The sequence below is a fragment of the Natator depressus genome, chromosome 3, assembly GCF_965152275.1.
Source record: "Natator depressus isolate rNatDep1 chromosome 3, rNatDep2.hap1, whole genome shotgun sequence".
Classification (NCBI taxonomy): domain Eukaryota; kingdom Metazoa; phylum Chordata; order Testudines; family Cheloniidae; genus Natator; species Natator depressus.
In genome coordinates, this window is record NC_134236.1 from 7,742,965 (window position 1) to 7,872,042 (window position 129,078).

The window sequence follows — 129,078 nt, forward strand, 5'->3', positions numbered from 1 at the left end:
GACAAACAGAGGCTAGGGACACCATTCCTTACCCATCCTGGCTAATAGCCATTAATGGACTTAACCTCCATGAATTTAGCCAGTTCTCTTTTAAACCCTATTATAGTCCTAGCCTTCACAACCTCCTCAGGCAAGGAGTTCCACAGGTTGACTGTGCGCTGAGTGAAGAAGAAGGACGTTACCACATCCCTTCCCAAGCCAATATGAAATAGTTTTTCAAGGAAGATTTCATGAGATGCAGTATCAACTGCTCTAATAAATTCCAAATTCATTACAGCATCTGCATGCCTTTCCAGCCACTTATTTTGTAATCCTATCAAAAAAGCAATCAGGTTTGTCTAGTAGGATTTATTCTTTATAAATCCTGTGCAGTTTATTGCTTCTGGGTTTCTATTATCCCATAGACATTCAGTAATTGTTCCTCTTCATATTAATTACATTGTTTAGGGGGGTGTTGCCCCAGGATGGAGGGGTGTGTTGCCCCAGAATTGTATCAAGCTAATTGCAACCATATTGCGTGCATTCAGGCACCATGAATTAACAAAACAGAACTCCACTTCGTTAAGGGTTTATTTGAACAAGCCGGGCTTCTGGAGACAAAGTCAAATATTAGCTGCAGGCTGGCAGTCTCTGCTAATGGGAGAAGGGGAGAAAAGAGGCAACAATTTGACACTGAAAGAAAATAATGAGTTTTGGGCGCCTTTGCCAGAGAAGCTTGTTATGACGAAGATGGTTAGGAATGTTTGTTGAAGTTAGGAGAAAAGTGATGACCCAGTAGGGGTCACTATGAGCTGTGTGATTTGTAAAAGTTAGTTATAAAAAGACTACATAATAGAGTGTACTTTGAACAGTTCTCTGAAGCTAGTCGGAGAGACATTTCTGACATCATACTCCCCAGCAGGGAAGCGACAGGCCATCGCTGACCTCGATTCAATACCATCTCAGATTCTAGGTAATTATTTGGGATGTTCTAAACCTATTGCTTATGCTGCTTAAATCTAATAATTAGTAGTTTTAGCTAAGAGCACACTTACTTTCATCAATCTGTCATCAGCCGGACGTGCTGTGTTCCGACTGATTTATTCCGGACACCGCCTGGAGTGAAACAGTTTTAAGTTACCACTGCTGTGGGTTCTGAAAACCGGGGGTAAGAGGGGGAGGAGGCAGATTTATAGAGCCGCTATTGCAAGGATTGTTCTTATTTACTTATTGGAAGGCTGGTACTAGATTCATTTTTTTCCAATCTTTTCAGATTTCTCCAGTTGCCGGTATTTCTCAGACATGTCAGTGCCATAGTAGGTTTGGTAGCTAATTACCTTAAGGTGCACGTCACATGGAGCAGGGGATTTGAATAGTGTGAAAGGTGCAGGACACCTCCCCATGCCCCCTTGCGTCCAGGTGCTATGCTAATTCCCCAATTGGGGAATTAACAAACTTCACCAAGGCATTTAGGTATCAAACAGCATCCCCCTTCTGAGACTGTTTAATGAAAAAAAAAAAAAAAAAAAAAGCAAGACGTTCACCCAGACTGCTTATCCGGGACACAAACACCATCTGAGTGTACCAGTCTGACACCCAGGGCCTTTACCCACAGTCACACTCAACCTCGATTCCCATCCCTGGAGCCAAGGCTTTCCTGCTAACTGCAACTCTTCTCCCAGACAGGCCTCCTGCAACTATCTGGGAGATCCCTCCCTGAGTTCCTTTCCTAGGAGCTCTCCTGGGATCCCCTCTCCTCGGGAGAACAACCCTCCAGCTAAACTCTGGGCGCAAGCTTTTCCTTATCTGTTCATTACCAAAGACAGGAACAGTGAAGGGACTCATCTCACCAACAGCTCCCTCCCCGGAAACTCTTCACCACTCTGGAGCCTGAAGAGCTGGGGCCACTGAAAGAGTTCAGTTCCCCTTCTTGGCTGTATCAAAGTCCGGGCTACTTTCCCAGTGGCGGGGGGTGGGAGAGAACCCTCTACTCCAGGACCCTACAGCGAGCAGCCGTGCCATATCCCTTTAAATAAACTGTGTCACTACTACAATTCCCTGGGCCACTTCCCCATGGATCAGCATTTGCTTCACCCTTACCTTGGGGCCTTGTCCTGGTTCAGTCCCAGCAGCCAGCCTGGAGCTCCTTTGCATTCTCCCACCCCTCTGGTCTCTGCCAGCACTGCCCTGTCCAGGGTCCTGTAGCTCCCTCAGCCAGCCAGGCACACCATCCACACTCCTCCAGCTCCAGCAAGGAACTAACCTCATGCCCTGCAGCTCTTCTTATACTAGCCTGCTGACAACCACTCAAGGCACAGAGTGAGCTTGTTACTTATAATTATGGGTGGAACAGAGCATGGTATAATGTAGCGTGGTGTTAGCATGTGTATGCTCGAGACATGTGGGCCTTTTAATTGCAATTTACATGTTTACAATTTAAAGTATAACTTTAAGGAGTACTGTGAGTGATCTCTTACAGACTGGCCATCTGTAACAGACTGCGGCACTCAGAATCATTTCAACTGTATGATGTTGCGGTTTGAATGTTCTTTAACTTGCATTTAAGGATTTGTGCTTTCAGAATGTCAGTAAGGGATCTGTGTCTGATTTATGGTTTTAGATTATTAGTGTGCTAGGGATTATTATTCCTATCAATAAAAAGGTTTCTTGCTTTGGAAAAGAAAATTGCCTGGGTCAATCACTTATTGGAAGGCCTTATCTGTGTCCTTCAAGTATTTCCTTAACCGCCCTGGTGACCCATACCTTAGGAAAAACAGATTAATGGGGCATTAAATAGATTACTTTACGGACTCCCCCAAACCTGTTTTTCAATGAGTTCCTGAACCAGTTCTTTTAAAACTCTTGAATGCAAATTATCTGGACCTGCTGATTTAAAATTTCTAACTTCAGTAGTTGTGGTTTAACATCCATCTGAGATAACAGTGGAATAGGAAGAGTGGTCTCATCATCATCATCATCTTTGGTACTATTATTGAAAATTCTATCATTTCCCTCTAGTAATGGACCAATACCATTGTTAGGATTCTTTTTGTTCTTAATATACTTAAACTTCTTATTGTCCTTAACTCTGCAGGCCATAGATTTTTCCTTATGTGCCTTTGCTTCCCTTATCAATTTTCTACAGTTCCTAGCTTCTGATTGATACTCATTTTATCAACTTCCCCTTTCTTCCATGTGCTATATATAATTTTAAAATTGTTTATAGCCTTCACTTCCCTTCTAAACAGGTCAGTGTTTTAACCAGTATGGCCTTCTTCCTCAACTGTGGTATTAGGTGAGGGAGGGGTGGGTTGTGGCTAAATCAGACCGGGAACTCCTTGCCAAACATTTTTTACTCTCCACCCCAGACAAGGATGGGATGGATCTTCCTCCTGGATGGACTCTCGTCATTTTCCTAAGCTTCATTTATTGATCTTCTTCCCAAGCGGGCAGTCAGCTGGCAGCAATCAGCTCTGTATTACAACTGTCTCTGTCTGTGGCTCCTCCAGGAGAGAGGGAGGATCAGCATCATAGAGAGGAACACTGGTGCATGTGAAAGGAAAGGCTTCCTTGCTCCTCACATCCTTGCTGTGGAAACTCGAGCCCAGCTGTGTCCCTGACATGAACCCCGTGGCTCGTTCGAGGGGAAGGCGAATGCTTATTAAACACCAGCCTTGGATGCTGCATTTCTCCAGCACAGGCTGCAGCTTGCATTGGACTTACCTTACAAATGAAGCCCTGACAGCTCTTTCCCTGGTAACTGGGCCAGGCTAATCCATCAGACAAGTATCTCCATAGACAGCTATTGACATCTGCATTAGGGATAAATGACTCAGGGGGGACGTATGAGCAGGGTTCATGTCTAGCTCTGACTCCTTTTCTGCCTTTAAGAATTCAAATGCTGCAGTGCGGTAGCTGCTGTTGAGTGTCCAGGAAAGATTCGTCCCCGGCACCTGCTCCTTTGAGGATTCAACTCAAGGCCACAGAACTTGGGCTGGGGGAGTCCTGGGAACTTGGGCGACAGGTGCAGGATTTCTCCTTTGGGCGGTGACACCACACCTGCCTCTTGTCCTTGTAGTTCAAAAGGTGCAGTATAAAGCTCTTGGCTTTCATACCTCTGAACCAAATCCAAGGCCTGAAACTCCGTAACATCCAGTGGCTTCTCTGAAATGGGTTGATGGCTTTTTATCCAGTCGCTGTGGCTGGGCGAGCCCATTGTAAAACACCACAGAACTGCAGCTAGCACCGAGTGGCAGCCACAGCAGAAGCCATGGAAAGGGAGTGCACCTCCAAGGTTATTCTGTCCTAGGGGAGAGCAGCGCTGGCCTCTGGGATGGGCAGGCAGGGTGCTACCCATCTACCTCACCAGTAACACGGCAGCGGGGAGCAATTACCCTGTCTTCCAAACAACCAGCTCCAACAGCTGGTTTGAATGACAGCTGAGCAGGCTATTGCCATTTGGGGCAGCCCGGAAGCATCGGCTGAGCAGGGAAAATCCCCTTATTCAAATCCCAGGTTCCCTTCGCTTACTAGTACCCTACAATGTGGCACATTCATGGTGTCGGCAGTCTCCATTTGGGGTGGCGCACTGCAGGGCTTTGTCGTGGCACAGGAACATCAGAAAGGAGCCACGATCTGTCTCACCCCCGTTTGACCCTGCTGTATCTTCTCTGATTTTCTTTGGGCAGGCACTTGGGGCCTATCGCCTCCAGCGTATTTAGGTTCCGAACTTCCAGTGACATCAATGGAAATTAGGAGCCTAAATATCTTTGAGGATTTGAGCCTTGATGTCTAAAGTCATCCTGAAGCGACCCAATCTGACAGTTTTCACCCCCAGACTATTACTGATGAGGTCTCTAGCTGGATCAGAGAGACCACCGCCAGCCGGTTGTCAATCACAATGTTTAATGCATTGCTGGAACGTGCCTAAATACTCCGGTGATGGAGAGAGTAGAAAGTGTGTGTGGAACAGTTTTGCAGTCAATTATTGAGCCTGTGGCATTCAACAGCAAGTGGGTTGGAAGAGAACAGGGAGGGGGAAGGGAAGAGAGAAAGAACTAAGATCAAACTCCAGGGACCCTTTAGGAGCTGGCACCACGGAACGGAAAAAATTACTTCCCCTTGATGAGAGGCCATCAGCAAACGCAGCCCCATGGCTCTGCGCCTTTGATTCTTTATATAACGGGTCACTCATCTCCAGCTTACCATGAAGATACCGTCCTTTCGCCTACTTGAAATCCCATTGCAGCGATGCTAGCAGAATGCAGTCTAAATGATCGCTGGTTTTGCCTTCACTAAAGAGCTGTAAGTGGAAGTAAAAAGCACAATAATGAAGCTCACAGACGCTGCAAAACACAGCACAGCTAACACTGGCAAAGGCATTCACGTAACAGAGGACGCAGAGAGCAATTAGAAACCTGGGCAGGAGAGAGAGAGAAATGTCTCTACCTGGTGGAATATACCCAGTCAAGAGGCAACAGAGCCGGTACTCAGCAAAGCTGACAGAGAGCTACTGCAGAGGCGGGCAGTGAATATTTTTTACTCTTGTATCCTACTGAAATCGGAGGTCTCTGGGTACGTCTACCCTGCAGTTAGCCACGTGCCTGCGAGAGCAGCTAGACAGACCTGCATTACTTTGCTCGAGCTCGCAGGCTAAAAATTGGCAGAGTGGCTGTAGCGCGGGAGTGGGCAAACTTTTTGGCCCGAGGGTCACATCAGGGAATAGAAATTGTATTGTGGGCCATGAACGCTCACGAAATTGGGGTGGGGGTGCAGGCTCTGGGGAGGAGAGGTTTGGGGTGCAGGAGGGTGCTCCGGGCTGGGATCGAGGGGTTCAGAGGGCAGGAGAGGGATCAGAGCTGGGGCAGGGGGTTGGGGCATCGGGAGAGGCTCAGGGGTGCAGGCTCCGAGCAGCACTTACCTCAAGCATGGTCCCTCGACCCAGCACCCCAGCCGGAGTGCCGCCGAGCCGCGTAGTGAGGCTTGCGGGCCGGTTTAAAACAGCTCGCAGGCCGTAGTTTGCCCACCCCAATGTTGCGGCTCTGGCAGACGCTTGGGTTAGCCCCCGCCCTGAGTCGAAGCCCACCCCACCCAGCCCCGTTGGGCTGAGCTCGAGTGGCTAACCTGAGTCTCTGCCGGAGCTGCACTGTCCACACTGCTACTTTTTACACGCTAGTGCAAGTCTGTCTGCCAGGCTGGATGGCTCGCTCACAGCTGCAGGGTAAACACACCCTACGTGACTGTGCGGTGCACACACCTGCAGGAATAGCAGGGGGGCTGCAAGTCAGGACTCAGGTGCAGCGACACAGCTGTGAGTTGTGGAGCAGATGACCAGAGGTGCAGGGTTGTTTATGGGGCAGGCTGGCGGCGGAAACAAACAAAAGGACGAATTCCTTCACACAACGCACAGCCAGCCTGTGGAACTCCTTGCCAGAGGATGTTGGGAAGGCCAAGACCATAACAGGGTTCAAAAAGGAACTAGGTAAGTTCATGGAGGATAGGCCCATCAATGGCTATTAGCTAGGATGGGCAGGGATGGTGCTCCTAGCCTCTGTTTGCCAGAAGCTGGGAATGGGTGACAGGGGATGGATCACTTGATGATTCCCTGTTCTGTTCATTCCCTCTGGGGCACCTGGCATTGGCCACTGTCGGAAGACTGGAGACTGGGCTCGATGGAGCTTTGGTCTGACTCAGTATGGCCGTTCTTATGTTATGGGAAGGAGAGCGGAGATCTAGATTCTAGTTGAAAGCTTTGTGTTATTAGTCCCTCATTTTCAGAGCACAATACTTACTCACCTCAAGAGAACACCCCACCCCATTTCTGGCTTGCAGTAAGGCTCCCTTCTGAAAAGGATGCCTTTGGATCTGTGAGGTTATCCATTGGGTTCCACTGTTAACCCCACTGAGCGTCTTCCAAAAGCACTGAGGGGTGACAATTACTGCAAACACGCCTTACAAAGCATCTCCACCAGCATGAACATAACCGGGCCCCACTGGATGCCATGAAATCAATTCTGTGATTTATTTCAGTTGCTGGTTTACAAAAGACGCTTGAAATAATAAAAGGAGAAGTGAGTTTTCAAAGCAGCATAAAAGAGCGATTAGTATCCAGCCAACCCCGTATGAAACCCTCAAATGTACAGTTTAAATTGACAACAAAAGCCTCAATCACAAGGAAAATGAACATTGGTGCCCAAGCAAGGCAGCACTTAGGGCTTGACTAGCAGCTGGCCAGGGTCCAAGGTTTGGGCATGCGGCCAGGTCAGAACTGATATCACTGGTCTCCAATCTGAACAGTGGACATCAAGGGGCGCTAGCTGCTTTCAGGAGATTTCATGGGACAAAAACTCCTCCACTCATTTCTTATCGCAAAGGCATTGGCCATGTCTGAACTAGAAAACAGGCCTTTCTGGTTTGGGGGCTGAGCCAAACCAAATCCAGAGTGGTGAGTTTGAATGCCAGAGGTGGAAGCTTAACCCTACAAAACATTTACAGGGTTTCAGATGAGTGGTTCAGAATCATTACTAACTGAATTAGCTGTAGATGCAGGAGGCACTTGGGAGGTCACCCGTCCCCTCTAAACTCTATTTCCTAGCTTGAAATGTTCAGTCACTTCCTAGCCAGGGAATTTCCTCCCCCGCCCCGCCTGGCCCCTCTATTTTTCTGCAGTTTACGTTATTTGCTAAGTATATAACGACACTCGATTTACTGCTCCCTGCGGCTTTCAGACTTCGATTTGGCCTCCTCATTTGCTGGGAAAGGTCAGTGTCTTACATCACAACACATGCAGGAGAACTGCCTCAAATCAGAGCCTGATGCTAAAATCCCTCGCTGAGATGCTTGCATTCAGACGCAAGCGCAAAGAAAGGCCGTTATCTGGCTTGATGTGGCTCGCTGAGCCCAGGCTTCCCCACCTTTTCCGCTGGCTAGCTTAAAAACCAAAACCCAGAGGCAAAACCTAGCTTATAGGGCGTGCAGCTGCCCCCAGTACGAAACTGGCAGGGCCCACACCGATGCACAAGCAGCAAGATACTCAAATGAAGCAGGAAGTTGGAGGTTGAAATCTTCCAAGGGCAAATTCAGAGTTTCGAAATCTTCTGCAGCAAAGAATTGTCGTGAACATCCTCTAGCCACTTGATGAGGATCTTATTCAGATCAGCTGCCCTGTAAAAACAAAAACAAAAACAGAAAAACACTCCGTGAAGCTAGGACTACTCCTTACTGTGCTTTCTCCAGCCTAGTTTCACGTCCCAAGGAATTAAGCTTCCATCCATTTCCTAGGGAGACTGCTCTGTAGCCCAACAGCTGTCCTGCTTTGCTGTGGGGAAATATTATTTCCCATGGAAAGTTTAGAAGAAAACGATACCACATTACTGCCAGTTGTTAATAAAAAGTGGCATTAACGTGGGGAAAATGCAGGCTGCCAATTAGAAGAGGCTGAAAATTTGACCCAAAAATGCCTTTTTGACTAAATAGTGCGTTAATTATTTTATTGTTCTAATTTTTCAATCAATCAAAGCATTGTACCAAGTCCAATGCCCTACCGAATTCTATTACATCAACACTCCTGCTTTTATCAACCAAACTTGTAATCTCTTCAAAAAATGAGTTGGACAAAATCTATTTTCCATAAATCCATGTTTACTGGCATTAATTATTACCCTCCTTTAAATCCTTTGTTATCATACAATCATAGACTATCAGGGTTGGAAGAGACCTCAGGAGGTCATCTAGTCCAACCCTCTGCTCAAAGCAGGACCAATCCCCAACTAAATCATCCCAGCCAGGGCTTTGTCAAGCCTGACCTTAAAAAACTCTTAAGGAAGGAGATTCCACCACCTCCCTAGGTAACGCATTCCAGGGCTTCACCACCCTCTCAGTGAAAAAGTTTTTCCTAATATCCAACCTAAATCTCCCCCACTGCAACTTGAGACCATTACTCCTTGTCCTGTCATCTGCTACCACTGAGAATAGTCTAGATCCATCCTCTTTGGAACCACCTTTCAGGTAGTTGAAAGCAGCTATCAAATCCCCCCTCATTCTTCTCTTCTGTAGACTAAACAATCCCAGTTCCCTCAGCCTCTCCTCATAAATCATGTGCCCCAGCCCCCTAATCATTTTTGTTGCCCTCCGCTGGACGCTTTCCAATTTTTTTTCACATCCTTCTTGTAGTGTGGGGTCCAAAACTGGACACAGTACCCCAGATGAGGCCTCACCAATGTCGAATAGAGGGGAACGATCACGTCCCTCGATCTGCTGGCAATGCCCCTACATCTACATCCCAAAATGCCATTGGCCTTCTTGGCAACAAGGGCACACTGTTGACTCATATCCAGCTTCTCGTCCACTGTAACCCCTAGGTCCTTTTCTGCAGAACTGCTGCTTAGCCAGTCGGTCCCCAGTCTGTAGCGGTGCATGGGATTCTTCCGTCCTAAGTGCAGGACTCTGCACTTGTCCTTGTTGAACCTCATGAGATTTCTTTTGGCCCAATCCTCTAATTTGTCTAGGTCCCTCTGTATCCTATCCCTACCCTCCAGCGTATCTACCTCTTCTGCCAGTTTAGTGTCATCTGCAAACTTGCTGAGGGTGCAATCCACACCATCCTCCAGATCATTAATGAAGATATTGAACAAAACCAGCCCTTGGGGCATTTCGCTTGATACCGGCTGCCAGCTAGACATGGAGCCATTGATCACTACCCGTTGAGCCCGACGATCTAGCCAGCTTTCTATCCACCTTATAGTCCATTTATCCACCCCATACTTCTTTAACTTGCTGGCAAGAATACTGTGGGAGACCATGTCAAAAGCTTTTCTAAAGTCAAGGAACAACACGTCCACCACTTTCCCCTCATTCACAGAACCAGTTATCTAGTCATAGAAGGCAATTAGATTAGTCAGACATGACTTGCCCTTGGTGAATCCATGCTGACTGTTCCTGATCACTTTCCTCTCCTCTAAGTGCTTTAGAATTGATTCCTTGAGGACCTGCTCCATGATTTTTCCAGGGACTGAGATGAGGCTGACTGGCCTGTAGTTCCCCGGATCCTCCTCCTTCCCCCCCACCCCCCTTTTTTTCTTTTTTTTAAAAGATGGGCACTACGTGAGCCTTTTCCCAGTCATCCGGGACTTCCCCCGATCGCCATGAGTTTTCAAAGATAATAGCCAATGGCTCTTAAATCACAGCCGCCAACTCCTTTAGCACTCTCGGATGCAGCGCATCCAGCCTCATGGACTTGTGCTTGTCCAGCTTTTCTAAATAGTCCCAAACCACTTCTTTCTCCACAGAGGGCTGGTCACCTCCTCCCCATGCTGTGCTGCCCAGTGCAGTAGTCTGGGAGCTGACCTTCTTCGTGAAGACAGAGGCAAAAAAAGGCACTGAGTACATTAGCTTTTTCCACATCCTCTGTCACTAGGTTGCCTCCCTCATTCAGTAAGGGGCCCACACTTTCCTTGACTTTCTTCTTGTTGCTAACATACCTGAAGAAACCCTTCTTGTTACTCTTAACATCTCTTGCTAGCTGCAACTCCAAGTGTGATTTGGCCTTCCTGATTTCACTCCTGCATGCCTGAGCAATATTGTTATACTCCTCCCTGGTCATTTGTCCAGTCTTCCACTTCTTGTAAGCTTCTTTTTTGTGTTTAAGATCAGCAAGGATTTCACTGTTAAGCCAAGCTGGTCGCCTGCCATATTTTCTTTCTACACATCGGGATGGTTTGTCCCTGCACCCTCAATAAGGATTCTTTAAAATACAGCCAGCTCTCCTGGACTCCTTTCCCCCTCTTGTTATTCTCCCAGGGGATCCTGCCCATCAGTTCCCTGAAGGAGTCAAAGTCTGCTTTTCTGAAGTCCAGGGTTTGTATTCTGCTGCTCTCCTTTCTTCCTTGTGTCAGGATCCTGAACTCGACCATCTCATGGTCACTGCTTCCCAGGTTCCCATCCACTTTTGCTTCCCCTACTAATTCTTCCCAGTTTGTGAGCAGCAGGTCAAGAAGAGCTCTGCCCTTATTACTAGAGTCCCTTATCACTCACTCCATTGTTTTGCCCAGGATCGATGCCAGGCTGACAGGTCTGAGACTACCTGGGTCATCCCGTTTACCCTTTTTAAAGGCTGGGGGAGTTACGACAACTTATTAAAAAAAAATCAACCCTAATGGTCCAGACTGGAGGGACTCACAGGCTAGAACCCAGATCTGCAGGGCTCTGAGCAACTGAAGCATCTATGCTACCACGTGGCAGAGCGGCAATCAAAGCACTATAAAGCCTGGGAGACTAAGGACCACAGGAAGTGCCACCCACAGAGGACCTGATTGGTAGCACCTCCCACCAACTTCTGATTGGCCCAGGTGCACTATTTAAGCATGGAAGGAGTTCCAGGAAGCTGCTAATTTAAAATGTCTAATATTATTAGGGGCTGCTGTTTAACATCCTCCTGAGTTACTGCTGGACTGGAAAGTATTTCCTCATCCTGTGATATGAATCCATCATCTGGCTTTTTCCCAGTAGAGAAACACAAGTCAGCATTAACTCACTGACCTTTGTTCCCTCTCATCCAAGTGGGAATGTGCATGGGAGGGGGTCTGCATCAATCCTCCAGCAAATCCATTTCAGGCCAATGGATCAGCCAACACAACCCTGCTAGACGTCTTCAAAGGGGAAGACCCACTTGTCAGTGCCTACTGTCTCCTTCTCGGTACGAACCAGTCCCTCATTTTGTTCCCATCCATGCAGATACTTGATATTTTATCCAGTGGTGAGAAGCAGACACATGCATGTGACAGACACAAGGGTGGGGGGGGCTCGGTCTGCTCGGCTCTAGCGATGCCTGGCAATAGGGCACAGTGACCTCAGCCAGTATGTGGGGGAAAGCTTGGGCTGTGATTTTTCTTCAAGGATTGAACTGTGAGGCCCGTAAGATGGTCACAGTCCCTGTGGTTGTCAAAAATAGGTCAGTGAACTGGGTGTTGAAGGCTCCTTTACCTCCTAGGCTTTGAACACCTCCTTTTGGAGACACCCAGGATTCATGCAAAGAGAAGCAGAACATTTGCATTAATGGGTTGGTGCCTGGATACCATGGTGAGAGGTGCTGTGGAAACATCTGAGACAGACCAAATCAGCCCACCTTGTCCAGCAGTGGCCAACATCATAGGAAAGCAACAAATTCCAGTGTGGGTGATTCCCTTCTGCCTCCCTGAAATTCCCCTTGGATATGGGATTCATTTCCCACCCTACAGTGCTGCCTGGTATAGCAGTGCTGCCAAACAGCTACAGCAGCCCACTCCACCCCAGAGTGGCGTGATCAACAGAGGATGGCAAAGACGGTGCAAGTGAGGGTTGATGAGCTAGTGTTGTAAAGCACAAGGAAGTCTTTAAGTGAAAGGTGCCAAGTTCAGTAGCAGGATTAAGAGAGAGCAAGAAGGTGTCTAATTATCTGCTACAGCCACAATTCAGCGAGCAGCCCTTCCCCCCCCCCCGGGACATGAATGATCTTCCACGTCCCAGGCACATCTTGACAGCAGTCAGTAAAAGAACCACCCAAGAGACAATGTCACTGGGAAAGCGACAGGGCATCGCCTCCAGATGGAGTGAACCCCAAGTATTTATTTCCAGTGATAGACACTGATGTTGACAGACATCGCTTCTGCTGACTCCAGTCTTAGAGGGCGACAGTGCTAGATAATAAGAAGAACAGGAGGACTTGTGGCACCTTAGACACTAACACATTTATCTGAGCATAAGCTTTTGTGGAGTCCTCCTGTTCTTTTTGCTGATACAGACTAACTCTGAAACCTGTCAGTGCTAGATAATGTCACCCCTTTGTCTGAGGGATGCGGGTATCTCAGAATTACTCACTGGACCATGATCAAAAGGCTGCTTGCTGATTGGCTCAGAGGATCACTTGTCTTCTACATTAGCCAATCACATAGTAGCTCTCTCATACAAGTGCTTTTTGACATCTGTTGTAAATAGTCCATGCATGTTGGCTCCAGGATGGCTGGCGGGGCCAGTGACTGAGTGGTAAATAGAGGTTGCATTTAATACAGTTAGAGAAATGTCAGCACGGAACCTTGACCTTTAAATCATGTTTCTAATCGCATTTAAAAAAAAAATCTTTCTAGTAAAAATGGAGAGAGCTGCTAGCTCAGCAAAGAGTCAGCACTCCTCAGAACAAATGCTTGTGGACTGAACGGTGTTAGGGTTTCTCAGAGAAATTAAAGACGGAAAAGACCTGTTATTAACAGTCACTTGTTTAGCACCTTCCAGCTGAGGATCTCCCACGTGTTTTACAGCACTCCCGAGTTAAGCATCAACGCTGATCTTCATTCTACCAATGAAGCAACTGTGGCACGTGTACATTAACAAACTTGCCCTAAATCACACCCAAGGAACTGGGACTAGACACCAGATCTACCTATAGAATAGACAGAATCATAGGGTTGGAAGGGACCTCAGGAGGTCATCTAGTCCAACCCCCTGCTCAAAGCAGGACCAATCCCCAGTTTTTGCCCCAGATCCCTAAATGGCCCCCTCAAGGATTGAACTCACAACCCTAGGTTTAGCAGGCCAATGCTCAAACCACTGAGCTATCCTTCCCCACATCCAGGTCCTTACACTGGGGTCTATCACCAACACCTGAGCTCCCCAGTTGCGGCACCTAAAGCTTTTCCTAAGTCATATTGACCATTGATCAATGCAGAACTGGTCCTTCTACTATCTTCGCCAGTGCCTCATCTGGTAGAGTTTGAAGTATCCAGGAATAGGGTTTCCATTAGTCGACTATTCTACAGATCTGACTGGTATGGGGTGAGAACAAAGCCCACAAATAGAGCATCGAGCAAGAAATAAATGTTATTTTTAAAGGTGATGTTTTGATCTACTCTATTAGGATCTAGCAAGGTCAGCATTGCCCTTTCACACAGTTAAAAACGAATTTAGGGAATACTAAGAGTACAGATTGTTGGTTTTGCAAGCTCATGTTGCAAGCTCATCAACAATTTGTGCTTTCGTAGCTTCAAATTGTCACAATGTCTGGAATCCTCGGGAAATCCCCTGAAGATTGCATTTTGCATGTAGCTGGCATCCTAGAGTTCTCTATTTAATTCAGCTTTTAGAGCCAAATCCTCAGATGGTGTCAGTCAGCATAGTTTGTGTGAAGTCTGGTTCATACACAAGGCAGTTTTCAAGGGATTTCCCAAGAATTACATGTTGGGACCTTGAAACTGAGACAAGCAGAAGCCACTAAACTGCAAACATGTGATGAATTTGCAACATGAGGAACTTCTGCCAGAGCGCAAGAGAGAAACAAAATAAATAAGATGTAATCACATTAAACAGCCATGGAACCATTTAAGTTTTGAAAACATCCATTCTGACATTCCTGAGTTATTTGAACACTAAGGAAGAAGCAAGTTTTCACCTAAGGAGATGGTACAGATGCTGGTTGGCCAGTGAATGACTCCAACCCAGCTTTGTTTCAGAAGTTCGTCGGGATTGGTGTGTCATCCTGAACGAGGAACTCAAACTTTGTCTTATCTGAGGAAACCTGGTTTTGCAATCAACCTGAACACTTGAAAAAAATCACATTCCAGTGCAGTGATTGGGCTTTTGTGAACTATACAACCATACCAAGGTGTGATACTCCATATGGGTGCATGCGAGCATATAGAACTGAAGGAGAAGGAGCCAGGAAACCTTGAGTTCTAACATGACTAGACCTCTGCCAGTGACCTGTGCGGGGCTTGATGCAAGCCAATTAATCTCTCTTTGCTTCCGCTGCCTTATCTGTGGAATGAAGATTATAATGTCTATCATACGGGGAGTTGGGAGCAGAGACTAATTAGTCTTTGAAAGCAAAAAACGCTGGGTGAATGCTGTAACTCTTTATTGATGCATTATCACATAATGCTTATGGGCCCAATTCTCCTCTCCTGTATCCCAGTGGAACTGCCTTGACTTGAATGGAGTTACCCCAGCTTTACACCAAATGGGGCTCAGAAGACAAATCAGGCCCAGTGGGACCAGCTGGGAAAATCAGATGGGATCCAAACTCTCCCAAAATTTCAGGAGCGTTTAGGTCCCATGGCAAAATAATTCAAACCACCCTGGGGGAGAGGGAGAGGGAAACGGAGGAAGCTCTTCAAGCCGTTCCAACAGTCATGCAGGCAACTAACGAACCCTCTGCTGGTTCTTTTCAAGGTGATCTCTGCTTAACTTCCTTCTCCTGCAACATCACTGCTCTCTGGGCCTGTCAATGGGAGGCGCTCCATGCAGCTTCGGATCAGGCACTCAAACCTCACATATAAATTATTATGCTTTAGTACAAAACGCTACAATCTAGTTCTGGTCAAGGAGCAGTTTCCATTACAAACCCACTCTGCAGGCAGCCGGTGCATGCCGAGAGAGGTGTGAGCCTGTTCTGTTATACGTGCTAATAGAAAGTAACATTATTCAGCACTGATCTCTCTCCAGCCTTTGGACTGTCTAACGACTCTGACCTTTACTGCACTAGGCACTCTTAACACGGGCATTCGTACCCTGTAAAGCCAGGAGAATATTCCGCCTTGCAATTTAGTTGATGAGAGATTTTATATTATCTTGTAAAACAGCAGAAACCGAGTCTGATTCAAGTGGTGCTGCAGAGAGATTTATCTATTGGCCGTTAGTATTTATCATATTACACATGCACTTTGCAGAAATCCAATTGCTCCTGCTGACTTAACTGCTTTTCAGTCTATCGGCTTTTTTACAGCTTTTCTGACATTCAGGCAGACCCGTGATTTAATTCAAGGAGTCATGGATGAGCGGTCAGTGGGGGGTTATTTCCCAAGAAGCCTCCCTGGAGAAGATGAAGTGCTCTCTCTCAGAGGCGCAGAGGTTTTGGGGCATGAAGAAGGGGTATGTGGGTAATCTGGGAGGATGGATCCTTTCTGGGGGGCTGAGCTCTAGGAGCGAGACGGAATGGAGACTTACATAGACAAGAGACAGAGACCTAGGGATGGTGGTTTCACCCACTGGCTGATGGGCAAGTGTAAAGGAATCTCAGCTGTGACATTTCCTTTCCAATGATATGAAGGTTTAAATTAAAGAAAGGGTGGAGCCTTTAATTTACACCTTTGGCCCCCCACCTCCCATTGTGCGTCTCTATTTGCTTGGGCCAGGCCCTTTCAAATACCTGCAATGTCCTGCTAAAAGTCAGCAACAGCTAAGGGGAAGAAAGAACTCGCTGCTCTTGTGGAAGGGGACGGTAGAGGTAGCAATATGGTTAGCACGTCTTACACATCCCAAGGGACGGTGCTCCCCCCACTTCCCTAGGCAGATGGCTTCTCAAACTCCTTGGGAGGAAGGATGGGCCAGCGGTTAGGGTGATCGGCAGAGACTTGAGCTCAACTCAACTCTGACTGCCTGTGTGACCTTGGGCAAGTCACTTAACCTCACTGTGCCTCAGTTTCCCCATCTGTAAAATGGAGATACTAGTCACGCCCTCCCTCCCAGGGGTGTGTGAAGATAAATATGTTTGTGACAGAGTGAAGGGTCACATGCTGGGAGGGAGAGAAGAAAAAAAGGAGCTGACAAATTATCCAGTCCTCTCAGAGACTGCTGGAAGTGTGTGTGTGTGAGGAGGGTGTCTGGGCCTATATAAATCAGACCCAGTTCCTTGCAAGAGGGGGAGAAGGATGAGGAAGGATGCACTCTGAAGCAGAATCCAAGGAAAAACAGGGGCAGAAAGGGGCAAGGGTTGAAGAAAAGATCAGCACCTGCTGGGGAAAACGTACTAGGTTTGGGGTGCAGGTTCTAATACGAGAGCACCTCGGAGACTAGCCCCTATCAGGACAGTGCAATTAAAATGAAATAAATGCACCCTCTTCCCAAGTCTATGAACTCTCTACAGCTGTTAAATTTACAATGTAACACTTCCACTTCTTAGAGGAAGGATCTTTGCAGATCATTTCAGTGTTCCAGACTGTAGAGCTAAGTGTTCGTACAAAACCATAGCTCGGTAGCTAGTGCCCACGTTCTCTAAGGCTCTAGGGAAGAGAAGCAGCATAAACTTCAGAAAGGGTGCCTGTATCCACTGCATACAGCACACTTGTTTGCATTTCCTAGAAGAAAGCCTGGAGATAGCCGTTCTGGCCCACATTTAAAATGGAAAATATAGAGAGGAAGAATGTGAAGAAATGAAGTAGTCCGATAAAGGATGGATGAGCTAAGATACACTATTCTTGTGAGAATTTGGAGGAGCCCACATCCCATGACATAAATATCAGGAGTATTACTAGAAGCCCCTCAAATGCATTCACCCTGCACTAGGAGGAATCAGTGTCAGAGACAAGAACGTACTCCATGAGGGAAATGTAGTGTAATGGTTTATTGCTAAACGAAAGTCAAATTGAATTTGCCATTCACACTCCTCTTAGACCCTCGGTGCGGAAGCCTCCCCTGGAAACTGAGGCCTTGCCAGAGAGGTAAGAAAACTAGAGACTTTGGGTGTAGATCAGGATACATTAAATAGTGACACAGCCCTTTTGATAAGTATTAGTACCTCAATGACTGTCTGAACTCCCTGGGGCCGGAGAGCAATGCTCTCGACTGGGGTACTCAGACACTCCAGTAAAAGGGGCCATATAAGGACCACAGAATGTATAGGTTGAACTTTGACTAAGTTTTGCCTTTTCCTAACGAACCCCCATGACTCCAGTTCAGGCCCGCTTGCCTCACCGTCCACAATTCCCTTCCCCCTCCAGTGACCTGGAGATGCTGATGGTAATTGCCTCTCCGTCACCGGGTATGTGAGCCGCACACACTTAGCTGTTCTAATCCGTTCTTGTGAGACGATCCCTCCCAGCCTGGCTCATCTTTGGCTCTCTTTCGCTGATAATTACTTGTGTTGAAATAAGGGCCAGCTGAGGACATGGGCTAAGCTAATGAGGCTGCTTTAATAGAGCTCATAAAAAAACCCCACACCCCCCAGCGGCCTGGATCGCACCGTCCTTTACACAATTGCAAGCTGCCGGAGGACAAGCTCGGAAGCTGCAGCACAGTAAGGCAGGGATGCTCGGATCGCACACGAGCTGCCGGAGGTCCCAGCTGGGCTGATGTCACTGAAGACTTGCCCTGCAGCCCAGGGGAGCTCCCTGTGCGGCACGACCAGGGCGGTAATGAACGCTCTTGTGAGCTGGCGGGCGGGACGTGCATTTGGGGTCAAATCCAACAGTCCCCATGCAGGCAGAACCTCCACTGACCTCACCAGGGGATTTTGCCTAAGTGCCGCAGCAGCTGGCTCGGTGGAGGTAGCCTCTCCGAATTCTTGTGCTGGGCCACGGGATGAAGACGAAGGCTCGCGGCAAAGTCAGGAGCTGTGTCGTGGCCCCGGGCGGTAATGCTGCCACGTGCACAGGCCTAATTCATGGAGGTGCTGAGCCACCCTGGCTCCCTCTGAAGTCAATGGGAGCTGGGGGCGCTCAGCCCACTGAAAATCAGAGCCAAATATGCAGTGATCTGCCATGACCCATTTGGTCTGGTCCCTCCAGCATAGGCTCATACTTGTCACTAATTAAATTTAGCTAATTGCACAAGGCTTCATCATCGAGCCGGGGGTGCAGGGGGAATAATCCGTGATGATCCCTGTGGGCAAATCAGTTCACAGATCAGACCACAAGAGCTGACTGCCCTTACTTGCTCCGCTTGCAGGGCTGCAAGCGTTCTCAGTCACCAGACCCGTCCGAGCCTTTAGCAAACACCAGCCGCGGTGCCCCACTCCTTCACCGCACCTATTTAGACTTGCCAAAAGCTCGCTCTTTGCAAGGGCACTGGAGCGAGAGCTGGCTTCCAAGCAGCGCTTCCATTCAGGCCCCCAGCGGGTCTTTAACCGCTCGCCAACCCGACCCCGCTGTGCATGCGGTACCTTTCCATCTGAATCCAGTGTCCGCACTCTTCAATATGGCCCCGGGTCAGCTGGGGAATCTGGACAGAGATGCAGAAGAACAATGAGACACGGTTTCGCTCCAGAGAGGCTGCCGTGCCCCTCAAAGGTACAAAGGCTTTTAGAACAGGTTGCTGCTTAGGACCGGCCGTATGGGATCAGCCCCATCGAGCCTGGCACCATGACCCCAGCGGTGGCCAATTCCTGACGCCTGAGAGGAAGGTCAACTCCCTGGCCCAGGCGTGTGGTGCTATACCTAGCTCGAAGAGCATTTCGGCCTGACCCCTGAGGTCTGATCGCCCTTCTCAGCTGGCACAGCTTGTGGGATTTATGCAGCTCGTTAGTCAAGGAAGCTGCAGGCTTTGGTTCAAGGCCCTCCTGCTTCTGGGAACTCCCCACAGTTGCTTCACACGTGAAGCATGAGCCACTGACGAGGGATGCATTCAACTGGGACGGAGTCCGAGGGAACCGACGTCAGCCCAACGACACTGGATATCCCTGGCTGCCGGGGAACCGGGACGCCATCGGGCAGCGTCTTACCAGGGTGGATAATGCTGATCACTTACCCACTCCTCCATGCCTTTACTCAGCTTAGGATGGAGAATAAAGTCCTTCCCAGCAGTAACCATCAAAGCTGGAACCAGGATCTGCAGGGGGATCAAGACAGGGCTAGGAAACGAGACACCCCCAGATCAAATCGTCCGCTCTGTAAACAATCTCCTTCCCCAGCGGGGTAGCGATCAATAGCCACTATCAGTGGTGCGGAGTGGGGCAGACTCACCTGGACTCCATGGGAGTGCGGTGGGCAGGGGACAAGAACTGTGGTTACCTGGCAGCTGCCCGGCTCACTGCGTGGCCTCCTGCACCACCTTAGGAGCCCAGATCTGCAAGGACGGGGAACACGGCTAGGGAGAGTGGATTGCTCTCAGACCAACAGGCCTTTACAAGCCATGGCAGGGACAGGAGCTGGGCAAGCCAGGGGCTGCCACACGGCAGTGAGTCTGGAGAAGTAGCAGCCCTGCCACTTGGCTGTCCCACTCTGCTGCCTGCCTGCCTCCCTCCCCAGGTGATGATGCGCTGCCCAAAGGCCACGCACAATGGTGCGCATGAAACACCTGCAGAAGGGGAGCCCCAGGGCTTGTTGCAATTGCTCCTTTGCAGATAACCACACTTGAATTTCAATCCATTTATCCGGTGTATGAAGAGCATGGGCGGCGCGTGAACTACCCCCCTTCGGGGAGGCTAGTCCTCTGCCCCCCCACCTCCTCCCAAGGCCCTGCCCGCCCTCACCTATGAGAGCCCCAACCGCCCCCACCCCTGCGGATGGAGGAGCCCTGGGCCCACCCGCCCCGACCCCCAGGCCACTGGCTGCTCGAAGCCCCGAGCTCCAGGCCACCAGCTGGATCTGAGCCCTCACTGGCTTCAGGGGAGAGGGGGAGTGTGGGTGGGGCCACAGCATGGGTTAGGAGAGGCTTCGATACCCACCGCCCCTGATGGAGAGCTACAGGCTGAAGCCCCAAAGCTTTGCGACCTTGGCAGGCATTTCTGCTCTATTGTACAGGAAATCACTTGGGGATGCTCGCCCATCCGGAGGTACGAAGAGCCCTTTTGAACTGCCCCAGTTAGGACAATTTATGCCCGTCCAAGCCCTGTGGCCATCTCAGCCAGAGCACCACCAGACAGACTGTAGAGAGCAATTCTGCACTGGCCCCAAACGATCATTCCTAGATCTGAGACCACGCTGACCAACCAGCCTGACCTCCCGCGTCAACCAGCCCCGAGAAGACAGCTGGACAGAGGGAGTAGCTGGGCTCTAATGACCCTTTTCTGTCCCTCTTCTCTGAATTCCCCAGGGAGCTGCTGACCCAAAGAGAGCAGGGCAGGGACAGTGCAAGCGAGACCAGAACCCCAGAGGGACATGCCCGTCACACACTGCCCTGGGAGCGAGGGAGAGCGGCTGGGACGTGACCACTGTCTAATATAAATCACGACCCAGCCAATCAATGCCTCAGCTGATCTGCAGTGGAGGAAGTGCCCTAGGCTGGAGGCCACCCATGGACTCAAGAGTTGTCGTTTATATTTGTTGAGACTGAAAATGAAGCGAGGTCACAGAGCCGGCGCAAGTCTGAGCATCACATTCACTGCTCCAGCCAGTTGGTTAACCGCTCAGTGCCCTTTGAGTGGCTGGTACTGCCCTCTTGCGAAGGCAGCCTCCCTGAGTGGTTAGAGCACAGAACTGCTGTGAGACCTTGTCATGCCACCTCACTTCTGTGCCTCAGTTTCCCCAGCTCTGTAAAGCATTTTGAGATTTCCGGAGGAAGAGGGCTGCGTGAGTGCCAACTCCTGTTCTTCTGAGCACAGCCGGGCTGACCCCACGTTCCGGCGTGGAGAATAAGGGAAAGCAAGAAGGGGCAGGACAACACCGGGCACTGCGGCAGGGCAGTTTGGCAACTGCTGAAAGCAAATTCTGGGACTGTGTTCAAATCCTGCTGGGATGGTCAGGTAGATTCTTAAAGGTATTTAGGTACCTAAAGCAGGCATCGCAGTACCTTTACAAATCTGGCCCTAAGTCCATAACCTACTGCAGCACCCCATCCCACTCCTGGCCAGTGGAGGATGGTTGACTCTGGGTGTTTTGACCAGGTGACAGGGATTTCAGCCCTCCACAGCCCCATATTCCCACCCTCTGGAAACTCTTCCTTTCTTGCGTGGAAAGGAGGCCCTGGGGGAATAGGCACAATGCTACTAGAGGCTGAGAAGGAACCAGTTGCCAGTTCACTCCATGGGATGTACTGAGTGGGGATGGGTGTGTCTCAGTCCCAACTGCGGGATGACCCACAGACCCACAGGATCCCCAGGTTAGGCTCCCACATGGGGGTACCATGAAGGGCACCCTGCCCTTTGCCAACACTTTGCCTCTGGCAGAGAACACAGACTTCCAGATGCCGGATCCCAACGTGCCCGCAAGCCTAGAGGAGGATAGACAGATGAGCCTAGCGCCTGTTACCAAGCTATTGTGGAAGGAGACAAAGGGAATTTGGATGCAGGCCTCTATATTGAGCAGGAGTCAGGCTAACTCTAGCTTTAATAACATGAGATTTGTAGAAGCGGGGATAGTGGAAAGCGAGTGGAAAACAACTGTGAAAGAGGCTGTTGTGACCTTGTATTAGATAAGAATAGAATGCAGACTGTAAGAGAAATAGTAAGAAAAATAAGATATCGTGAAGGAATATGTATAAACAATATGCAGTTGCTGCTTATTATTGTCTGTAATAAAGGTATAAACACTTGCTCTAATTGTTTTCTTGTAGAGACCTGCCTCGGTGGGGGAAACCCTGTGTCCTAGTGCACCCTCTCCCTCGGTGCAATTGCTTGAGGTAATGAAGTGTATCTGATTTGCTGCACCCAACCTGAGAGTGAGAACCCTGGTTTTTTTCTCCAACACTACTGTTAATTCTGCTCCAGGTAACGAAGGCACCGCGGGCTGCTCCCGGCACGTTCCCTCATCTGCGAGTGGCCCAGGGTCCGGGATGGAGAATACGAACCCAGCTCCAGCCCCTGCTCCGAGATCAGAGCCCAGAGACAGCTGCCGAGTGACAGCAGCACTAGGATCCACTCTCACCTTCCTGTCTTTTGCAGAGAGGCTCCACTGCCAATTGGCTTGCATGTTCCGGTACCAGTTCAGTGGTCCCCTAAGGGTGAGACAGAGAGAGAAAGGTGGGAGGGACTTAAATCGTTAGTAGGGATCCCCGAGACGTTCTCGGTTGCTGCATTCCTTGGGGAGGCGCAGCTGAATCAGCGGGCCAAGATTTTGGCTGAGTTGGTATTTCCTTGCGATCCCAGGGCAGACCCCCCACAGCCCTCTTCGCTGGGCTTTCTATGGTGGTTCATCTTAGGATCCACTTGGGAACACGTGCTAGGCCTCCACGCAGCAGGGAGATTCTCAGGAGCCCCAGGCAGGGGACGGAGCGGTTTGTTTGCAAATGAAACAGCCGAGGGCCTTACAACAACTTCCCTGGGAATATCCCAGGCAGAGCCGAAGTTACCTCCCTCTCGCCAGCGCCAGACTCTTGCTTCGTTCTTTAGCTTAGCTTTTACCTGAAGCCAGACTTTTTATACTGCTGGATGAAGTACTGGAGATCCGCTCCCTGTAGGATCTGGCTTGGAGGTGGGTCTTCTGGCATGCCAGCCAGAAGCTCTCCTGCAGAGAGAAAGAGACAGAGGGTGAGAACATCTGCTAGGCACCGTCATGGGCAGGATCAACTGCAAATGATCCCGAGGCCGTGGCTCCAACAAAGGACTAAGGGCTTGCAGAGCGCCTCTGCAGACTCCCTGCACCCACCCTCTCTGTCCGTGCTGAGTTGTAAAGCCGGGTGACGCTCTGTGAATGGGATTTAGGACGAGACAGGGAGCCCTGTGGTGACGGGTGGATGGCGTGTGAGTTTCCTGCCAGCCCAGGAGTTCAGGCTCCTCATTTAAACAGCTATAGGAGCGGCCTCCTCTCCAGAGGCGCGTGGCAGCTGCAGCTCCCACGGAGGGTGCTCAGCACCTGTGACAGCAACACTGCTTATTTAGGCACTTAAATGTGGATTTAGGTGCCTCGACTTTATGCACCAGAGCTCGTGATGTTCGGCCCAACGGCTACAGGGGCAGTGGGACAGAGGCCCAGTGGTGCCAGCTGGCAAAGGGTTCTCTAGTTTGTAACAGCAGCGCCTAACAGGCCTGACAAACTCACTACACCTACCACTCTGCTTTCACAGAATGTATCCGTACCGGGGGTCACGTGAGCCTCACACGCAGCCCTGGCATGTCTAGGTGAGAACACGCACTGGTAGAACTCACAGTGTGACGTTAAACCAATACGGTTAAACTGGTCCAAAAGGCGGGCCCACACTCCTCGTTCGCTGCGAGTCTCGTTTCTTTTGGTGTGAGACTCCTTTATTTCAGTTTCGCTTGCATGGCTCGAGAACAGGTTTCAGCTAAACCCAGATTAGCTGTTCACACTGAAATCCACACAGAGGTTCGCTCTAGGCTGGTTTCGAAGCCAACTTCAAGTCCTACCAGGGCATCTCTCTCCTTTGGACCGACCCTCAGTGCCTGGAGTAGAACCCTGCAGCCCTCTGCATAGGCCACCCCTCCAGCTCTCCTGCAGGTTTTTGCAGGAGCCCCGTTTCTGGGCACGTGCCTCCAGCTGGAGCTGCGTAATGAATGCTTATCACTGCTGCTATTTATAGCGCCCTTCTGCGGCGTGCATTGGTGGGTGATTTGATTAGAAAGCGCTGCGTAAGTGGATTTGCAAGAAAGGGAAGAAACCCAAGGAGGGAGATAGGAGTTTCAAAGCGTGGCCTTCGAGGCTCTGGTTATCATTCAGCCGCTCCACTGAATCCCCCTGGCCGATGCCTCCCTGCTGCTGCCCAGCTTTTAATTAAGGGGACAGGATGAAGGGTGTTTCTCAGATTGGCTCATAGATTTCACTACTCCCACCCTCACCTAGTGCATGATCTACCCAGAGCAGCTTGCAAAGAAAAGCGATTTCTTTCTTAATACCAGCCTCTCTCCTCCCTGCAGGCTCACAGGCCGGTTTGTTACTGCAGGGTTTCTCCTAAGCCTTGGGCTGCACACGCTGGGGTGTTATTGTAGGGTTGCACTATTATGGGACAATTCAACGCTTCTTTCTATCCACTCCTCCGTACACCTTCTCTCTCTCCTCCATCCCCTTCTGTCGTGTCCCTGGACTTTCTTTCATCCAATGAACAACTCTACAATAACATACCTGCGTGCGTAGCCCAGCCCTTGCAAGCAAACCAATCCTTTGTTATTGTAGGGTTCCTTGTGAAGTCGGGTCCGTTCATGTTTGGAGAGGAGGGGAGGGAGCCCCGGGAACAGCTTGGCAGTACCCCCCTCTGGCAAGTGTTTGAAACGTTGTCAATGAGAGAGATCCGCCTGCACCACTAACAACAAGACTGGGAGATAACTGGGGAATGGGACAACAAATTCCTTCCCACCCGGCCCATTTCGTATCCTTACCTCGCTCCCGGACATTGGCGAAGTTGAGTGGAACAGGCAGTTGGTCCTGCAAGAGAAGCGGCTCTAATTAACAGGAGATAATTAACTCCCAGGGCAGCCGGCCAGAGGGGAACTCGGAGAAAAGCCATGGGAACAATTATGCGGCGCCAGGGATTGATGTATGGGGTTGGATTTAAAAAAGCTACGTGCATAGCTTGGCTGAGCAGTAATCAAGGTGCGAGGGTCAGGGGAGGGAGAAGGGGTGGGGGGCAACGAGAACAGGGCCATAAATAGTTGAAGTGACCCAAGGGGCTACAGAGCAATGGGGTGAAATTCACAAAAGTTGGGAAAAGCTCCGGGGACAGCGAGACAGATCTGCCGGTGGAACAGACTCCATGGGGAGGGGTGGGGCGCCCCAGTGCTGGTATGTTTCATACTGGCCCTAGGGACCATGCTGTAGGAACAATCCTACCTCAGGACTCTGACCCCATATCTCTGGCTCCTACAGTTCTATGGGCCAGACTGAGACACTTACGTGAGCACAGGAGGCATGCTGGGAGTGGGTGGGGCCACAGGGAGGATGCTCCGCCCCCTGGCATGCTGACATTAAATATGGAGCCCTATCCAGCTTGTCTTGACATTTACTAGGGCAGAAAAATCTCAACAGCTCTTTTCCCCAGTGATTCCATGACTCCGTCTGCCCCACGCAGAGGCCAGGTTATGCAGCATTGCTCCTCGTTAAAGCTGTTGGCTCCATCTCCTACGAGGGCTGCACCTGGACAGGAAGCTAACGAGCCTGGAAACGTACCATTATTGGTTAACTCCACCGTGACAGGTTGGCGTTGCAGGGCGGCTGCAGGGAAGTGACAGGCCAGGCTGTGAAATGGTTCCCCAAAGCTCCGTATGAAGGTGCTTTTGTGGCCCACAGCAGCACTGGGCCTCCCCTGTGCTCTGCTACCAAGCACAGCCACCAGAGCGACCGGGGAAGGGGCTTGCTAGGGCCTTCCGAAGCCAGGAGCCGACAGACCAAAGCAGCGCCGGATTTGCTCCGCGCACACGGAGGCCAGTGCTCTTTGTAAGGAGGCTGCTTGGATTTTAGGACCTGGCCCAGTCCTATCCAGACCATGCACAGTCCTAGCCAGAGCTTCGCTCGCCTGGCTCGGAGCAGACATTGCAGAAAGCTCTAACCCAGCCAGCCCCAAGCAGCACAAGATGCTGCGTTTGGGGCGAAGGAGGATCCCAGTAATTCGCGAGCGGGCCCCGAGCGCCCCACGCTGCTGCTGGAGCACACTCACTCTCCGCTGGGACAGAAAACAGTCATTACTTGACGCCTGAACCCCGATGCCCCAGTGGCATGCAAGAGAGTTGGTTCAATTCCCAGGCTGATCTCACTCCCTGGACTTTCACAGGACGGACTGTTACTCCATTGGCTCTGCAAAGGCCTGGAAGCCAAGCCAAAGAACGGCAGCAATGGGCCATGTGTCCCTGCTTCAAGCATGTGGCTCCCCCTTCGCCCCCTCTGGATTTACACTGTATATCAGGTAAATCTCATTATCCCTGAGTTAGTGATGGCAAAGAGCAACCGACAGTGAGTTAGCAACTGAGCTGGATTAAAAAATAAGCCTTAACTATGAATCTTCTGCCTTCCAGACTTCGATTTTGTTTAAATTATAAAGCTCTATCAAGGGTTTTTGCCCTGAAGCTGCTGATAAATATTTACTGCCTCCGTTCTAGGTTAATGAAGTTATTTGTATTGTGCTCCGAGAAGGAGATTAAGAGACTTGATGTAACCCCTGGAGAGTGTTCAGGTTGTGCCATATGCTCAAGGCCCTGCGCCCTCCACCGAGTCCACCCCCGGCCGAAAAAGCATGGGACAGAATTGAAGCATGTTTCCTTAAAGTACATCCCAAGCCCTTACTAGTGAGAACATGGTCTTCCAAACGTGAAATGGAGGTAAGGCAGACAGCAGTGCCTTGGTTGAGTCTGCAGACACCCCAAATTACTGTCTTCAAGAAAGGTGTGAACTAACACCCTGTTCATCTCAACAGAGCATGTTAACTCTGAAACCTACCCACGATCTAAATGCCAACATTCTTCTCCAAACATCCAGCGGGCCCATCACCGTTGGAGTGGCAGATAGCGGGGTCGGGGGTTGCAATAGTTGGCAAAAATTCCAGCTGAGTCTTGATGCCAAACCCCTCCCCCCGGAATTTATGGTCAGGCCTCCCCAGGTGAGAGAGATGGGAGCAGAGACTTAACCTTGTGTACTTTCATCGTCAGGGTTATAAGACTCCCTGGCCACAAACACGGCAGCTATTTGGGTTCAGTGCTGGATGCAGGCTGTGGCCGGATCATCAGCCTCTGCTTCTCCTCCTTCAGACCCCAGTTATGGGATAAAGATCACACAAAGCCCCGCCCTGCCCAGCCACATGCCCCGCCCTTACCTCCTTTCTGATGGATCGGATTATGATCCTAAATGTCCTGCTCAGATCCTTCTCCAGCTCGAGCTCAGCAACACCCTGAAAGAGAAACAGCAGCAGCCGCTTTCAATCACCCTCTCCAAAGAGGATCCAGAATCCTGGCGGGCGGCTTGGCGGGAAGAGGCCTGCCGGGTAGTACGGAACCTGTTTCCCAGGAATGGGGTGTTTGGTCGTTATCAGCGCAGCTAGGATGGTGACATTTCAAAAGGCAACAAAACGCTACGTTAGGAGAATTTGGATCTCCCATGGTCAGGGGCCCGGAGAGCTCAGGGCCCTTTTATCTCTGGTCACCCAGACGGCTGTACAGTGACCTATGTGAAATGGGTACATGGCACAGCGCAGCACAGGGCACAGCAGCCCCACGCTTCCCCCCACAGCAGCCCCACGCTTCCACAGTGTCGCTGGTCCAGGGAGCTCCACCGCTCCCGACAAACAGTCTCACCCCGCCTCAGCAAAATAGGTGACACAGCCACTTCACAGGGACTTAACTTCTCTCCCCACTCATTCTCCATGTAAGTCCCGTGGCAAATCAGAGGTAGAGTAGGAAACAGCACCCAGGAGTCCTGGCTCCGAGTCCTCTGCTTGGCCCACTGGAGGAGATCAACAAGGATGCCAGCAACAGTGCCAGACATGACAGCAGTTTTGTAACATACACACCCATCCACTAGGGACTAGACTGAGACACCCGCCCCCCCAACTCATTTAACCTAGGGGCTACCGAGCAGACGTCAGATGTGAAAACTTCTAGTGGCCATCCAGGTGAGCTGCTATCCAGCTGGTGACCTAAAGAGTGAAAGGCTCCAATAACACAACACCAATCCCCTTCCTGCCACCAACACAGGTGGGATGTGAACTGGCACCCAAAAAGTACGAGGCTCTGACATATTTAAAGATACGTTATCCTACGACCCTGCAGAAGCCAGTCAATAGTCCTGGTCACCGGCTTTCTGGGCTGCCTATTTGCTAACACGCCTGAGCTGTCGGCTGGAACTGATTGAATGGCCCTGCTTGCATTTCAGTTCTGCTTTCACTCACTCGAGCTGCCAATTAAAATGAAGCACCTATTAAAAGAAGAATTCATTTGGGGTAAAATCCAAATGCTCTTAGAAGGAGAGAGAATGGGAAAGATTGATCAGCTTTGGGGCTGGGGGATTTTTTTTTGCAGGTTCCCCACAGCTCCATCAGGGCCGATAATGCATTGGGCGGGCAGGCGTGTCTTGTCTACCAAGTCCAGTCTGGAGGCTCACATGTGCAGTGGCTTCGCATGTACTGAGAACAGGGGAAGAGAGGGTTAAACGCAATGAGGGGTTCTGTCCTGCCCTGCAGTGACAATCTGTGATGGGGAGGAGACTGCAATTGCGAGCAATGCCTGGGAAAAGACGAGAATGTTGCTTTTCATACAAAAAAACCCCCTAATTTTAAAGCCTCACAGAGAGAGCAAACAAGACAGAAAGCTGGGTGGCAGGCGTGCACCCCAGATTTCTCACCATATTTTGCAGACCCAAGAGGCAGGGGCGCTGGAAGGGGGGGGGGCGGCCAAGGCCCGCCCATTTTTGAAAGTGTATAGGCGTGGCCCGTCCACTTTTCACCATGGGGCCGGCCCTCTGCCCCTCCGCTTCCCACTCTCCCTCCCCCTCCGAGGCCCTGGCCCAGCCAGGCAGGAAGCTAGAGCCCAGCCCAGGTAAGAGCGGCCCGGGGAGCCCAGGCAGCTATGGGGAGCCGCAGACCCTCTACCTGCCCTGGGTGGAGGGCCCAGGGGTTGGGGACATAGGCTGAGGGCTGCTCTTGGGTCCTCCCACCCCGGGCAGATAGAGGGGCCCAGGCTCCCCAGCCCAGCTCCAGATTGGCCAAGGGGCAGGGCCACGGAGGGGGCGGGGCCTCAGCCCCCCCCACACTTTTAGGAAGAATCCGTCGCCCCTGCCAAGAGGCTCAGGCAGTTTGGAGAAGCAACCAAAGGGTCAGATTTTTTCTGCTGTGTACCGAGTGGTGCTAACCATGTCAGGGTTTTTTTAGGCTGCAGGAGACACAGGCCAGGTTCAACTCTGGATGTTGTGGTACCCTGCAGCCTGGCGTTTCTGAATGTCATTTTCTTCTGACTCCATGTAACGGATTGGAAGGGGTTACCTTATTTCAATGGGACTCAAGGTTTCATTATCCACCTCCCACAGGATGGACCATAGGGTAAAAAAATACAGTAACATCGATCGGATTGGTGGGGATGGCGTGGATTGATGTCCATTCTGCAATTCTAAGAGAGAGCCCCTAGCTAAGTGCTAACAAATAAACAATACCCAACTCTTAAAGGGATTTTCATCAGTAGATCTCAAAGCACTTCACAATTTTAAATGTATTTATCTTGACAACACTCCTGTGAGGTAGAGCAGTGCTATGATCCCTTTTCCAGAGGGGAAACTGAGGCATGGAGCAGCTCAGTGACTTGCCTAAGGGTACACAAGAACCGACCAGGGAACTGAACCCAAGACTCCCAAATCCTATGTTATCGGACCACTTTTCCTCTACAGGTATGGCATTGTTTAAGTATGGCATTTAGTATGGCATTGTTCCCACTCCACCATAATCTTGGACCACAAATCATGCGTCTCCAAACAAGTATTAGTCACCACTCTGTACTTCTCCCTAGTGAGAGATATGGGGGAGGCCTGGAGCATCCTCTACAGGTTGTCTGCAACACTGAATTCCTAGGAGAGGAACTTTACTGTTGTGTAAGCCACTTAGATCAGTATCATTTTGGCCCGAACTGAGCTGTAGCCAGCACTGGGATGGAACGAGGCAGCCCGCAGCACCAATTCACTCCCTCGCGGTAGGACACGAAGAATCTGGCAATTCCAGGAGGCAGAACGCAATTACCCAGTGTGGAGTTTACCCAGGGCAAACGGGTTAACTGCTTTGCTGTTGGGAAAAGCACCATGAGTTCTTTGATGACCACAAGTGCCTTGGGTTCACGTCTCATCTGAGGGACGGTCCATCCACCAGCAGGGCCTCATGGCGTTGTTTACTCGCACAGAAACGCTCAGCTATCGGTTCCCATCTGCAAGAAAGCCGTCCGCACCCGGGAACCGATTGCTCTTCTCAGAGCCAGCATCAGCCATCGCCGATGGACCCATCTTCCTACGTAACGCAGACATGCCCTGTCCCCCAGGAGCCCAGCTACATCTGCCAACAGCCAAATCTCCTATGAACCTCCAAGACATCTGAATCACCCACTTTCCGGGGGGCTCCATACCGTACAGCAGTCGCACTGCTCTTGGCTGCCGCCTGCAAGCTAGAGGGGAAGGCCCTGACGCGCGCACAGGGAACCCTTGAGAGTAAGGATGCTCGGACGCTGGGGAAAAGCTGCAGGGAGCCCATGATGTAGCACCGCTGCAGCGAAGCGGCATGGGACTCCCAACAGGGTCAGCCTGCTGCGTCCCAGAGTTGTGTTGACATCCGTCAGCCGGAAGAGCCTCCCACTTGAACTGACTGGATGCAGAGGGGGCCAGGAAGTGATGGCGCCACTAAAACTCTTACGGGTCCTGCGCTCTGAAGCCCCGGATGCCTAGCGGCCCTGGAAAGTGCAAGAGGGCTGCCAAAGTGGCAAAACGATTGAGGGGAGAAAAAGACAGTTGGAAATAGAAGCCCAGCAAGGAGAAAAGAGTAGCACGGGGCTGCTGCCTGGAGCAGAGGACAGAGAATAGCCATGGGCCAGAGAACGGGAAGGCTGAGGGCAACCACTGACTGATGGAGAAACTTCTAGTCAGGGCAGGTTACTCCCTAATTACCCCTAGGGGTTTTTTTTGCCCCTTCCACTGAAGGGTGGGATGCTGGACTGGGGGGATCCCTGGGACGATCCAGACTGGCCGTTCCTGTGTTCCTAATTCTGCCCATCATTAACATTCACTACCATTGGCCTGGTTCCTCGAGTGACGTCCTAAGTAGAGTGCCCGTCCAATTTAAGGACTCTCTGCATCGCAAAAGCACCGAGTCAGGTGCCCTGGTTCCCACAAGGTTAATCTCGGCAATGCAAACAAGACTGGCCCCTGGTGCACCTGGGAAGGAGGCCGGGACTGTTATGTCCCCTCTCAGGCTTCTCTTTTCCAGACTAAACAAACCCAATTTTGTCAATCTTCCCTCATAGGTCATGTTTTCTAGACCTTTGATCATTTTTGTTGCTCTTCTCTGGACTTTCTCCAATTTGTCCACATCCTTCCTGAAATGTGGTGCCCAGAACTGGACACAATACTCCAGTTGAGGCCTAATCAACGTGGAGTAGAGCAGAAGAATTACTTCTCTGTCTTGCTTACAACACACCCTGATAATACATCCTAGAATGAGGTTCGCTTTTTTTGCAACAGTGTTACACTGTTGACTCATATTTAGCTGATGGTCCATTATGACTCTTGGATTCCTTTCCGCAGTACTCCTTCCGAGGCAGTCATTTCTCATTTTGTATGTGTGCAACTGATCGTTCCTTCCTAAGTTGCATCCTTCCATCTAGGTTGCATTTCCCTAGTTTGTTTACGAGAAGGTCATGCGTGACAGTATCAAAAGCTTTACTAAAGTCGAGATATACCACGTCTACCGCCTCTCCCCTATCCACAAGGCTTGTTACCCTGCCAAAGAAAGCTATCTTTCTGGGTACATGCTGGCGTTAGCGTGGTGATCTTCCCACTGGATGAGAAGGAGCTTCCGGAGGCATCATTGGTGGTACCTCTCCAGACTCTTGAGGAGCTGTCGATAGGTCACCCAGGCTTTGCATCCATAAAGGAGTGTAGGAATAACAATTGCTCTCCATTACCCCTTATGGAAATCTGGGCCCATCAGGCAAAACTGAGCCCACTCAGCGCTTCCTGCAATTTTTCTGCTTCCCTCCAACGCTCTGCCAGGCTGACGTCCGCATGGCAGCGGCTCCACTTCCTTGGGAAGCTGCAGTGGTGGTGGCAGTGGGGGGGCGCGCGCAGCTGGGAGCTGACACAGGCTTTCCAGGGAATACGCAGTAATTTCATTTAGCTTTGCCCAGCGGAATCATTAGTCGGCGAAAGGAGAGACTAAATAATAAATGACAGGCCCTGGCTCTCCAGCTGTTTGGAAGCAATCAGAATTAAAACCGTCTGGCTGACGCAGCCTGGCATGACAAGGGGAAATAAATCCAGCCTGTCACAGCCCTATTTATATTTGCTTCAGGCTGAAGGTGTTATTCTAGCTAGTACCAGGCGCAGGGATGTGTGGCGGGCGTGTGGCACAGCCGTGCCTCCTGCAGGGGGTAATGCACACAGCTAGCTTTGGGGAGCAGGACAAAAGAGCCTCGGAGAAGACAAAGGATTTCTGGCTGGCTAAAACTGACTCTCTCTCGGGACAGGGTTCTATTGTTTGAGGGGACAGACAGACCCACACAGATACCTGCTGGGGGTCTGAAGAAGTTAGGCCTTCCGAGGCACATCTCCAGGTAGAACAGACACAGGCACAGACCATTAGGGTTTTGAAATCCATTTACACTTCCATTAGCTTTGCTCCTACTGTTGAGATTAAACGATACTTTGGTTTAATCCCGGGTCTGGTCACTCTATTCATTGCTGGTCACAGATGCCCTCAGGGAAGAAGTGCAGGGGCTGAACCTGCTGGCTAAGTACAGTGAACCCCAGGGCCTGGTCTGAGAGTGGAGAACTGCAGGACTTCATCCCAGGAGAGGTAAAGACCCAAGGCCTGGCACCGGTGGGGGTGCATTTGAAGAGGCCAGGGCAGGGACAGCGAGCCCTGTAATGATGGCACCTGCATTCAGAAATCCTATTTACACTGGCTCTGGAGGGATTACCTCAATGGCCCTGAAGCCCTGGGCTGTTCTAGGGTTTTGTATTGCTACCCAGCCCCATAGTATCTAGGTGCCTTTCACCCCCCAATATTAGTTGAACTGGGATAGGAGCCACACTATACTGCGCTTCTGTGAATATCCAAATGCTCAGCTGCTGGACCACTGGGAGTTCTCTGGCCTGTGTCAGCGAGGAGGGCAGACCAGACAATCACAACGGCCCCTTCTGGCCTTGCTACGAGTAAGAATCGAGCTAGAGAGAAGCTCACTCCGCAATGACTTTGCAATGTGTCCTTCACTACAAGCCTGGCAAGCCTAAAGGAGCCTATCAGAGGGCAACAAGTAACATATGCGCATATTCATTTGAAGCCCAAAAGCTGACACTGCGTTTCCTGAGGCTGTATCAGGCCTCTTTTGAGGTTTTGCTTTCTTGTTAAATGCCAGGGGCTCCCGCTCTCCCCCTCAGCAGTCAGCCAAGCCCTGGGCATGCAGCCACCCTGCAAAGCCCTGCTCAAGTTCCTGCCACCCACTAGTGCTCTGCTTCCCCACGTGCACCGTGAGGACTTCTGGGGGCGCAGCCCATGTGTTCCTGCACTGCAACAAACCAAGCTGCTCTATGATTCCACCCCACTGAAGCGTGGGAGAGCTTCCCTGGCCTGCTGGGCACAAGGGGCAATTGTGGGAAGGCCCTGGAGGACTATCAGCACCGAGCGATTTAGCCTGCATCCTGGGCTACCAGCCCAAGTGAAAGCGGGACACAGGTTCCACTGCACACCCCCAACGGGACCAGCTAGCCTGAGCAGAAAGAACCATGACACTCGCGGGAGTGGGATATATGTGTGGGGAGGGGAAGGTGGTTAGGGGCCATGCCTGGGTAAGAGCCTGGACTAACTGCAGCGAAGACAGATCTCCCCATCCTCACTTTTGTAACAAAGTTTTGCAGTGGGCGAGACATGCTGAACAGCCCTCGAAACCCCAAACTTCCCTTCATCCTCAGAAACAGACCCAATACCAACCGCTTCCCCATCAACGTAGCCTGACTAAATGCAGTGCCAGGCTCAGGACTGGAATGGAGATGGGGGGGGCAGGATTGGGGTGCAGTAACCGAGCTGTGTGAAAGGTTTGTGCAACACCTGAGTCTGGCCAGCATCATCAATCTGTCACTTTCATGAGCACTAATAAAAAAAATTCACTCCCAACCATCTCAAAGGGAATTCACTGGTTCACCAGCCTCTTTGCATCGCTATTAATTCCGGTCACTGTCTGGCAGGAACAGACTTCAAAGTATGTTCTCTGCCCATCCAGATTGGAAACTGCCTGCAGAAGAAACTGATGCTCTCATCCACCCACCCAGAAACCACATGCAGAGGCTGAAGTCCCTGGACTTCAGGAAAGCAGACTTCGACTCCCTCAGGGAACGGATGGGTAGGATCCCCTGGGGGACTATCATGAAGGGGAAGGGAGTCCAGGAGAGCTGGCTGTATTTCAAGGAATCCCTGTTGAGGTTACAGGGACAAACCATCCCGATGAGTCGAAAGAATAGTAAACATGGCAAGCGACCAGCTTGGCTTAATGGTGAAATCCTAGCGGATCTTAAACATAAAAAAGAAGCTTACAAGAAGTGGAAGGTTGGACATATGACCAGGGAAGAGTATAAAAATATTGCTCGGGCATGTAGGAAAGATATAAGGAGGGCCAAATCGCACCTGGAGCTGCAGCTAGCAAGAGATGTCAAGAGTAACAAGAAGGGTTTCTTCAGGTATGTTGGCAACAAGAAGAAAGCCAAGGAAAGAGTGGGCCCCTTACTGAATGAGGGAGGCAACCTAGTGACAGAGGATGTGGAAAAAGCTAATGTACTCAATGCTTTTTTTGCCTCTGTTTTCACTAACAAGGTCAGCTCCCAGACTGCTGCGCTGGGCATCACAGAATGGGGAAGAGATGGCCAGCCCTCTGTGGAGATAGAGGTGGTTAGGGACTATTTAGAAAAGCTGGACGTGCACAAGTCCATGGGGCCGGACGAGTTACATCCGAGAGTGCTGAAGGAATTGGCGGCTGTGATTGCAGAGCCCTTGGCCATTATCTTTGAAAACTCGTGGCGAACGGGGGAAGTCCCGGATGACTGGAAAAAGGCTAATGTAGTGCCAATCTTTAAAAAAGGGAAGAAGGAGGATCCTGGGAACTACAGGCCGGTCAGCCTCACCTCAGTCCCTGGAAAAATCATGGAGCAGGTCCTCAAAGAATCAATCCTGAAGCACTTACATGAGAGGAAAGTGATCAGGAACAGTCAGCATGGATTCACCAAGGGAAGGTCATGCCTGACTAATCTAATCGCCTTTTATGATGAGATTACTGGTTCTGTGGATGAAGGGAAAGCAGTGGATGTATTGTTTCTTGACTTTAGCAAAGCTTTTGACACGGTCTCCCACAGTATTCTTGTCAGCAAGTTAAAGAAGTATGGGCTGGATGAATGCACTATAAGGTGGGTAGAAAGCTGGCTAGATTGTCGGGCTCAACGGGTAGTGATAAATGGCTCCATGTCTAGTTGGCAGCCGGTGTCAAGTGGAGTGCCCCAGGGGTCGGTCCTGGGGCCGGTTTTGTTCAATATCTTCATAAATGATCTGGAGGATGGTGTGGATTGCACTCTCAGCAAATTTGCAGATGATACTAAACTGGGAGGAGTGGTAGATACGCTGGAGGGGAGGGATAGGATACAGAAGGACCTAGACAAATTGGAGGATTGGGCCAAAAGAAATCTGATGAGGTTCAATAAGGATAAGTGCAGGGTCCTGCACTTAGGATGGAAGAATCCAATGCACCGCTACAGACTAGGGACCGAATGGCTAGGCAGCAGTTCTGCGGAAAAGGACCTAGGGGTGACAGTGGACGAGAAGCTGGATATGAGTCAACAGTGTGCCCTTGTTGCCAAGAAGGCCAATGGCATTTTGGGATGTATAAGTAGGGGCATAGCCAGCAGATCGAGGGATGTGATCGTTCCCCTCTATTCGACACTGGTGAGGCCTCATCTGGAGTACTGTGTCCAGTTTTGGGCCCCACACTACAAGAAGGATGTGGATAAATTGGAGAGAGTCCAGCGAAGGGCAACAAAAATGATTAGGGGTCTAGAGCACATGACTTATGAGGAGAGGCTGAGGGAGCTGGGATTGTTCAGTCTGCAGAAGAGAAGAATGAGGGGGGATTTGATAGCTGCTTTCAACTACCTGAAAGGGGGTTCCAAAGAGGATGGCTCTAGACTGTTCTCAATGGTAGCAGATGACAGAACGAGGAGTAATGGTCTCAAGTTGCAATGGGGGAGGTTTAGATTGGATATTAGGAAAAACTTTTTCACTAAGAGGGTGGTGAAACACTGGAATGCGTTACCTAGGGAGGTGGTAGAATCTCCTTCCTTAGAGGTTTTTAAGGTCAGGCTTGACAAAGCCCTGGCTGGGATGATTTAACTGGGAATTGGTCCTGCTTCGAGCAGGGGGTTGGACTAGATGACCTTCTGGGGTCCCTTCCAACCCTGATATTCTATGATTCTATGATTCTAAGTGTAAATGAGAACACAGTCAATTCCCTATTGTCAGAAAGCACAAGAGGCGTCCCCAGAAGACAGTTTGCTACGAGGAACGTTGAACCTGATTGCACAACCCTGACTGCAAGAGGATCTCTGGCGGAAGCTGTGGATGACACTCACGCTCCATGAGACAAGGCTCATGCTGTCTAACCTGAGAAGGGGACTTAGCGTTCCGGGCCCCGATCCTGCAGTGCAGTGATTCTCCTCTGCATCATGGTGCTGGCAGATCCTGGTGCTACAGTCAGTCATGGGTGGCTCAGCCTAGAGCAGGGGGACGCTCCAGTGCCAGAGAGCCAGCAGAGCAGTTCCTATGCCGCTCCCCTCCTGCTGCCAGGGATAGCGGGCATGGCCATGAACTCAGCCAGCTCAGTAGCGAAGGAGCACAAAGGCCAACTTTCCCCTCTCCAGAGCTGAGCTGCGAGCTCCCCAGACTATGTACAAATGGAGTCGTTAGCTACAGGGTGGCCAAAACCTCTTGAGCTTAATCAAAAGTGGAGTTTTGGAGCTGGCAACATTTTAATTCCTCCTTTGCAAGTCTGATTTCTGAAAAAAGCAGATTCTCTTCCCTGAGGGCACGAATTCGCAGCTGCCGTTTCTATCCATGGGACTGGCGGGCACAGCTGGGCGGACTGTAGGCGCTAGTATGCGTACCTGCAACCACCGGCTCTTAACTCTCATCGCTCTTGTGAAAGCCGCACAAGCCAATCCGAGCTGAAGCCAGCACTAGCAGGGACGGCAGCCCTAGTGTGCGAAGCTTTGGAAGCAGCTTGCGTGCTCCCATCAGACCCAAGGAGGACGCCTGTCTTGTGTGCTCTCTGCACGGAGCCTAGGGGTTCTGACTGGGTTTTCATTCATATTCCCTGCATAACCCAGGCACGAGACCCCAGACTCCTCAAAAGCAAGAGACTCTTTGGCCTGAGATCTTAGGAAGTGAAACCAGTGAGTGTCACAGCTTCCCACGCATTTCACGACCTGCGTTGTAGAACGCTGTAGCGATATAGGTCTGCTTCTTACTGCAGTGCCTACACAGATCTCGATGCTGGTCTCGTGGTCCTGCCACCCCTGCCTGCAGCTTCTCCCAAGCCTGTCCTGCTTCTGCTGGCCCTCACCTCCCTCCATCCATTGACCTGTTGCACACTGGGGTGGAAAAAGGGGAGTCCACCCCTCAGTCCTCAGCTGGGGGAAGCCTGCAGCCCTAGTGGTCTCACACACCCCTCACCTCCTCCATACAGTGATTCACCACCTCAAACCTGCAGCCAGGCTGGGATTTTCAAAGGAGTTACACACCTAACTCCTCAAGGGGCTCTTTTAAAAATTCCAGCCTAAACTCATACAGTCCCTCCTGAGGCAGCAGTAATTCTCAAGATTTCCCGACTCCCAGTCCTGTGCTCATTCCCATAGGCCACACCACACCCAGGGGCCCTGCTAAGCTTCGGGGAGATGAGGGGCAGGGCTGGCCTAGCAGGGGGAATTGTAGGTCAAGATCAAGGGCCATGAGCAGAGCTATGTGTGCAGGGAACCCTGGTCTGGAATAGCAGGAGTGCTGCAGGTCAGGAGTAAGGTGCATCAGCAGAAAAGGGTGTGGGGGAGCCCGGGGTCATGTGGGGTGCAGGACTGAGCTATGTTGGCAGAGCTGTGCAGAGTGCAGGGGCATGGTTCTGCCAGCACTGCAAGAACAGGGGGTGCTGCAGGCCAGAACTGAGGTGCCTCAGTAGAGCTGTGTACTCGGAAGCGTATACAGCTCCCGCCCTCGTTAAGCCAAGGTATTCGTCCATCACTCTGCTAAGCAGACAGCAGTCCAGTTCTCATTGCTGCCTACTGCAGCTATGCACCACGGGATGCTGAACAGACTGCACCCTCCCCCCATTCCTTTTAAAAAAAGCAGATGACAGAAACACTGCTCTGTCTGGATCCGCTGCACCCTATCCAATTTGGCGTCACGCATGTGGAAGGGCAAAGAAAGGAGCCGAGAACATAAATGGGTTTCAGTTGGATATAGAGACTTAACTTCCAGATGAAGACAGCGTGTTGATGGCGTTTAACAAACTGGCGGTTAAGGCAAAGCTGTGATTTCTGCTCAAACCTGGGATTTGTCGGGCTAGAACAGCACACATTTGCAAACCCTTGATGTTGAGAAAGATTACCCCTTGCTAGCTGGCTCAGGAGGCTATTGCCTGCCAGAGGGGCGAGCTTTAAAGATAAAAGGTTCGTCTTGAATTATAAAGCCAGAGGATATCTGACACGGCTCCTAGAGCCGGGTACAGAACTCTGGTTTGGGCATGTGGTTAAAGGCTGTTTCATTACGCCATGCAGTCGTCCTGGGATATTTATGAACGACTGTTCATGGCTGTTCCATACTCCTGCCTGGGGAACACTTAGTTAGCCCTCGTCTGTGCAGTTGTCCCATTTGCTCATGCAGAGGCAGCCGGGATGCAGCTTCCACGGTCCCCTCGTGAATGTGGTCTCGGACATTCAGGCAAAGTGAAGAGATGCTCATGGGCTCACCTGGAAGGAAACACCCATCGTGTATAGCACACTGCTTCATTTGCCTAGCTCAGAAAGACAACTCAACCCCACCTAGTTTAATATGATTCCAGAGAGTCAGGGGGTTTCAAACCGGGGACTGACGCAGCCTGGCTGCTGCTCTGGGTAAATCTCACACTAGAAAGACACAGTTTATAACCCCTGGTCAGCAAAGCAGGTCCAAACTAATCACAGGTCAGCCACATACCCGGATGGTAACTTCCAGGCCCAGACATCACTCTGCTTCTAATTCAGAGCCTCCCCGTCTTCCCCCAAAGTTTTCCAATAGCTCCTCAATCCTCCAGGAAAGTGAGGCTGGACCGTAATCTCCCCACCCAGCCACCGTGCTCTACTGTGAGAATCAGTACTATGCCCGCATCTAGCCCCTCCTAAAATCCCATCCCTGGCTCCCTGCTCCCTTCAGTTCCTTACTCTCATCTTCAAGGCCCTGCGCAGCCAAGCCCCTGCCTACCACTCAGAACATCTGCTTTCATTCCCTCTGCCAAGGCCTCTTTGCTCAAAGGGCAGGAGCGTCTTCCTATCTTGAAAGCACCAGAAAGTCCGTCTGTTCTTTCTTTATCTCCTCACCTGCCTGCCAAGCGTGACAAACAAAGCTCAGCTCTGCCTCTTGGGTGGAAAACACATGGAGGACCCATCTGCCTAATTATCATTTAAAAGACGAAGTGCGAAGGGAATATGTGAGGACAGGGCGGAATTCATGCTGGAAAACTTGCCATGCACCACCAGTCTGAGTCAGCTAATCGGACTTCTAACATGCTCTAAGCGATGCAAGGCTCGGCGTTCTGCCTCCGACAGGAGGAAACCCACTTGCCATCCTCAGCGCAGCTCAGAGGCTCGGCCCCCAGCTACGAGATGAGCATGTTAAAGATTTGTTATCCACCTGTCCTCTGTCGAGAGAGGCTGCCCTCTACATCTCGTTTTTCACAGAGAACAGGGACTGAGCAGGTGGAGTTCCCACCTGTTCCAAACAAAGGGAGCATCTACACTACTGCTAAAGTCGATCTAACTTATGTCACTCAGGGGTGGGAAAAAGTGATGCAAGTTACAAAGACCTCCCACTAAACTGGGAGGAGAGGTAGATATGCTGGAGGGTAGGGATAGGATACAGAGGGACCTAGACAAATTGGAGGATTGGGCCAAAAGAAATCTGATGAGGTTCAACAAGGACAAGTGCAGAGTCCTGCACTTAGGACTGAAGAATCCAATGCACCGCTACAGACTAGGGACCGAATGGTTCGGCAGCAGTTCTGCAGAAAAGGACCTAGGAGTTACAGTGGACAAGAAGCTGGATATGAGTCAACAGTGTGCCCTTGTTGCCAAAAAGGCTAACGGCATTTCGGGCTGTATAAGTAGGAGCACGGCCAGCAGATTGAGGGACGTGATCATTTCCCTCTATTCGACATTGGTGAGGCCTCATCTGGAGTACTGTGTCCAGTTTTGGGCCCCACACTACAAGAAGGATGTGGATAAATTGGAAAACGTCCAGCAGAGGGCAACAAAAATGATTAGGGGACTGGAACACATGACTTATGAGGAGAGGCTGAAGGAACTGGGATTGTTTAGTCTGCAGAAGAGAAGAATGAGGGAGGATTTGATAGCTGCTTTCAACTACCTGAAAGGGGGTTCCAAAGAGGATGGCTCTAGACTGTTCTCAGTGGTAGCAGATGACAGAACAAGGAGTAATGGTCTCAAGTTGCAGTGGGGGAGATTTAGGTTGGATATTAGGAAAAAACTTTTTCACTAGGAGGGTGGTGAAGCACGGGAATGGGTTACCTAGGGAGGTGGTAGAATCTCCTTCCTTTGAGGTGTTTAAGGTCAGGCTTGACAAAGCCCTGGCTGGGATGATTTAGTTGGGGTTGGACTAGAAGACCTCCTGAGGTCCCTTCCAACCCTGCTATTCTCTGATTCGATGATAAGCGCTATCCACACTGGCGCTATGTCAGCAGGAGACACTCTCCCGTTGGCAGGCAGCGTCTTCACCAGATGCGGAGCATCGGTGCAGCTGTGCCAATGTAGCGCTTCTAGTGTAGACCTGCCCAGAGTAAAACCAAACCACTTGTACTCTACCCTTTCTCCCTCCCCGGGGCTTGTAACTCAAATCAAAGGCCTCCACCTGAGTTCTCCCCAAAACGTATCTGTTCCTTCACTCTCCTTGCAGGACCTCTCCTGACCTCAGCCCTTCATTCCCACAGCCCCCAAAAGACACACTCGTACCCTGGGGCTAGCGAACGAGCTCCATCTGCCAGCATCAATCCACTGCAATCACACCACACCCGCATGTAATTACTCCGCATGCATGGCTTTAACGCCAGAGACTTTCCCAGGCAGGCTCCAGCACGTGGCACTTATTAGGGCTCCTCTTCATCTTGATCCACTCTGGACCTCTCTAGGAAGAGCCCATTTGGAACGGGTTTCGGTTCACGCAGACATCTGCCAGCTGTGGGCGTGTCTCTAAGAGGGATACTGGGCTGCCCTGGAACTAACCCATTGCCCTTGAGGGCACCACACAAGAAATGTGAGTTCGAGTCTCAGCTCTTGATCCATAAGCCGTTGGGTCGGAGAGCCGCACTGAAGCAGGATGTTCTGGCCCAGTGGGGAGAGAGCACAACATCCCTCGCCAGGAACAGGCCCCAGTCCCTTCCGTTCTTCTCCTGAACAAGGGTTGGTGGGGATCGTGGAAAAACTGGAGGGATCTTTTCAGGACACAAGGGGCACCCAGGGGACATAATAAGGAAGCAGACAGGTTCCACCGCCGCTGCCGAGCCAGGGGCTTTAATGTGGCCTCAGCAGCCGCCCTGCGAGTAGCTGCGGTGTGGACGTGTCACCTCAGCGATGCACAATAGCTCGGGTAGAAGTGAGCCTGCTGCCCCATCCTGGCTCAGCAGCGGCTGGCGGCTGCTTCCCTAGCAGGGGGCACGCAGCAAGGGAGAGTTCGGTTACATCTGATTCGAGGATGAGCCCCACTCACCCAGCTGGCCATGCAGTGAAGACCACTGGGACGCCCCCTGTTGCCGCAGAAGTCCAGCTAGGTACATACTGGGACGCAGTTCCCAGCAGGGGACTTGATGCGTGTGCACTGGTTGTGATGCAGAGTTCAGGAGCAGCTATCGGCCAGAGCGGCCAGGCGCCACGGTGCGCAGGTCCTGGAGGCAGAGCTGCTTTAAGGAGGCCTGCTGCACTCTGCTGCTACAGGAGACTTGGGGATGCCTGTGCTAGCAGAGGACTGGACTCAGTGTCCCCTAGGACTTACCAGCTGGTCATCGCTGGAGAGTGTCAAGGTAGCTAGAGGTGAAGACGACAATCCCGCCATGCCCTTCGCTGATCCCACTTCGGATTTGCTTGTGGCGGCTTGTGAAACTTTCCATGCTTTGGCTGTGCTGGAAAAGGCCAATGGGAGCCTTGCCTAGTCCAGGCCAATGGCCTATGCTCCTGAGCACCGCACACGCCCATTAGCATTGCAAGCATCTACCGTCCTTAACCTGGCACTGCCCATGTCCAGTGCCTGTAATGCACGGATAAGCCTCTTCGAACAAAGCCTCTGAGGCTCCGAAGGCAAGAGCCAAATTTGTTACGCAGAGTTCTTTAAAAAGGTGAGCAGGGGAACTCATGAATCTTGCAGATCCTTGCGCAAATCCTGCAGTGTCTTTCTCAATCCCATGACACTTGGACATTGGAACTGGTTTCCACAGAGGTTGAGATGTCCAAGGGTGGTAGGATGGGGGGGAGCAGTGCCCAGGAGTCTGCGATTGTTTGTTAACTCTTTTGGAATAGCGCTATGGGATCTTTTACCCCCTGCCTTGATAGATACCAAATACAGGCAGAATCAGTCTCAGTTTCTCAGTTTAACATCTCATCTGATGGACAGAGCGCACCCACTGGTACACACTATACCATCAGTGGGGCATATGACCAAGAGCAGATGTCTCATCAGAAGGAGAGAGCGCATTACCAATGGAACCATCTCTGTCAGGCCAACTTTCCCCGCTCCAGCTGTTTTATTACCTTGCGAGCTCTCCTTTTCCGCTCAACTCCATTTATGGCACTATGGGACTAAATCTTTGACAGGCAGAAACAATCAGAGCTAGACTGAAGACAATCCAGTTATATGGATTTACAGCAGCTCCAAATCTGGCCGTCTAGCCAGAGCCATCGTTTATATTTCCTCAGGTAGAGTTCTCTATTGATGCACTAACATCACGGGACTGGCAGGAAGGCAGAACAGAACCGGTGGACCACAGGTACCCAGCACACTGGGAATAGAACGTCTTTGGCTCGTACTCACCGGCTCCTGGAAATAAAGCTGATAGTCAAACACAGGATGGGCTTTGATCATCTCCATGACATTCACTTTGGGGTTCGCGGGTTTGTATGGCGTGTTCAGCCCAGCCACCGCCCTAAGACATCAGCAGCAGGAATCAGAGAGGGAGAAACCAAAAGATCCAGTTTACAAGCAATAGCAATATGCTCTGATTCAAAGGGCAGACTCCGAATTTGCACGCTGGCATTGGGCTGCGCACACACACAGGGGCGTTTACATGGGTCAGGAAGTCGCCCATGAGCAGGCTTCAGAGAGAAGTGCGATATGGACCTTTTCAGGGGCTCCCTCTGAGCTTCAAGCGCATGGAGCTCCTTAATTAGAACTCCACCACGAAGGAGTCTGGGGGAAGCAGAGCCATTGTTTCTGTGATGGGAGGGCAGTGAGAGCAGTAATTGGTGAACTGGGGCAGGGGAGATGGACAGTAGAGACTGTCACTCCTATTACACCCCAGGCCCCAGGAGTAACAAGAACATGTTAAGGACCAGATCCACAACGGGCATAATTCACCATAATCATATTGGCCTAAACAGAACATCAATTTACACCGTCTAAGAATCTGGCCCCAAGTGCCCAGAGCCGTACCCTGTAGTGAAGCATCACTTGTCAGTGGGGAAGGGCCCAACGAAAGAGGTCACTGAATCCCAGATCTACTCGGTCCACAAACTAAGGCTCTAGCCACCGTCACCCCAGTCCTGCAGGCTGGTTTCAGATCCAGCTTCAACAACTGGCTGAATAATTCACCGGGAATTGGCTTAGGCTCTAGGACCCTTACCGTGGCAACATGCGTTACATCCACATCGAGAGATCAGAGTCTAAGACCAGAGAGGTTGGGGCAGACTGGCAGGAGGATGCGCAGAGAAAACTCACTGGATCGGGCTGCTCCTCAGGCTGCACTTGTTCAGTGGCTAAACAGAGAAACTGTCTCCCGGGCTGGCATCCCCGCAACTTTTCCCATCACTAGCTTCACCTAGTGAGGCTCTACTCTGAAAAGGGTCCCTACAAATGGTCTTGTGAGAGGTCACGTTTGTTACGCCTCAGTGACTCCATCAAGCACGCTCAGTTTGAATATAGAGGTTTTCCTCCACTAGCCAGCACTGGGAACTCAAGCTGGGCTCAGAGTCATGCTGGCATCTTTCCTTCTCACATGGGACCACCACTTCTAAAGGTCCTGTGAGGAAAACTGGGTGCTTGGTGACCCCTGTGCAACCCCAGTACTTTCCGGTCATGACTTCAGTAGCACCTGAGCAATGCCACCGATTTACACAGGTGTAACTGATCAGAATCTTGTTAATGGTGCAATTGATGATGCCCCCAGAGGAAGAGAATCCAGCTCACTTGCTCTCAGCTGTGTTGGCTCTCGAGGGCTAACGAGAGTAAAGAGCAGTAAAAAAATAACCTTTCGCCCCTAAAACGAACAGTTCTGCCTCGGACACTCACAACAGGGAGTAGATCTGGTGAGTCAGCAGAGGCCTCTTTGTACACAGTCACTTTTCAGAGTAGAACCTCGCTTCTAACCAAGTTTTGAGCAAATAAATATTTCCAAGAGTCAAGTTGGTGACTGTGGTGATAATTTATATGGTGGAAAAAAAACAACACCTTCTGGTCACATTAGTGGGAATCAGGAGCATTTTCTCAGCATTCTCTTCCAAAAATAATCTAATTTCAGGACAGATTAAAAACCAACAACCCATGACTAAGTCAGAAAGCTCATTCCATGATACCCCCCCCCCCCTTTGGAGATTAAATTATAGGGGAGACATCCGATGGTGACTTACCTCACTCGCTCTGGGTAAAAGAGGGCCATGTTCCACACCGCAGCTCCGCCCCAGTCATGGCCGATGAACACTGCCTGGGAAATGCCCTAGAGGAATACAGGAAACAAGGAAGGCGTCATTGTGAGCATGTCAATGGGTCAGTGATTTTGGGGAGCAAATGTGGTTTTCAGGGCAGAAGAAACTCCAGATACTCTGGATAGGAACACAGGAGGGTGATCCAGCACTTACCAGTGGGCACGAAGGGTCTTCGGGACAAGGAGACATTTGGAAGCTCTCCACCAGCCAGAGCGAGAGAGGAGTGCAGCTCAGCTTGCCAATGTGGCAACGTCTTTCTCCCCTACACATTCAGAGCACTCTGCGCCAGACCAGGGTCCTGTCCATTGGGGAGGGGTGGGCCAGGGACTGCAGAACAGGCCAATGCTCATTGTTCCCCAGCCCTGGGGAGGATGGGGAAAGGGACAGCCAGAGGACGTTTGATTGGGGATTGGTCCTGCTTTGAGCAGGGGGTTGGACTAGATGACCTCCTGAGGTCCCTTCCAACCCTGATATTCTATGATTCTATGATTTCCACAGCCCAGCTGCAGAAGCTCTGAGAGCATGGCTCCAATGGAGCCGCAAAGCTAGGGAGTTCTGCTTCTTCCCCTGTCCCCGTGGCAATCACTGCTAGCAAAGCCAGGGAGTAGAGTTCTTTGTTTGCACTTGGCTCCTAATCCAGCAGGCTGGGTAGCCCACCCAGAGTGAAAACCAGCCTACTAGTGACCTTGCAAACCCTCGATCCAGCGTACCAGTCTGTTATCACCAAGGACAAACTTCCATTCACAATGCCCCGGACTCCACCCAGAGCCTGGGGCCGAGCACAGGGACCAAAGCTAGCCTCCCGCCAACCTACGAGCCGGCTGTCAAGTGCAATTCAGTTAGCTGCTGGCTGGAGTTTTGCTGAGTCTTTTACAGATAAATCAATTGCTCTCCTGACTCCCGCTGGCTGGGAAGTTTAAGGCCAAAGGCTGGATTCAAAGGGCACCTGGCGTCAGCTGGAGTCTGTGATGGTCTCACTCCCGTAGCCCTCCTGACACTGCTGTGCCAATGTGTAAAGGAGCATCTATTGATGTAGCTTACAAAGGAGCTGGGAGGAGGGGTTTCTTCCACGTCACGCAAGGGCTGCTTTAACTCAAGCCGCCTTACGTCTCCTGCTAGTTGCGTTCCTTGTGTCTCTCGGCATGTGGCTTATAGGAATTTAGCCTCCCTTCCATTTACATCAGGTGGCCAAGTTTGAAGCGGATATGTAAGCAGTAGGGTCAGTTACGTGTAGGCGAGTGGGTACAAATCAAAGGCAGGGCAAGAAAATTTGCAGTAGCATAAATGATCAATTTAAGCAGGACAAACCCTTCGCGTAAACACACAAACTACTTTAAACTGCTCTTAAGCTTAGTTCAGTAAGGCCTGGTCCATACACAGAGTTTCACAGTCTAACTAGGCGGTGTGAATTTAAACCAATTTAGTTAAAGCAGTTCAGAAGGGTACAGGGGCACTCTTACTGGGGTCTGAGAGGTGCTTATTATACGTTAGCCTGAACAGATCTCTAACAGATTTAGGACAGGGCACTGGAATAAGTCAGGATGTTATGGGTTCTAGTCCCAGCTCTGCTACTGTCTGGGCAACTCGCTTCCCTGTCCTGTGTCTCAGTTTCCCCCTCTGTAGAATGGGGATAGCGAATATGCCTTTCTTTGAAGAGCTGCAGGTGGACAGTGCTACATGAGAGCTAAGCCTTGCTGTTAGCCACCACCTCTTAAAACACCGGCTTCGCAATGAGGGCTCAGCAGCTGTCTCTTGTCGTAGGAGGCCTGGCCTTGCCGCAGAAGGTCAGAGGGAAAGGGGACCCGGCTCTCAGGAGAGGCCACTAAACCAACTGCAAAACAGCAGCAAGGCAGCGGCAAGCAATTTGTTCCAGTTTCGATTGGCCAGACCCTGCCTTACCTTGAAAGGACCATGGCCGCATCTGTTTCAACAAGATACAGCTCAATCCACGGTGCTCCCTGTTTAGATGTTATTTATTTGTGTGTCCTGACAGAGGCTGGGCCTGGCCAGACTCTCTCTCCTCCTCTGCACGTCCAGCCTTGCTACAGTACCGAGCTTCTTCAGAGGGCACAGAACCCCCCTGGGGAGCTAAGCCCCCTTGCGGGGACGGGGTGTCACATCTGGATTTCACAACTACTACTACTTTGTGTTTCACTGAAGCGCTCACAGCACTTACAAATGGAGGCACCATTATCCCCAGATGGGAAACTGAGGCAGAGAGAGGGGGAAGTGACTCATCCAAGGTCACACAGCCCATCAGTGGCACAGGTGGGAAGAGAACCCTGTGCATTAGCCATTGGACAGCACTGCCTCCTAGTTAAAAGGGGACTGGATACCAAAATGAACCCAGGCCGCTGTCCGGCCTGCCTCCTCTCTGCTAGTCTAAGCTACTTGCATGGCCCCTATTTTCATCGTACCCGAGCGCCTCACGATCTTCTATGTGTTTATCCTCACAACCCCCCTGCGAGGCAGGGCAGAGCCATTAGTCCCATAGTACAGAGGGGAAACTGAGGCACAGAGGGACTAAGGCCCAGTGGTATTTAGGTGCTTCACTATTGAAATCAATGGGAGTTGAGCCCAGATCCTCAAAGTGACTTGCCCAAGGTCACATGCAGAGCCAGGACTTGAACCCAGGTCTCCCAAGTCCATGCCTTAACCATCCATCTTCATGTCCGCTGGGGTCCAGGGGCTGATGTGAAATGAACTGGTGGGTCTCAGTCAAGTTCCCCGGGGAACAGGCACACCAAAAAATGACCCGCAGAAGTGGCACGTTGCTAGCAGTCTCAGCTGACAGGTTACAAACTCAGCGGGTCACGGCCAATGAACAGACTTCCCTCCCACCTCTAAGTGGGGGACACTCGCAGGGGTGCAGGGAAGCTGCTGTTCTGTGTCTACTCAAGACCCTCAGTGTGGTCCCCTTCCGGCTACGGCTGGGCACTGCCAGAGCCTCATCGGCACCGTGCTTTCCAGCAGGGGCGCACGGAGCAGATTTTGATTTAAAACTAGGCTCCTTTGTGAAGCACTTTTCCCCCAAGCTGTGCAACTGCTCAGACGCCAGCTGCTGCAGCAGCAAGAAAGAAAGATCAAGGGCTTGTCAAAAGGTTTTACAACCCACAGCGGTCACCGGGCCGGGTTGGGGCTGCAGAAAGAAAAAAAGCAATTGATCGGAAAACTGCAGGGCCTTCCAGGCAAATGATCCTTAACTGTCCCTAACCAGAGGGGAGTAGCTACCCAGAGCTATTGAGCAGAGCTGCTCCATATGGAACCGCTGGCTCACAGCAGCAGCCAGTGCGCTGAAATGGAGATTGAACGGTGCTTAAACGGAGCAGCCATTTCAGACTCAGAAGTTACACTGCGGATTAACGCCCAGTCCCCATCTCACAGCGCAGGAGACAGAGGGAAGGGCAAGGGGAGCAGATTTCCAGTCCCTTCTGCAGATTCTAGCTCCTCCCAGGCATGCTAGCTGTATCGTTGTGGGTTAGGGTGACCAGATGTCCCAATTTTATAGGGACAGTCATGATATTTGGGGCTTTTTCTTATATAGGCTCCTATTACCCCCCACTCCGTCCCGATTTTTCACACTTGCTGTCTGGTCACCCTATGTTAGGTACATACCGGAGAGATACAGCCCCGCCGGCAGGGCCACTCTGCAGGCAGGGAAGGGAAGGCGGCTCGGGGAAACCCCTGTGTGCACGGCACTGAGGATTGGAATAGAAGGGACTATGCCTAGTGCTGTGTCGTCGCCCCTCCTGGCACAGCACTGGATCCACCTCTGCCGCAGAAATAGTACGTCCCGTTAGCCAGCACATCGCCCCAATGCCACAAGGGGCACTTGACGGAGGCATTACGCTGGCCAGCCACTGCTGTGGATGCGCTGCACCTCCGCCCCCACCCCAGGGGCCTAGCTGAGCACGCTGTCAGCGATGCCGATGTACGAGGTGGCCATGGGTGGCGCATCAGCTGCCCGTTCGGGGAGGCCAGCCCCCAGCCCTTCTTCCCCACCCATCCCCCACTGGAGCCCCCGAACCCCCACATGGCCACCAGCCCTGGGCCACCCAACCAGCCCCAGCATCCCCAGCCTCAGATTGCCGGGCACCGGTCCCAGCCGCCCTGAGTCCCGGGCCACAGGCCAGCCCGCCCTAGCCCAGACCACAGGGGAAGAGCGAGAAGCAGGAGGGGTCTCTGGGTGAAGCGTGAGTGGAGCCATGCCTGGCTGTTTGGGGAGGCTCAGCCTCCCCTAGCCTGTGATACCCACTGCCCATGGGGGTGGCCCACAACTGGACCCAATAGGGGTATGTGGATGAAGGGCCAGAGCTAGGATGGGGTAGAGCTGGGGCTGGGGATATTAGCAGAGCTGGGGGCGGGGAGCCTGGACCTGGAAATGGCACAGATCAGGATTGATCGTTGCCCTTCTTTGCTCCTTTTCCAATTTTAATAGATATTTTTAGAGTCACGTTTATCTAAAACGTAAGGGTCCTTCTTGATTCATTCAGCAAACTCCGCACCCCCCACCCCCCCCACACACCTGACAGGTGTGTAAAACATGGGTTAGAACGGCAGAATCTGTCCACATATGTGTTTGCATTCATGAATGGGATATTAAACAATCTGGTAGAGTACTTTGCCCAAGGGCAACATAACCCAACCACCAGCCTCAGTCCTAGGACCAGCCACATTTATTGGCAAATCTTCCCACAGCTCTGCCCCGTGTAACATTTGCACGTGAACAATGGTGTGAACACTGGGTTCATCAATATCAGACTTAAATCCAGCCAGCCTACAACGCACACAGACTGCAGAGAGATTTATTCCACCTCTTCACAACAATCTGATCGTTCCCCATACAGTCAAATGGATTGGCCAGCTCTGAAGTCTAGGTAGCAGTCACTGAGGAGCAGCCCAATAAACTGGCACCTCCTCGCAGGGAGTCCTGGAAATCAGGAGCAGATATTGATGCGCCAGGACCTGCACTTTGAAAAGCTTACAAATATTGGTTCTGCTCTCGCTGCACCTTCATGAGCAGATGACTAAGAGCAAGTCTGTGGCTTACTTTCGCTGCCTGTTTTCGCCAAAGCAGATTCGTGACTGAAATATGGTTGGATCTGAGGGAAGATGGGGGCGGGAGGAGAAGAGGATGGTCAAGAGCATCCTCTCTTCCTCTCCTCTAATGGAGGAGAAGAGGATGGTCACACTTGACTGGAACTCAGGAGATGTAGAGTCACTTCCTGGCTTTAGCCAGAGCTCTCCCCATTCCCATACTATCTCCCAACACTGCTGTGAGGCAGAGGGGAAGTGCTCCTAACCCCATTCTACCGAGACTAAATGACTGGCCTAAGGTTCCTTGGCAAAGGAAAGAACTGTAAGCAGACCTCCTGAGTCCCAGGCCAGCACCCTGACCTATGGGCCATATTTCGTCCCCTATCAACCCATCACTTTCATGAGCAGTCAATTCCATCCATAGACTGAAGGGGCCCTGTCCCAGGTAGGAGCCCCAAGTGAAACCTGGCATTTGCAAAAAATGCATCCACAGAGCTGTAAGATGCCAAGTTAGCATATCGGCTAAGACTCAGCTCGAGAAAGGGCTCCATTTGCGACTCACCTGGAGGAGCCTGCAAGAATCACAGCTTGAATCTTGGCTGGAGTAGCACGGAACAGACCCACACACACAGTCACAGCCTATCTGGCCACCAGGTTACTCCTGGGGGAATTCTGCGCCACTGGGCACACGCAGAATTCATCTGCCCGCCCACAGGTATTTTTTCCCTCAGCAGAAAATACATTCTGGCGGAGAGGCGCTGCAGTTATGCCTTTCGCCCACCAGGGGCTGCTGTGGCACCAGAACAGAGGGTAGTCGGCTCACTGGCCATAGCAGCCCAGCACCCAATACGGGGGAGGAGAGGGTGCATTCCCCACAGCACCCTGACCATGGGGCCAGGTGAGGAGGCACAGGATAGGGTGTGGGGGGGGGGGGGGACAGACAGAGCAGGGCACATGGGGCTACTGGGGGATTACATGGACTGGGCTTCAGAATGGCGAGTGAGGGACAGACTGGGGCAGGGGCTGCAAGGGAGAGGAGGGTGCAGGGACACAGGGACGGGAGAAGAGAGGTGGCTGAGTGGGGGGCAGGGACACTTGGGGACAGGGGCAGATGTGCCTGACTGAATGGGAGAGGCTAGGGGTCAGCTGGGGTCTGCCTGGGAGAAGCTCCCCAACTCTGTAACAATCCCACCCCCCCAACAGGTTCCATGCTTCTCCCACCCACACCCAACAACCCCCAGGTTCACTCCCAGGCCCCCTTCCCGGCAATTACGTTCCTCTCCCTCAGCTCCTCCGTTATCCCTGACTTCCCCAAGCCTTTGCACTGCTGTTGAGGGGTGCGGGAAATACTTTTCTGCATTGCAGTTTAAATGAATTATTACTCAAAGCTGTCTCTTAATATGCCGAGTAAGGAATCTATTTGTCAAAAAACAGTTCCTGAATCTTTTTTGTCATCTGTATTGTTATACACATACGTGCCCACAGGTGTTTTGAAATAAATTACCAAAATAATTGAAGCTGGCATGATTATAATATATTATTTTGATACAAATAAAATATGAAGAATTTTGCAAAATTTTTAATTTTTGGCACAGAATTCTTCCAGGAGTAACCAGGTGCACTGGGGAGATTGCAGATTACTGGTGAACTGCAACAGTAACCCTGAAATACTAAGCCACCAGCGCGCATCACCTAGCTCCCACATGCAACCCCTCCATAACAAACCAACAGCATGTGCAGCCCAGTGCTACATACAACCCTACCACAAACTGCAAGCGAGCCCAATAACCCATCTGGGTACACACAGCAAAGAGAAACATCCCAGTTACAGCACCCTCTCTCTATGGGGCTAGAAAAGAGTAGAGTAAGATGCGCTTTTAATAATTACCAATACCTCTCTCAAGTCAAATGAGTTGCATTAGGGAGCATTCTAGTCTGTAACGAACCTTGGATTCTCGCCAGCATTTGAATAATGAAGTGGACATGAACACTGGTCTTGGACTGAAATCAGCTTGGCAGTGGATGGGGTTGTGAAATTAACAGCTGAACAGTTATAACAGGAGACACATGGACCGTGGTGTGAAAAGGCCATCCGAAGAACCCACTAAGCATTCCCAGCCTTTGAACGGAAAAGGGCCCAATGGAAGAGGCTCGGGCATCTCTCGCTGCAGTCCCCTGGAGTAGGATTTAGAAATGCACTCGTGGGAACACTCTATAGAACAGCCTTCTAAGAGATCCTGAATTGAACTGGACAGGCTTGATTCTCCACGGCCCTGCTCCATGCACAGACTCGTACCCTCCCAGACAAAGCAGGAGTAGAACTATGTACAGGTGCTAATGACATCGCAACCTGCAACACGGTGATGGTTCATGGCTCAGCAATCCTAGCTCAGCGGCACAACAGCACATGGGCACACAATCAGCAGCCGGAAATATCTGCCACTCCAAGTATGGCGAGTGTGCCATCATTAGGTGACTTGTCCCTCTCTTCCTGGAGTCAGCTTGTCATGGGGAACTAGCTGTCCCCGAACTCCATACCATACTTAATACAATCCCTTTTGTAAAGCGCCAGATGGAAAGATGTTGATCTATCCCAGCCCTGGGCACCCACCTACCAAGAAAAGACCGCCCCACGCTGAGAACCTAATCAACCCCAATGACAGCAGCAGAGCCTGCCACAATGGGCTTATCAAGGCTAGGAAGGAGAGGTTGGCTCCTTGTGACACTTCACTTTTAAAAGCCTTTCATGATGCTTTCTACACAGCCGCTGCTGAAAGGAAATGTTAATTGGATTTCTGGCAGACTGCGGCGGTGTCAGAGAAGGGCTGACATGTAAGATCTGACTTATCAGCCCGGGAACCTTTGTGCTGCAGTTGAGTCTCCACATCAATTATATGACAAACTCAATTCTTCCATCTTATCTTCCTAATTATTTTTCTTTCACCCTGTCCATATTCACCGCCCTGGAAAAATGCATTAAATGGATCATCACAGATCCTAACAAAGCTAGGAAACAGCAGGAGCCGAATTTCCAGGCTTATAGAAGCTGAAGGTCATACTAGATGAAAAAGTTTACCCTTAGGTCACAGATTTGACCTACTACCTTGAAGTTGAGAGATTATTCATGGTCTTGGGCTTAGCTAGGTCCCAAATTTTCTCCTACAAGCACTGAGGTAGCTCCAATGTCTTAGAGGTAAGAAGTCCCTTAGAGCAGTGGGCCAGCCGCCAGGCAAGCTTTGCTCCCAGATCTCACGCGCGGTAGGGCCCCTCTAGCAGTCCTGGAAGGTGCTACGGCTACAGAAGGTCCTACCCATAGAGAGAGGTGGTCGCTTGGGGAGACTGTATGGAACCCTGAGAGCTGTAAAGCTCAGACCATGATACCCTGAGCTTTCCTGCGGGAAAGCCAACAGCGTGACTGGAGCACAGGGGAGATGAAGACCCATCCTATTCACCAGGCAGGCTGCCACACCCTGGACCAGTGGAAGCTTTCCTTGAAGGGCTTGCCTTCCCAGGCATGGCACATTGCAGCCAACCAACCTGCAGGTCACAAGAGCAAATATTAACCCTCCTAACATCCTTGGGAGGCATCCCCAGTCTGGGGAAACTGAGACAGTGTGGGTGAGTGACTTGCCGGGAGTGAGTCACTCTTGAGCAGGAAGTTGAGCAACCATCCTGGGGCCACGGCAATTAGAACCCTGCATTCAGTCCAGGAAAGCCGGAACCCAGAAAGGAGCTGGACAAAGAGCCTCTGAAGCTAACAGCGGGCCGGAGGGGTTGAGTTACGAAGGAAGACTGAGAGGTAGATAGGTTGATATCACTTGGTCAGGGGGGCACTCATGGAAGGGGCAGGGCAACTCAAACATTCGGGGGAAAATAGCAAGAGCGGGAAACAATAATCGGTAGGTGGGTGATACATGCCCCTCCATTGTACCACCTGTACAGAGACCCCAGCAATGAGGGTGGCATAAATGATTGTACGTGGCAGATTCATGCAATACCATTGACCTTTTAGGTCAATTCCCTGCCCTCCTCCGAAGATGGACCAGGGAAGAGTCTTCAAAGGAAAGTCAGGGGCTTCTGTCATTTAGGACATTTAAAGAGAGGCAGCATGGTCTAGTGGATAGGATACTGGTGACCTGGGTTTTATTCCTGGCTTTCTGTCACTGAGCAGCTGTGAAATCTTGGGCAAGTCTTATTTAGACTGTAAGCTCTTTGAGACGGGGCTATCTATGGATATGTACAGCACCTAACACAATAGGCCCCAAACGAGATCTAAGTGCTCTCTATATCAGTGCTTCTCAAGCTATCTGATGTGGGGGACCGGCAATTTTTTCCCCCCAATGTGCGCGCAGACCGGCAGCCGACGGCTCATGGACCGGCACCGGTCAGCGGACCACCACTTTGAGTAGCACTGCTCACTATAGATAACAGGCTGGCAAAAACCCTAGAAATTATACTATAGGGAACAATCTTGCATTGGCTGGGGGAGATGGACACAATCAGTCTCCTCCATTTCTTGAATCATGCCGTTGTTATAGGGTTCCTGTTCCGTTTACACACACACACACACACACACACACCCACCCACCGGCTCAAAGCTGTGCTTTCACAAGCAATCACAAAAACAATGAGGAGTCTGGTGGCACCTTAAAGACTAACAGATTTATTTGGGCATAAGCTTTTGTGGGTAAAAAACCCCATCTCTTCAGACCCAGAAGTGGGTTTTTTACCCACAAAAGCTTATGCCCAAATAAATCTGTTAGTCTTTAAGGTGCCACAGGACTCCTCGTTGTTTTTGGGGATACAGACTAACACAGCTACCCCCTGATACTAAGCAATCACGGTCACTCAAAACATAGTTTAATAAAAGCACCAGCATTGCACTGAAGAGATCCTCAGACACACAATGCACAATTAAACTAACCTGCTAAACACGTTTCCAGCCACCGCAAATGTTGCAGAGAATTTCCAGGCTAGGCTGCTGGGATTTGGGCAGCCGACCGTAGGAGCTAAGCACACAAACAGCATTCCCGTCAATCAGACTGATTAGGAGACAGAATAGATTTTCCTTTTCGGGAAGGATCAAACAAACGAGTGAATAAATACTTGATTTTTCAAAAAGCGAGCGTTATCTGATGAGCAAGCAAAGTTTGTTTTGTCCCAATTGCTTTAAGTACCTAGGGCCTCCCAAGAAACGTAGATTGATACGATCTCCTGCAAAACATTTTTTAGATTACTTACCTCCTGGGATCAGTAGCACGGCTCTTAAACTCCATCCCCATACAGTTATAGCTGGGCAGCAGATGGTGCAAAGAGCATTTCATCTGCAAGCGAATTAAGGGAAACATGGAGCACACACCTCCACAAATGGGTTAGCCACACAGATTTAACAGTTAGCGCTTATATGGCGCGTCCATGTTTAATTAAATTTCAGATGCTTGCTACTGCCATCTGGATCGTGACAAGGGGGCGGCTGAGAAAGGGCCTTTAGAGTGGGGAATGGGCAAGAAAAATAATGGAAGAACCATTCAAGTAAGGAGAAAGGAAAGGATGCTTTGAACACTTTATCAAGTGCTGCCAGGCACTACAGAGCATTTGATACAATGTCTGCAGGGGGAAGGACTCCTGAGGGATTCAAGATGAGATATGGAGCCTTTCATCTCTAGTTTGCCATTTCAAAATCTGACCTGGGTTGGTAGTTAACTCAAGGGATCTCCCTTGACATTGAAGCGGCAAAGAGATGAAAGTACCTCTGGCTCTCAGCGTCTGTAAACTGAATGGAGTGAGGCTGGAAAGAGATTGTCTCATGGCCTGGGGACAGCCGTAGCAGCTGGGAATATTCATCCAGAAGGACCCCAAGGAACATTATAAGCCACACAAGGGACCACATTGCCCCTCACCTAAATGCAGCAACATATGGGGTAAAACACGGCAGCCACTTAACATCACACATCAATGCTACACAATTATAGAACAAAGTGATAAACAGCCTTGTTCACTCTACAAGGGGGACATTTTAGGGTTGGCAGAATGCAGCTGTATGCCCAAAACAATGGCTTTTTAGCCAAAGCCCAGCTCTTAGATAGGCTGCCCTGGGACCCTGAATAACCACCAGTAGCCAGGACGACAAACACTTTTCCGTCTCATCCAACAGATAGCACCTCCAACAGTGCCCCCTAGCACCAAGCCAGGGCACTGCTTCCCTACCAATTAAACGAAAGAGTGCTCAATGTGAACGACACTTCCTGCTGCACATGGGGGTTCCGTAAAAACTGCCCATCCACACACTGACCCAGCCTAGCTACAGAGTTTTTAGTAGGCAAAGAGTTAACGACATAACCTTTCTGCCACTGGGAAGTCTGCTTACTCAGAAGAGTCCAAAACACACAGAGGAGGGGGAAGCTGTAGCGGGGTTGATTCTTTATCAAACGATTCAGGCATTGTTTAAAAATTATGTAGCAGAAGGTTCCCAATTAGCCAGTGGGTATTTAAGATGCAATTAAACTTCTCCTTCAAGCAGCAAAGCGAAAAGTTGTCACGTTCCTTGGAAGAACCTGCAGATGGCAAAGAGGTTTTAATCCTGTCCCTGTTGCTTTCCACTGGATTCTCTTTCAGCAGCACACGTGTCCTTGGAGGGAAAGCTGGCAACCTACATAGCAGGATGATGGGACTCACAAGGAATGCATTAGAGAAAGGAGCTAGCAGAGAGTTGGCCAACTGTTTGCTACTCTCCTTTGGCCCTTGTGAAATCCCAGACAGCTAATTCCTTCAGTAGTAAAGACCACAGAGGGGCATAGCAATTAGAAATGATGAGCATCTCTCAGGTTGTCTACACGTGGAATACAGAACAGTACATATGTGCAGCCAGATATGGAGAGAGGCAGGGGCCAAGAGTGGAATCTCAACCAAGCAGAGCCGATTGGGCTTGTTCCCACCAGGTCTACAGGGGTCCATCTACACGACCCATGGGCTTTTGAGTGTAGGGAAGAGCACCACATGATGCAGGATACTTCAAAACATGGCTGTATAGCAATGTATGAGAAAAATGCTACTTCCCTCCCAGGCCTTCTCCAGACTGCTTGCACTGGGCAGGATACAATTCAAGCCAAACTCTACCTGTAATTGAGATGCAAAATGCCCAAATTATTGATACCAGGTTTGATCTCTTAAATGGCTTGTGAGGCTGGGCCAAAAAGGGTTAAGCAACTTGCAGGCTGATTGATCCAGATTCAACCTTTAGAGAGACACTAGTAAACAGTTGTGCTTTTTGTGTTTACACATATATCTTGTTAGAGGTTGACAATGTAACCAAATAGTTCCTGTCTATGGCTGTATTCTGTTAATTCAGAGATCAAAAGAAGATCTTAACATTTAAATGTACTGATATCACTGTCTTAATTTCTCTTTGAAATCGGTGGTAAATCTCCTGTAAAATGACAAAGATAAGCAACTGCCTTATGTTAATCCATGTAGCTAATTACCAGGGATGTTTGGGAAATGGGTCTACTTCCAAGCCAAAACGATTGCCTATTCTTCACTAAGGACTGCATGCTGCACCAGAACTATAAAGGGGACTCTTGGGTCCTGATCCTTACGATCTCAAATCTGCTAAAGCTTTATCAGAGGAAGCATTGAGCCACAAGACTGAGGTCTCCAATTTCACTTTGGGTCACCTTGATATGGAACATTGGACTATATCCATGGACTAATTCTGAAAGAACTCTTTGCAACACTCAAGTTCACTGTCTCTACTATGAAACTGGCTGACAAACTCGATTCATATCTGTATGTATAATGATCTTTTAACCAATACACTCTCTCTCTCTCCTTTTTGAATACATTTTAATTCTGTTAATAAGAATTGGCTATAAGCATATCTTTGGGTAAGATCTGAAATATTCATTGACCTGTGGAGTAATGTGTCCGATCCTTTGGGACTGGTAGAACTTTTTATATGATAAACAAGATTTTCAGTAATCTTCATCGTATTTGACTTGGCTGTCGGGATGGAAGCCCAAGGCTGGACTGCTTTAACGAAACTGTGTTTTGGCTTCTGTATAACCAGTATGGTATTGTAGAAGCTGTTTGGTTGCTAGCTGGGTGAATCTAAGTATTGGAATAACCACCAGCTTTGGCGATTATCTGTCCCATTCTTTGCAGTTTGCCCTAATCGAGCAACCTCAGCGTGCCCCCCACCCAGGACTCCAGTCACGGTGGCGTAGTCTGACTGGGATACAAATTACCACAGGTTAATTGGGTTTTTTGGATCAGAACCACACGTGTGTCAAAAATTAATTTTGATACTGGAGAGTTTTTAAAGGTTAAAAATCAGCTACAGATCATATGAAGATCTTGACAGAAATTAACAGAAATTGAAGAATTATGCTCACAGAGGAGGTTGTCTTAAGAAAAAGGCCCCAGAGGAAGAACTGAAAAATCTGTTAATGGTCAGCAATCAGGAAGCAGAAGCAGTGAGAAACAAGCAGCAACTTGAACATGAACAAAAACTGGCAGATCTTTGAATGCAGGAAAAGTAAAAGATAGCGGATATGGACTTAAAGAATAGCCTCAGAGATTTGAGATTGGTGAGGCATATGCAGAGAAATCAAGATTTGTATTAAAGCCCAGATCAGAATAAGTATAATCACAACACGAACGCATGAAAAGTATAACAGAACAACCCATGTTACACAGACTGACGCATCTTACGGGGAACACACAATGAAGATGGAAGAGGGAACCTTTCTTCCTCGAGTTTGGTGTTAAGGTTCCCACGGTCCGACCATCCCAACTAAGGGCTGGGCGTACTCCTCTTTTCTGTCCCTTTCCCTTTCCTCCACATGTCTGGGACCATATCTGCTTAAGTTTCAGCCCCCTGCCCATGTCTGTTATTCTGTGGGGGACCAATTTTAGCTGCTTGTATGACCATGCCAGGCCAATGCATTTCACAGTGGCTTTGACCTGTCAATGCAGTCTCAAACCTGCTCAGAAAGGTTCAAATAAACTCTTAAAACCAGACTATTATTGCGGTTACTATGTTTATATTGCTCAATCTTATGACCCTTGGGTCAATCAGTCATGCTAACTCTTGAGGCCTTATGCTAACTGCTAACTTATGGCCCAGCCTGTTTAAGACATTCATTTTACATACTCTTACTTACATTACAGCTTTAATTGTTGATTTCTTAAACATCTTAACATGTCCTGAAGGTACACAGGCCTGAACCCAGATTATGAATTACCCAAGTTTAGATCAGCTCATACTTGGAAGACCAGGTCACCATACCCACCTTCCAAAACTTACATGACTCCTTGTTTCATGACGGCCATAAATAAGGACCCAATCCTAAGAGGTGCGGCCGACCCCTCACTCACAATGAGCACAAACAGGAGTAGCAGGTGTTCAGCACCTCACAGGATCAAACCCACCGCGGACAGGAAGAGCGGACTCTTCCAGCTCCTTGAAATGAAAAAGAACAGAGTTGTTCCCAAAAGGCACAAGGTGTTTTCAAATATACACATGGCCAGCAAACCTCCGGACACGATGAAGTTTTAAAACGGGCATAGCCTGATCAAATAACCCTAGCCGCAGCGAGAACCCTAGCCGTGGCATTCCTTAGAGTGCACTTGCTCACAATAGGCCCGAAGTCCGGGGAAGAGAAAATTACGATGAGCAGTTGGAGAGAGAAGTGGGGTTTTTATCCACGAAAGCTTATACCCAAATAAATCAGTTAGTCTTTAAGGTGCCACCAGACTCCCTGTTGTTTTTGCAGATACAGACTAACATGGCTACCCCCTGATACTTTGTTTCCTCTGAACCTTTTCTCAATAGAGGGGAGCCTTACTCCAGCAAAATTAGACACAATTAAGAGACATTTTGGGGCAGGGCCATGGCCACGTTCAGATCTGTGGCAATGGCTGCCTTCTGCTCAGAAACGTACAGAGGATGGCAAACATTTTATCTATTGGGAGCGAGTGGCTGTAGCTGCTGGAGGGTGAGTGGCATTTCCTTGGAGTCTTTGCTGTCGAGGGCACAAACATGCCCCGCAGTCACATTTCCCTATGCACTGCAGGATGGGGACTGCCATCCGGGGGACATGTTTACAATCTATGGTGACACTGTTCTCATAGTCTTATCAATAACGTAACATAGGAGTGGCCACATTGGGTCAGACCAATGGTCCATCGAGCCCAGTCTCCGGTCTTCTGACAGTGGCCAGTGCCAGGTGTTTCAGAAGGAATGACCAGAACAGGGCAATTATTGAGTGATCCCTCCCCTGTCGTCCAGTCCCAGCTTTTGGCAAACAGAGACTAGGGACACTCAGAGCATGGGGTTGCATCCCTGATCATCTTGGCTAACTGATGGACCTATCCTTCATGAACTTATCTAATTGTTTTTTGAACCCAGTTATAGTTTGGCCTTCACAACACCCTCTGGCAAGGAGTTCCATAGGTTGACTGTGCGTTGTGTGAAGAAATACTTCCTTTTGTTTGTTTTAAACCTGCTGCATATTAATTTCATTGGGTGATCCCTGGCTCTTGTGTTGTTTGAAGAAGTAAACAACACTTCCTTATTCATTTTCTCCACACCAATCATGATTTTATAGACCTCTATCGTATCCCCTCTTAGATGTCTCTTTTCCAAGCTGAGAAGTCCGTCTTTTTAATCTCTCCTCATAAGGAAGCTGTTCCATGCCCCTAATCATTTTTGTTGCCTTTCTCTGTATCTTTTCCAATTCTAATATATCTTTTTAGAGATGGGGCAACCAAAACTGTTCAAGGTACCATGGATTTGTATTGTCGCATTATGACATTTTCTGTCTCGTCGTCCATCTCTTTCTAATGGTTCCTAACATTGTTCGCTTTTTTGACGGCCGCTGCACTGAGCCGATGTTTTCGGAGAACTATCCACAGTGACTCCAAGATCTCTTTCTTAAATGCTAAGAGTTAATTTAGACCCCATCAGCTTGTATGTATAGTTGGAATTATGTTCTCCAATGTGCATTACTTTGGATTTATCAACATGAAGTTTCATCCACCATTTTGTTGCCCAGTCACCCAGTTTTGTGAGATCCCTTTCTAAAACTTCACAGTCTGCTTTGGACTTAATTGTCTTGAGTAATTTTGTATGATCTGCAAACTTTGCCACCTCACTGCTCACCCTTTTCCAGATCATATATGAATATGCTGAAGAGCACTGGTCCCAGTAAAATATTTTGGGTATACAGTACCCTGCAGTACTGCTTAGGGGCCCCAAGGCATGGTTCAGGACCCCACTGTGCCAGGTGCTGTACAAACAGAAAGATAGCCCCTGCCCCCAAAGATTTTACAATCTAAGTAAATGGGTGTCCCTTGCGGGTACCACTGCCCTGTTAGCACAAAGGAATAATGGTGTAATGCACGCCTGTGTGACATGAGTTTGGCAGATCTCAGCCCAGACCCACCAAGCAGGCAGGTGTCTGCATCACAAAAACTATCACTGCTGTTGGTCCCTTTTGTTGGCAGCCTCAGAGAGGTGGTCAGGGATTGAATAGGCCAGGGCGAGTGCGTTCACCTCTTGGCCAGAGAAGTGGTCCCTCCAGGTGAGGGTTGAGGCTCACTGGTGTGCTGTGTTTATGAAGATTAAGCATAGCCCCACTGTGCAGAGGGCTGTTCCTATCTAGTTAGAGTCCCTTCAAACTACGGCTCCCGGGCCAGATCTGGCCCCTTGGGGCTTTGGATCCAGCCCATGGGATTGCCACCCCCATGAGCCCCGCGCCGCTCTCGGAAGCACACCCCACACCCCTCCTGCAGACCAACTCCCTGCCCTGAGCTCCCTGTCTGCACCCCAGCCCCCTGCAGCACTCTGCACCCCTCCTGCACCCCAACCCCCTGCCCTGAGCCCCCTCCCACACTCCGCAGCCCTCCCTGCCCTACTGCCCTGAGTCCCCTCCCACACTGTGCACCCCCTCCTGCACCCCAACCCCCTTCCCTGAGCCCCCTTGTACACGCCGCACCCCTCCTCTGCCCCACCCCCTTTCCCTGACCCCCTTCCTGCACACCGCACCCCCTCCCACACCCCGCACTCCCTCCTGCACCAGCCCTACATTCATGGCCCTGCAAGCAATTTTCCCACTCAGATGTGGCCCTCGGGCCAAAAAGTTTGCCCACCCCTGGCATATACACATGTATTATCGAAATACGTATCTCATGCAGTATTGTATTTTCCTAATAAAACCAAGTTATTTTTATCTATTTGAATGATACAAAAGTAGGGTGAAAAAATCAGAAAAAAATGAATAATACTTTTTGTAAAACCTGGGCATTTTTCGGTAAAAATCAGTTTAAACTGAAAACAAAGGGGATTAATTATAACGCCATGACAGGACAAACCAACCCTCGGAATGAGGGGCACAAAGGCCAGGCCAGAACTTATGTTCAGTGTAGGGAATTCTGATCAATTTGCCCAACAGAAGACATGACAGCTCAGCCCTATAAGCACATATGCAGGGTCAATACACTCTCCAAGTTAAGGCTGCCAAGAAACAAAGTAATCAGACATCAAGTGTGTCAAGTGTCAGCATTAAACAACAGATACGTGCAGTCAAGGTAATTTAGATAAATCCCCAGCAGTTCAGACGTTAGTTTAAAAAGTCTAGACAGAAAAACCATTCACTGAGGGAAGTAGAGTCCAATGGTTAGGACACTAGCCTAGGAGTTAGGAGGACCAGGGTTCAATTCCTTGCTCTGCCACAGACTTCCTTTGTGACCTTGGTCAAGTCTCTCTGTGCCTTAGGGTACGTCAACACAGCAACTACAAACCCACGGCAGGCCCATGCCAGCCGGCTGGAGCTCGCGGGGCTGTTTCATTGCTGTGTAGATTTCCGGGCTCCAGCTAGAGTCCGAGCTCCGGGACCCTCTCACCTTGCAGGGTCCTAGGGCCCAGGCTCCAACCCAGGTCCGGAAGTCTACACAGCAGTGAAACAGTTCTGCAGTGTGAGCCCGAGCCGGCTGGCACCAGCCGGCCCTGGGTGTCAAGTTGCTGTGTAGATGTACCCTGTGTTATGGGGATAACAGCCTCCCCTACCTCCCAGGGGTGCTGTGGGGATGAATACATTACAGATTGTGAAGCACTCGATACTATGGTAATGGGAAGGAACACAAGAAAGATAAATATTTTTTAAAAACCTTAACTCTGACACACACACCCCCCACCCCCCGGCACAATTGTTATCCCAGCACTTTGCTTTTTGAACTATACCGAAGCTGCCTGAAAACTCCCACAAAACCTTAAGACTTTCACCTAGAGAAGCCCCAGGAAGAAGAATTTGAATCTAGATCTGCTCAAAGAGCTGGTGGAGCCAGCTCATTTCCAGCTATAAGTTCCGTAAGATTCATAGAGTTGATGGCCAAGAGGGACCATGTGCTCATCTAGTCTGTCCTGCTTTGCCACACAGGCCATTAAATTTCACCCAGTCACCCATGTACTGAGCCCAATAACCTGTCGCGGGCAGATAATGACACCTCTTTTGTAAAGCGCCTGGAGATCTGCTGATAAAAATAATGCTGTACAAGAATTAGGTTTTATATTGTTGTGTTTGGCTAAAGCAAATCTTCCAGAAAGGCAGCCAAGTCTTGATATGAAGAGTTAAAGAGATGGGGGGAATCCACCACGTCCTCTGGTAGTCTGTACCAATAATTAATCACCCACAGTGGTAAAAATCTGCCTTATTTCCAATTGGAAATGGTCTGGTTTCAGCTTCCAGCCATTGGCTCTTGCTCTGCCTTTCTCCACTAGGTTAAAGAGCCTCAGTACCTGGTATTTACTTTACACTGTAATCAAGTCACACCTGAATTTCCTTTTTTTTTTTTTTTTTTTTTTAAATAAATTCAGCTCTTTAAGCCCCTCACGAGAAGGCACGGCCTCCAGCCATTCAGTTTCTGTGTTGCTCTTCTCTGCTCCATCACCAATATGTCAACATCCTTTTTAAAATGTGCTCACCAGAACTAGCTGCAGTATTCCAGCGCCAGTCTCACCGGTGCAGCAGACCGAGGTAGAATCATCTCTCTGCTCCTACTCACCACTCCCATTCACCCCCGCAAGGATTGCATTAGCCCTTTTCTGCCACCACATCCCACTGGGGGATCCTGAAATTTTCCTCAGCATCTTTTCTTTCTAGGATACAGTCCTCCCCCCGTCCCCCTTCTTTACTCCTACATGTATAATATTGCATTTGGTTGAATTCAAGTCACATTTTGCTTGAATGGGCCCAGCTTCCCATGTGATCGAGATTGTGCTAACTTCCCTGTCCTGATCATTTACCCTTCCATCAATCTTCAGGTCAGCGGCAAATTTTACAAGTCGTGATTTTGTATTTACTGCCAGATCGTTGATGAAAACATTCAGCAGCATGAGGCCTAGTCCCAATCCTTGCATAACCCCACTAGAAACACCCTCGTTAGTGTCATTTGAGATCCATCAATTAGACAGCTCTTAGTCCACTCAATGTGTGCATGGTCGAAATTGTATAGGGTTAATTTTTTACCCAGAATGTCATACGGTAAGAAATCAACCATGTTACAGAAATCTAAGTATATTACATCTATGCAATTACATTTATCAACCAAACTTATAACCAAAGAATGAAATCAGGTTTGACGAGCTGTATTTTCCATAAAGCCGCACTGACTGGCATTAATTCTCTTCCTATGCTTAATCCTCTATCAGTTGAATCCCATATCAGCTTTTCCATTATTTGTCATGGAATTGATTTCAGGCTAACCAGCCTATAATTACCCATCCTGCTTGCCAGTGACGAATTCTGTATCCATCATAACGAGGTCCAAAACAGAGATTACCTCATGCTGGTTCAATACCTTGTGTTAGAAAATCTCCATCTATAATTATTAGAAACTGTAAAGGGCATGTTAATTGTCCCATCACAGCGCTAATATCATCAAATTTCTTCTTAATGACACTTTCCCATTCTTCTTGCTTGTTATCCAGCCTCCTGCCACTGGTATAAAAGCAACTGAAAAAACATTCTCTTCACATCCTTTGCCACATTGGTGCAATCTGTTTTCGACACTGAGTTTGAGCGTGGACCTCATTTGCCTCCTTAGCATGCTCCCTGTTAGTTTAATATGTTCCTGGCTGCTCCAGCTAGTCTCCAACTGAGACTAGCATCCCCCCACCCATGATATACAGGCCCTTCTTTCACTGGAATGTGGCCCCTCTCCACCAACCCTCTCACTTCATACCAGCCATGCAGACAATAGTTCATCTCCAGTATTTTCTGCCTTCTTCTCAGAGATCCTTCCAGTCCCACAAGAAAGAGATCACTTGGGTTTTCCTCCTCTTCTGCTCCCCTCCAAGATCCTTGAAGTGTTCAATAATCTGTATAGTTCCACATGATGCCATATCATTGGTTCCAGTGTGTATCACCATGACTGGAGACTTACCAAATGACTTCGCAATCCTGTGTCTTCCCTCCAGGGAGACAGCACACAGTCCTGTTGTCTTTGTGTCTCTCTCTGAAATCTGTCTGCTCACCTCCACCGATGACGACTGGCTTCTTAGGACGGTTGAAGAATCTTTCTTGGTAGCTGCTTGCTTTTTACCACCAGGATGCTCATCAGGTGGGTACACTGTAGCTTTCCATTCCATCCCGTCAGAAACAGGAACCTCAGTAGCTGACTTGCAACGTATCTGAGAACTGATACTTTGAAAGAGTGAACATCCCCTGGTTCTCTTTCCCCTCTTGGTCACCAGTTGTGAGCCCACTTCTTTGGTTTCTATTCTCTCCAGTTACATGATCACTGATTCCCCCCACTGGTGTCTGTGGCAATGATTCTGGAATCTAGTCTCCAAGAATCATAAAAACGTAGGGCTGGAGGAGACCTCAAGAGGTCATCTAGTTCAGTCCCCTGGACTCACTGCAGGGCTAGGTATTGTCTAGACCATCCCTGACAGGTGTTTCTCTAAACTGCTCTTAAAAATCTCCGATGATGGAGCTTCCACAACCTCCCTATGAGGGAAGACTGAAAAAAATTGGGTTTGTTTAGTCTGGAGAAGAGAAGACTGAGAAGGGACATGATAACAGTTTTCAAGTACATAAAAGGTTGTTACAAGGAGGAGGGAGAAAAATTGTTCTTCTGAACCTCTGAGGACAGGACAAGAAGCAATGGGCTTAAATTGCAGAAAGGGAGGTTTAGGCTGGATATTAAGAAAACCTGTCAAAGCACCTGGTTAAGCATTGGAATAAATTGCCTAGGGAGGTTGTGGAATCTCCATCATTTGGAGATTTTAAAGAGAAAGGTAGACAAACACCTGTTAGGGATGGTCTAGATAATACTTAGTCCTGCCATGAGTGCAGGGGACTGCACTAGATGACCTCTCAAGGTCCCTTCCAGTCCTACGATTCTAATTGATTCTTCTCCTTCCTACGGGTAGTGCTTTGTATTTATCCTTACTGAATTTCATCCCATGTAATTCAGACCATTTCTACAGGTTGTCAAGATCATTTTGAGTTCTGATCCTGTCTTCCAAGCACAGATACGGACTGAAGTTTAGATCTAGATCTGGTATTTGAGATCACCCACCCCGCTTTCCAACATTTTTTCCACTCCTCCAGGCCAGGATCGCTTTGCAGGGTTTACATGCAATATCAATAGCAACAGTAATTTCTATGAGATTCTGGGCTCAGTACAGGATTAACGATGAACTTCGTCAGCCTGTGATACACAGAAAGTCTGACTAGATTATCTTTGGTCCCTTCTGGCCTTAATCAATAAGACTTAGGCCAGGTCTGCGCTACGGGTGCTGCTGTAGGTATGCTGCTACAAGCCCGGAGTGTGGACGCAGGGAAGGTTGTGTTGTCCTTGGAAATTAATCTCCCCATCTGATGGTAGCTAGGTCGATGGAAGCACTTGATCACCTTCTCTGTGGGCTGCCCTGCACCTGTGGTATCCCCTGCTGATGATCCTAATGGTCCTTTCAGTCCTTAAATAGAAAATCAGAAATCCTGGCCCCAGCAGTCTGTCATGAGCAGCTGACAGGACATCAGCAGACAGGGCGAGCCCCACTGTTACAGCACACCAAGCCCTGAATTCTTAACAGGTCCCTGTCGGCATCTCCTTGTTTAGGACACACACTGTCTCACCCTGCTCCCGGATGGAAAGGGGAACATGATGAGCCACGCTTGTGCAGCTGAGGCGAGCAAAAAGCCCAATCCCTTTTTTGCTGGAAGCACTAAAACCACCGGCCTGCTCCCCCTCCCCGCCTCCCGTGCTGCCTGCTTCTTCACCGGTTGCCACGGCAATTTATTAATCCCAGACTCAGCACTGCGGGGGTGGAAGATGAGGGGGGTTTCCATTCCACAGAGGGCACCAAGTGGCAGGCACCCTTAGAGAGAAGACGCACAGCCGGAGACGACCACCATGGTTAGGCTGGAGCAATTTTCCACAGCGAGGCATGGAGCCTTCACTCAATGAGGAGTTCAGCCTCTGTGAGCTAACTGGAGTCAAAGAACATGCTCCCTCTTCTGCCACAGAGCCGCCTGCTAAGAGGGAGGGAGGGACAGCAGCTTCAGAGACCAGCCCTGAATGGTTCCGCACAAAGGCTACGAGGCTTCGCGCTCTCAGACCAGCTCCCTCCCCATGCCCACAGCAGGCAGCTCCCCCAGGCAAGGTTGCTGTGACTGATGCATTAAAGCAAGTTTTCCTAGCTGAAGGGGCTGCAGGACAGGAAAGGCCATCACGGGGGCTGGGGCAAGGCACAGGCCCCCAAGCCTCTCCCACACCCTGAGGCAGCTGCATGGCTGTAGTGTCGGTAAAATGGATGGGCACCGTGGAAGCCCCCGTGTTCCGCTGAGGCCTTGTCCATGCTGGGATTGTTACCTGTGTCTGCTCGATTAACGCTAGCACCAGTGTACCAACCCACATTACAATCACACCTTCCACTGCAGCGTAGGCATAACCCTAGTGAGCTGTCCAAGGTCACACCAAGAAATTGAACCCAGGAGCTCCCGAGTCCCAATCAAATCCTTAACCGCAAAGCCAACCTTCCTCCCCAAGATCCAAGACCATTCCCTTCTTTCTGAAGTCTTCACTATTTTTGATGCTCTCTGATTATAAGGTGAAGTTCTCACTGATGGAAGATGCCAGCCTGGCAGCCTTGGAGTCTTTCATTCACAGGGCAGGCTCACCACCTGCACTGCCCACTCCCCAGGTAGCAGGTCCAAACCCTGACCTGGAAATACTGCCTTTAGGGCTAAGAGGGGCAGTTCAGTCTCATTCAATCCCAGGCTGCTGCTGAGAACGGAAGCCCAGTTTGCATCAGTTGCAACGGACATTTTGGGCAATGCAGCTACTGGTCCAGCCAGGACTGCACACAGGCCATCAACCCATTGGCCTTCAAACAACCAGATAACTTTCATCTCCCGCGGAGCAGGGGCAGCTTTGAACTTGTGACTTTGGCAGCAAAAAACGACATTATTCTAGTGCCAACCCCTTGATCGCCGCTTTAGTGTCGGTGTCCAGTTAGCCGGGAAGAAATTTCACACACAACTGCGATTCTTCCCCCCACAACCAGGTGGAAAGTGCTCCTTGGCCTCCTGAAGCTCAGGCCAGCTCTTAAGAGCCGGCCTTTCCCCTTCAGTTTCATTTTTTTGTTTTCCACTGGAAGCGGGAAAAACGGGTTGCATAGTACCCCAGGGCGACGACAGAGGCCTTCTGAAATGCTCTGCACTCACACACCTGGGGAGCCAAGTCCGCAATGCCTTCCCCAGCCTTAACGAGAGTCCTGATCAAAGATGAAATAAGCCCTCAAGCCCTGCTGGTCGTAGAGCTCAGCAGGGCTCCTTCCCGTCCCACGTTTACCCACAAGGCAGGCGCTAACCACCCAGAACTTCTTCCAAGATGCAGAGCAGGCTTCTTGGTGACCCCTGCCTGCATTTCCAGCTCTCCCCCCACAGAGAAAGAAGACGCTGACGGAGAAGCTCTGCAATTGGGCAAACTATAATCCCCTGCAGGTTCAACCGAGTCATCAGAACTCCTCACCCTGCAAGGAAATGGCTGCTTTCACCCACAGCAATGGCCCAGCCGCCTGCAGCATGAGATGCCATCCCGTCCGCTCCCCATAGGCTCGTTGGAAATAATAGATGAGCTTGGAGAAAGCCAAGCGCTTTTGAGAGCTAGCCGGCAGCCATGACTTGATCACGGCACGAGAAGCGGCACATCTCACAAAATGGAGAGAGAGAGGCTGGACCAGTACCTGGATGGGAATCCTCCAGGGAACAGCTAAGTCTCACAGACAGTCATAACCAGTCTGGCTCACTGTTGGACTAATGGCCTAGCATGGCATTAGGGAATGCTGTACTGCCCTCTTGGAGATGGCTATGCCGTGTTCTGCATCCCACTTATGGATCCTGAACCATTGAGGGGATGTGTGCCAGAGGATTGTTATTTACTTCCCAAGCAGAGTGAAAAGGAATAAGGAAATCTCTTCAAATACAGACTTACATGACAGGGTAACAACCCTTGTGGATGGGGGGGAAGCGGTAGATGTGGTATATCTTGACATTAGTAAGGCTTTTGATACTGTCTCGCATGACCATCTCATAAACAAACTAGGAAAACACAACCTAGATGGAGCTACTAGAAGGTGGGTGCATAAATGGTTAGAAAATCATTCCCAGAGAGTAGTTACCAGTGGTTCACAGTCATGCTGGAAGGGTATAACAAGTGGGGTCCTGCACGGATCAGTTCTGGGTCTGGCTCTGTTCAATATCATCAATGATTTAGATAATGGCATAGAGGGTACACTTATAAAGTTTGTGGACGATACCAAGCTGGGAGGGGTTGCAAGCGCTTTGGAGGATAGGATTAAAATTCAAAATGATCTGGAAAAACTGGAGAAATGGTATGAAGTAATTAGGATGAAATTCAATAAGGACAAAGGCAAAGTACTCCACTTAGGGAGGAACAATCAGCTGCACACAAACAAAATGGGAAATGACTGCCTCGGAAGGAGTACTGCGGAAAGTCATAGTGGACCACAAGCTAGATATGAGTCAGATATGATATGAGCTGTTGCAAAAAAAGCAAATATCATTCTGGGATGTATTAGCAGGAGTATTGTAAGCAAGACACAAGAAGTAATTCTTCTGCTCTACTCCGCACTGATTAGGCTTCAACTGGAGTATTGTGTCCAGTTCTGGGCACCACATTTCAAGAAAGATGTGGACAAATTGGAGAGAGTCCAGAGAAGAGCAACAAAAATGATCAAAGGGCTAGAAAACATGACCTATGAGGGAAGATTGAAAAAATTTTGGTTTGTTTAGTCTGGAGAAGAGAAGACAGAGGGAACATGATAACAGTTTTCAAGGACATAAAAGGTTGTTTCAAGGAGAAGGGGAAAAAATTGTTCTCCTTAACCTCTGAGGATAGGACAAGAAGCAATGGGCTTAAATTGTAGCAAGGGCGGTTTAAGTTGGACATTAGGAAAAACTTTCCAACTGTCAGGGTGGTTAGGCGCTGGAATAAATTACCTAGGGAAGTTGCGGAGTCTCCACCATTGTGGATTTTTAAGAGCAGGTTAGACAAACACCTGTTAGGGATGGTCTAGATAATGCTTAGTCCTGCCTTGAGTGCAGGGGACTGGACTAGATGACCTCTCGAGATCCCTTCCAGTTCTATGATTCAATGATTTTTTAAATTTAACTGTTAAAGTTGTGGCAACAAAAATGAAGAACAAGCCGTAAGTTGAAAATTGCAACCCTCAGCTGCTGCATGGAGGAGTCTGTTACTAGAAGGCTCTTTAATTGAGCGGATAAAGGCAGAATTTAGCTCCCAGCCACTGCATCTCAGCTCGTTAATTTCAAACTTGAAACAAGATGCACATTTTCAACAAGGAGGGTCATTAGCCATTGGAGCACCTCCCCAACGGATGGGATGGACTCTCCATCAATTGGAGTCTTAATAGAGATTAGACCTCTTAAACCTGAAATCCTTGGGCATGGTGCAGTAAACACTAGGGGAAATTCTGCAGCCTGTCGTATGCAGGAGATGGTTGGAACCATCCCTTCTGGCCTCCACATCTTTGGGGAGAAGATGGTGGGTTCCGTTGTGGAAGAAGGCACAGATACATGAGCAGGAGAAGGATAAAGAAGGGGACATGTCCTACCGGCAGGACGAAGGCAACGTGGGGAACGGAGCAGTAAGATCAGAAATGCAGGCTAAGATGTGCAGACCCGCAGGGATGAGAACAGACAGCTTAAACGCAATAGGAAGAGAAGCTTCAGAGAGCACCGGGGCTGTGGGGAGAGACTTACGATTTGGAAGCACGCAAGCTACGCTATTCCTGAAAATAAAGGTTGGCAGCAAGTTTGCCCATCAGCTGGCAGGATATTTCTGAGACTTCTGTCACTCATCAGGTTATACACCAGCTGGAGTACACAAGCACAGCAATTCCTTCATCCTCCCTCTCCATTTCAGAGATGTCTAGAAGTAGCGTGGTGGGGCTGCTGCATTTATGGTCTCAGCAACTGGTCAAACACACACACAGTCTGAGACTGGCTTTTCCAATCCACCTGGGATCGGGGTCACTCCGGGCTCCTCTTCTTTTGTGCCTCATCCCCCATAATGCAGGTTCTGGGGACCAAACTGGTCCCTCAGTGGAGCTGTATGACCGTCAGTGGGTTTGCACGGATGTCACCAAGTGGGGCTCTGTGAGCAGAAGCTAGGAGACCATTCTGCTAAGGCACAAGGAAGAACACACTGCAGTTCACTCGCCTGTAACCAGGCCCTGTGGGGCTCTCAGGAGTGAAGCAAGAAGCACTGTCATGAGGGTCAGCTGCAATTCTGATGCCAACATACAGCAGAGCTGCTGAAGAAGCCCCCCCTACCCCCTGGGTTTTTGTTAAAAAAAACAAAAACAGTCTCTTTACAGAGCAGGACAGCACTTCAGGCTAGGCTAGCTCTCTTGGAAGATGTTCCAGGATATAGCAGGGAAAAACCCCAACAGATACTGACATATGCCTGTGTCACTACTCTCCCCCCCACCCCAGACACTGGTCATCTCATTTAAAGGAGTAGGGATTGATTCTAGTCTTTCAATGGGATGGAAGCCACTAAACACTGTCCTAATTATATTGTCAAGGCAGATGAATGGCCCCAGTGGTGCCAGGAGGGTATATTATTTAATACAAGAGGTGTCAAGCTGCTGACCTTGTCATTTGCTGCGCAACCGCCCATGTGTCAAAGGGAAAAGCGTTCTCCATCACCGAAGGGCAGCGAGACAGGATTTGCACGTAAGTGAATGAGAGGTGGATCAACCGACCGGCTAATGACATACTGAATGAATTCCAGACAGAATGAGATCAGGGCCCATCTAAGTCCAGCGTCCTGTTCGCTACAGTGTCCAGTAATAAATGCTTCAGAAAAATATGCAAGGATCCCTGTGGAATAACCTACCTATCTTTTTTCTCAGCTCACGGCAGCAAGCGGGTGGCTTACACCCCAAGACTGTTTAAATACCTTCTTCTAGCTGGGCTACTCTGTTCACAGTATCCACAATGATTTTGATTTCTCTTAAACATGGTCCTCAATTCTTGGCCCCCCGACACCTAGTTACAGCAAGTTCTGCAGGTTAATTATGTAAAAAGACATTTCCTTTCATCAAGTTTTAAATGTTTGCCTTTTAGTTTCTCTAACTGCCTCTTTTCCATGGAGGGAAGGAAAACCAGGAGCACTCAATTCACCAGTCCGATACAATTCATTGCTTTGTTAACAGCTACCATGTTTCCCTCTTATTAAATCTCCTCTGTAGATGTATCAGTCCCAGGCTTGTCCATTTCTCTCCATACTGAAGTCCTCCCACGCCGCCACTCGCTGGCACCCTCTCGCTAGTGATGATTGAAACATGCCCTGTTATTCCAGCTTCTAGAGGAACTGCCAGGTTACTCTTCCAAACTGTACAGTGATCTCGTAAATTGAGCGTCCTTCTTCTAAGCAGTCCACAGGGACCAAACGCGTTTCATTTGCAACCTTCATCTGAATAAATCAGCGCAGTTCTCTAGAAGCGAAAGGCTAGTGCAGGAACCCACTTAAAGCAAGCCACTTCTTCACAAAGCCAGGAGAGAGAAAATGGCTGGGGATTCCCCAGTAGCTGGATGCTGAAGCTCTTACAGTCTCGAGCTGCGCAAGCTCCTGCGTGGATTACCTGCCCCTTGAAAGACACAGGGTGTCTACCCTGCAGCTGGGGGCATGCTTTCCAGCTTGAGCGGGCAGCCATGTACTAGCTCTGCTCGAGCAAGCGTGCTGAAAAGAGAAGTGGAGCTGGGAATAGCACGGGCAGCAGTACAGGCTAGCTGCCGGAGTACAAACCAGCCCAGAACCCCTGGGTACATACTTGGCTGGCTAGCCCAACCCACCAGCCACGCTACCCCCCAGCTGTACTGCTATTTTTAGTGCACTGGCTTGGACAGAGCTAGCTCATCTGCCTACTCAAGCTGGGAATCATGCTCCCAGCACAGACATACCCACACAGTGACCCGAGGGGAACGTACCACAAGTCTGCCATTCTTTGCATGTCCTCTATAAGATAGTAACATCCTTCCCTTCATCCACACAGCCCCCTCTCTTCTCCATCAGCCCAGGGAACCATTTACTTCTGCAGTTAATAAAAAGCAAAGCCCAAGAACTTATGCTGAGCTAGTCTAATGCAACAATTCTACAGGTTAATTGCTGTAAGAAGAGAGAAGAGACTGCAATCACTGCCTTCATCTCTTAGGCAAGCACAGCAATATCTCCCAGCAGAGGCTGTATCAGATATTAAACTAATAATAGGTTTGATCTTAGCCAAGAGGCAGAATTAAACCATCCACTCCAGCTGCTCAGCGAGTCACCAGGGATCTGCCTTTCATCTTCTCTCCCCCACTTTAATTCAAGATTACAAGAGATAAAGCTTTACAGGCATTTCCATCATCTCTCGTCTCTCCCTGGCAATTTCTGTTCCCAGCAAGTCTAGGGTAACATTGAACAAGGAGGAACGGTGGGTACAAGTTACACATCTCATAATGCTTTTCCCCAGGATCTCTGGCTGTGGCCCAAACCAATTCCACCATTTGGATTTGTACACCTCTGTACACTGAGCAAAGGAAAAACATAGCCACAGGGGGTTTCTCACCAGTTTGTCCAGGAAAACCACAAGATCCTGTGAGGGGGAAAAAAGAAACAGATAATCAGATTTCTTAGCCATGAACATGTCGCTATCTTAAGTGCCAACAGGTTACAGAAGGCTGTTTGCCTTTACTAAAATCTCCAAAGTCACCTGAGATCCAATACACCTCCCCATCCCTACAAGGTCAAGGCCCTGTACTCCAAGCCCTCTGTTTAAGATTAGATAGGAAGGATGGTCTGGGAGGGAGACACTGGGCTGGCATTCAGGGGATTTGGATTCAAATTGCCAGCTCAACCAGAGCCCCTGTGTGCCTACAAGAGGTCACAATTATGCTGAAGTTCCCCATCTATAAGATGGGGATAACATTTTGTCTTTTTAGACCTTTGGGGCAGGGACTCTCTCACTATGTCCATGCAGTGCTTCGCACAATGGGCCCTGATCTTTGCCCCTCAGTGTCACTGTCACTACTAATGAAGATTATACAACAAGGAGACCTCATCCTGGCATGAGGGAGCCTTTCCTTCCAGGATCTGCGGTGTTGCGTGTAGCCTGGCAGAAGAAGAGCAAGCTTCACTGTACGACACTGCAAACCACTAAGCAGAGAGTCGGATTTATACTGCACTCCTTGCTGAACTAAGTTTAATAGCACAGGTCCCCCAAGTTGGAAACAGCAGCCATGGAACTGCCTTTGTTCTCCCACCCCATCCTGTACCCTTTTCTACCGTCCAGAGACGCACCCGGGTCAGAACCTTAACTAGGGAGCTCCATAATACACACAGACCTAGGTCACAAACAGAAATTAGGACACAGTCTCCTACCTTGCATATTTCTTCCTGGGAATATTCTTCTATGTCTGCAAACAACAAAAATTAATTATTGAGCTCAGTTAAGTGCCTTTCCATTTAATTTTTTAACATTCTAAATCTGCCATGTACCAGGCTGCGGCCCCCTGGCTCCCACCAGCTCTACAAAAGTTCAGTACACACCAGGATTCATCTCATCAGCCACTGCACTGTCTTTAAAAGGGGGGGGGGGGGAAAATGGGATTGTCCCTAGGATTTCCATAGGCCTGCTCTGGGACACTGATGAAGTACGGCTGCTGGGTTCAACCCCAGAAGTGGGTGCACGTTAGTGGTGGTGGCAGCAGGTGCGGGGGGGGGAGGGGGAATGATCCGAATGATCCTTCTATGGCAGTTTGTCAAGTGCTTTGGGGTTCAGGATTAGAGGCCTGGCACAGCAGAAGGATGTGCTGATCCGATTTCAGATTCAAGGGCAGGAGGCGGTATCATGAAAAAGCTCTCTCTGCCTGCAAGGTAAAACAAGAAGCCCTCCTGAAACAAATTCTGAAGTCTCCTCCTGTAAGCCCTGCTGTGGAGGATTGAGGAGTAACTACAGGGGGGATTTAAGGAGACAGCAGGTACTGTCACTTCCCAAGCTGGACTATGACCAGGGCACCAGCAGCCAGAGCCACTCAGCGACTAGAGCGATGAACGGTGCTATAAGGAACTAGGTAGAGGGAAACAAAGATTAGAAAGTCTTGCAAAAAAAAGCATCAAGGAGCTCTAACAACAAATGGGTCAGGGCTAATCTGGACCAACAGGAGCAGAGATCACATGTCGGCACCAGACCCTGCAGAAACCAATACATATCAAGAGTGTACTATGGTCCCCAACCCCTGCTGACTGTGATCCTAGGAAAACCAAGGCCTTTGTACCTACCACAGGAAAGAAATTAACTGCAGTGACCTTACAGGAGCTGCTCCCCGTGCACCAGCAGGGGTTGGCTCCCCCACATCCACTCTCTGTCCAGACATAAAAGCCCTCTGGAAAAATGCCCCAGCTGTGCTCAACCAGTTCCTAGGCAAGCAGCTCAGATGTGCTGGCCTGATTTAAACAACGTTGAGAGTGACGGGATACTTTACCACAGGAAGCAAATGAGTATTTTCCAACGATATTAAAAAGGAACTCGTCAGTTCAACCACCGGTTATTGGGCTTGAGGAGGGAACCAGCCAGCTGGCGAGAGTCTACAGCTGGTGTAGGGGAGAGGACCGGCATTGTCCCTTCTGGCCTTAGATCTACCAATAAACATGGCAGTGGGTGTAACTCAATGAGCAGATGTGAGGGGGCTGGGAAACATGGGGTGTTGGAAGGAAGTGGGCTCGGGGTAGCCATTAAAGAGGACAGCGGGCACTGGCAGAACCTAGGTAGAGGCAGCTGCAGAAAAGGGAACTGACATGGCCCTCCTGATCACTTGTATGTAGTATCCCTTTTCCCCCAGACCTTAGACTGCAGACTCCTTGGGCTGATGTTCTTCTCTGCTTCGCTAGGTTTGGAAAGCACCCAGGGCCAGATTTAGGTGCCTGAAGACAAAGAGGCGCCAAACAGGACTTACAAAAGTGCCTAAGTGAGTTAGGTGCCTCTCTGCATCTTTAGGTGCCGAAATACCTGTGTCAATCTGGCCTCTGGTCCATTGTGGGCACCACAGCAACGTTCATAGTGAAACGGTATTAAATTAACAGAGCACAAAGCAGTGAGGGCTGCTGCTTCGATCAGGCCTCAAGATTAGCAATGGCATTTCACAGGGCCTTGTACCACCAGCTCCCCAGCCCTTCCCTTCCCAGCCCGCCTCGATGTTCACTCTCAAAGTCGTGCGCGAATGCCCTGAAGCAAAAACGAAGATGCACTGTACAAGAGAAAGCTATTTGGCTTGACACAGATATTGCATAACAATGTGGTTACAGCCTGGACCAAAACCCAGTTAGAACCAGCAGGTTAGGAGGGCTCTGGGGATCCCAGCCAGATGCCCAGCCTCTGTAGTAGAGCCATGCAGGGGAAGACTCAGGCAAGCAGGGTAGGGAGGGTGGCAATAACAAACCCACTCTACCAGCTAGCCACACCACTCAGCTCCTCCTGCCTTGGGACAGGGGAGTGTGTGCTGCACTGTCATTGCTATTCATCAGGCCTGGATGGCTCCAATGATCCCTCATTCCCCAGGCTTCCAGATGACTCAGGGGATCGTTAACGGGGGACAGAGCCTCTCGCTCCTAGTTTGCTGGTTCAAATCCAGCCCAGGCTGGTAGTGATAAAGTCACTGACATCTAGCAGCTGTTGGGTAGTTCATGCAAGGAAAGAGGGTGTTAGCTGTCAGCAGCCAGGGCGTTCTCCCTACGGAACACCACCACTTGTTGGCAGCCGCAGCCAAGGCCAAGGATGGAATGGGTCAAGGAAGATCACCACCTTGGGTTTTCTTATAAGGTTTCCTATTCAAGTGCCAACCAAGCCTGACCCTGCTCAGCTTAGAAGTTAAAGGGGCAACTTGGGTATCTACAGCCAAGCCACCTCTTCTTGAGCTATTCTCCCAAGGCATCCTGTGGGCAAGTTCACATCAAGGTTGTGCCAGGGGTGGAAAGAGACAGAAAATTAAAATAAGACAGCCTGAAACAGTCCAGTGTCGTAAACAGCACTTTTATAACTGACACGCCAGGTGGTTTCTTCCTTGACACCAGGTAAACACTGGGAGGCTTTTGTATTTACTTTCCCTGCTTTGGAAGCATTTCAACTCCAAGCCACTTCTTAGACAAACACTAGAAGGAATAGATTCCCAGGGTGAGCTCAAATCACACCAGGAGACTATCCGGTTCTTCTCCCTGCAAGGGTGCAATTCTTCCCTACAGTCCCTATAGTCCCAGGAACTTTAGCAAAGGACAGGACATTCTCCCAAGAACCAGGGCTTTCACTACTTCCCTTCGGAGACTCCTGCAGCCTAAATAGTTCTCACCAAGAGTCAATTCTACCCAAGAGTGAATTCTACCCAATGTTCAGCCTCAACTTCACCACAATACTCCTAGCTAAGGACCCAACCCAAACAGACACGCCAGAAGGTGGCGGAGCAATTTATCTCTGCCCTTTGTTGCTGAAGGGAGGAGGAGAGGATGTGAAACTCGACTGACCTGGGGGAGCAGTGGAATCTCCGTAGCCTTTCATATCCAAAGCCAGGACCCGGAAGCCAGCCTCAGCCAAAGCAGGGATCTAGAGCAGAAATATAAAGAAACACGTGACCTGGGGAAACAGACGTGCATCTGCTGTAGCTCACCCACAGCGGGGAAGTGGACTTCCATTTATTTGAACTGTCCCCTTTTAGCATCCGTCACTATAGCTACTATGAAACATCAGTCACAAAAGCTAAGATGCCACATGAATTCCATATGCTGGAAGGGGCATAAGAATGACAACAGACACTGTTCTGCAAATCTTTGTAGCCAGGCAAACACTGGGCAAGACAATCCAAGCCAGTTAGCACCACAGTCAGAACAAGACAAGAACGAGAAAGTCAGCCACTAAAGAGTAAAGGTGCCTTATGTGGTGCACTGGCATTCCGATTCAGGCCAAGGCAAATTCCAGAGGCTGAGACCAAGAGAATAAACCCTGTATCAGGGCAGAGATTCCTCGGGGGTTAGAGGTGGAACGTGAACATCATACTAGACATTCAATCAGCGAGAGGGAAAGAGGGCTGGGCAGCAGAGCTCATTTGTGCACAATCACCTCTTGGCTGTGGGTTCAAAAACGTGCTTTGGGTCATAGAATCACAGAAGCGTAGGACTGGAAGGGACCTCGAGAGGTCTAGTCCAGTCCCCTGCACTCAAGGCAGAACTATGCAATAACTAGACCATCCCCGACAGGTGTTTGTCTGATCTGTTCTTTAAAACCTCCAATGATGGAGATTCCACAACCTCCCTAGGCAAATTTATTCCAGTGCTTAACCACCCTAACGTCCAACCTAAACTGCCCTTGCTGCAATTTAAGCCCATTGCTTCTTGTCCTATCCTCAGAGGATAAGAAGAACAATTTCTCTTCTTCCTCCTTGTAACAACTTGTTATGTACTTGAAAACTGTGATCATGTCCTGCCTCAGTCTTCTCTTCTCCAGACTAAACAAACCCATTTTTTTCAATCTTCTCCCATAGATCGTGTTTTCTAGACCTTTAATCATTTTTGTTGCTCTTCTCTGGACTTTCTCCAGTTTGTCCACATCTTTCCTGAAACATGGCGCCCAGAACTGGACACAATACTCCAGCTGAGGCCTAATCAACGTGGAGTAGAGCAGAAGAATGACTTCTTGTGTCTTGCTTACAGCACTCCTGCTAATACATCCCAGAATGATGTTTCTTTTTTTGCAATAGTATTAAACTGTTGGCTCATATTTAGCTTGTGATGCACTATGACCCCCAGATCCCTTTCCACAGTACTCCTTCCTAGGCAGTCATTTCCCATTTTGTATGCGTGCAACTGATTGTTCCTCCCTAAGTGGAGTACTTTGCATTTGTCCTTATTGAATTTCATCCTATTTACTTCAGACCATTTCTCCAATTTGTCCAGATCATTTTAAATTTTAATCCTAAACTCCAAAGAACTTGCAACCCCTCCCAGCTTGGTATCATCTGCAAAGTTTATAAGTGTACTCCCTATGCCATTATCTAAATCATTGATGAAGATATTGAACAGAATCAGACCAAAACTGATCCCTGTGGGACCCCACTCGTTATGTCCTTCCAGCATGATTGTGAACCACTGATGATTACTCTCTGGGAACGGTTTTCCAACCAGTTATGCACCCATCTTATAGTAGCTCCATCTAGGTTATGTTTTCCTAGTTTGTTTAGGAGAAGGTCATGCGAGACAGTATCAAAAGCCTTACTAAAGTCAAGATATACCACATCTACCGCTTCCCCCATCTAGAAGGCTTGTTACCTTGTCAAAGAAAACTATTAGGTTGGTTTAACATGATTTGTTCTTGACAAATTCATGGTGACTTATTTATCACACTATCTTCTAGGCGTTCGGAAACTGATTGATTATTTGCTCTATTATCTTTCCTGGTACTAAAGTTAAGCGGGCTGGTCGGTAATTCCCTGGGTTGTCCTTATTCCCCTTTTATGATTGGCACTATATTTGCCCCTTTCCAGTCTGCTGGAATCTCTCCAGTCTCCCATGACTTTTCAAAGATTATCACTAATAGCTCAGATACCTCCTCAGTCACCTCTTTGAGTATTCTAGGATGCATTTCATCAGGCCCTGGTGACTTGAAGACATCTACCTTGTCTAAATAATTTTTAACTTCCTCTTTCCCTATTTTAACCTCTGATCCTACCCCCTTTTCACTGGCATTCACTATGTTAGATGTCCAATCGCTACTAACCTTTTGGTGAAAACTGAAACAAAAAAAGTAATTTAGCACTTCTGCCATTTCCACATTTTCTGTTATTGTTTTTCCCCCCCCTCATTGAGTAACGGGCCTACCCTGTCCTTGGTCTTTGCCTTGCTTCTAATGTAGTTGTAGAATATTTTCTTGTTATTCTTTATGTCTCTAGCTAGTTTGATCTCGTTTTGTGGCGTGGCCTTTCTAATTTTGTCCCTACATACTTGTGATAGTTGTTTATATTGATCCTTAGTGAACAAACTCCTCAGGATTGGACTGGTGGGGTACGTTGCAGGTCACAAGTGGGAGAGGGGGGAAATCAGTGAGAGAGGTGTGGAGCCCAGACAGGCTATAGCAGGGGGCTGCAGAGCAGGACTGAGGTGCTGCAACAGGGTGGCTTGACCCTTCAGGGCCGGAGGGCCTGGAGCTAGCCAACCTTGCTCACTAAAGTGGCCCTGCTGGGTCGGACCAGGTAATTACCTATCAAGGGCAGCAGCTGGCTGCAGTGAAGGGGGAAGCTCAGGAAAACTGCAGAACTTACGAGAGGCTCCTGCAGGGAAGACCCCAGTACCAGGCGGTTTGGAAGTCAGAGCCAGAAACCTGAGGCTCCAGCCAGCTAGGGCCTGTGAGCGGCCTGCCAAAGCAGGAAGGGCTCCAGGCAGGAAGGCGTGGGAGGAGGGTGTGGCTGACAGGAGAAGGAAGCCACGCCAGACCCTGGAACTGGCGGCTTCGGGTGGAGCAGCCTGGGACAGAGGGAGAGCTCCCTGTGTGGCAGATCAACCAGGACCAGGTCTGAACTCTTGGGTTACCATGGTGGCCGTGGGCCCCTGAGGACTGTGGGAATCACTTGTGTTAAGCCAGCCCCGGGTGAGGCGCGGTCAGCCACAAGAGAGACTGTGTGGAGTTTAAGAGACCCAACATGAGAGCTCACAGAGGCAGTAGGGTGCCTGCGAAGCGAGCGCTGGCCACAAGAGGCTGCTACAGGTGGCCCAGCAGAGCTGAGTGTAGGCCCCAGGCTGGCATAGCAGTGTGGGGAGATAGGGCAGAAGCGAGGGGCCAAGCGGAGAGGACAAGGTAGTGCCCTGCAGCACTTAGCACTATGCCTTCGCTTGCTGCTCCCAGCCCCTCTCGGGAAGCAGGCAGGTCACTGAACACCTAGAGCCGCGTGCCAAGACTGTCGCTCAGCAGATCTCATTGGGGCTTCAGTCCAAATCATGTGCTCAGGGGACTTCCCACCAACACCCGGTAATTACCACCTGCCGGAGCATTGCTGGGCCAGGACAGTCTGTTATTGCTCTGAGTCTGGCCAGGGCAAGTTCCCCATGTCTCTGAACTGACCGAGGCGGGGGAGCGCGGTTGCCATCACGGCCTGGCCGATCAGTCATTTCAGCAGAGCAGGAGGGGCTGGGAGAGGGAAGGAAGAGGTGACGGAGATGGAGGGAGGAGCTCTAGATTGCATATGGAAGAGGGCGATGGGAGACATACCAGGAATGAGGTGGAGTCAGAAGTGGCCTCCACCCCTCGGCCATACAGTCACACAAGTGTGAGAGCCCCCCCAAATCCCCCCTTATTTCTTATCACAGAAGGCCACACTACTGCGTAACAAATGGCCACAACACGCTGCACAGAGGTGGATGATAACACACAGCACCGCTGCCAGCCATTAGCCTGGCTTGGCATTACCTGGTACCTCCAGGAGAACCAGGATTCAGGAAAGCCATGGCAGAGGCACACCACTGGGCCATTCCCCATCTCAACAAAATGCAGCTGGACTCCAGGCTAGAGGGAAGAACAGACAAAGAGCACAAGTTTATTCCCTGTCCCACAGTCCTTCCCCGCCCCACAGTCCTTCCCCCTCCGTTTTACACGCAGCGGTTACACCCCACCCCCTTGCTGCATGCTGGCATACAGAAGCCAGCCACAGCGCCTGGCACTTGGGTCATCGGCCATCCAGAACCTTAGCCCCTGGCTGTAAACATTTCCCACCTTCCCGTAGCCTGGCCTACTCTGCAGCAGAGACCAGACCAGTGCTCTCTCTGGTCCGGTTTTAGAGGATTTGACTTCCGGCCTGGCCCACAGGAAACAGTCTCACACGGTCAGAAAACATCCCCCCGCGTAAAGTCTCTATCTGCCTTACTTGAATTTCAGCCCATTGCTGTTAAACACCACACACTGTGACCCGACCCGACCCTTGATATAGCTCCTCTCCCTCCATGGCGTTAACACCCTTCAGATGTATGAAGGGCGCCATCACTGGATACTTATGGCCCTCAACACCATAATACTGGGAACCTTCACTATCAAGATGGCTTTCCCAACACACTGTTCGTTACAGCCTACCTTGATTGGCACATAACCATGGGTCAGGTTCACTGGGTCACACGCAACTGGCAGAGTCTCTTCATGGCCAAGAAGCTACATGGTGAATAAAGAAAGTTCTCAGTTCTACCCCAGACACCCCTACTGCCAATGATGGTGCCCAGCAACACAGTGGCCACAGGCTGTTTGCACCAGATAACTTTCTACTGCTCAGCCAGCCTTCTAAACCAGCCTCACCCTCTTTGGGAAGCTTCCTTCATTCAAAATGGCCATAGCTCATTAGGCATCTAGCTCAGGGTTTCTCAAACCACGTGGTTTCTCAAACCACCCCCTTCTGACCACAAAAATTACTACACAACCCCAGGAGGGAGGACCAAAGCCTGAGCCCACCCGAGCCCCACCACTCCAAATGTGGGGACAAAGCCCAAGCCTGAGCCCCGGGTGAGGGGACTGAAGGCCAAGCCCCGCCGCCCTATAACCCAGCAAGCTTAACATCAGCCCTGGCGACCCATGTTGGGGTCCCAACCCACAGTTGGAGTACCACTGCAAATCTAGCCGTTTGCCCATGTTATGAAAACCCCAGGTGATCTGGCAAGACTGGCAGTATCTGCAGAAGAGAGAACCCGGACTGGTTAAGACAACCCTTGGCGGGGCTGCATGACGGAGTCCAGGGCTGGGTGAGCAGTACCGGAGTGCTCTCACAGCCGAGGGAAGAGGAATTGGCCTTACTCATCCAATGCCATTATTCCTTGGCAGTTCTGAATGGAAACAGGCCAGGAGGCAGCTTTCAGATCCAGAGGCCACCCAGCAGGCTCAGGCGGGAGGTACTGATTTCAGTTCCTCTCTGATTAAGGGGATTAAATTAATTCACGGCTTTAAACATAAATACCTACACTAAGGGGAAAAGCATGGGAAGGAAGACTGCATGCATCTCTAGGTGTTACATGCACGTTGTAGAACACAAGGTACACCTGTTCGAGCTCCCCAAGCCCTGTTAAGGGTGAGGATTCCCTGAGAATGGAGAGATGAGAACCGTAAAAGCAAGCAATAAAACAAGATTTCCACGCCATTGTAGTACACCAAGGACACTACTTGGTCTCTTACTTCCAGTGCTTGGTCTTTTGGGGAGACCATCAATGAGGAGGGCCAAATTGGCACTAACTTTGGTGGTGGTCTGCATGACATGGGCACCTGCCATTGTAGGAAACACAATGAAACACGTGGTTTGTTTATTGTGGTAACCTAAGCTACCAATCAGCTACCCAATGGTGGTAGCTGCCAGTCAGGTCTGGATTGGAGCTTGTAACCTATAGGAAAAAGGCTGTGTGCTCAACCACCAATCCTTCGAACGATCCATTTCCACTCAAGCACGTACACCAACGCTAGGCACCCAAATGAAAAGCCATTGGGCACCTAGAGCCTTATTTGGGCAGCTCGGATGGGATTTTCCAAAAGGTACATTGCTTCTTTAGCAGCACAAGTCCCATGACTGTCAGCCGGATACTTTTAAGTCACTTGATGCTGCTGAAAATCTCACCCCTATCAACCACCTCGTGTCAGGCACCTCCACAGCTCTCCGTTACATTACAAGACAGACTAAAAATCTTTTAAAATCGTAATTGCTACTATTTGTACTATTGTAGTGCCTAGAAACTCTAATCGTGGATCAGCGCCCCTCTGCGCTAGGTGCTGTACAAAGATACAGGCTGTAAACACTCTGGGGCAGAGATCAAATTTAAGACAAGAAACAACAGGCAGATACAGCAAACGGGTAGTGGGGAGCACAAGGGAACAATGAGAATACCGGTCAAGCAGTGGTCACAGCACACCCGCTGCTTAACTTTTTGGGTTTAAAATATTCTGCCAGTTTTGATCGTCAAAGAATTTACACCCCCAATGCGGATTTTTGCCTCAGCATGGTATTAGCAACCTAATCGCAAACATTTAACACTTGTAAGATGCTTTGAGATCTATGGAAGAAAAGCATCACATATAAGTGATACGTACTTTCACATAAGTGGAACAGCCTTAAAAATAATGTTGTGTGCAGTTGTTGTAGCCATGTTGGCTAAAGGATAAGACAGACACAAGGTGGGTGAGGTAATATATTTTACTGGCCCAACGTCTAAGTGAAAGAAACTTTTGAGCTCTAAAGCTTGTCTCTTTCACCACAGAAGTTGGCCCAATAAAATATACCTCACCCACCTTGTGTGTGATAAAATAAAGGTCAGAGTCACAGTGCACTTCTGCACAGCAAAGTCCAGCCTCTACTAACATAGCTCGGTGAACCATTAACCACGCCAGACAACTCTCCCAAGGGTGAGAGAAAGGGTAGAAGCTATAAGGAACCCTCTGTAGGGAGATGGGAGAGGAGCTGCGTACAACAGAGCCGACGTTACAACGGGTCAGGAAGAAGGAGTCTTGGCAGATGGCAGGCTCTGCAAGGTATTAACCTATGAGCAAGAGAAGCATGGAAAGCTTCACTCAGGCTCTGCAGGTGGTAACATGATCTGCTTGTGATTAAATAAGCCAACATTAGTCAAACACTGCAAAAGGTGAGAAAGGCTGAGTAGAATTACAATCACTAGGCACCTTAGCCAAGGAGAAACCACCTCTTAGTACTGATCCTCAGGGCACCACACTATTAACTGCCTTCCGTGCTCATTAAAGTCTTACTCTGGTTCCTAGCTGACAGTTCTTAATCCATTACAGGGCTTTACCTCCTTATCAGATCCACCTGTGGGACTTCTGAAATTAATTGTATCTGCCAGTTCTTTTGACAGCCTCCTCTATCTTGCTACCTCTTCTACAGAATTCTAACAGATTAGAGGAGCAGGATTAACCCTTCCACGACTTCCTCCCGTTTTATTACATTCACCCAGGTGCATCGTAACGGAACCAAGTTCTGCTCTCGCTCTGGATTGACAGCGGCGTTAGTAACGCCATCACTACAACTGAGTTACTCTGGATTGACAGTGGCAGAACTGACAGCCCAATTTGGCCCTCGGTCTCTAACAGAGATGGGTGAAATGAGGGGATTTTTACTTTCGGGCAGCCTCATCTGATCTGGGTTTCGTTTTTGCCATGTCAGGAGTGATCTAGACCTGGGTTCAATTTGACCGGAACCCTGAAAGGACAAGCCCATGACATTTCAGCCTAAAGGTGCAATATGCGAGGGATTCTGAGTCCGCGAACAAAAACAGGCCTTGGAATAAAATTAGCATCACAACCACACCTATAGCATCCCTCAGAAAAAACAATGTACAGTGCAGGGTCAAGAGAGCCACTCTATGGAAATTTTACTCTAAATTATAATACGCTAGGCAAGAGCAGGAGTCCCTATCTACAGTAGGGTTAGGATATTTCTACAGCACCCAGCTTTGTGGTATCTAAACTCTGAACTATGTATTCTGTCCAGAGGAAGGAGACAGTAAATACACAGATGCATATAGCACTTAGCCACTAGATACCTGAATTCCACACAGGTCCTGCAGTTCCTTCAGGGCAGCATCAGTGTCCTTGACAAGGATGGTGGCTATTCCCATTTCCCGGGCTGGCTTTAAGTTAGCTCCAATGTCATCCAGAAAAATAACCTGAATTCAGGAGAGATTCAGAACTTGGGGTGAGTCAAGGAAGAGGAGAGTTTTGGGGAGAATGGGGGGAAGGGGACGTTGCTGTGATTCCCCAGTGATTTGGGCCAAGAGATTTTCACATCAGTGTCTACTGATTTTGGGTGCCCAACTTGAGAAGCCCTGGTTCACAGCCAACAGGTGTGCCCAGCACTTTCTGAAAGCCAGGCCCCTTGCCTATGTCTAGCTGGGGCGCTTTGGGCAGTCTTTGCCATTGTCCCTAAACTAGAAGTAAGTTGCGCCTTCACCTCCTGCGGTTTCGCCCTCAGCACGCCCAGTGCGTACTCGTAAATTCGAGGGTCCGGCTTCTTCAGACCGATGCGGCAAGACTCGATCACCAGATCAAAATGTCTCTTCAGCAGAGAGAGCGTGAGAGCTGTGAGGTGTCTGTGAGGGCTGTCATCTATCCAGTTATTTGTGAGCACACACGTCCTGAACCCTGTAACGGGACAGATGATTAAATGGGCCGAGGGGCTATTCCGACTGGGAACAATTAAGGAGAATCCTTTTCTTTCCATCACCCAGCTGTCTATCAGCAATTACACATCTTATAGCTATATGTCCACTTTAACCACAGAGGATCTCAAAGAGCTTTACAAACAAAGGTCCCAACTTTGTGAGGCTTTACTCATTCAAGGTGTCTAACTCCTGAAGTCAGGAGGGACCATTCGAGTGACGACTCCCTGTTGAGCAAGGGGTGCACGATCAAGACCTTCTAACACCACCCAGTCACGTAATCCTGTTCAGAAATTTACCAAGTTCCATCTTAAAGTCAGGTAGGTTGTTAGATGAAGAGCACAACGCTTCTGTTATACAACAGTTTGGGACAGGAAGTGAAGACAAATCCCATGTCCCAGTGAGACTGTTGGTGGAATTTAGGTAGGCAGAATGGAATCTGGCCACCATCAGAGGTTTCGGCTTCTGGCCACTGGGTTGAAGAAATTGGCAGGACTTCATTTTGGGAGACCGAACAGTCCCTCTAAGGCAGCCGCTCCATGCAGATTTGAATGCAGTCTCTTTCTAAGGCGGTGGTTCGGTTGCTTGGGTCTGTTTGGCCTAGTCCCAACTGAGGATTGGGTTTTTCTATTTGTTTCCAATAAATCCAGCTGCTCCCAGGATTAATGAAAACCAGGTCTGATCCAAAGCCTATTTAAATCAGTGGGACTCTTTCCCCTGAAGCCAACAGGCTTTGGGTCAGGCTCATAGTAACTATAATTTCCCCCTCCTCTGGAGTTAATGCCCTCCAAAGCGACACAGTGTTACAGAGATTGCTAGACTGTTTAGTTAATTGTTGTTGGCTTGGTGACAGCATGCCCGATTTATTTGGTAATAACGCACAGAGAAAATATCTAATTAGTCAAGTGGTGGTAAGTAAATATCAGGGAAGTACTTTGAAAATAAAAAGCCGCATCTAAGCCTCACAATTTCATTGGTTAGAGGATTTGGAATGGTTTGCTGATGAGTGATGGCTATCTGCTGCTGCCAGAGATCAACGGCAACCAGCGCTTTGGGAAGGGTGCGCCATGGGAATTCAGGATACATTTGGACCAGGGATGGAACATTATTATGTAAAGTAATGCACACTGGAAAAAATAACCCCAGCTATACATACAATATGATGGGGGCTAATTTAGCTACAACTAATCAGGAAAAAGATCTTGGAGTCATCATGGATAGTTCTCTGAAGACGTCCACGCAGCGTGCAGCGGCAGTCAAAAAAGCAAACGGGATGTTAGGAATCATTAAAAAAGGGAGAGAGAGTAAGACGGAGAGTATCTTATTGCCCTTATATAAATCCATGGTATACCCACATCTTGAATACGGCGTACAGATGTGGTCCCCTCATCTCAAAAAAGATATACTGGCATTAGAAAAGGTTCAGAGAAGGGCAACTAAAATGATGAGGGGTTTGGAACGGGTCCCATGTGAGGAGAGATTAAAGAGGCTAGGACTTTTCAGCTTGGAAAAAAGGAGACTAAGGGGGGGATATGATAGAGATGTATAAAGTCATGAGTGGTGTGGAGAAAGTGAAAAAGGAAAAGTTATTTACTTGTTCCCGTAATATAAGAACTAGGGGGCACCAAATTAAATGAATGGGCAGCAAGTTTAAAACAAATAAAAGGAAGTTCTTCTTCACACAGTGCACAGTCAACCTGTGGAACTCCTTGCCTGAGGAGGTTGTGAAGGCTAGGACTATAACAGGGTTTAAAAGAGAACTGGATAAATTCATGGAAGTTAAGACCATTAATGGCTATTAACCAGGATGGGTAAGGAATGGTGTCCCTAGCCTCTGTTTGTCAGAGGGTGGAGATGGATGGCTTGATCATTACCTGTTAGGTTCACTCCCTCTGGGGGCACCTGGCATTGGCCACTGTCGGTAGACAGGATACCGGGCTGGATGGACCTTTGGTCTGACCCAGTATTGCCATTCTTATGTTCTTATGAACAGCCACGGTCAGAAAGGTAACAGGCACAGCTGTGCATTTATAGGGAATAGAGCTCTACTGAGAGAGACGTTCTCTGGGAAAGGATGGCAATCCAAGCGAGACAAGATGAACCCAGATGAGACACAAGCCATCGGTTCAGGGGAGGCAGGGTGTAGGGTTATTAGTGATGAGAGAGGATGGATTGCTGGAAGCAGCAAGTGTTCAGGAGGGATCAGGAAGAGAACCACCTGCGTGATGGCAGAGGAGGGCAGCATGGCAGAAAGGCCAGGAAGGAAATGAAAGTCAGTGAGGGGAATGGGAAGAGGATGGGGTTTGGGGCGATGGGGGGGAAATGAGAGCAGAAATCCAGATGGGAACAACGTTGCTAAGACCACTTTTCAACATGGTTATTCTCCATTGTGGTTGAGCAGCACCCAACACGGGAGGGACTGTGCTGGTCCAAACCCTCCTATGGAGTGACCACCAGTTAGCCTGCAGCACGGTTGCTGTACCACTGTCGGGGACAAACATTGGGGTGGAGTACAAATCCACAAGACAGCCACACAAACTCTAGCATGGGCAAGCCAGAGAGTCTGCCTGCATTGCCTTCAAGATGCAAGTCAAAGACTAACTGCACTAAAAAGAGTTCTTGGAATGGGAATCAAATACAGTGGGTCTATGGAAGGAAGAAAACTGGATCTAGTCTTCACTGCAAACATTAGCCAGGTTTAAACATGGTTTTAGTCCAAGCAATTTCTGTCCACAATGGCAAGAAGTAAGCTCATTTCCTAACCACATTTTAACCTAGTGACATACCAGGCTTGAGACATGGCCCTTCAGTGTATCTATGAACCTATTTTTTCTGTCCACATAGGCAAAGAGAAACTCTTTGGTAACAAGAACGGGCCAGGATCGCACCTGAATGTGGTTACTGGTGTAGCATAGCTGGGTGGGAAGGAATGCTAACAGCAAGTAGCCATCACTTACCATTGTTCCTGAGAGTTACAGCAGCTTGCAGAATAGCAGTACTGAGCTTTCCTTGTGTCATAATATCCTCAAAGACCTGTGCTATGGAGAACTTCTCCGGGAGCAAAACCCCTGAGGAGGCAGCAAACTTCTTGCAATCCTCTTCCAGCTCAGAAACCAGCTTAAACACAGAATTCCCATCACCCAAAGGAGATCAAGTTATATCTCAACACAAAATGAGGAAGTCACTAAAAACTCTGAGTCCCGTCAATACATACGCTCCGCATTAACTATTTCCTAATGAAGTTTAAGGGTTACCAATAACCTAGTATTAAAGACCCCTCTCCCCCAAGAAGCAGGAATGAAAGGACTTAGCCCGAAGGTATAGAGAAACCAAGTACATTGTGTTTTAGATCTAATTAAATAGCATTGGACATAAGCCAAGTAATTAATCTACCACTGGTGGAGGCTATTTCTCATGGTGAAATTGCCAAGCTATAGCAGATTTAAGCCCATCCTGAGGCCAGACTAGCTAAGTGTGAAAGTGCAAAGTTACCGTTGTCAAGATTCAAACCTAGCCCCTTCATGGCCCAAAGGCAATAGCTTCACCATGTGAGCCAAGAAGAAACCTTGTCTTGGCAGGACATCTGCACAGCTTGTGTCCAACACATGCCGTGCCCTGCCCATCTGCTCAACTCTCTCAGCGCTCAGCTGAGATGATCTCTTACCTGAGATAGGGTGATCTCTCCTCTCATTGCTCTGGCATAGGGACCACTGGGGCCTGCTCCAACAATGACATTTTGCAAAAAGTTCCTAAAAATGAATGAATACATTACAGTAAGGAACGAACAAGCAGCAACTGGCTCCAGGCTGCTGCTGTCAAGTTACAACTTCCTGCAAGACAAGGACCGAGCACTGTCCATGCACGGGCCAGAACCCATTCAGCAGTTCAGTTCTACTCTAAAGAGGGACTGCCAAGAAAGCTTCTCACTCCCCACGGATCTTTGATTCATCGAGTGGGGGAAATGTTTTTTCCTTTGTCTCCTGTTGACACTGCAGAGTGCTGAGAGAGAAAGCCGCATATTACTCTCCTTACGCACCATCTACCCATTGGTCCCGCAAGCCACAGAATAAAACCCTGTAGCATGGGAGGGAAAGTCACTTACAGAAAAGACGTCATCTCACTTGAGAGCACAGGGCCTCTAAGTCAAACATTAGAGATGAAAATGATCTATTAAGCCAGTGGGCTAAATTAATCCCTGGTGCAACTCCAGTCAAGTTAAATCAAAGAATAAGCTTGGCTCATCCCTTGCCACTGCAGTGTTGCTCACAATACTTTTCAATATGTTGTACGGTCCAGAACTGGAGCTCAAGTGCTGAAGCTTCTATCACTTCTGCTAAAAGGATATTGGTGGTCTAGCAGATTTTACGTCAGGAAAGCTTTTGTGATGTTCATCTCAGATTTTCCCTTTGCTTCATTTCATCCCATCACTGATTTGTATTGGGAGGCAGCGCGTGGCCTAGTGGACAGAGCACGAGACTGGGACTGCTGGGCAACCTTGGGAAATTCACTTCACCTCCCTGTGCCTCAGTTTCCCCATCTGCTTAATTGGGATGATCGTGACCTTCTTTTGTAAAGTGCTTTGCAATCTATTATTAACTGTAGTTGTTTCATGATTGGGGCCTCAAAGTTAGAGCCCTGTGCGGATACAAAATTTGCATTTGCATCCGATCCGCAAACACGATCCGCGGATATCCGCAGATTTGCAGGACTCTACTCATTGTGACTATCTTAGATACTTCTATGGCCCCATTACCCTAGTATCTCAGCACCTCACCAAGCGCTATCACCCCATTGTACAGATGGGGACTGGAGAGAGATTAAGTGACCTGGCCAAGGTCACACAGTGGGTGTCTGTGGCAGAGCAGGAATCGATTTCTGGTCTCCCACAGCCCACGCTGGTGCTCTAACCTCTAGACCAGGAGTAGGCAAACTTTTTGCCCTGAGGGCCACATCTGGGTATGGAAATTGTATGGCAGACCATGAATGCTCACAGAATTGGGGGTTGGGTGCGGGATAGGGTGAGGGCTCCAGCTGGGGGTGCGGGCTCTGGGGTGTGACCAGAAATGAGGAGTTCAGGGTGAGGGAGGAGGCTCTGGGCTGGGGCAAGTAGTTGAGATGTGGGGGTGGTGTAGGGCTGAGGGCTCTGGCTGCGGGTGCGGGCTCTGGGGTGGGGATGGGGATGAGGGGTTTGAGGTGCAGGAGGATGTTCCAGGCTGGGACCGAGGGGTTCGGAGAGTGGGAGGGGGATCAGGGCTGGGGTAGGGGCGTGGGGAGAGGCTCAGGGTTGCAGGGTCCAGGAGACACTTACCTTAAGCGGTCCCGGAAGCAGCGGCATGTCCCCCCTCCAGCTCCTATGTGGAGGCACGACGCCGGCCATGACACTCTGCGTGCTGCCCCACCCGCAGGTGCCACCCCTGCAGCTCCCATTGGCCATGGTTCCTGGCCAATGGCAGCTGTAGAGCCGGCGCTTGGGCGGAGGCAGCGTGCGGAGCCCCTTGGCTGCCCCTACACGTAGGAGCCAGAGGGGGGACATGCTCCTGCTTCTGGAAGCCATGCAGAGTGGGGCAAGCCCCCGATCCCACTCCCCGACTGGAGCTCGAGGGCAGGATTAAAAGGTCGGATGGGCCAGATGTGGCCCATAGGCCATACTTTGCCCACCCCTGCACTTGACCATCCTTTCTCTTCCAATTCTCTGCACCTCTCACAGCAGCACTCAGGGTGGCACTTTCACCCTCTAGAGCAGTGGCTCTTAACCTTTACTGCAGCCTGCACCCCTTTGGTGCTCAAAATATGTTCTCGCACCCCTTATCAAAAATCATTGAAGTAGGTCAGTTCTTTAAACCTAGATATATTTTTATTCGTATATTACAGTAATTGTTAATAAATACATAGGTTTGATGAAGCAAAGAAGTTGTACTTACGTGCCTGTGCTTAATTTGTGTTTTCGATGATTTACCTTCTAAAAAAAATCTGGCATGTCTTGCACCCCCAGAAGGGGCATCTTGCACCCCCAGGGGGTGCATGCACCCCAGGTTAAGAACCACTGCTCTAGAGGAAGGATTCTTGCAGTGCCTCTGCTCCGATGCGCCTTCCCTTAGGGGGCACCCCCAGCAGCAGGACCTCAGAGAGGGCACCTATCCACACCAATGACTAACCCAGCCCCCATAACAAAGGGCCGAGAGGGAACTTTTAAAAAATGCCCTTATTTAAGGCTCAATCCTGTGAGATGCTGGATGCCCTCACCTCCCACTGGCCGCCCACCAGCATCAAAGCCTTGCTGGTCAGACTACAGAGCCGATGTGCAGCTAGAGGGCTATGCTACCCCACCCAAACTAATGCCTCCCCCTGGCCCCGATTACGCCCTGAAAACCCCTGAAGAAAGTGCCACAATCCCATCTGCTTTAGCAGCAGCTAAATGCACAGCTTAAACTACATTAGTTCATTTAATCTTCCCTCATTAGCTTAATCCTTCCGGCCCCTCCAGCCATTTTGGAAGACTTTGTTCTATCAAGGGTTGGAGCAACAATTTCTCAGACACCTGGCTCGCCAGGATCCAGCAGGTAACGGAAAGTCTGACACATCAAAAGAAACAGGAGAAGCGACAGGAGGAACTAAAAGGATAAAGGCCTTTTGAATGGTAAGTCGCATCACAGATCAAGTGGGGCCGCTCCAGTTTGTTGCTGACCTTAAGACTGTTTAAATAATCAGATCGCAGCCAGTCCAGCTCCCTGCCAACGCAGGCTAAAACCCTGCAGCATGTTTTCTAGTGTATTGTCCACTCTGGTTGCCAGCAACCCAAAGAACATAGGTTCCAATGCTCCCAAATAGTCACTGCTCTGTTGACATGTTTCCTTCCCTGGTCCCTGATCCATTTCACCTTCCTCTTCCACGGGCCACACTAAGTCCTTAGACATCCTTGAAGATGGCTACGCTTGGAAAGCTTTGATTTTTTTTTTTTTTTTTTTTTTTTTTAAAAACAGTAAGTGTCAATTTCACGGTACACACACAAACCGAGGAAAAGTATTTCCATCGAGCATAGTATAAAAAGTCCTGCTGGAGACCTGACAGTTTGATTTACGGATATTTACTTAACATATTTTGACTTGTGCTGTTGACACTTGGTGTTTTAAGTAATGCACCAGGAGGCATTCTGTTCTCTGCTGCTGCATTAGAGCCATTGTTATATGCTTGGCGGAAGCCAATTTTAACCTTTCGATCACTTTGACTGATAACACTGGTGTTTGTTTCTAAGCATTTTTTTCAATTTAAACATTCACAGTTGCAAGGACCTGAGGGCGGCTCAGACAATCGGGGAAGAGGGATCATAGAAGATTAGGGTTGGAAGGGACCTCAGGACGTCACCTAGTCCAAGCCCCTGCTCAAAGCAGGACCAAACCCAACTAAATCATCCCAGCCAGGGCTCTGTCAAGCTGGGCCTTAAAAACCTCAAAGGAAGGAGAGTCCACCACCTCCCTAGGTAACCCATTGCTGTGCTTCACCCCTGTGTTTCAACTACTGCTGCACAGCTGCTGCAACACCCTTTGAAAGGATGCATTCACAGGATCCACTCTGCTGCCCAGTGCAAGGTACCAAGCCAGGAGCAAGCCCCCCACTGCCCACCAGTGTTATGAGACTCCAGCCCTGGCGCTGAGGGGTTTCCACAGACAGCGGCTGCATGCACAACCGGTGTGGGGACACATGGCTCAGCACAGCCTTAGCCTGGTGCTTGCACCCTCCAGACACTGGGAGGGCATTGCACCTCCCTTGGCACATTCAGCTCTTGATTTGTGGGCAAAGATTAACCGCAGTGGAGGAGGGCTAGGCCTGCCTGAACGAGAGGGCACCGCAAAATTCTCAATTTTCAGGGGTCTCCTCCGCTAAGAACCCAGCTCTCCGACATTTCTGAGGTTCCAGTGTCAGCTCCATCTGGCATCAGTTCCCTTTCTTGCAGATGTGCTGGGGCAAGGCCTCTTATGGCCACATGCTGGTCTGCCATAGGGGAGTGCAAGTTGCCAGGATCAGGGATATCAGAACAGGGATTAGACACAGTAACGGCTGACGCCACTTGAGAGCATGTTCAACTTCGTTCGTTTCCCCGAAGGTGGGGCAAGAAAAACAGACAGGGCAAGAGTACGTGGATGACATTCGTCATAGCCAAGCCGTGAGAGGAAAGACAGCCCTGTCGTACCAAGATGGCTCGTCCTCGTAGCTTAGAAACTGGATGGGGCTCAGGAGATCCAGATTGAATTCCTGGCTCTGCCAAGCACTTAGCGGCAATAGGCCAGTTCCTCATCTGTGAAATGGGTATACTTCCTTTCTCCCACCCTGTGTCTTATTTACTTAGCTTGCAAGCTGGTCAGGGTAGGGACTGGATTACTATGCATATGATCTCAGCTGGGGTGTCTGGGCCCGACCATAATATGAAAAATATAAAAACCATGTCCAATAATGCAAAGTTAACAAAATCATCTTAAAAAAACGAGGACGACTTGTGGCACCTTAGAGACTAACAGGTATTTGGGCATAAGCTTTCGTGAACTAAAACCCACTTCATTGGATGCATACAGTGGAAAATACAGTAGGAAGATATATATACACAGAGAGAACATGAAAAAATGGGTGTTGCCATACACACTGTAATGGGACCAATCAATTAAGGTGGACTATTATCAATGGGAGAAAAAACACGTTTGTAGTGAAAATCAGCATTGCCCATTTCAAACAGTTGGCAAGAAAGTGTGAGTAACAGTAGGGGAAAAATTAGCAAGGGGAAATAGTTTTACTTTGTGCAATGACCCATCCACTCCCAGTCTTTATTCAAGGCTAATTTAATGGTGTCCAGTTTGCAAATGAATTCCAATTCTGCAGTTTCTCGCTGGAGTCTGGTTTTGAAATTTTTTGTTGGAGAATTGCGACTTTTAGGTCTGAAATTGAGTGACCAGGGAGGTTGAAGTGTTCTCCGACTGGTTTTTGAATGTTATAATTCTTGACGTCTGATTTGCGTCCATTTATTCTTTTGCATAGAGATTGCCCAGTTTGGCCAATGTACATGGCAGAGGGGCATTGCTAGCACATGATGGCATATATCACATTGGTAGATGTGCAGGTGAACGAGCCTCTAACGACGTGGCTGATGTAATTAGGTCCTATGATGGTGTCCCTTGAATAGATATGTGGACAGAGTTGGCAACGGGCTTTGTTGCAAGGATAGGTCCCTGGGTTAGTGTTTTCGTTGTGTGGCTGCTGGTGAGTATTTGCTTCAGGTTGGGGGACTGTCTTACTCTCTCCATTTAGAGCTGCCACATATTGATTTCTGAACCATGGGGCAGCACAGAAGGACAAGTTAAAGTTAAACTCCCCCCGCCCACTAATTTTGGCATCCGTCAATTTTTAACCAGTAATTATATTGACTGGAAAACTTGATTTTCAATGTCCAACTGTACTAACCAAAGAGGCTGCTAGGGTGTAGGTGGGCAGAAGTTTCACACTCCTGCCAGTGGATTCTACTTCACCACAGGGCGAACAGATTCTTCTTCCATGCACCCGCCACCAATATGATCAACCCTGTATTAACAGAACATTGAATGGTGTATACAGAGATCCCCTTCTCAGGTGTGGAACCCCAGAACCTCTGCTCTGTGTGGTACAGAGGCCTGTCCTCTGAAGCTGTCTATGATCATAAAAATTCAGTTCAGCCTGTTACATAAAACTGTAGAAGTCACCAGAAGTTAGAGGCCAACAGATTGGTAAAAACTGGGACTGTTTATGTTAGAACTGTGCTAATGGGTCTGCAAGGCTCCTGGTAAGCTGAAAGACCGTAGAAATGTTCACAATGAAAGTCCTCAAAATGTGTTTTAATGATTAATTTTGATGCAAGGAGGTTGCCCCCACATCTTAGACCATGTTTATCTGGGAGTCAGTACATGACTGGACTGGAAGGAGCAAGCGCTATCTCTTCCTGGGACCCCAGAATCCACCATCACATCACTGGACCTTCATTGTCCTGATCCTGAAAGGGATCCTGACCAGGCCAGGCCAGAGGGGTAGCCAGATGACATCACCACCTCCAGATGATTCAGCTGAATCCTGAACATCTAGAATATGAGACTTGGGTTCCAGTGCTTCCCATTCCCTCTCTCCCCCCCACACTACAAAAAAAATAAGTCATTTTTCTTCCCCATCTTATTGCTTCTCTTTCCTCTCTTTTTGCCTTCTGTGTAATCAGAGCCTGGCTTAGCCACCAAGACAACGCCAGCCTGTACCTCAGCACTGAGACTCCGAGCTGAGGGCCCAACGCTGATAACAGTTTGCCAGGTATTAGATGGCTGACTGGACCACGTGCTGGGTCTGCGTTTCTCCAGCAGCGAAGCTGCGAGAGAGAGTCAGCCCCAAAGACAGAAGCCATGTTTGCGATCTTCGCTACTCTTGTGTGGGTTTCATTTTCTCCTAACAACGCCAGCCCACCAAAAACTAGACTTTTCTCCAAAAGAGGACAATTAATAGCAACTTTAATCCCTAAAAGATTGCCAAACAGAGTTCCCTCTCCCCCATGCTCTATACAGCGAAAGAGAACAAGGGACACTGTTACAACCAACGTCTCAATAATTCATGTTTCAAATGCTTTAACTCTTTTTTCCCCCCTGCTTTTTCTGCATCTGGAATAAAATATTTTTGATGGTGGTTTTTACAATGGGAGTCACTAGCAGTAACTTGTCCTGAAACCCCAAACCGCATAGCGTAACAGTGAGCAAGGGTTTTATTAACATCTTCTCCCTTGCTGTGCCCAAGGCAGGCTCCTAACCCATGACCTCTCTTCCCACCCGAAATGCAGATGCCTTGTTGAGGTGAGGAAAGAAAACACTGTGCTGAGAATGGATACCAAGCAATAAGCCCAGCTACTGTAAGAGGAGCTACGCCCAACGCAGCTGCTTCAGCACAGCAACCTACCCCCTTAGGGCTACATTCTGGCCCCAGGGTAGCCCCACTGAATTCCGTGAGCCCTCCTATACCTCAGAGATAGGTGCCTATAAAAGAGTGGTAATGAGAATTTAACCCTTCAATCCCTGAAAAAAATGCCTATCATTATACATGTAACGAAGACAGCCACGACTATGTTAACTGTTAGGATGCTGGGGCAAAATTCCTCCCAGGTGATGATCCCAAAGATGCATTTACTCCCAGGTATTTAACAAGATTATATTTCCGGTCAGCTCGTCTCTCATCTGCTTTCCTACACATCACCTTCTGCCTTTACGGTGCATTTGCTGCATAGCAGACTAAAAATCCTGGGTGCTTTTTACAGTTTGAGTTCTGTGTGTAACCTGGCAAAAGAAGCCTGGCAAGAACATGCCCCCTGCTTCCATTATTAATTTATTGCATGATGGCATCTCAGGCTTCTTTTTAAGGAAGCATCTTAACATGCACGTGGCAAGATTTTTTTTTGCCAAGGAAAGAGATTCTTGAAGTACCATGTTAAAAGCTCTATCACAAAAAAAAAAAAAAATTACATTACTGATAGATCTTTGTTATCTTGAACAAAGAAAGATTCACTTGTGCGCAATCTTGAAACAAAATGAAATGTACTATTTCTAGGGCAATGCCGTTTTCCAATTTAGTCTTACTTTAAGAAACGGTGACCAAATCAGAGATGATCAATCTTTTCATTTTGAAGGTCGAGTTAAGATCATTATCCTCTCCTTCTGACACATAATTTTACTGCAAGAGATGTTTGGTTACTACAACCCAGATATAAATTACCTACTGCAGAAATCCCCCTGCAGTTGCATCTAGATACAGTAGTCTTCTTTCTGTGCCGACTGTTTGCGCACTGTAAATCAGCTATCAAATTCATCCCAAGAGCTAGGCTACAATTCAACGGAGAGCGAAGCATTCACCAGCTGCACATGAATACACACGCAGCTGGGAGCTTTGGGATAAAAGGTGTGGAAGAGAGAGACACACACCCTGGAGCACGAGGCCTGGTCCAAGACCTAAGGCCCAAACCATAGTCAGCAAAGTCAAGCCATGTCATGAACCAAAGTCAGGCCACGGATTAAAGCAGATGCTAAGAAATTTACTATCCCATACACGACCTTGGCAAGGGCACTGCTAATGTTGCAAAACACAGGCACTCCTAAGCAGCAACCGATACGGGGGATGTATGTGAACACACTCCAGAAGATTAACACAGGTACATCCTGACCCAAGAAAAGAGGGTTTGACAGAAGGGATGAATAGGGATATTTCGCCCAAGGCACCTGGCGCAAGATACAAGGGGAGGTAACGAGTAGACATCATGAAACACGTAATGTGGTACGTAAGTTGTTTGTAGGAGAAGCTAGCCACTCCTGTCACCTGTCCAGTGAAGCTTACCAGATGGTGACAACCAGCAGTAAGGGTAACCTATAACATGGATGGACAGTACTGTGTAGTAACTAATTACATGAAATTTATATATGAAGGCCTCGTTTGTGATGTCACCACTCCAAATTTCTGTATCAGAGGGGTAGCCATGTTAGCCTGTCTCCACAAAAACAACAAGGAGTCCGGTGGCACCTTAAAGACTCACCGATTTATTTGGGCATAAGCTTTCGTGGGTAAAAACTCCACTTCTTCAGATGTATGGAGTGAAAATTACAGTTACAAGCATAAATATACTGGCACATGAAGAGAAGGAAGTTACGTTACAAGTGGAGAACCAGCGCTGACAAGGCCAATTCAGTCAGGGTGGATGTGATCCACTCCCAGTAATTGATGAGGCGGTGTCAATACCAAAAGAGGGAAAATTGCTTTTGTAGTGAGCCAACCTATCCTGGAAAATGATCCCTCACTCTCACAGACCTTGGGAGGCAGGCCAGACCTCACTTACAGACAGCCCCCCAACCTGAAGCAAACACTCACCAGCAACTACACACCACAGAAACACTAACCCAGGAACCAATCCCTGTAACAAACCCCGTTGCCTACTTTGTCCCTATATTGACTCTAGCAACACCATCATAGGACCCAACCACACTATCAGGGGCTCATTCACCTGCACATCTACCAATGCGATATATGCCATCATGTGCCAGCACTGCCCCTCTGCCATATACATTGGCCAAACCAGACAGTCTCTACGTAAAAGGATAAATGGACACATATCAGACATCAGGAATGGTAACATACAAAAGCCAGTAGGAGAACACTTCAATCTCCCTGGACACTCAATAACAGATTTAAAAGTAGCCATCCTGCAACAAAAAAACTTCAAAAACCGACTTCAAAGAGAAACTGCAGAGCTACAATTCATTTGCAAACCATTAATTTGGGCTTGACTAGGGACTGGGAATGGCTGGCTCACTACAAGAGCAAATTTCCCTCTCTTGATATTGACACCTTGCACACAACCATCAGCCTCAATGAGAGCGAAGCAAGAGTTTACTAATTAAGGACCAAAGCCTGCCTTCAGAATTACCAAGAGATCTTCCTCCAGCCCAAACAGGAGTCTTTCCACCTTCCACAGCAAGATGTCCACTAATAAAGGTCAAGCCAAGCGGAAACGAGCTCAAACCCACAGACTCCACCATAGTCACAGCGTAGCAAAATCTATTTTTTTGGCCCATTTCAACCAACTCTCTCCACAATCGCTTTTTATTTAGCTTATTATTGAGAGAGGACAATGCAGGGCACACAGCTATGGAGCATCACATGGCTTTAGTCTGAAACCTTGATTTCACAGGAATGTGTTACCAGTTATACCTCTATAGTTATACAGGTATCAGAATCATAGGGCTAGAAGGGGACTGTAAGGGTCATCTAGTCTAATCCCTGCCAAGATGCAGGATTTGTTGTGTCTAAACCAGGGGTCGGCAACCTTTCAGAAGTGGTGTGCCGAGTCTTCGTTTATTTATAGTTTTGCATGCCAATAATACATTTTAACGTTTTTTAGAAGGTCTCTCTCTCTAAGTCTATATATTATATAACTAAACTATTGTTGTATGTAAACAAGGTTTTCAAAATGTTTAAGAAGCTTCGTTTAAAATTAAACTAAAATGCTGATCTTACACCACCGGCCCGCTCAGACCGTTGCCAGCCTGGGGTTCCATTCACCTAGGCCGGCAGCAGGCTGAGTGAGGCCTCAGCTGGAACCCCAGCTGGCAAGGGGCCGGCAGCCAGAACCCCTGACCGGCAGTGGGCTGAGTGGGGCCGGCAGCTGGGACCCCAGACCGGCAGTGGGCTGAGCGGCTCAGCCAGCTGCTGGTCTGGGGTTCCGTCTGCTGGCTCCTGCCAGCCAGGGTCCAGGCTGCCAGCCCCGCTCAGCCTGCTGCCGGTCTGGAGTCCCGGCCCTGACCACACAGAGTAGGTACCTACCTTCTCCCTGGTTCTAGCCATTCTCTTCCTCTCTCTGCACTGAGATGAGGGTGGGCATGTGCTGAGAACAGGGCTGGGGGTGAAGGAGCAGGCTGGGGGTTGGGGTGCAGGGTCTGGCCAGGAGCTAGAATGAGGGAGGGAGCTCAGGAGGTTTGGGTGTGGAGTGCTTACCTGGGCAGCTCCCATTTGGTGCGAGGGGTGCAGGTGGGAAGGTGGGGGGTGGGGGAGTGTGCAGGAGCTCCTGTTTGGTGCTCAGGGTGGGAGTGGGGATGTGGGGGGTGCAAGAGTCAGGGCATGGGGTGGGGGGGCTGGGTATGTGTGGGGGGTGCAGGAGTCAGGGAAGGGGGCTGGGTATGTGTTGGGGGTACTGGAGTCAGGGCTGGGGTTGTGTGAGGAGGGTGCAGGGGTCAGGGCAGAGGGCTGGGGGTGTGGGCTGGGGTCATGGGGGTGCTCCCAGCCCCCTGCCCAGAGCGGCTCACAGCAGGGGACTGGAGGGGATATGCCCTGATTCCACCCCCTTCCCCAAGGTCCCCAGAGCAGAGAGCGCGCTGTGGCTAGGGTTTTACCTCTCCCCTCTGTAGCAAGAGCCGTCAGCTGATCGGCCGCAGGGAGGGAGGAGGGGCAGGAACCCAGCACACTGGGGGAAGATGCGCGGGAAGGGGGAAGCTTGCCTGCTCTGCAAGAAGAGAGCAGGGGCAGAGAAGAGCGGGCGGGACCGGGCAGGATTTTTAGTGGCATGCTGCTGTCTGCCCGGGTCTGGCAGGCAGCAGCGTGCCATTAAAAATTGGCTCACGTGCCATGTTTGGCATGCTTGCCATAGGTTGCCGACCCCTGGTCTAAACCACCCAAGGCAGATGGCTCCAGCCTCCTTCTGAAAACCTCCCGTGAAGGAGCTTCACCGACCTCCCCAGGCGTCTGCTCCATTGTCCTGCTGTTCTTACAATGAGGAAGTTTTTCCTGAGATTTAATCCAAATCTACTCTGCTGGAGTTTGACCCCCTGCCTCTCGCCCTGGCCTCTGTGGCAAGAGAGAACAGCTTTTCTCCATCTTTTTTAGGGCAGCCTTTCAAGGATTTGAAGACCACTCTCTTGTCTCCCCTTAATCTCCTCTTTTGCAAACTAAACATGCCCAGATCCTTCAGCCTTTGCTCGCATGGCTTGTGTTCCCTCCCTTTGATCATCTTTGTCGCTCGCCTCTGGATCCTTTCCAGTTTCTCTTCATCCTTTCTACACATTGGTGGCCAAAACGGGACACAGTCCTCTAGCTGAGGCCTGACCAGCACCCCACAGAGCAGTACTATCACCTCCTGTGACTTGCGCGCTGTGCCTCAGTTAATGCAACTTAAAATTGCATTTGCCTTTTTTTTTTTGCGCAACAGTATCACATTGCTGTTGTAAAAAACCTCATGTTAAGGCTGCGATACATTACAACTCCCAGCTCCGTCTCAGCAGTGCTGCTGCCGAGCCAGTTATCCCCCATCCTGTATTTGTGCATTTGTTTTTTCTTCCCAATGCGTAGTACCTGCCACTTGTCTTTGCTAAATTTCATTGTGTTGTCTATAGCCCAGTTCTCCAATTTATCAAGATCCCTCTGAATCTTAGCTCTATCCTCCAAAGGGCTTTGTGTCACCTGCAAACGTGATCAGTGTGCTCTCTACACCTACATCCAGGTCACTGATAAGGATGTTAAACATCACCGGACCCAGAACAGATCCCTATGGAACCCCACTTGAGACCTCCCTCCAAGCCGACATCATTCCATTACTCTTTGTTCGTGGTTGTTTCATCAATTATGTATCCACCTAATGGTAGTTCCACCAAGCCTGCATTTCTCTAGCTTACTTATCAGAGTAGGGTTGCAAACTTTCTACTAGCACAAAATCGAACACCCTTGCCCCACCCCCTGTAAGGCCCTGTCCCCCACTCACTCAATTCCCCTTCCTCTGTCACTCACTCTCCCCACCCTCCCTCACTCGCTCATTTGCATCACACTGGCTCAGGGGATTGGGATGCAGGAGGGTGTGAAGGCTCCAGCTGGGGGTGCGGGCTCTTGGGTCGGGCCAGAAATGAGGAGTTCAGAGTGCAGGAAGGGGCTCCGGGCTGAAGCAGTGGATTGGGATGCAGGAGGGAGTGAGGGCTCTGGGGTGGGGCCAGGGATGAGGGGTTTGGGGGCCAGGAGGGAGCTCTGGGCTGAGGCAGTGGATTGGGATGTGGGAGGGAGTACGGGCTCTGGGCTGGGGGTGCGGATTCCAGGGTGAGGCCAGAAATGAGGAGTTCAGAGTGCAGGAGGGGGTTCAGGCTGGGGCAGGGGGGTTGGGTGCAGGGGGTGGGTGAGGGCTCCAGTTGGGGGTGCAGGCTCTGGTGTGGGGCCAGGGATGAGGGATTTGGAGTGCAGGAGGGGCTCTGGGCTGGGACTGAGGGTTTTGGAGTGAGGAAGGGGACTCCGGCCTGGGGTGGGGAAGTGAGGTCTCCGACTGGGGGTGCAGGCTCCAAGGTGGGGCTGGGGATGAGGAGTTTGGGATGTAGTAGGAGGCTACAGACTGGGACCAAGGGGTTCGGAGGGCAGTAAGGGATCAGGGCTGGGGGTTGAGTCGCAGGAGGGGGTCAGGGGTGCAGGCTCCAGGCAGCGCTTACCTCAGGCAGCTCCTGGAAGCAGCAGCATGTCCCCCCTCCAGCTCCTAAGCAGAGGCATGGCCCCGTCTGCGCAGTTCCCGGCCAATGGGAGCTGCGGAGCTGGCACTTGGGGTGGGGGCAGTGCGCGGAGCCCCCTGGCTGCCCCCTACAACTAGGAGCCGGAGGGGGGACATGCCGCTGCTTCTGAAAGCTGCAGGGAGCCTGCCATAGCCCCATTGCGCCGCCAACCAGACTTTTAATAGCCTGGTCAGCAGTGCTGACCGGAGCCGCCGGGGTCCCTTTTCGACCGGGCATTCCGGTCGAAAACCAGACACTGGCCACTCTGTATCAGAATGATATGTACCCATAACACACCATGTTGGGGATCTGGGGCACGGGTTCTCTCATCCCAAAATCCTGGGGTTAGCAATGCTGCAGTCCCTGCAATCTGGGCCTGGTGAACAATGTGGGACCCAGTTCCCAGCACAGCATTCCACATTCAAACCTGTAGTAAAGAGAGAGAGCCTGGAGCACGGGGCCAGTTCAAACCAAGAACAGGTGGGCTCAGAGCAAGAATCACTGAGTGAAATTCTACAGCCTGTGTTCTGCAGGAGGTCAGACCAGCTGGTCATAATGGTCCCCTCTGGCCTTAAATCAAAAATAGAGAGATCTATCTAAACTTCGTTAGCCCCATTCACTGACATGCAATTTCCATATAATCTCCAAGTTTGGCTCATTATATTGGAAAGCTGTTTCCCTTATTATAGTTTTTTTTCCACCCTCTTTTCCAGCTTTTTCTCCTTAACCTAAGTACAGTGTCGCTCCCAAATTGAAGTGTGATTTCCCCCACCTCTATTTGTTTAAGTCTTCTTGTCTATTAACAATCAGACATTAGAAATGCAGCCAGGGCTCCCTTTGCTACCCCCTAATAAAAGGGGATGGGGGTGAATGAATTCATTCAAACCATACACTCTTTTTCTGCACTAGAACTTCCCCCAATCATTGTAAATTAATTTGGCTTTTTTAAAAGCATAAGGCACATATACATCAAACCCGTAACTTCAGAACTGCCGCACTTCGTGGAACAGACATTGAGACTCATGTGAAAGCTACAGATTTAAGCCACAAATCTAAATTACTAGATCTGAACGTGGAATGAAGTCCTGCAAACGAGGATCCCACATTGGCCCTCACCCAGAAACTATGGCTCCCACCCAGGAAGAGACCCAGTAGAACACCAGATGGCCCGTAACATGCAACAGGTACCACTCCCTTCCCATCTCCCAAAAGTGCCCAGCACTCCTCCATCCAGGACATATAAACATTCTGATTCTTTAACAAAAGCCCTTCGGGTCAAGATATATGGAAATTGGGAGCCTCCCACACCCAAGCACCTTGCGCTGCTCCATCCAAGAGGAAGAGGATCACAGAAATGTCAGACTGGAAGGGACCTCAACAGGTCCAGCCCCCTGTGCCGAGGCAGGACCAAGTAAACCTGGACAGTTCCTGACAGGGGATTGTCCAATCTCTTCTTAGAGAGGAATCTCATGACGGGGATTCCACAACCTCCCGTGGAAGCCTGTTCCAGAGCTTAACTCCCCTCAGAGGCAGAAAGTTTTCCCCTAATATCTAACCTAATCTCCCTTGCTGCAGATTAAGACCATTCCTTCTTGTCCTACCTTCAGCAGAAAAGAAATCACTTCTTCTCTTTATCACAGCCCTTAACATATTTGAAGACTTATCAGGTTCCCCCTCAGTTTTCTTTTCTTCCAGACTCAACATGCCCATTTGCTTTGATGTTTCCTCACAGGTCAGGTATTCATTTTTGTTGCTCTCCTCTAGACTCACTCCAATTTGACCACATCTCTCCCAAAGGGTGGTGCCCAGAACTGGACACCCCCGCTAGGCCTCACCTACGCTAAATGGAGCGGGACCATTACTTCCTGTATCTTACCCACGGCATTCCTGTTAATATGCCCTCCAGAATGATACTAGCCTTGCTTACCACTGCATCATGTTTATGATTCTCATTGAACTTGTGACCCACTATAACCCCAGAGCCTGTTCAGCAGTACAGCCTGTCTAGCCAGTAACCCCCCATTTGGTAGTTCCGCACTGGATTTTTCCTTCCTAAGCGTAGCTCGTCTCTATCGAATTTCAGCTTGTTGACTTCAGACCAACTCTCCAATTTGTCAAGGTCATTCTGAACCTCCTCTGACATGCCCTGCAACCCCCCACACCCCAAAATACACAGGTTCCCTGACCCTTCCCCCACACGCCCTTCAACCCCCACACCCCAAATTCCATGGGTGCCCTGACCCTCGCCCCACACGCCCTTCAACCCCCCTGCCCCCCAAATACACAGGTTCCCTGACCCTCCCCCCACACGCCCTTCAACCCCCCCACCCCCCAAAATACACAGGTTCCCTGACCCTCCCCCCTCACGGCCTTCAACCCCCCCGCCCCCCAAAATACACAGGTTCCCTGACCCTCCCCCCACACGCCCTTCAACCCTCCCGCCCCCCAAAATACACGGGTTCCCTGACCCTTCCCCCACACGCCCTTCAACCCCCCGCCCCCCAAAATACATGGGTTCCCTGACCCTTCCCCCACACGCCCTTCAACCCCCACACCCCAAATTCCATGGGTGCCCTGACCCTCGCCCCACACGCCCTTCAACCCCCCCCGCCCCCCAAACACACAGGTTCGCTGACCCTCGCCCCACACGCCCTTCAACCCCCCCGCCCCCCAAAATACACAGGTTCCCTGACCCTCCCCCCACATGCCCTTCAACCCCCCCGCCCCCCAAAATACACGGGTTCCCTGACCCTTCCCCCACACGCCCTTCAACCCCCACACCCCAAATTCCATGGGTGCCCTGACCCTCGCCCCACACGCCCTTCAACCCCCCCGCCCCCCAAAATACAGGGGTTCCCTGACCCTCCCCCCACACGCCTTCCACATACCCCAGCCACCACAGTGCCCTGCACCCCGCACATGCCCTGCACCCCCCAACCCCATTCCGCCCCTGAGCCGTGCAGGTGGAGCAAAGGCTGGGGCGCTGACAACGCAGTGTGGGCGACCCCGAGACACACAAAATTTACCCATCATTTCTATGGGCTTCACTCCCCCGGCAACCCGAGAAGCAGGCGCGGGCGGGCGGGTGGCTAGCGCCTACCTGGGCAGGGCCAGCGACGCCTCGTAGCGGCCGAAGAAACCCAGCGGGCTGGGGGTGAAGAGCACCCCGCCCACGTCGAAGAGCACCAGCCGCCTCGCCAGGGCCATGACCACCGCCTGGGCCGCTCTGACGAGGGGCGGCCCTCTCAGCCCCCCGCCATAGTGCGCCGCCGCGGGCCCCGCCCCCTCCCGGGCCACGCCCCTTCTGGCGCGCCCGCCCTGCCCTGAGAGCCGGGCTCCTCTGGGTCCTAGAGCCCGTCGGGACGCAGGGTGACCGGTGGGTGGCTTGGTGCAGGGGCATGACAGCAGTATCAGCCCTGGCAGGGGGCGTGGCTCCTTCGCTGGTCACGTGCGTGGGGGGAAACAGGGGCAGAGGCGTGTAAGGGGCGATGGGGCTTGCTGGGCTGCTGGTGGGAGGGGCTGGGGCTCAGCAGCCGAGGGCAGGCAGAACGTAGGAGCGGCCAGACCAGGTCAGACCAGTCTCCGGTCTTCTGGCAGGGGCCAATGCCAGGTGCCCCAGAGGGAATGAACAGCACGTGCCATGGCCAAGTGATCCACCCCCTGTGGTCCAGTCCCAGTTTCTGGCAGCCAGAGGTTCGGGGACACCCAGAGCATGGGGCTGCCTCCTTGATCATCTTGGCTGATAGCCATAGATGGACCTATCCACTTCTTTTTTTGACCCTATTATAGTTTTGGCCTTCACGCCATCCCCTGGCAAGGAGTTCCACAGGTTGTCTGTGCAAAGAAATACTTCCTTTTGTTTGTTTTAAACTTGATGCCTGTTCTTTTGACCTAAGAAGAGAAGCCCCGTCAGATACCACAAGGCCTTGTGGGAGTGGTTAGATAACCACACGGGTCCAGTGTACCCCGGAGTTCTGCAAGAAGAGAACTGGGGGAGCTTTGGCAATTTGGTTGCTATGCAGCACCTAAGCAGCTGGACCCCATTTATGTATAGGAATTATTTAAAAATAATGTAGATCATGAATATTAATGCTCAGTGCTTAATTATGGACATGCCCAAGGCCACATATGGCTAGAGGCAGCTATTGACCTCATTATAATCAAGGTAAACAATCAGATCTGGTATATAGCCATACTAGAGCCGTAAGGAAGGGTATAAAATACCCCAGTTCCCAGGTTCGTCAGGTCCCTGAGCCAGGGTAAACTGAATCAGGACCTCTCTTCTGATGGGCACCACTTACTTTCCCTTCTATCATTGTTTCCAACGGTCTCCACAAGTTGTAAGTATGAGAAATGCAGGGATCCACTTTATCGTACTTGTCTAAGTGTTAAGCTTATTGATCCTTTCCTAGGATTTCAGTTAGCGTTGTCAGTAGTAAATAATGTTTCTCTGTTTGTTTCAGCACATTCCCTGTTCTCAGTTAAGTAGGCCTCTCGGAAAAGAAGCTGTTAGCTGACAGTGCATGTTGCATGCCAATACATAATCTTATAAGTGTAATAATTGTTCAGGTTACAGGCTGCTAGTTGCCCCTCCATCGGGCTGTGCCGGCGTGGGGCAGGGCCACACACTGTCATGGGGAAGATAAGAATGAGTCCCACGGGGATGCAGGATATGATAGACCCTCCCCACCAGGGAGCCCCATGAGGCAACCCCCCCTCCCATCCACATGGGTAGTGACTCCTCCAGGACACCAGGGTTCCCCACACTGCCCCCCCATCCACAAGGCCACATTCAGCACCCAGGTCCCACACACACAGCACCCCTCCATTCACAGGTCAGTGAGCCCCCCAAGACACTGAGATCCCCTCTACACAGTCCTCTCCCTCCACAAGGGCAGCAGCTACCTCCCGGGATCCACATACAGCACTCCCCTATCCAAAAAGATAGGGACTCCCCCAGGACACCAGGGTCGCCACACACAGCACCCATCCATCCACAGGGCCACATCATCAACCCAGGACACCAGATAAAACAGCACAGAGCCCCAGCCATGGGGCAGTGACTCCCCTTAGGACACTGGGATCCCCACACAGCACCCCATCCACAGGGACAGAGTTCCCCCGCCCCCTCCCCACACACAGGATACCTCTTTGGGTCTGCATCTAGAGGGCAACAGCACATACACACACCCCCAGTTCCACGCTCCATTCCATGCCGAACAGCTATTTTGGTAATCTAGAGCCTACTACTGGACTCTTAAGGATCAAGGACCAGAGACCTGGGCTCTATTCCAATCTCTGTCCTGCTTCTCTTGGGCAAGTCCTGCCCTCTCCCTTTGCTTCATCTTCTTCGGTTGCAAAGAGGGGATTATGTTGTTCCCCCGCATTTGTGAAGAGTTTCAAGGTCTGTGGAAGAAACACCCTGCGTCAGCGCTAAGTCCTGCTATTAGTACTGGCTGGAATCCAGAATTCCCATGTCTTGGGAAATTCAGAAAGTAAACATGAAATTCATTGGCATGAAAGCGCGCAATTGTGAAACTTCCCATCAAACGGGAGAAGTGGGGAGTGGGCAGGTGGGTGCAAAATGTTCACTTCGAAAAATGCCATTGTGACCTCTTCTAAATGAAATTGACAAGGCTCCCCGAGGTGCCCAGATCGCTTGCCGCCTGCCAGGTGGGTGAGCCAGAAGCCTGGCAGCCCTGAGAGCACCAGCAGAAGCACGAGGGCCAGAAGTCCTGAGAGCCCTGACTTCAGGCTCCGCAGTCAATGGCAAGGCAGATGAGCTGGGAGGAAACCAGGCTGGTTTCCCTTGGAAAAGCCTTCCATTAAAAAACTTCCAGCTAGCTCCATTTATTATTGTGCATCAGGGGAGTTAGCAAAGGAGGGGACCTGTTAGATTGATGCAGCCCAGAATACCGCCCTCCAACAATATGATTGATCTTAGACTAGCCTAGTAAGGGCTCTGCGCCTAGGGGCCAGATTCCCAGCTGGAGTAAACTGACATAGCTCCACTGAAATCAATGCAGCCAGGCTGATTTACACCAGCTGAGGATCTAGCCTGTAGTGAATTGGAGCCAATACCTGCTGAGCCCAACACTGTAGCATTTAATTTCAGAAAGGGGAACTACACAAAAATGAGGAGGTTAGTTAAACTGAAATTCAAAAGGTACAGAGCCAAAAGTGAAATCCCTGGAAGCTGCATGGACACTTTTTAAAGACCCCATAATAGAGGCTCTACTAAAATGTATACCCCAAATTGAAAAGCATAGTAAGAGAACCAAAAAAGAGTCACCGTGGCTAAACAACAAAGTAAAAGAAGCAGTCAGAAGCAAAAAGGCACCCTTTAAAAAAAGTGGAAGTTAAATCCTAGTGAGGAAAGTAGAAAGGAGCATAAACTCTGGCAAGTGAAGTGTAAAAATATAATTACCGTAGACCTTAGTCCATCCTGTGCTTTGCTGCACACTGGGCTACCCACATTTGCCATCCTTGCCTATCAACTACCCTTCTCTCCAAATCTTCCCCTTTCATGTTGAAGTGCTTGATGTCATTCAGAACTGTTCGTTTCCATATTATTTGAGGTCTTCCTCTCTTTCTTCTTGCATTTTCTGGCTCCCATTCGAGGGCGGTATTTGGTAAGCATTCTTCTTCCATCCTCAGCACGTGTCCCAGCCAGTGAGGTCTTCTTTTGCAGATTTGTGAGCAGGTGCCTTGTCCAGTCATTTTTCTGACTTCTTTTGTCTTCCTACCTCTATTTGTTATTCCCCAATATTCTTCTCAGACATTTGTGATGAAATGCATCCAGCTTTTGCTGACCTTTCTTGGTAAGTTGCCATGTCTCACTGCCATATGTTGTGATGGCGATAACCATTGCTTTGTACACATTCAATGTTATCCTGAGGAAGATTTTTTTGAACTGAAAGGCCAAAAAGGAATTTGAAGAACAGCTAGCCAAAGACTCAGAAAGTAATAGCAAAAAAAAAAAAATTTAAGTACATCAGAAGCAGGAAGCCTGCTAAAGAAACCAGTGGGGCCACTGGACGATTGAGATGCCAAAGGAACATTCGAAGACGATAAGGAAAATTTAAATGAAATTATGGAAAAATTAGATGAATTCGTTGCATCGGTCTTCACAGCTGAGGATGTGAGGGAGATTCCTAAACCTGAGCCATTCTTTTTAGGTGACAAATCTGAGGAAGTGTCCCAGAGTCAGGTGTCATTAGAGGAGGTTTTGGAACAAATTGATAAACTAAACAGTAATAAGTCACCAGGACCAGAAAGCATAATCCCAACTATACTCATAAAATGATGGGGTCTAAATGAGCTGTTCCCACTCAAGAAAGATCTTGGAGTCATCGTGGATAGTTCTCTGAAAACATCCACTCCATGTGCAGTGGCCGTCAAAAAAGCAAACATCCACTCCATGTGCAGTGGCCGTCAAAAAAGCAAACAGAATATTGGGACTCACTGAGAAAGGGATAGATAATTAAACAGAAAATATCATATTGCCCTTGTATGAATCCATGGTATGCCCACATCTTGAATACTGCGTGCAGATGTGGTCACCCCAGATCTTAAGATGTTTAGGGGAAACTTTGATAGCATTCTGTCTGGCCAGGAATGACTTAACAGTGTGAGTATGAAATCTATACTTCCATTGTTTTGCCTTTATGGTCCCTACTTCTCTATTGTTTATCTGTATCGTTTCTGTCTGGTTCTTTCACTGGTTCTGTCTGTAGCATAACTAGTTTTGCAAGACTTTAACCAACCAGACCCCACCACGTTAGTTGATTTAAGACCTGTTTCATAATGGGCTAGGATTGGTAAAAAACAACCAACAACAACAACACTGTTTTGCAGTACTTTCGCTTAAAATTATTGGTTAAGCAGGACTCAAGTTTCACTATATAAACTGGGGTCCAAAAGGAAGTATGTTGGAACCTAACTCCAGGACACAAGCCAAGATCGGAGCTGCCAGACCTCAACACCCTGCCAACCATACTGTGCAGAAGCTGGAATCCCCAGACAACTTGATCCCGACTGGCCACCAGGAACAGTTCATCTGCCTTATTGGGAGTGGTGAGCATCCTATGCCTAGCATGTACATTTTCTGTTGGTAATTGTCAGCAAACAGAGGTTAAGGATATTACTGAGTAAGGCTCTTTCACTGGTACAAGACCCTGCAAATCTAGGAACTGGGTAAGGGTGGGTACTTAAATTAACCAGCTTACACCCTGAGCCCTAGAACGGTGTATGGGTGGCCGTGAGCCCTAGGAACTGGCTAAGGGTGGGTGCCTTTCACCCAGAGCCCAGGGAACTTGGAAAGGATGGGGGTTACGCCTTGAGCCCACAGAAGGGTAAAGGTGGGGTGCCCTAGAGTGTGCGGGTAACAATAGAGCCAAGTGCCTGAGCACTTGTGAGCATGGAGAACCCCAGGGAGCATAAAGCGCCCCCTGCAGTTTACACTGGATCCAGCAGCAGTGGGTAAAGAATCATAGAAATGTAGGGACCTCAAGAGGTCATCAGATCCAGGCAGTTTGTAAGATGCTTTGGGGCTTTCAGGGTGAAGGGGGCCATAGAAACACCAGTTGTTAGTTTATTCAGAGATGAGATGTTCAGGGTTTAAGGACGCCCCCTGAGGCTGGCCCATCACACAAGGTGCCCGCGTCTCTTACATCCCATTTCAATCTTTCTGCACATGCTGAATTTCACCCTGTCAATAGCCCATTTCTTACAGCTGGTTTGATTTACTCCATTCCATTAATAACCGAGGGGGGGGGGCGGAAGGGAACAAATCCCTCCGAACGAAGAGGCAGTCTAGGAGTTCCCAGACGTTGGCTTCCCTTGCTTTAAATTTCACCCATATGACCCCCCCTTTCTCTCTAGCACGTTGAATTTCATGTTCTGTCTCATGAGAAAAAAATTGTATATGGCTAGTCGGTCCAAGGTGGGATGGATCACATGAGCCTACTCTGCCCCCTGCTGAACTCTGCCCCCACTGAACCCTGTGGGGCAGCACTGAATTAATCAGGTCCAAAAATTGGTTTCCATTGGATGGCCTGGCGGGCGAGCCCTGCCCTGTCAAAGCCGCAAAGGGAAGGTCCAGCTATTCCTAGCGCACCGGAGTTTCTTACAGCTGTAAGGAAGAGCTGTTTCACGTGAGCGTAGCGCAGGTGAAAGGAGTTCATCAGTGCTGGAAGCTAAACGAGGTATGGTACAGGAGGTAGCAGAAGCTGCCCCCCCCACCCAGCAGCTGTCCCCCCCTTGGGGAGGAGGGGTAGAGGATCATTCCCATGGAGCCCGTAGCCTCTCTGCTGAGGACAGAGCCAACAAGTTAATTTCACCCAGGGAGCCACCAAGCCGGAGCTTTGGTTTGTTCTTTCCATGCTCTTGAACTTAGTCTGAAATAAATGATCCAGACCAGAGTCTTAGAGAGCTTATTCCTTCACTCTCCCACTTCCCTGGTCCTTCTCGCATGAACAGGGAGCAACAATACCCGAAGTCCAAAGGTGAAAACAATTCAATGTTTATTGGAGTGAACTTCCAGCAAGTTTAAATCCAAGTTCCTTTTTCCTTATTTTTGAATCCCAACTTACTTCCTGTTTGCCCCTAATTTATATAGTAATATTCTTAGCTATACCTTAACCAATCATTCTACTGAAATTTAACTAACCAATCCTAACATATTGTAACATGATTAGCTAACCAATTATATCCCACCACCTGAATTAGTTTACACCCAGCAAAATTAATTATACAGCAGACAGAAACAATCACAGAACCAGAGACCATGCCAATAAACAGCAAAGTGGGAACTATAATGACAAAACAATACAGAAGTGAGGATTTCACAACTACATCTATAAAGACATAAGGGTTTCCCAGCTGTGTCTATTGATAAGTGAGTTCTTACCAGACAGAAAACTATCAACCTAAATTTCCTTTTACATTTTCTAGGCACTTCCCTTTCTCTGGAGGTGATAGGCATTATCAGGACAGGATTGTATCCTAACAGCCCAATAGCACCTTCTTTCAATATGACTAGTTTGGAATGGGAGGATGTGACCGGTCGCTTCCCAGCTTATGGCTGCCTCTGTCGCTTAGCTAAAGGACTTAACCTAAGAACAGGGCCTCAGACTGTCACAGGAAGAGAAGGACCTTACACCGGCAGACAGTGATTTTGATTCTTTTATACCTCTATAACTAGCCAAGTGATAAGAATACACCTAAATTCTTAAAGTACAGGCCTTTGCAGACAGGCCTGAATATCTATATCCTAACACAGAGAACCATAGGCTGATCCACCACTGCATCACTCCTGTTTTGCCCTGGTTCAGTAACAAGACCCAGCTTTTGTAGATCTCAAAGTACTTTACAAAGGAGGTCAGCATCATTACCCTTCCTCCCCTCATTTGGAGATGGGGAAACCAAGGCACAGAGCATGAGGCAATTTGCATCAGGTCACCCAGTAGGTCCGAGCTAGGAATAGAACCAGGTATCCTTAGTCCCCTGTCCAGTGCTCTGTCCACCAGGATACACTGCCTCCCCTTACAGCAGTGGCTTCAGTGGCATTATACCAGTGTGAAACTGGAGTCACGCACTGGTGCATCAGACCCTACTTAATTTGCTTTCGGAGTAGGGAAGAGAATTGAACACAAATCATCCAGGGGAATCCAGCGAAACATTCCTGAGGATATTATTGTAATTATTTGTACTGCAGCTGCACCTAAGGGCTGCGATTACAGTCTGGGACTCCATGGCGCTAGGCGCTGTACAAACACAGCCTCAAAGAGTTTACACCTAAGTATAATGTGAGAGATAACATGTGGACGCAGACAGAGGAGCACAGGGATGCAATGAGGCAATGCTGGCCTATTGGAAGGTGCTCAGATGAGTGTGATATAAAAACCTAATGAGTGTAGCACATTGCGGTCATTAGAGCCAATGATCTTACATGCTACATCCCCTCTCTGGGTGATCTCGTCTGCTCACCTGGCTCCATCTATCATATCTATGCTGACAATCTGCAGGTCTACCTGTCCACTCTGGTCTTGTCTGCCTTCCTCCAAACCTAGAGCCTGGTCTCTCTCTCTCTCTCACACTGAGATCTTCTCTAGAGATTTCGCTGTCAATTGACACCCGTCAAGCCTTCCACAGCCTCCCAGCAGCCCAGTTCTCTTCTGCCATCAAACTTGGACATATCACCCCAGGAAAGATTTTCAGGAGCAGCTGCAAATTTGGGGTGTGTCAATTTCAGAGGTGCGCAGCCCAGGACACCTGGGATCCAGGCTTCCGAGATCCTCAGCACCTCTGATTCTCATGGAAATCAAGTGGAGCTGCAGGGGCTCAGCAGTTCTAGAAGTCAGGCCCCAGGTGTCCCAGGCTGGGCAAAACAGAAGCACTCATAAGCAGAGGCCACTTGAGAAAATGTAGGCTTTAATTCTTCTGTGCCTCAGTTTACCCTTTCGATAATGGGGGTTAATAATGCTGACCTCTCTCATGGACTGTGCTTGGCCATCCCAGAACCAACCTTCCTTTATGAGATTTACATTATTTTTATTAAATTCCCCTCACCTCCCAATATTTTAGTCTTCTCCACTTCCCGCCCTGAACAGTTGGTGCACTTTAAACCCACCCGTGTATTAAAACCAAAATGTACTTGCACACATGGGACATTTTAATGTGAGCGTTTCCCACACCCTTCATCTGGTTTGTCTTCCGAGACTGTGAGCTCTTGGAGGCAGCAACTGTGTCTTCCTACCTTCTCGGACAGCATCTAGTGCTGTGGGGCCCCGCTTGAGAATAGAGCCTTTGGACACTGCCCTGCTATAAATAATAATATTGCTGATACTCACAGCTGATATGTTCCTCCCCAGAGGTGGGTTCATGTTAGTAATGGATGGAGTAATGGCTCGTTTACACGCACACACACACACCCCCAAAGATATATGCACCCGTATAGACACATTTTATATACACACACACACACTCCCACCCCTCATAGCTCAACATAGCTATAGAGCAAATAGCATCGTAAATCTTCAGTTGGTGTGAATCATTGTAGACAATTCACATTAATGTTGATAGGTGCAAAGTAATGCACACTGGAAAACATAATCCCAACTATACAGCTAAAATGATGGGGTCTAAATTAGCTGTTCCCACTCAAGAAAGATCTTGGAGTCATTGTGGGTAGTTCTCTGAAAACATCCACTCAATGTGCAGTGGCAGTCCAAAAAGCAAACAGAATATTGGGAATCATTAGGAAAGGGATAGATAATAAGACAGAAAATATCATATTGGCTCTCTATAAATCCATGGTACGACCACATCTTGAATACTGCGTGTGGATGTGGTCACCCCATCTCAAAAAAGATATATTGGAATTAAAACAGGTTCAGAAAAGGGCAACAAAAATTATTAGGGGTATGGAACGGCTGCCGTATGAAGAGAGATTAATAAGGCTGGGACTTTTCAGCTTGGAAAAGAGGCGACTAAGGGGGGAACATGACAGAGGTCTATAAAATCATGAGTGGTATAGAGAAAGTAAATGAGGCAGTGTAATTTACTCCTTCTCATAATACAAGAACAAGGGGCCACCAAATGAAATTAATTGGTAGCAGGTTTAAAAACAAACACAAGAAAGTATTTTTCACACAATGCACGGTCAACCTCTGGAACTCCTTGCCAGAGGGTGTTGTGAAGGCCAATACTATAATGGGGTTCAAAAGGGAGCTAGATAGATTCATGGAAGATAGCCATTGATGGACCTATTAGCCAGGATGGGCAGGAACGGTATCCCGGGCCTCTGTTTGCCAGAAGCTGGGATTGGGTGACAGAGCATGGATCACTTGATGATAACCTGTCTGTTCATTCCCTTTGGGGCCTGTTGATTTTATGATTTCGAACAACCTAGGAGTACTTTGTGATACAACAGTTAATGGAAACACCGAAGAATGTATGTATTTTATTACCATGACTAACTGCAGTAAGGTGCATTTTACATAAAAGAATGCTGGTGTACAGATAGACGCTTAGACGGTACAGTAAATGGAAAATATTCTCAGCATATCTGCTTCCCCAAGTATATCTAAATATATTTTATGGTTGGAAGAATGATACTATATATTTGGTAGTTATTTGCTGTTGTGTTGAAGTTGGAATCTACACAGACCCATAATTCAACAGTATGTGTAGTTTGTTTAAATACTTTGTAACATGCAGTTATTTTAAAAAAAATATATAAAATGTAATTGCTTTAAAAACTAATTTTGATAGTTTATAAATTATGAATATTCTACTTTACATGGTTTTAATTTTATTTTTATTGCTTATTGTACAAAGTAGCTGACCAAGAGCAAACAGCATTATAAAATCTTTGCTGGTGTCACATGATGTTACAGCAGTAAGACCTATTTGGAGAGAGGCTCTTCCAGTGCCATTTAAATTCGATAAATGTAAGTCACGATCATTACAAAGAGTTACCAAAAAGAAGTACAGTAAAAAATAAAATATTTCCTTACATCTAAGGCCTTGTATTCCATCTCTTTCTTGCTGTTGATTTTGCTTTTATTATTCAAAAAAAGACAGAAAATTCTATTCTGCCATCCCAGACATTGTTCTTACTCACTTAAAAGCAACAGAAGCTGTAACAAAAACATCTTGAGCAGATTTATACCCTAGCATTTAAAAAAAAAAAAAAAAAAAACAGAGAACCCTGTTTATTTCCCAACTCTGCTTTAATTTGATGGAACTGCTGTAAACCCTGGAACCTGCCTGCTTTCCGTGAAATTGGGACAGTATAACAAAGCTTGAGGGGCCCCATTTGTATTTTAGTAACACCAGTGTCAATCCAGAGCAGCCCCACTGAAGTCAGCGTAGATACGCTGGATTGACGCTAGTGGATAACTGAGATTAGAATCGAACCTTAAACTGCAGTTGATAAAACAAATTCTTTGCTGGTGTAAATTAGCTGAGCTCTGTTGAAGTCAATGGAGCACTGCCACTTTACACTGGCAGAGAAATTTGGCCAAATGTATGAAATTGACCCAGTTTATGTAAGTTTCAGGCCACACCTGACTCTTGTAATGGAGAATCAAATCAAGCCAATGGGCGCAGGATCTGGCCTGTAAAACATCAGATATTCAACATGGAGCCAGCTGTTTCATTTTGCTGAGGTGGAGATGCTTTGTTGCCATGTTATTGTTTGGACCATGATATTATGTGTCCAAACGAAGTGCGTCGACCTCATGGAAATGGTTCGCTAAAGGTAGTTTTGAAATTCTTCAGCAATTTCATTTCTTGGGAAGTTTCAACTTCCCCTTCTGACCCAGGGTGAAAGGAAGTGTCAAACCGGGGGAATTTCCGACCAAATGGAAATTACAAGTTTCCACCAGCCCTGATATTAACCATTTTGGAAGCAAATTGCCTCGTCCCCCGCACAAAGAAAATAAATCCTGACTCCTCTCTTCCAGAACCCTCCCAGACATTCTCCCGGGGGTCGAAGTCTGAGCTTGGCTACGCTGATGCAAATTCAGACTAACCCCATGGAAATCAGTGGGTTTACTCCAGATTTAAACCAGTGTAATCCAGACCAGGGTCCAGCCCATTGCTTTGAAAAGTGGAACCGTTTGATTCATCTGAGCTCATGGGAAGAAGGCAGGCAGCTTAACTAGGACGGATTTGCCTGAGACCAGTCCCTGACAGGGGCCAGACCTCCCCATCAGAGCCTTTGGCACTTCTCAGGGGTTTCTGTCCAAGCGACTTTCCCTGCACACCGAAACGAGAGCTGTCTCTTTGCCGCATCATCCAGAGTGACAGTTCTGGCACAGTCCCAGCACCTTTTTCTATTCCATTGCCCTCTAGCACAGAGACGACAGCGAGATCTCTGCGCGAATGGTGCATTTTGCTGCAACACAGAAATAAATACTGTCGCCCAAAGCAACTTCCCCATCTGGAAAATATCCTGTGGGAGAGGGTGGGTAAAAATACTGGAGGATTGAGCCCTTGGCATTGATACAGCAGGGTGGCTGGAGGCAAGACTTCTGCTCTCACCACATGGGCACTCCTTGTGCCGAAGATGATTAGGGGTGGTAGGGGACAAGCAGCTGAACCCGAGGTCCCAGTGCGGTGCTGTGCCAAAGAGGGCTAGTGCGATCCTTGAATGTAGAAAACGGGAATGGCGAGTAGGTGATTTTAACCTCTGCGTATGGCATTCCTGAGCCCACTACTGGAATATTACATGCAGCATTTTTAAATTTGATAATTATTATTATTATATTATTTGATAATATGAATGCCTATATAATGAATATTGATAGCTATATCCTGAATATAATTATATCCTCCCTGTTTACAGCATTAAGCATATTCTACAGACATTTTTACCTTGAAGATACATTTCTTTGCAGTAATTGTACCTACAAATTCCATGAATCAACAGTTCACAGGGGAGGGAGGAAGGGGCCATGACCCCCAAGCTCGTTTATGTAGCTGGGAAAGGAAGGGAGGGAGGGGGAGATAACACTTCTTTACACAAAGGGGATCCTTCAGACAGCCACATTCCTTATGCAGGTGCAACGCTTCTCTCTCCTTAACAAGCAGAAGGGAACTTTATAGCAGGATGGCGACTGATCTATCAAACCAAGAAAGTGTTTGCCATGCCTCACTCCCTATTACCATGTTAGCGGTTACCCAGGTCTTTACTTAACCCTTATATACCCCAGCACTCATAGAATCTCAGGGTTGGAAGGGACCTCAGGAGGTCATCTAGTCCAACCCCCTGCTCAAAGCAGGACCAATCCACAACTAAATCATCCCAGCCAGGGCTTTGTCAAGCCTGACCTTAAAAACTTCTATGGAAGGAGATTCCACCACCTCCCTAGGTAACACATTCCAGTGTTTCACCACCCTCCTAGTGAAAAAGTTTTTCTAATATCCAACCTAAACCTCCCCCACTGCAACTTGAGACCATTACTCCTTGTTCTGTCATCTGCTACCACTGAGAACAGTCTAGATCCATCCTCTTTGAAACCCCCTTTCAGGTAGTTGAAAGCAGCTATCAAATCCCCCCCTCATTCTTCTCTTCCGCAGACTAAACAATCCCAGTTCCTTCAGCCTCTCCTCATAACTCATGTGTTCCAGTCCCCTAATCATTTTTGTTGCCCTCTGCTGGACTCTTTCCAATTTTTCCACATGCTTCTTGTAGTGTGGGGCCCAAAACTGGACACAGTACTCCAGATGAGGCCTCACCAAAGTCGAATAGAGGGGAACAATCACGTCCCTCGATCTGCTGGCAATGCCCCTACTCATACAACCCAAAATGCCATTGGCCTTCTTGGCAACAAGGACACACTGTCGACTCATATCCAGCTTCTCGTCCACTGTAACCCCTAGGTCCTTTTCTGCAGAACTGCTGCCGAGCCATTCGGTCCCTAGTCTGTAGCGGTGCATTGGATTCTTCCATCTTAAGTGCAGGACTCTGCACTTGTCCTTGTTGAACCTCATCAGATTTCTTTTGGCCCAATCCTCTAATTTGTCTAGGTCCTTCTGTATCCTATCCCTACCCTCCAGCGTATCTACCTCTCCTCCCAGTTTAGTGTCGTCTGCAAACTTGCTGAGGGTGCAGTCCACGCCATCCTCCAGATCATTAATGAAGATATTGAACACAACCGACCCCAGGACCGACCCTTGGGGCACTCCACTTGATACCAGCTGCCAACTAACTAGACATGGAGCCATTGATCACTACCCATTGAGCCCAACAATCTAGCCAGCTTTTCTATCCACCTTATCGTCCATTCATCCAGCCCATACAACAGCAAGGAAAGTAACCAACGCCCGGGTGGGGTGTCAAACAACCACCAACAGCCATTGTCCAGCAAGGGAGTTATTATTCAATGACTCACCTGCATAAGGCCACACCAGGGGAATTGCTCAACCTTGCCTGGGCACTCAGCAATGCCCCTCAGACATGCCTGGTGTTAGGGGGCTTATTCCTTCACCCACTTACTTCCCTGGTCCTTCTTGCATGAACAGAGAGCAACAATACCCGAAGTCCAAAGGTGCAAACAATTTGATGTTTATTGGGGTGAACTTCCAGCAAGCATGACTCCAGTTTCCTTCCTTGGTGTCCCCCTTCCCAGCTCTGACACCACAGAGCCTTATACCTCTGTCCCTGTTCCCATTCCTGTCCTTAGCCAAACATGATTCCAATTTCCTTACCCCCATGTCCCTGTTCCCATTTCCCCCACACACACCCACCCACTTCCTGATTGACTGCAGGCTATATAGTAAAACTTGAGTTCTGCTTAGCTATACCTTAACCAATCATTTTCCTGACATTTAACTAACCAATCCTAAAATGATTATGTAACCAATTATATCCCACCACCTGAATTAGTTTACACCCAGCAAAATTAATTATACAGCAGACAGGAACAATCACAGAACCAGACAGAGATTATACAGACAAACAATAGCAAAGTGGGAACTATAATGACAAAACAATACAGAAGTGAGGATTTCACATCCCAGCTATTGATAAGTGAGTTCTTGCCAGACAAGATGCTATCAAACTAAGTTTCCTTTTACATCTTCTAGGCACTTCCCTTTCTCTGGAGGTGATAGGATACAATCCTGTCCTGTTAGTGCCCAACAGCCCAATAGCACCTTCTTTCAATGTGACTAGTTTGGAATGGGAAGATGTGACCGGTCGCTTCCCAGCTTATGGCTGCCTCTGTTGCTTAGCCAAAGGCCTTAGCCTAAGAACAGGGCCTCAGACTGTCACAGTAAGAGAAGGACCTTACACCAGCAGACAGTGATTTTGATTCTTTCTTTTATACCTCTAACTAGCCAAGTGATAAGAATACACCTAAATTCTTAGAGTACAGGCCTTTACATCTATATCCTAACACCTGGACTTGTGTTCTCCAAGCACATGGACTAAGGGTAGAAAACACAACACACAGGCCGCATGCTCGACCTTTCTCCTGCCCCCACCTACACTGCAAGCAACAAAGACACTCAGAAGACTGAAGACTCCAACAGAGGGGACTGGCCCAGGTTTAAGGGACAAACCTGTATATTAAGGACTGCAATATCCAGTGGGGTGAGAAAAACTGTTTAATGTAGATGTTGCCCAGTCTAATAGGATTGAGAGGTTAGACTGCGTGCTTATATTTCATTTTATTTTGGTAACTAACTCTGACCTTTTGCCTATCACTTAAAAAAAAAAACCCTATCTTTTGTAGTCAATACATTTGTTTTACTGTCTATCTTTACCAGTGAGTTTGCCTGAAGTGTTTGGCAAATCTGCTCAGGTTTACAAAGGCTGGTGTATGTCCCCTTTCCATTGATGAAGTGGTGAACCAATTAATAAATGTGCATTGCTCATCTTGAGCAGTGCAGGACGGTATATTCCTGAGGTACAGTTCTGGGAGGATTTACCTGGTGCCTTTCTCTGTGTGATTCATGACTGGCTCTGGGAGCGTTCATGCAACCTAGCTGGGTGTGGGGGCTCCACATGCGTTGTGCTGAGTGATCACAGTGCCTGGAGGGGTCACTAGCAAAGCATTGTGGGAGACCGCCCAGGCTGGAAAGAGTTAAGGGGGCACAGTGGTCCCACAGTCCCAGGCTACACCCAGGGGGTCCTGTCACAACTGGGTCAGCCAGAGGTCTATCTAGCCCAGTTTCCTGTCTCTGACAGTGCTCAGTGCCAGATGCTTCAGAGGGAATGAACAGAACAGGGCAGTTATTGAGTGATCCATCCCCTGCTATCCAGTTCCAGCGGTCAGAGGTTTAGGGACACCCAGAGCATGAGGTTGCATCCCTGATCATCTTGGCTAATAGCCATTGATGGACATGTGACTGTTGCCCCTCCCCCCCCCAGTATGCCACCTGATGTACTGGGGTCCCACTGAACCCACCCGTTCCACCAGCCTGGGTTCGCTCACCCTGTCCTGCTGTGCCAGGCCCCCAAGTCTCCTCTAGCACACACACAGGTAGGGCCACACTCACTGCGGAAAGGCACTGACACGGAGATCAGCTCTGCGTGGGAAGACTCAGCTTGGGGAATGCCCAGCACTCAGGTGCACACCTCCTCCAGAGTGTAAACCCAACATTGCATTGTCTTGCGCTGCACAGAGATCTGTACAGCGTAAGCTCATGAAAATCACCCCCTCCCTCAATGTGGAGGAAGACATGCACAGCTTTTTGCCCCCCCAATTATGAATTGCACAAACTGGTTTATAGAAAACAAAAATAAGTTTATTAACTACAAAGGATAGATTAAGTGATTATAAGGGATAGCAAACAGATCAAAGTAGATTACTGAGCAAATAAAGCAAACACAAACTAAGTTTAATACACTAAAGAAACTGGCTACAAGCCTGCATCTGAAGTGGGTTTTTTACCCACAAAAGCTTATGCCGAATAAATCTGTTCATCTTTAAGGTGCTACCAGACTCCTCATTGTTTTTGTGGCTACAAGTAGTAATTTCTCACCCTAAATTTTGTTTTAAGCAGGTTGCAGAGATTCTTGAAGACAAACTTCTTTTGCTTGCAGCTTAGAATTCCAGATATTCCCTTCACAGGCCAGACACCTTCTAGTGGGGGTCCAACTCTTTCCCAGTTCAGTCTTAGGTGTTTTTAGCAGTCATCTTGGGCAGGTATTCAGTGAAGAACCGACCCTGATTAAGGCTGAGGAGTGAGTTAAATAGGCTTTACATATGGTGGGAATCCTTTGTTTCCCAGTTTGATCCCCTACTAGTGGAAAAATACAAGCAGTCCCAGATGGGATCCAGCATCAGGTGACATAATCACATGGCCATGCAGTGTCAATGCAGCATCCCAGGAAGTGTCTCAGGAAGGTGGGAGATTAGCATCTTCAAAGACGATTGTTCTCCCTAATGGCCCATCCAGACTGATTGCATTCTGTCTGGTGGGCATTCCCCAGATGTAAACACAGTTGTAATTAGAAAAGGAGTACTTGTGGCACCTTAGAGACTGCCTAATTTATTTGAACATAAGCTTTCATGAGCTACAGCTCACTTGCTTATGCTCAAATAAATTTGTTAGTCTCAAAAGGTGCCACAAGTCCTCATTTTCTTTTTGCGGCTACAGACTAACACGGCTGCTACTCTGAAACAGTTGTAATGGTTACATAGTCAATATTCCTAACTTCAGATACAGAAATGATACTTGCATACAAATAGGACAATCTTATTCAGTACATCATAACCTTTCCAATGATTCCTCACATGACCCATCTTGCATAAAACATACCTTAATTATGCCATATTCATATCATAACAATATCTGTATGAGGAATATGGGGCATAGCATCACAGGACCTATCCTCCATGACCTTATGTCATAAATATAAAGGGAAGGGTAACCACCTTTCTATATACAGTGCTATAAAATCCCTCCTGGCCAGAGGCAAAGTCCTTTCACCTGTAAAGGGTTAAGAAGCTCAGCTAACCTGGCTGGCTCCTGACCCAAAAGACCAATAAGGGGACAAGATACTTTCAAATCTTGGGCAGGGGGAAGGCTTTTGTTTGTGCTCTTTGTTTACATGGTTGTTCTCTCTTGGACTGAGAGAGGCCAGACAGAAATCCATCTTCTCCAACCCATCCTAATCCAAGTCTCCAATATTGCAACCAGTAGAGGTAAACCAGGCAAGGCGGATTAGTTTATCTTTTGTTTTATGTGAATTTTCCCTGAGTTAAGAGGGAAGTTTATTCCTGTTTTCTGTAACTTCAAGGTTTTGCCCAGAGGGGGATCCTCCGTGTTTTGAATCTGAATACCCTGTCAAGTATTTTCCATCCCGATTTTACAGAGGTGATTTTTACCTTTTTTTAAAAAAAATAAAAATAAAATCCTTCTTTTAAAAACCTGACTGATTTTTCCATTATTCCAAGATCCAGGGGGTTGGGTCTTTGATGATTTTTTAACAAATTGGTTAGGATATTATTCTCAAGCCTTCCCAGGAAAGGGGGTGTGTAGGGCTTGGGGGGATATTTTGGGGGAAGATGTCTCCAAGTGGTCTCTTTCCCTCTTCTTTGTTTAAAACACTTGGTGGTGGTAGCATACGGTTCAAGGCCAAGGCCAAGCTTGTACCTTGGGGAAGTTTTTAACCTAAACTGGTAAGAATAAGCTTAGGGGGTCTTTCATGCAGGTCCCCACATCTGTACCCTAGAGTTCAGAGTGGGGAAGGAACCCCGACACCTTATCTAGTTCTTTTTTGAACCCAGTTATGCTTCTGGCCTTCACAACATCCCTTGGCAATGAGTTCCACAGGTTGACTGTGCATTGTGTGAAGTACTTCCTTTTGTTTGTTTTAAGCCTGATGCCTATTAATTTTGTTGGGTGACCCCTAGTTCTTGTGTTACGAGAAGGAGTAAATAATATTTCCCGGTTCATTTTCTCTACACCAATTGTGATTTTTAATAGACCTTTATCATATCCCCCTTAGTCTTTTCTTTTCTAAAATGAACAGTCCCAGTCTTTATAATCCCTGCTCATATGGAAGCTGTTCCATACCCCTAATCATTTTTGTTGCCCTTCTCTGTACTTTTCCCAGTTCTAATAGACCTTTTTTTGAGGTGGAGCGGCCACATCTACACACAGTATTTAAGGTGTGGATGTACCATGGATTGATATAGTGGCAACATGATATTTTCTGTCTGATTATCTGTCCCTTTCTCAATGGTTCCCAACATTCTGTTTGCATTTTTGACTGCTGCTGCGTATTGAGTGCATGCTTTCAGAGAACTGTCCACAATGATTCCCAGATCTCTTTCTTGAATGAGAACAGCTAATTTAGACCCCATCATTTTATGTGTCTAGTTGGGATTATTTTTTTCCAATCTGCATTACTTTGCAATTATCAGCATATAATTTTCACTGTTCCAGCTCTATGATTGGTCACCCAAATCATATGGTGTGGTTTCTGCTCCCTGATTGGACAATCATAACTTTGATAGTTTCCAGCATGCATCAGTGTTCACACAAAAAACACATGCTCATGAGTTTTATGGGGCATGTCTGCTCTGCACTGCTGGCTGAGAATGCTGCTGCAGGCACTCCTGGCCTCAGTTTCCTCCTCCCCAGGGCTTTCTGTCTTTCCCAGGGTTCACATGGCCCAGCCCTCCAGCTGAGTCATTGTGTTCAATCCCCTGTCAGGGTAACAAGACCAAACAAAAGTCCTACATCAACAAAAGATCCTTCTAACCTTTAGGGCTTCTCTCAGCTTGATCTCTGGGCCTTACTCCCAGTCCCTTCTGGTTACTGTTCAGTCTCTCTCTGGCTCTGGCATAGAGCCCTGCCTCCAGACTTCCTTACCTGGAACTTCCTCGTGGTCTCCTACAGTCCCTTGCTCATGGCCTCCACCTGGTCTCATGGGTGGGGGATCTTCCCTCAGACTGGAGTTCTCAGCCCTTTTGAATGAAATCGTTCAACTAATCAGGACCAGCGGGGGGTGGGTGTGTGGCTAATCCGGCACAGCTGAGCCTGAGCCCAGCTGCCCTTAAAGGGCCGGCCAGCCTGTGACAATGTGCAAACCTAAGTCTTCGTGCAAATACCGGTCCCCCTCCAGACACCGGGGTGAACGAAGCTTCAGCCGGGACAATGTTCATGAACCAAGAGAAATTCAGCCCATGCAGAGGCCCCCCATGGGCTTGCGCTGGCCCCTCAGCACAAGGGTGAATTTCACCCACAGTCAGTAAAATGGGGCTGCAAAGCTCACTGAATAGACTCAGCTGGCTTTATTCACACTCTCATCAGCAGGTCCTGCTTTGCAGTATTCACCCAGCTCTTTACTAACCCCACATTGAAAACCGAGCTGGGAGAGGTGGAGTGGAAAGAGAAAAGTACCCACAGTTTGACACCAGTGAACCCTCTTCTCCTTTTCTTTTGATTTCTTCCATCCATTCCCTTCTCCCCCTTTGTGTTCCTCTCACCTGTTAGCTGTCTAACATGCTTACACTGTTTGTCCTAGCACAGGGGTGGGTCCTACTGGGGAAGGGTTAAGTGGGTTCTGCTGACTCACCAGTGCAAGTAGTTCCTTACTCCACTCCAGCTATAACGGAGGTGGGAGTGGCTGGCCAGAGGCAGAGATGATCTAGGGTGTGGGCTGAGCAGTCTTCAGGGAGGAGGCCATGTCCAGAGGGGAGGCTGATTTCTCAGTTAATAAAGCCAACCCCAGGAAGGGTGTGAGCTTGGATTTTCTCTGGTGCATGTGGACTTTCTTTTTAAGGCCAGTTGAGGTAGCCACCTGTTCATACTGTCTTACTGTTGCATCATTTTTCATTTTCATGTGAGGCCCTTGCTGGTGTAAAACAGGAGCGGTGCAGTGGTAACAATAGTGAAATTGATGGTGTAAAACTGGAGAGAGTCAGGCAGTGGGGACTCCAGCCCTTAGCTAGGGGCTGTAACAAGTGCACCTTTTCTGTGTGTCTTTGGCCCAATTTCTGCCCCCTCTTTCGCCCATCCATGGGGTTGCTGACATAACTGAGGGCAGAATCTTGCCTTTGACCTGAGCCATTCTTTCTTTCCTTCATTCTGCTTTCTCTGACCCCTCCTGCTCTCTTCCATGTTTTTATCTTTGCATTCTTCCTCCATCTTCTCGACTGGGGTGGGGGGAGATTAGGGAAAGGGGAACAGAAGTGACCTTCATACAGCTCTCAGGGCCCCGGGACCCTCCTCCTAGCCCCCCATCACATTCCCCATTCCAGCTGAGACGTGCCGGGTGCGGTTCTCTTTCACAGCCCTTGTGCTGTGCAAGGCGTTGCTCTAAGATGCATCAGCCTTGCAGAAACTGGAAGCCCCATAACAGGCACTGGTGCAAAATGAAAAGATCTCTGTTTAATGCACGGATTAGCAGGCTTCATTGATCAGCATTCCCCCTGCAGGGAGGGCGGCCAGGTTTCTTCTGGCTTGAAAGTTTGTCTCTTTCATCAACCCAAGTTGGTCCAATAAAAGATATTCCCTCCCCCGCCTTGTCTTGCTCATATCCTGGGACCCACACGGCTACAACACTCCAAAGGTTCAATTCCTGAATTCTTGCCTGAGATCATAACCCCGCTGGATAAAACTACAAATGTGATTGAAAGAGTCCAGCGGAGGGCAACAAAAGTGATTAGGGGGCTGGAACACATGAGTTATGAGGAGAGGCTGAGGGAACTGGGGATGTTTAGTCTACAGAAGAGAAGAATGAGGGGGGATTTGATAGCTGCTTTCAATTACCTGAAAGGGGGTTCCAAAGAGGATGGCTCTAGACTGTTCTCAGTGGTAGCTGATGACAGAACAAGGAGTAATGGTCTCAAGTTGCAGTGGGGGAGATTTAGGTTGGATATTAGGAAAAACTTTTTCATTAGGAGGGTGGTGAAACACTGGAATGCGTTACCTAGGGAGGTGGTGGAATCTCCTTCCTTAGAAGTTTTCAAGGTCAGGCTTGTCAAAGCCCTGGCTGGGATGATTTAATTGGGGTTGGTCCTGCTTTGAGCAGGGGGTTGGACTAGATGACGTCCTGAGGTCCCTTCCAACCCTGATATTCTATGATTCTATGATGTTGACTGGGGGGCTTCTCTGCTTCCTTTTTGCTTCTGTGTTGTCCGGGTGTCACATGCACCTAGGAGAGAATGTAAGTGTAACATCCCGGGGTGGTGAACCCCGCACCTCTAGAACAATGAGCATTCCCTATATGAGCAAAAGACCCACAGCTGTCAAACAAGAGGCAACAGCAGGCTTCTCACCTTCTACTGTGGTCC

The 129,078-nt window shown here is 49.1% G+C and overlaps 1 protein-coding gene across 1 annotated transcript; it reads right to left on the minus strand.

Annotated features, from left to right (window-relative positions):
- Positions 1-6,982: 6,982 nt before the first annotated feature.
- On the minus strand, positions 6,983-107,600 carry EPHX2 (epoxide hydrolase 2). Its single transcript, XM_074946759.1, has 19 exons — positions 107,412-107,600; positions 90,934-91,018; positions 90,227-90,386; positions 87,062-87,252; positions 86,655-86,777; positions 83,206-83,280; positions 82,549-82,644; positions 78,621-78,699; positions 75,489-75,523; positions 74,677-74,703; positions 45,399-45,484; positions 43,588-43,699; positions 27,349-27,423; positions 24,926-24,971; positions 22,997-23,099; positions 22,521-22,590; positions 19,465-19,545; positions 18,881-18,939; positions 6,983-8,142 (listed from the first exon to the last, which is right to left on the minus strand). Exons 1-19 carry the CDS (start codon positions 107,516-107,518, stop codon positions 8,058-8,060), a joined length of 1,695 nt encoding a protein of 564 aa, XP_074802860.1. The 5' UTR covers positions 107,519-107,600; the 3' UTR covers positions 6,983-8,057.
- Positions 107,601-129,078: the final 21,478 nt, after the last annotated feature.

What these genes read in the sequence shown, in the direction of transcription:
- EPHX2 (XM_074946759.1), bottom strand. Translation starts at nt 107,518, where the DNA reads ATGGCCCTGGCGAGGCGGCTGGTGCTCTTCGACGTGGGCGGGGTGCTC. An exon ending in GAGAGATCACCCTATCTCAG is followed by an intron (nt 90,387 to 90,933) that starts GTAAGAGATCAT and finishes TCTGTGTTTAAG; the next exon opens with CTGGTTTCTGAGCTGGAAGA. An exon ending in TCCGATCCATCAGAAAGGAG is followed by an intron (nt 24,972 to 27,348) that starts GTAAGGGCGGGG and finishes CTTCTCTTGCAG; the next exon opens with GACCAACTGCCTGTTCCACT.